At 34.4% G+C, this 134,639-nt stretch overlaps 15 protein-coding genes across 15 annotated transcripts; 8 read left to right on the plus strand and 7 right to left on the minus strand.

Moving 5' to 3' along the window:
* Nucleotides 1-47: 47 nt before the first annotated feature.
* LOC133332180 (NADH dehydrogenase [ubiquinone] 1 alpha subcomplex subunit 11-like) lies at nt 48-2,719 on the minus strand (the record flags this gene model as incomplete). The annotated part of the gene is made up of 3 exons (XM_061540561.1): nt 2,664-2,719; nt 2,131-2,392; nt 48-146 (listed from the first exon to the last, which is right to left on the minus strand). Coding segments are annotated over exons 2-3 (356 nt in total), but the record flags the coding sequence as incomplete, so codon positions are not given.
* A 2,657-nt stretch (nt 2,720-5,376) lies between these two features.
* LOC133332144 (uncharacterized) lies at nt 5,377-28,004 on the minus strand. Its single transcript, XM_061540522.1, has 10 exons — nt 27,782-28,004; nt 24,823-24,963; nt 24,127-24,281; nt 20,298-20,441; nt 17,748-17,874; nt 16,592-16,872; nt 7,143-7,340; nt 5,951-6,043; nt 5,582-5,731; nt 5,377-5,515 (listed from the first exon to the last, which is right to left on the minus strand). Exons 1-10 carry the CDS (start codon nt 28,002-28,004, stop codon nt 5,381-5,383), a joined length of 1,647 nt encoding a protein of 548 aa, XP_061396506.1. The 3' UTR covers nt 5,377-5,380.
* Nucleotides 28,005-39,730: 11,726 nt separating this feature from the next.
* LOC133332176 (cyclin-Q) lies at nt 39,731-42,003 on the plus strand. Its single transcript, XM_061540556.1, has 5 exons — nt 39,731-39,818; nt 39,892-40,036; nt 41,305-41,523; nt 41,592-41,825; nt 41,899-42,003. Exons 1-5 carry the CDS (start codon nt 39,733-39,735, stop codon nt 41,992-41,994), a joined length of 780 nt encoding a protein of 259 aa, XP_061396540.1. The 5' UTR covers nt 39,731-39,732; the 3' UTR covers nt 41,995-42,003.
* Nucleotides 42,004-42,877: 874 nt separating this feature from the next.
* On the minus strand, nt 42,878-46,584 carry LOC133332145 (U2 snRNP-associated SURP motif-containing protein). The gene is made up of 11 exons (XM_061540524.1): nt 46,579-46,584; nt 46,409-46,525; nt 46,227-46,320; nt 45,797-46,170; nt 45,341-45,730; nt 45,231-45,274; nt 44,829-45,161; nt 44,526-44,768; nt 44,017-44,459; nt 43,558-43,958; nt 42,878-43,168 (listed from the first exon to the last, which is right to left on the minus strand). The coding sequence occupies exons 1-11, from the start codon at nt 46,582-46,584 to the stop codon at nt 42,878-42,880; spliced, it is 2,736 nt and encodes a 911-aa protein (XP_061396508.1).
* A 1,368-nt stretch (nt 46,585-47,952) lies between these two features.
* On the plus strand, nt 47,953-50,161 carry LOC133332146 (transcription factor grauzone-like). The gene is made up of 5 exons (XM_061540525.1): nt 47,953-48,063; nt 48,135-49,030; nt 49,211-49,649; nt 49,744-49,890; nt 49,973-50,161. The coding sequence occupies exons 1-5, from the start codon at nt 47,953-47,955 to the stop codon at nt 50,159-50,161; spliced, it is 1,782 nt and encodes a 593-aa protein (XP_061396509.1).
* A 1,833-nt stretch (nt 50,162-51,994) lies between these two features.
* LOC133332178 (WD repeat-containing protein 35) lies at nt 51,995-58,701 on the plus strand. The gene is made up of 11 exons (XM_061540559.1): nt 51,995-52,019; nt 52,090-52,201; nt 52,278-52,565; nt 52,786-52,931; nt 52,995-53,157; nt 54,053-54,423; nt 54,486-54,669; nt 55,779-55,882; nt 55,953-56,251; nt 56,730-58,439; nt 58,509-58,701. Exons 1-11 carry the CDS (start codon nt 51,996-51,998, stop codon nt 58,699-58,701), a joined length of 3,594 nt encoding a protein of 1,197 aa, XP_061396543.1. The 5' UTR covers nt 51,995.
* Nucleotides 58,702-61,255: 2,554 nt separating this feature from the next.
* On the plus strand, nt 61,256-63,295 carry LOC133332147 (transcription factor grauzone-like). The gene is made up of 5 exons (XM_061540526.1): nt 61,256-61,367; nt 61,434-62,314; nt 62,370-62,579; nt 62,646-63,021; nt 63,107-63,295. The coding sequence occupies exons 1-5, from the start codon at nt 61,257-61,259 to the stop codon at nt 63,293-63,295; spliced, it is 1,767 nt and encodes a 588-aa protein (XP_061396510.1). The 5' UTR covers nt 61,256.
* Nucleotides 63,296-64,332: 1,037 nt separating this feature from the next.
* Nucleotides 64,333-67,137, minus strand: LOC133332148 (transcription factor grauzone-like). The gene is made up of 5 exons (XM_061540527.1): nt 67,024-67,137; nt 66,160-66,938; nt 64,996-65,205; nt 64,546-64,918; nt 64,333-64,482 (listed from the first exon to the last, which is right to left on the minus strand). Exons 1-5 carry the CDS (start codon nt 67,135-67,137, stop codon nt 64,333-64,335), a joined length of 1,626 nt encoding a protein of 541 aa, XP_061396511.1.
* Nucleotides 67,138-67,962: 825 nt separating this feature from the next.
* On the plus strand, nt 67,963-70,468 carry LOC133332149 (transcription factor grauzone-like). Its single transcript, XM_061540528.1, has 6 exons — nt 67,963-68,086; nt 68,151-68,477; nt 68,544-69,045; nt 69,663-70,035; nt 70,105-70,249; nt 70,368-70,468. The coding sequence occupies exons 1-6, from the start codon at nt 67,963-67,965 to the stop codon at nt 70,466-70,468; spliced, it is 1,572 nt and encodes a 523-aa protein (XP_061396512.1).
* A 6,067-nt stretch (nt 70,469-76,535) lies between these two features.
* Nucleotides 76,536-78,232, plus strand: LOC133332179 (dolichyl-diphosphooligosaccharide--protein glycosyltransferase subunit 4). The gene is made up of 2 exons (XM_061540560.1): nt 76,536-76,647; nt 78,211-78,232. The coding sequence occupies exons 1-2, from the start codon at nt 76,544-76,546 to the stop codon at nt 78,230-78,232; spliced, it is 126 nt and encodes a 41-aa protein (XP_061396544.1). The 5' UTR covers nt 76,536-76,543.
* Nucleotides 78,233-79,876: 1,644 nt separating this feature from the next.
* Nucleotides 79,877-80,644, minus strand: LOC133332150 (protein lethal(2)k10201). Its single transcript, XM_061540529.1, has one exon. It carries the CDS (start codon nt 80,642-80,644, stop codon nt 79,877-79,879), a length of 768 nt encoding a protein of 255 aa, XP_061396513.1.
* A 498-nt stretch (nt 80,645-81,142) lies between these two features.
* On the minus strand, nt 81,143-81,568 carry LOC133332171 (putative ATP synthase subunit f, mitochondrial). Its single transcript, XM_061540552.1, has 2 exons — nt 81,453-81,568; nt 81,143-81,392 (listed from the first exon to the last, which is right to left on the minus strand). The coding sequence occupies exons 1-2, from the start codon at nt 81,529-81,531 to the stop codon at nt 81,148-81,150; spliced, it is 324 nt and encodes a 107-aa protein (XP_061396536.1). The 5' UTR covers nt 81,532-81,568; the 3' UTR covers nt 81,143-81,147.
* A 1,793-nt stretch (nt 81,569-83,361) lies between these two features.
* Nucleotides 83,362-85,758, plus strand: LOC133332151 (myb-like protein AA). Its single transcript, XM_061540530.1, has 4 exons — nt 83,362-83,913; nt 84,241-84,585; nt 84,721-84,909; nt 85,009-85,758. Exons 1-4 carry the CDS (start codon nt 83,362-83,364, stop codon nt 85,756-85,758), a joined length of 1,836 nt encoding a protein of 611 aa, XP_061396514.1.
* Nucleotides 85,759-87,266: 1,508 nt separating this feature from the next.
* On the plus strand, nt 87,267-91,743 carry LOC133332153 (H(+)/Cl(-) exchange transporter 7). Its single transcript, XM_061540531.1, has 11 exons — nt 87,267-87,566; nt 87,638-87,847; nt 87,927-88,128; nt 88,931-89,199; nt 89,263-89,871; nt 89,930-90,023; nt 90,084-90,253; nt 90,737-91,123; nt 91,196-91,354; nt 91,443-91,526; nt 91,594-91,743. The coding sequence occupies exons 1-11, from the start codon at nt 87,267-87,269 to the stop codon at nt 91,714-91,716; spliced, it is 2,607 nt and encodes an 868-aa protein (XP_061396515.1). The 3' UTR covers nt 91,717-91,743.
* A 1,056-nt stretch (nt 91,744-92,799) lies between these two features.
* On the minus strand, nt 92,800-112,963 carry LOC133332154 (uncharacterized). The gene is made up of 13 exons (XM_061540532.1): nt 112,403-112,963; nt 111,041-112,329; nt 110,457-110,955; nt 109,211-110,411; nt 108,605-108,917; nt 108,390-108,533; nt 108,086-108,320; nt 105,187-106,076; nt 102,289-102,825; nt 101,935-102,222; nt 95,025-95,378; nt 93,359-93,979; nt 92,800-92,805 (listed from the first exon to the last, which is right to left on the minus strand). Exons 1-13 carry the CDS (start codon nt 112,926-112,928, stop codon nt 92,800-92,802), a joined length of 6,903 nt encoding a protein of 2,300 aa, XP_061396516.1. The 5' UTR covers nt 112,929-112,963.
* Nucleotides 112,964-134,639: the final 21,676 nt, after the last annotated feature.

A 134,639-nucleotide genomic window follows, 5' to 3' on the forward strand; every position in this document is an offset into this window, starting at 1 on the left:
ACAGTTAATAATAAATATTATTCTCAAATGTTTTTTTTTTCAAAAACTCACCGAAGAAAAGACCCATAACAAGACCAGCAACATGGCTACGTCTCCAGGCACCAAAGACACCACCAGCAGCAAAACCACCAATGAAGTAGTTTAGTCTGAAATGGAGGAGAAAAGTGCGTTGTTAAATAATCGAAAATATGAATGAACACAGGATGAATTACAAAATAAAATAGCTCATAATCATGTATGTGCAAAATCGTAGAGTCTTCTATACATAAAAGTAACTGCATGAGAAAAAATAAATCTCAGAGCCTTCTTCTTCTACATCGGATTGAAGCCCTTGGAAAAGGCGAGGTTCAGTTCAATACCTTCCATAAAGAATGGATGTTCTCGGGGTCTCTCATGTCGAACAGAATTGGTCTTATATAAGGTGTAGAAGTCCTATTATCCGTCTATAATGAATAGAAGACCTTCAAGACTTCTATAAGGTAATATAACATTGTTCTTCTTAAAGGAATATTATTATAACATATTTCTTAAGTAGTATAAGACTTATTGACAATCTATAAGGCCTATTTGTCTTTTATATGCAATATAGAAGACCTATTGGTCTTTTATGAGTTATAGAAGATATATTGATCTTCTATAACAGATGTAAGATTTATTGGTCTTCTCTAAGGTATACGACCTATTAGTCTTCACTATGGAATAAAAGCCCTATAAGTCTTATATAAGGAAAATATGTCCTATTGGCCTTCTCTAGGAATATAAGACCTATTTGTCTTCTCTTAGGAATGGAAGACCTATTGATCTTCAATGAGGTAAAAAAGACCTATTGGTCTACTATAAGAAATAGAAGACATATTGGTCTTATATAAGCAACAGAAACACTATTGGAATATAAGACCTATTGGTCTTCAATGTGGTAAAGAAGACCTATTGGTCCATTAGAAGAACTTATATTACTTATTGGTCTCCTATAAGGAATAGGTCTTCTACTCATTAAAGAAGACCTATGGGTCTTCTATTACGTATAAAACACAATGAGTTATATTTGTGTACGGAATAGAAGGCATAGAGGAGCTATTGACATAGAAGACCTATTCTATAAAAAATAAGAAATGACAGATTCATAAGAATAAAACCTAAGGGGTTTCTACACAGAATAGAATATCTCACGGCCTTTTAACGGAATATAGATGTTCTTGGAACTTCTGTAGGTCAAGTAGGTCAAGAAATCATCATCCTTCTATTCGTCTGGAAGGAAGGAAAAGTTCAAAGCTTTTTGATAAGCAGCTTTTGTTAAATGGACATCGGGTTGTAGCAGCCCTACTGATTTTACACAATGGGATATGACAAATGTTGATCAAGACTCGTGTTGTTTGAGATTGTAGATCCCTCTGTCATGGAAACGGGACGTCAGTGTTGTTGCCGTTGGAACCCCACCGGTTTTTCAATTTATCTCAGTCCATTGTGGACTTCGGTGTTTTTATTGTTGGTTCAAGAAACGTTGGAATGTGTCTTCTTATTGAGAGTGACACCATTCTGAAATACGTAACTTCCTATGAGCACTGCCAACGCACGACTCTATTGCTGAAGTTAATAAATTTTTTATTAACTCCTTTCCAGTTTCCATATTCTTTCACAGCTTCGTAACTTCCTATAAGTACTGTCAACGGACGAGTCTGTTGTTGAAGTTATTAAAATTTCCTAGTTTCCTGAGTCATTCACAATTTCACCTTCAACACCTTTCCAACTGCTTAAAGGCTTTAAAATATATTAATTAATTTTTTATTATTTGAACTTGTCCCCGGATTGTTGTCGAGCATACTCAGAAGGTTTCTTGACCGGTATATCACCAGGAACATTAAAAGATTTTACAGGTTAAATTCTATTTTCTCCAAAAACTTGATTTAATCATGATTTTTATCAAATCCATATTTGCTAATGAAATCCACTGTGCATATTGAATTTTGGATACTCTAATGTAAACTTCTCTCGGGTGTTATATGTTGGCTGTGAAATGACACATAATCAACATTTTCCTCCAAACTACAGGTTTCACAATAGGCTAATGGAACCGCTTTCATTCTCTCCAATATTAATTATCAAAATTCACTTCCATTTTTTTCCACTTACCTATCATCCTTGCCACGAACATTTGTCGACAAATATGTGGCCAATGTGAATGCCGAAGCCATGCCCATCATTGGACCGGTATTATAGGCAAAGCGAGCCAAAGTTGGCAAATAACCCTTGGGATGGGTCAACATCAACACATCAACGGTGGACCAAGCCAAACCGGCTGTGGCGGCATAAGTGTTGGTCGCAACCATTTTGCCAAACAAGTCTTGACCCTCGGGTTTATCATAGTAGCCGGTCTTTGACAGAGCCATTTTGACTGCAAAAGAAAAAAATAAATATTTAACAATAATATATAACAAAATTAATATATATAACATTTGTTGAATTGGTTCTTCGTTTCCACAATCTACCAATTGCCATGTAGTGAGGATGATCATTGTTTGCAAAAGTCTATGTTGGTTTATGTCCCAATCACCAAATTATTTGAAAGCCATAAATCAATCACAGGTGTCATTATTTTATATTTTTGATTATGAATTGTCGTTTTTCTGCCATATTTATTTAAATATTTAACAAAAATCACTAACCTGCTGCTAATTTTACGTAATTTCGTACAAAACAGTAATTTAGCCAATTGTCAAAATGACAATCCAACACAGCTGTTGCAGGATTGCAATTTGGCAGCACTTTTCGGCCAAACAATGTTGTTGAGGCAATGCTGTGCAAATGTTGACAGTTAGTGGAGACGTATGGCAAAGCATTAAATGGTTGTGATCGAAAATTTAAAGAATACTCAATTTCAATGAGGATTTGAAGCAAATTTAGATAATGAATGAAGGGCTAAACAGAATGTTCGCGTTGAGCGTTTTTTGTTATCGCGTTAACGCACGCAAAAAGTTAAAATATATTTAACTCCGAAGCTCAGCGCACAACAACTTCGAGCGTTTGTGTTATCGTTTCCTTGTGGTTGTTGTATTTTCGATAACACATAACGCAACGGATGGCTCAACGCGAGCATTCTGCTTAGCCCTTGAGTTTATAATGCATTTGCATCAATGTTGAATAGAACAAAATCGTGAGTAGATGTGTGAGAGCATAAAACGGCATTAAAACTTTTTACCGAGTTGACCTACTCTATGAGGATTTATTTGACAGGTACACAATGAAAGTGACAATTGAAACCCACTGGGTTAACGAAATCCGGTACAATGTAAACATACTATAACTGAGAGATCAACATTAAAAAATACAGACGAAAAGAGAAAAAAGAGACTACGTGTCTAGCTATAGGCACGTTTAGCTTTACGAAATCCACTCGATCTTAAATGAGACCACCTTTATATTTTGCCATGGTTTTGCTGTAATCAGTATCAACTATAAAAAAAACAAACATATAGATGGTGTCCGTACTTCCAGCTGTAAGTGGTTTGTGTCATTAATCACATTTAAAACGTCTAATTTATTACATGTAGTCGTTACCGCCGTACATAGTCGATAATGAATTTGTCATCGATTACTCGACATTTCTAGTAGACTCAAGAACCAACATAGCTTTAATAATTTTTAACATATCGACAATTATATCAAAGCCTTGAACCTGTCTCGTGTAGTGTCGTTGATAATTTGGCCGTATTTACACAGTTAAGCCGTTTTTCTTCATTATGTCAAAATTTTCGACGAAGCGAAATATGTATATTTTGCTTCAACTAAGGCGAATTGAGGAAAATTAACATCAAGGTTTATTTATAAGAATTAACAGGGAGGCGAATTCGAAGTCTTCATTGACCACGATCCAAGGTATATTTAATAAGGTAACCGCATCGGCCCAGCTGTTGGACAAACAAATGTCAAAAATGTTGTTGTAATGTTGAACCAAAAAATTAAAAAACAAAATTATAAATGAAAATCTCCGAATTTCGAAGAGCTTGATTGGCAATACATTTATTAACATTTTCTACAAGAATTTGTGTAAAAAAATCTTGTCAATCTGTTTGTTTTGGCAAAATATTTTTGACATATCAAAATACAACAACCGATGTTTGTTGTAGAAATTCGCCGATGCGGCTACCTTGTGTATCTACCTTGACTGTCAATTTTATTGTTTCAAGAATTAATAAACAAAAAATATTTTTGCACAATACTGTAATTTTTTTAAATATTGTTTTTTTTAATATAGATTAATATGTTGACAGCAAGAGAAGAATAAGCCATGAATTCGCCACCCGGGAGACCTTATTTAATAGGCCATGATCCACCTTTTGTAATTTTCTCAACTATAATCCGTACCCTGTCAAGTTAAATAAAGACCATAAATTCATTGAATTTTTTGTTATTTCATAATTTTCTTATTTTTGTCATAATTTATTAAAATCTAAAATATTTTATTTGTTTTTTAATTTATTCATTTCAAATTACACATACATACAATTAAAACAAATACAATTGCAGCAAATGTAGTATTGATGAATTCACAAAAAAAGGAAGAGGGACACAATTATTAGAGAATATAATTACTATTGTTTCTGTTTTGGTTTTTTTTTTTATAAAATTTGTATTTTTAATTCGTAATGAATACTAAAAAATATATATTTTTGGCATACAATTAATTATTTTCTTTTAGAAATAATTTAAGGGTCGATAGATTGAAAATTTTTACGATATATTTTATTTTGAGCATACACAGTGTCTGATGGAAACAAAAACAAATGAAATGAAATAAAATAATAATTGTACTACAAACTAGCCGAAAAAATGCATAGAAACATGATACAATTAAAATAATAAACATGGGAAACTTGGTAGCACTTTTCATTTGGTTAAAGGCAATCCTTTAAGATTTACGTGTGGCAAATGAATGGTAACACATTTTTTTCATTTGTAATACTAAAAAGAAAATATTTCCCGCAAGTTTACCATATTAATTGTACCATGCATATTATATCTTTGCAAAAAATTGAAAAAATTAACAAAATATAACAATATAAAAACAGAGTTAAAATTTTTGGCAACGTTTACACAAGTTCCTTATAACGGAAGTACTGGATATATATGCTTTTCATTTGCTACTAATAAAAAAATGTGTGTCACAGTATTATAAAAACAAATTAGGAGGCCAACATAATTATTTTTTTGTTTTGCAATTAATTTCATAAATCAGTCATTATGTTATTTAAATCGTTTCATGTTCTCTTTTTTCTATGATAATTTTCTCATAACATTATTATGTCCAGGGTTCAACTTTTACGTTTATTATATTTTTTCATGTCACACATTTTCAATCCAATGTTAAGTGGTATTTCTCTTTTTAGTTGAGGTCATGTTCAATTATTTCAATATCATCAGCCAAGGGACTTTCTACTTCGGGACTTGTAGGTTTCTTCAAATCAGCTTTATTATCCAGATTAATTAGCGATAATGTCATTTTACTACTCAATATAACCTAAAAAGGAGGAATGATTATATATTTTTTTCATTAAATATTAATTCTTGTATTATTATTGCTTACAGCTGGTTCTTCTTCAGATCCATTAAGTTCAGCATCATAAACTTCTTCCTGCTTGATTTCCGAATCGGAAACCAAAATCTGGGAATCGTGAGCCAAAGAGCCTTCCAAATAAATTGATTGTGGTTCTGGCTTATCATCTTCAGATTTGGACTGAAATAAAAGAGAATAACATTTATTTTCATAACCTAAACTAGAAACCAAAATACTGTGTTGTCTAAACAGTGTCTAAGATGCCTAATAAAAACAAATGGTTTGTTCCCATACTGCAACACGTTTTTCCTTTATGATATCGAAAAAAAAAAATAGTAAAAAACTCGTAGATTCTTGCAGTACAGGAAAAGACCAAAAAATTCAGATTATAAAACTCACATGTTCGTGATGGTGTGACAGTACCGGAGTTGGAGGACGACCAGACCATTTATGGCCTCCCTCACAACTGGCGGTTACTTCCATTCCAAGAACCTTTAAATCAAAATAAATAAAAACAAAATAAAATGAAATAAAAATTAAAATAAATAAAACTATACAAATAAACAGGTCCTTAAGTTCGGTCAGGCAAAAAATTTTTATTATCCTCTACGAAGAGATTGGTATTACACATATTAAAAATCGTTAAACCTATACTATGTCATTGGTTCTTCGAGCTAAATTAGAGATCAATATTGGATAAACAATGTGTCTTAACTAGTAGGACATGCCAGAACTTTCGTTCAATAAGCCGAGCCTAAAAAGATTTCCAGCCGCATCGGTCTTTTTGCGCAGTTTTTCCAATTCGGCAATGTTGTCTTCCACTCGATATTTTCATATAATTCGTGGCCTTCCCCTTCTGCCTGAGCCATCAGTTGACTCGCTTTTATATGGTATAATTATGTGAATGGTATACTTTTAGTTCCAAATCCCTCATACTGTCAATTTTTTTGTTTACGTTTTCATACGATTAAGTCAAAATTGAAATCATTTTGACAGTTCCGGTTAAATCATCTGATCTTATCAGGTGACCTTCTTATTGGGCCATACGCCACTGTGTTCATTTATTTCTTTTCTGTTAACTTGGCATCACTGTTGTTAACAATACAATAATGATGCAATAATAAGGAGATAATCGAGACAAAAGCAAAATTTTTCCTTATAATATTTCAAATGGTTGGCAGCACTGCACATCGAATTCAAGTAGAAATTACCCACGTTGACAGTTAATCGAGACATCAGCTGCGCTAAATGGACTACCCATGGCACAATGAATAGGTAGTCCATTTAGAGCAGCTGATGTCTTGATTAACTGTCAAAGTGGTAAATTTTACTTGAATTCGATGTGCAATGCTGCCAAATTTTTGATACATCACCTTATTATTGCATCATGGGACTACCTATTCATTGTGCCATGGTACGGGTGAAATCATCTGATCTTATCGGACGACCTTCTTATTGGACCATGTATCACTGTGTTCAATTATTATTTTTCTGTTAACTTGGCATCACTGTTGTTGACGCTAACTACCAGTTCACACAGACCAATATCTTTGACAATAAAATATTATAAATTGTTAAAAAAAATACTCACCGAAACTGTACGATCAGCACTTCCGTCTCTCTTTTTACGTTTATCATCCGTTGCCTGCTCCGTTTTTTTCAACTCTGTTTCTTTTTCTACTTTACTATCGTCACCAGATGTGGTCTCAGGAATATTTGCATGCCCATTGGAAATGTTTTCTTTTTGTTGTTGCTGTTGGTTCGTGGTCGAATTTTCGTTGGAGTTTTTCTATGTTACAGGGATAATTGAAAACAGTTTGTTAAAATTGAGTTACACACAAAAAATCCGAAAACAACATAAAACACAAAATTTGTTAAAAATGTTTACAAAAAACTAGAAATATTAATTTGTTATAGAAAAGAAAGTGTAACACAAACAAAAATTATTAGTTTTTGTTGTATTTTTTAATAAAAATTATTGTTATCAAAAATCAAAATACAAAATTCGTATTAGTAGTGTTATTCAGCAGCGTGGAGTGGATTAAGAGGCATGTTTGTTTTTTTTTTTGGGGTTTTTCACATTTTTGTACATCTATCTGCAAAATCATTTCAAAATCTAAGCGCTAACCTTGTTTGGATCGGTGTTGGCGTTGGTCGAAGTCTCTCGTAATTTTAATTCTTCGTCAGCAGCATCAATTAAACCTTGTATAGCTGTTACTACTACGTTACGTAAAGTTTTTGAATGGTTTATGGGATTTTTTGTTTTGTTTGTTTGTTTTCATCATAAAATTGGGGTTTTATCGAGAAATGTATGAAAAATACAATATCAAATTATTGATTTTTTTTTCTTTTATTTTTTGTTTTTTTTTTTTATAAGGGTTTTTAATGAATGTTTATGGGCTCTTGGAATGAAATTGAACGACAAGAAATGCTCCTGTTTATGTGACAACATAACATGATACAATAAAAGTGTAGGAAATCTTTAGACGCATTCATACTAAAGTTTTTATCGTGATTCAATAGCTAAATCGAGACAAATTTACCTCGTTTTATCGTACATAATTAATGCCATGTTATGACGGGCATTCGAACAACGTAGTTCACTCTCAGAATTACGTACACGAATTAACCCGTTTATACAACACTATTCTTAATTCCTGTCATCAGATTTTTTTTATTTCAAACTTTTTGTTTCTTGTTTTACACCAAAATTGTAACATATGTGCGTGAATCACATATGGATCTAAATAGAAAAAATAATTCTCTTTCTCCTGACTATAATATCAACCCCTATCTCTTTACTTTTAATTCATGTTTTCCATTTTTCCTGAAAATATTGTTGTTTTCAATAAATTTTTTTATTTTCTCACCTCAAATGTCACATTCAAAAAATTGGAGAATTTTTGTTTGGGTTTCCCCACTTTTGTCTCTCGCTTTGTACGCTAATTAGAACAAAGAGAAAAGAAATGCATATTGCATCATATAGACAACAAAATTTACATCCTTCTGCATATATAAAAACTAGAATTTTGTTTACTTTTCATTCATCATTTTCATTTTTACTCATGGTACAATTATAAAAGGTAACAGCAAATCCCAGCTGATTTGATTCCAACGTAATACTAGTGTCAATATAAATTTGACAAATTATGTTTTTAAAAATCACCCAACAGGAAAATTGGGAACGCATACAATTTGAAATTGTTCTTTATTAATGTGCTCCCGTATTCAATTTACTCAATCTGCCTGCTGGGAAAGTTTGAGGAAGTAAATCTTTCTTGAAGGAATTACTCGCTATTCCCAGCATTGTCATATGTGTTACACACATATATGGCAATGGCTCAATTAAAGGAAAGGTGTGGAAGCGATAGAAATATAAATTTGATAGATTTTCATTCATGTTTTTCAATTTTTATTTTGAGGATTCGAAAATATTCCATTTTCAAAATAAAAATAATTTGATGATAATTTGTTTGTTTGTTTACATTTTTCTGTCAAATGAGTTGACACTAGTAGAACTTACAACAACAAATTTCCATGTGGTTGTTGTATCGTTTTTTGTACAACAACACTTGCTGTTACCTTTTATTATTATACCATGATTTTTACTGAAAAAGTTTGAAAATTTTAAAATTTTTGTCATGCTGTCAAAATTAATTTATTTTCGATAAATTCTCTCAATTGTTAGAGATGGGACAAAATTATTGGTGATTCAGAGAGTGATTCGAATTGAACAACGTACAAAATTAGGTGTTCGCTCAGACAATTTTGTATTGGGAACTAAGTATTACTTCATAATTAAGGGTCGAACAACGAATGAGAGAGCGAACAACGCTCGTCTGTACATAGCATAAATCAGTGTTGGGCAAAATTAAATTGAGAGCAAGTGTGTGCGAGCGTAACTGAGAATTCACCATTAAAAACGACTGACGTAAAGAGAAAAAAAGAGAAAATGTGTTTACCCATCGACCCTCAGTTACGGTAGCGTATATGGGTAAGCATGCCTGGCATAAATCAACTCAAATCATATTCCAAATCAAGAGAATTTCAAATACAACCCTGCATTTGCACCAAAAAAAAGTTCATCAATTCTCCTAAAAAATTCTAAAAAATTCTCCTACGTTAAAATTCCCAAGAGTTTCCCAACAAAACTATGGCAGCTGCTAAAAAATTTAAATCTTTTTTTCATTTCTAATGAATATTACATATTTTTACAAATTTTTGACCTAATGGATTGAGAAACAGCCACAGAAACGCTGAAATCATAGAAATGTGTATGTATACGTAAACAAATAACAGCTGACACATCAACTTTTTACTCGAAAACCGTTCCTGAACCCACAAATGTGGCAAAACATTGAACCATATTTAAAAGAACAAAAAACACAATGACATTCTCTTTGTAAACATTTTACTCGAAAAATTTGTCCGAGTAAAAATGTCAAATAGGACTGCCAGCTTCTGATTGGCTGTTTTGTTGATTTTGATGGAAAATAGTATCCTTTATCGAAATTGTACTGCTAAAATGTGTTGCAGCCTTTTAAATTACAGCCACTTACCGGAATTGGAAAACTATTAAATACCTACAGATGAAGAAGTTCCTAAATATATGGGACTATGTTCAAACATGGACTTCTATTGACAACTTCTTGCAAAGAATTCTGTCGCCCTCCAACAATCTGGAATGCCTTATTGTTCCCGTTTCGGTTGTAAAAACCCTCCAAAATCAAAATAAGCCAAAACGATGGGCTTATATATTCAATTTGTAATAAAAATCATCCTAATAGTAAATTTACATTTTACCGGATTTTGTTAACCCAGTGGGTTTAAATTGCCAATTCCATTGTATATATGTCAAATAAATCCTCATGAAGTAGCTAACCCGCTAAAAAATTCTAATTGCAATGTGTGCACAATTTCATCAGGGAACAAAATTTATAACAATAAAAAGCCGGCACAGTTTACAAATCAGCTGTTATTTTCTTTTGTTTGCTCCTACAAAAATATTGTAAGAGCAAATAAATGTTTGCCCGAAAAACAACAAATATTGGCCACATTGCTGCTGTCAATTAATTTCGTTTTCCCAATATCAGCTGTTTTTGTGTTTGTCATTGAAATATTTTGTGGTCAGATTATGGCAAAAAAATATTTGACACTTTTCGTCAAATATTTTCCTAATGTGACCTTACCTTAACACTATACACATTATTTTCTAACCTATGATTTACACAGGACATTAATGTGCAAACAAATACAACCCTGTTATATCAATTCATTTCCACTCATTATAAAAACTCACTTAAAAATTCATTCAAATGATCATCGCCCTTACAGGCAAAATTAAATAATCTTTTTTTAATCTTAAAATATTTATCAATTGGTATTTATAGTAATACAACAAAAAACATTTCAATTCCCGACTTTACTTCCAGCTGATTACTAAAACATCTATTTTCCTCAACAATTTCCTTAAGCTGTTGTTACACGAACTATCGGAGCCAGTTTTTCTGTAGTTGGTACTTTAATACATCTTTTTCTTGTTGAGTTCAGGCATTTTAATTTTTTCTTTCCATCGGTTTAACGTCTTCTAAAAATGTATTTTATTTTACCAAATAAATCAAAACAGTTGATTTATTTGAAGATACACACGAAAGTAGTGAAACATTGATGGCTCGTGTAACAAAAGTTTTAGCAAACCTCAGCTGATATCCATTTTAAATTATTTCAATGTAGATATAAATGGTCTTAATTAAAAAAGAAGATTTTTTTTAATGTTTATATAAACATAGTCTAAATTCACGTTTACTCAGATGTATTCGTGTTAAAACAGGTTAACCTTCTTTAATAGGATTTTTTGGCATATGTATAGGCATTGAAGGTGACAATTTAAACTAACTGGAATTATTTTATTCAGTACAGTGTAAATTTACTATTAACTGTCAAAGTACATAGTTTCTACTTGAATTCGACGTGTTGCCAACCATGAGAAATATTACTAAATAACTTTTGTTGCCAACCATGAGAAATATTACTAAATAATTTTTGACAGATGGTCGGATAAAAGCAGATTTTTTGATTTTGATACATCACCTTATTATTGAATCATGGTTTCTACCATAGCACAATGAATAGGTAGTCCATTTAGCGCAGCTGATGTCTTGATTAACTGTCAAAGTGGGTAATTTCTACTTGAATTCGTTGTGCAGTGTTGCCAACCATTTGAAATATTATATGGAAAAATTCGACAGATAATCGAGACAAAAACAGAGATTGTTGTTGTGATACATCACCTTATTATTGCATTATGGTTTCTACCATGGTACAATAAATAGGTAGTCCATTTAGCGTAGCTGATAACTTGATTAACTGTCAAAGTGCGTAATGAAATCGATGCCCAATGTTGCCAACCATGTGAAATATTATATGGAAAAAATTGACAGATGGTCGAGACAAAAACAAATATTTTTGTTTTGATACGTCACCTTATTATTGCATCATGGATTCGACTTGAAATCGACGTATAATGTTGCCAATCGTGAGAAATATTACTAGATAAAATTTGACAGATGGTCGAGTAAAAAACAGATTTTTTTTGAACAACAAAATGAAAAAATGCAAGCACGTTTAGATTTATGAAAAAAAAAAAATTATTTCAAATGTCAAGTCCATAGCATATACGTCAAATATAACCCACTGAATAAACACAATGACATTTAAAATACTTCGATTTGATAAATCTAAACGCACTTTAAAACATTTATATATCGGTCGTTATTTCAACCCAAGAGCCATTTAAACTATATGAAAAAAATGAATTTGTGGATGAATAAAATAAATAAAAAGTTGATTCAGTAATGTTGCACATAAAAATAATCTCTGAACAGAGAGCGAGAGAGAGTGAAAAGTAAAACAAATCATTTTTAGAAATATGTCCCCACTTGTTTTATTTTTTTTTTTTTGTTTTTCGCAAAAGGAAATGAATGCTGCTGTTCAATAATTTATGAGGAAAAAATATATATGGTGTTAGTATGACACTACGATGCTACATTTGGCTCTCACTGTGATTAGTCAAGACGTTACGTTAGTGTAGACTATACGTTACGTCTGGCTTAATCAACATGCAAAATTATTGGGAGCACTTAAAATTTGCAATTAATTTTTGGAAAAACGAAGAGAATTTATTAAAGAGATTTAAAAGAGAGAGATAGAGAGACAAAGTACTAAACGAGAGAGAGTGAGCTATATAGATACTGTGAGTAAATACTTGTATGTAGTATTTCTTTGTTATTTACTCAAACATGCCAAACAAGACAAAATGGATTTTTTTCATGGATAATTTGAAAAAAAAAGTTGGTCAGTTTTATTTATTTATTTTTTTTGTTTGGGAAATCTCATATTAAAAACATGGGCATACACAAGCCATTATTTGTTAGTAATTGACCTTGTTCGAATAAACATTTGTTTACATTTATTTTTTTATTATGTATGAAATTGAATGGATTTTATTTTTCGTTTTATTTTTCTCTGCAAAAAATATTTTTCATTCATGCCAAAATTCTAATGAGGTTTTGTGAATTGATAGAAGTTGTTAGTAGTTTTGGGGGGGGAAACTTAGGAATCAGTCCATATTATTTACTCTAAATTCTAAATAAATAAGAAAATTGAAAACAAAATTGCAATAATACTTATGATTCAATTGATAAAGATGAGTGTTTTTCGAATTGTTTAATTGTTTTTGGTTTATTTTTTCTTAAGAATGGAATTGCTGACGTTTTAGAAAATTTATGGCAACCATCTTGAAATATATGAAATAAAACAAAATACTCAGGGTGAATAAATATTGGAAAAACAATTGATGTTTTAAAGAGTATGCACTATGGTATTTTGATATGAGTAAATGGTGGTTGATTTAATGGGTTGGTATGTAGTTTTTGTTTGTTTTCTTTTTGGAAAATAATTTAGTTTATAGGATATTGTGATATTCTCCGGTATCTGACTATGTAAATTAATGTGATTATATATGAATATATCATATTATTTATATTTACGTTAAATTAAATTTCTACAAATTACGAAATAAAAATAGGTTAACTATTTTAAAATTCTGTATAAGTATATTTAAAAGAGTGATTCTTTATATATTTTAACTAATCTTGTTCGTTACATTTGTTCATAGTTATTTGTTTTTAATAGCTCACATATAAAAAATGTTTACATACTCTGAAAAATTCGTCCATATTTTGTCAATTGATATCCTGATTATGATTTGAATAGCATTGGATAGTAATTACACTTCAATTGTACTTATATCAGTGTCAAAAACCATTGAAAATTTATCTATAACGACTGACCTAGTTCATGTGCTCTTTTTAGTGAATCACATTTAATGAATCACATTTACACCAAACATGTTTTACGGAAATCCTCATTTATTTGACATATAAAAATTACACAGATATGCTAAAACTAAATTGTGAATTTTTCAAATTTTGAACACGAAATATTCTTGGCTCTGAAATTTATCGTGCAGTGGATTAATTGAACTATGTGGACTGACCTAGTTCCTACGAACGTTTCGGTGAATCGATCAAAAGAACTAGTTCCTTCATGAATTACATAGCATAATCACGGTCAAGATCTATTCACAAGGACACAATATCTATTAATAAGGTCACCAAGATAGCAATCGAAATCGGAAAACAGCTGTTTTTTCTCAAGTCTAATGTCAAAAATGTCGACTTTGTTTACGTTTTCATAATGGAAGTCAATTCACAATAATGCATTTTGACAGCAAACTTGAGAGGTATCGATTATCAGCTGGTCTCCCTTGGTGACCTTATTTATAGGCCATGCAAGGACACCCAGTAAGCGAAAGTCAGCTGTTATCTCAAGTCTAACGTCAAAAATTTGGACTTTGTTACATTTTAATAATGGACGTCAATTCACAGTTATGGATTTTGACAACAAACATGAGAAACAGTTGATATCCAGCTGGTCTCCCTTGATCACGATGTAACAAGAAGTATGTGAAATGGAATAGTTCCTATTTTCCGAAAATTAATTATATTGAATCTTATGTATGAGCTATATTGAACACTTTTTTATATGTGTCTTAGGAAGAAAACACAGTGGAATAAATGATCCATCCAGAATCACTAAAAACATAAATGTTCGTTCAGCCACTATTTGGCGCCCAATGAAACTATCATTAAGGTCACCCAGCAAGCTGTTTTTTTTTTCATGTCTAATGTCACCAATTTGGACAATATTTACGTCTTCATAATGGAAGTCAATTCATTATGTTACTATTAATAGGTAGTCCATTTAGCGCAGCTGACTATTCGTTTTAGTGTCAAAGTGCGAAGTTTCTTCTTGAATTCGATGTGCAATATTGCAAATTATGAAAAATATTAGCAAAAAAATTTTGACAGTTGGTCGGGTAAAAAACAAATGTTTTTGTTTTGAAAAATCTTATTATTGCACCATGTCAATTCACAATAATGTAATTTGACAGTAAACTTGAGAAGCAGCTGATATTTAGATGGTCTCCCTGGATAACCTTATTAATAAGCCTTGATCATTGGTCCATATTAACAGTTGTTGACAGGAAATCGCCATAACCGAATGAACCAAAAAAATTGGAATGCATGCCAACTAATGTAAACGGATATTCATATGATCAACTGTTTACATGATCAACTCCTTGCTTCATCATCTGTTTAAATGATCAGTTGTTTGCTTCATAGTATGTTTACATAATGTAATGACATTGATTTTTTAAAGAATATTTTTCCAAGACTTAAAATAGGAACGAATTATTTTAAACAATTTTTTCAGGATCTAAGCTTGACGTGGATTTTTAAAGACTACTTTTTAAAGGATTAATTTAAGTCATGAATTGGATGCAGAGACTTGAATACAAGGCGTGGGTTTTATAAATAATACTTTTTAAAGGACCAATTTAAGGCCGTGAAATGGATGTGAAGACATGAAGACAAGCTGTGAGTTTTAGAAATAATATTTCTTCAAGAACTCACAATGAATGATTCATATGTTTTTTCGATCGCCATAGCCGAACGAACCAAACATGCGTAGACCATGTCTACACCTAAATCCATACCAAATATTGAATGTTGTAAAATATAATAATGTAAACAGCTGTGCATATGATCAGCTGTTTATTTAAACAACACCCTGCTTTATCAGCTGTTATCTTCATATCATGTGTTTACTTAATGTAATGACGTGGATTTTTTAAAGAATATTTTTTAAGAACTTAAAAAAAAATATTTTTTTCAGGGCCAACTATTGGTTTGGAATTTTAAAGAATAATATTTATACGACCCATTTAATTCATGAATTGGATGTGGACACTTGAAGACAAGTGGTGGATTTTATAAAGAATATGTTTTAAGAACTCAGACGGGACGTGATTTTTAAAGTATATATTTTCGAGGACCAAACACGGAATTTATATTTTTTATAATTTTTTATATTATTTTTAATATATATATATTTTTTCAAGGCCTAAAATAGACGTGGATTTTCAAAGAATAGTTTTTTAAGAACCAACACGAGGAGTTGTTTTTAAACATATTTTTGACGCCTAAATTAGACTATGATTTTCCAAGGACCAATATTTTTCCAAGGACCAATTAAAAATGTATGTGAAGATTGTCTTCTTTTCCGCGTCAAAAAATTTAAATAAACAATTCTTGCAATCAAATTATAAAATAAAATTATGAAAACAACTGCTCATTTGAAAAGCTGTTTATTTGATCAACCTCTTGCTGCATCAGCTGTTAACGTGGTCAGCTGTTAACGCCATCAGCTGTTAACGTAATCAGCTGTTTACTTAATCATATGTAATGTAATGATTGTGTCCTCGTAGTGTAAACATGTATATGTATGAGTGGGTGTTTGTGTGTGTGGATAATTCTTAAAAAGAATGATACTTTAAAACTTAAAAAAAAAATTAACTAAATGAATAGAAAAACATATGTTGAATGGAAAATGAAAACCTTTTTAGCCAAATCTAACCTTAGCTTCATATTGATCGGAATTCATTTCGGCAATTAACTTGGCCATTGCCCTTTCGGTATCCTCCAATTTTTTACGCAATTTTTCAATTTCCATCAATTTATCCGTATCCTTTGAGGCGGCAGAGATTTGTTGTTGCAACTGCTGTGGTGGTGGTACAATTTGATGTTGTTGTTTTAGCGAAGATGATAGGTTAGTGGCAGCTGCCTGGGCCGATAGGGTGGCATTATATAAATCACTGGCCTTAGTACGTTGAAGTTGTTGATCGGGATATTTAGTTCCTAGAAATTTTGTATTAATTTTTAGGGTAGATTTGTTGTTGTTTTTTTATCTATGTATGGGGGTTTTCAAAAACAAACACTAAACTATTTTTTGTTTTGTTTTAAATTGTAACAGCAAATAACAAAAAATGGTGGATGTGAAAACAGAAAATTAGGGTAATTGATGAATATGATGGCAAATGGTTTGAATGGTGGATGGGTTAACTAATGACAACATTTATTATACTAAGAATAATAGAATTTATTATTTTATATAGAAAAATAATAGGATATCAAGGACACCAAATATTTATGTACACAAAACCCAAATCAAAATTAATTGGCTTAAGAGGTTACTCAAAGAAAACATTAAAAGCAGCTTTTGTTTTGAAATTTCAAAAGATTTCATTTTTTTGTTTTGTTTGTATAAACCGGAGGACATATTCTAAAAAATGTTTGCCATAAAGAACAACAACAACGTCTAATGAAAATTAAAAAAACAATAAATTATGAATATCAGAACCAACATAAGAAGATATTACAATAAATTTCAAGATCTCTACAGAAATATATTTTTTAAATTATTAAAAAAAATCTGAATGAGAAAAACGAACTCTTAACGAAATTATCTTACTTGTTTGATGTTCTCGCCATCCTGTTTCACAGCAGGATCACAGGATAATGATGTTCAAAATGTAGGCATTCATAATTTTTTAATTGAATGAATACACAAAAAATAGGGAAATATATTTTTTTCGGATATTAAATATTTAAGCTAAGTTCATATGTAGCATGTAAATGTTTGACGATATATTGTACAACAAACTAATACAAAGGAATCCTGATAATATATTTCTAAAAAAAATCTCTTTTGTTTGGAACTAGTTGCCACTTACCCAATTTCGATCCGTTCAAATCCTCAACATGTCTACCATTTTCATGACCGAATACATCTTTTCGGAAATTGGGATCCGAAGGTGCCGGGCCATAGGGTGCATTTGGTACTGGCTTCTTGAAGACTATCTAAACTCCAAACAAATTTAAAAAGAAGAAGAAAAATATTTGAGGTTAGAATTATATTAACAAATAAAATAGACATGGATTTTTAAGGAACATTTTCTTCAAGGACTAGAATAGGCGGGAAATTTTTAAAGAATATTTTTTCAAGGGTCAGACAAGGCGTGGATTTTTTAAAGACTATTTTTCAAGGGTCAGACAAGGCGTGGATTTTTTAAAGACTATTTTTCAAGGCCTATCCAAGGCGTGGATTTTTTAAAGACTATTTTTCAAGGCCTATCCAAGGCGTGGATTTTTTAAAGACTATTTTTCAAGGCCTATCCAAGGCGTGGATTTTTTAAAGACTATTTTTCAAGGCCTATCCAAGGCGTGGATTTTTTAAAGACTATTTTTCAAGGAATATCCAAGGCGTGGATTTTTTAAAGACTATTTTTCAAGGCCTATCCAAGGCGTGGATTTTTTAAAGACTATTTTTCAAGGCCTATCCAAGGCGTGGATTTTTTAAACTCTATTTTTCAAGGCCTATCCAAGGCGTGGATTTTTTAAAGACTATTTTTCAAGGCCTATCCAAGGCGTGGATTTTTTAAAGACTATTTTTCAAGGCCTATCCAAGGCGTAGATTTTTTAAAGACTATTTTTCAAGGCCTATCAAAGGCGTAGATTTTTTAAAGACTATTTTTCAAGGCCTAGCCAAGGCGTAGATTTTTTAAAGACTATTTTTCAAGGCCTAGCCAAGGCGTAGATTTTTTAAAGACTATTTTTCAAGGCCTAGCCAAGGCGTAGATTTTTTAAAGACTATTTTTCAAGGCCTAGCCAAGGCGTAGATTTTTTAAAGACTATTTTTCAAGGCCTAGCCAAGGCGTAGATTTTTTAAAGACTATTTTTCAAGGCCTAGCCAAGGCGTAGATTTTTTAAAGACTATTTTTCATGGCCTAGCCAAGGCGTAGATTTTTTAAAGACTATTTTTCAAAGCCTAGCCAAGGCGTAGATTTTTTAAAGGCTATTTTTCAAAGCCTAGCCAAGGCGTAGATTTTTTAAAGACTATTTTTCAAGGCCTAGCCAAGGCGTAGATTTTTTAAAGACTATTTTTCAAGGCCTAGCCAAGGCGTAGATTTTTTAAAGACTATTTTTCAAGGGCCTAGCCAAGGCGTAGATTTTTTAAAGACTATTTTTCAAGGCCTAGCCAAGGCGTAGATTTTTTAAAGACTATTTTTCAAGGCCTAGCCAAGGCGTAGATTTTTTAAAGACTATTTTTCAAGGCCTAGCCAAGGCGTAGATTTTTTAAAGACTATTTTTCAAGGCCTAGCCAAGGCGTGGATTTTTTAAAGATTATTTTTGAAGGCCTATCCAAGGCGTGGATTTTATAAAGACTATTTTTCAAGGCCTATCCAATGCGTGGATTTTTTAAAGACTTTTTTTCAAGGCCTATCCAAGGCGTGGATTTTTTAAAGACTATTTTTTAAGGCCTATCCAAGGCGTGGATTTTATAAAGACTATTTTTCAAGGACTATCCAAGGCGTGGATTTTTTAAAGACTATTTTTCAAGGCCTATCTAAGGCGTGGATTTTTTAAAGACTATTTTTCAAGGCCTATCCAAGGCGTGGATTTTTTAAAGACTATTTTTCAAGGCCTATCCAAGGCGTGGATTTTTTAAAGACTATTTTTCAAGGCCTATCCAAGGCGTGGATTTTTTAAAGACTATTTTTTAAGGCCTATCCAAGGCGTGGATTTTTTAAAGACTATTTTTTAAGGCCTATCCAAGGCGTGGATTTTTTAAAGACTATTTTTTAAGGCCTATCCAAGGCGTGGATTTTTTAAAGACTATTTTTTAAGGCCTATCCAAGGCGTGGATTTTTTAAAGACTATTTTTTAAGGCCTATCCAAGGCGTGGATTTTTTAAAGACTATTTTTTAAGGCCTATCCAAGGCGTGGATTTTTTAAAGACTATTTTTTAAGGCCTATCCAAGGCGTGGATTTTTTAAAGACTATTTTTTAAGGCCTATCCAAGGCGTGGATTTTTTAAAGACTATTTTTTAAGGCCTATCCAAGGCGTGGATTTTTTAAAGACTATTTTTTAAGGCCTATCCAAGGCGTGGATTTTTTAAAGACTATTTTTTAAGGCCTATCCAAGGCGTGGATTTTTTAAAGACTATTTTTTAAGGCCTATCCAAGGCGTGGATTTTTTAAAGACTATTTTTTAAGGCCTATCCAAGGCGTGGATTTTTTAAGGATAATATTTTATAGAATATTTTTTCAAGGGTCACACAAGGTGTGGATTTTTTATAGAATATTTTTTCAATGGTCACACAAGGCGTGGATTTTTTATAGAATATTTTTTCAAGGGTCACACAAGGCGTGGATTTTTTATAGAATATTTTTTCAACGCATTAAATAGTTGTGTTTGTTTTTTAATATTTTTCAATACTCACCTTAACGATAGTATAACCGAAGAATATAACAATGCCTATGGTATACAATGGCATTAAAATGCCCACACTTTGATTGGCTTTCGCTTGTGGCTGATGCATTGCACCCGCACCCATGGGTGGACGCATGCCAGGTATTGGGCCAGGCTGAAATCAGACAAATAAAATAAGAAAATCAACATTAATAAATTTTGGCAAAAATAGATATGTACGTGTATAGATAAAACAATAACAAGATGATTCATGTCAATTTAGTTGTTGCTCATTTGCTAAAATCTTTTTTTTTTCAAATTTCAAATATATATAAATGCAAATCGGATTGTTTATCTTAAAAATACATATATATTTAATTATGTTTATATATATATATATAGACACGCGAAATTTAAATGGGTTAATATTTATTTGGATTTTGTATTTGTTTCTCTCTCTCTCAGTCATAAAAAAGAAAAAATGAAAAGTGTGAGAGAGTGAGACCATCATGGAATTCAAAATCGAATACGAAAACTGAATGGAAATATAATAAATTATTATTTAAGATTTTTTTCATAATTGCAATGAACTTTAGACATGGCCAAGGGCAGTGATTCGAACTGATAATCAATGTTCTTGAATTTTTTTAATATTCTCTATTGGTACGATTTTCACATAGTCTCAATATTTTATATTTTTTAATTCGAAATTTGGTATTTTGATATATAGCTGCCACCAGTTTATATTTTTTGAAGATGTGCACTTTTGAATATCGATTTTACGTTTTGTTTACATTGTGACGTTAGTAATATTTATGTGATGGGTGTTTTTTGACATCAGAATTCAGGACCATTAACGTAACGTAAAAATAAACAAGTGATTTGGATCTCTGGTCATAATTAAATATAAATAAATATTTGTTTAGATGACGGATAATAGAATGGCTCCATTAAAAAAGTAAAAAATGAAAACTGTATGAAATAAATTCTAACATTTAAATAGCAACTCTATATATTTAATATAAATCACTTTCAGTATAATTTTATTAGAAATTTTAAATTTTCCACACCATATTTTGTATACCCCATCTAATATACATCACGGGCGACCACACATTTTTTGGCAATATATTTTATCCACACCAGTCGCGCTATTTTTGGTATACACGTATTCAAGCCAATAACGGAACGAAAAGAAAATAAACGCTAGATAAAATAAAACAAGGCGAAGGAGAGATAGAAAAAATATTTTCACGGTCAGTGAAAATTATTAAAATATTCCAAAATGTGGCATTAAGTAAAAATGCAGATTTAGTTAGAGAATATCTTATTTTTCGAGGATCATGTTGGACGTCGAGTCGATTTTTTTTAAAGATTGGTTTCGGGGCCTAAAGGATGTGTGTATTTTTTTAGCGAAATAATATCTTTCTGGACCTAAAATAAGCGTGGATTTTTTAAAGAATATTTTTTCTAGGACCATAGTACGCCTGGATTTTTACAAGAAAATTTTTTCTAGACGTGGATTTTTTAAAGAATATTTTTTCTAGGTGGATTTTTAAAGAATATTTTGTCTAGGTCCATCGAAGGGGTTAATTTTAAAAGAATATTTTTTCTAGGCCCATCGAAGGTGTGGATTTTTTCAAGGAATATTTTTCTAGGCCCATGGAAGGCGTGGGTTTTTTAAAGAATATTTTTTCTAGGCATGGATTTTTTTTAATAATATTTTTCCTAGGCCTAAAATAGGCGTGGATTTTAGGGCCTAAAAATTCGTGGATTCTTTAAAGAATATTTTTCCTTGGCCTAAAATAGCTCTAAAATAGGCGTGGATTTTAAAGAAGATTTGTCCAAGGCCTAAATAGGCGTGGGTTTTTAGAGAAGATTTGTTCAAGGTCTAAAATAGGCGTGGGTTTTTAAAACAACAGATTTTCAAGCAGAGATTTCAGGCGGGGCGTTTTAAAGAACATATTTTAAAGATGAGATTTGAGGCGAGGTGTTTTAAAGAAAAAAAATTGAAGAAGGGATTTTAGGCGATGATTTTTAATTATGATTTTTCAATAAGGATTTTAGGCAAGGATTTTTAAGAAGAGTTTCCAAGGAGGGATTTTAGGCGAGGAATGTTAAAGAAAGGACTTTAGACTGTGATTTTTAAAGGACAGATTTTCAAGAAAGGATTTAGGTGGGATCAGATTTCCAAGAAAGTATTTAGGCGGGATTAAAAAAAGGTCTCAAGAGAACGTTTGTTCCATAGGCCGAACTTAAAAAATATTTCCAAGCACGTCGGTCTTGTGCACATCTCATCTAATTTGAAGAACCATATTCCGAGATGTTGTCTTCTACTTGATTTTTCATCGGATTCGTCGTCTTCCCCTTCTGCGTGAACCATAACTTGGCTCGTTTTTATATGCCATTATCCATTCACAAAACATGACCTAGCTAACGTAGTCGCTGCAGCTCGATCCGTCTGACTATGTCGATGTCCGAGAATAGATGGTATAGCTCATTCGACGATGGTATTCATCTTCCGGAGATTTTTTTTTCTCTCAAACACTCCAAGAGCTGCCTCATCTGTTTGCCTAAGTATCAATGCTTCAGATCCATACAAAAGTACAGGTAGTATTAGTGTCTTGTAGAATGTAGGTTTGGTCTGGCGAAAGGTGGCTTGGTTTCTGAATTGCTTACATAGACTAGAGTAGCATCTGTTGGCCAACACTATTCTCCTCCGGATTTCAAAGTTAATGTTATTTGTTTTGTTATGGCGGTAACGAGGAATATAAAATCGTTCACTACCTCGAAGGTGTAATTTTCAAGTTCTGCAGTTGGTTCGAGTCTACTGCACGTCTTGGCCGTTAATACCATCTGCTTGGCGTTCTCGCCATTTACTGCCAGTCCCACTTTGTCAGATTCCTTCTCAATTCGTGGCTGTTACCGCTCGCAATGTTCGACCCATTATGTCGATGTCGTCGGTGTAGTGGAGAAACATATGCTATTTGGTGTACAGAGTGTCATTTCGGTTTAATTTGTATCTCGTACGATCTTTTCCAGCAGGATGTTAAACAGGTCACACGACAAACTGTCACCTTGTCTGAATCCACGTTCGGTATTAAAGGGCTCCGAGAGTCCCTTTCCGACATTAACTGCTGACCTTCTGCCAGTTGAAGTTATCCTGTATAGCCGTATTAATTTTGCAGGAATGTCGAACGCAGACATGGCTTTAAAAACCTCTCTGAACAGATATGGCTGTCGAGTACGGCTTTATCGTCGACGAATAGGTGGTATGTGTTGATATGTTTTTCGTGTGTCTTTACAAGCCTTCGAAAAACGCGTATATACAAAAAAAACTTTTGAAGGGACGGAGATTTTCAAATATGACCTGGGTTTTCAAAGGAAAACATTTGAATAATTTTTCAAGGCCCAAAAAATTAATTGGCCTTAACTTATTTTCCAAAGACTTTAAGGTTGAGTTGCTTCCATATTTGCCGACTGTACTTTCTCTTCAACTGTTCCAATTCGGACTAAAGTTCGTGAACTTGTTCTTTGAAGTCATGTCCTTTATTTCAGTCTCTTTATCGTTTGCCTTTAGATCTCATTGAAAGTTTTCGTGCCCTGACAGTGATCTATTTTTTATGGTTAACTCTAGAATATTCAGATGACTTCGTGGTACCTTCTGCTTTATTGCTGCGTGCAATTAATTTAATCAACTGTGATCCTAAGAAACAACTTTCTTTCTTCTATTCTTATATATTTTTTATGAAACTATCTATAGAGGACATTTGGAGGGTTTATGGTGTGTCTGTAAAGGATTTTTAATCTATTGAAATTCTATCTTATTATATATGGCGGTGTATTTGATTTGTACTTACCCTTCCCTCAACAATACGTGGTGGTGGATTACTTGGCGATGTCTTGCGTTCCACAATCGGTATTGTCGGTGTGGCTGGTATGGCCCGGCCACGTTCACGCATTGCCTGATAAACTGAATCGGGATGCAAGTGGGCTGGACGTTCCTGGCGTATACCTATGGAAATGTAAAATACACATTTCAGTTAAAACTTGTTCACATAAATGCAAGAAAAACATGCAACAAGAAAAAAAATTCTTAACAAACGAAAGTGAAATTGAAAAAAAAACTAAAGCTGGTGTTAAAAAAATCATGCATTAAATTATAATAACAATAACAAAAAAACACAATGTTAATTGTATAAAGCAATTTGTTAAATAAAATTGTGTTGTTAGATAAAAATCAAATACCATAGCCATAAGTTTTAGTTTTTTTCTTGAGATTCGCAAATAATTCGCATTAGTCACGAAGAGAAAAAAAAATTGCCCAAGTGCATGAGTGATGCATTACCCCAGATTTAATTGAGTTTTCAGTTTAATTAACCGAATATAATGCATAAGAGAATGTGTAATGTTTTCAATGTTAGTCAAGGTCAGGTTTCATAAATATTTTCAAACTTTTTTTTAATTTTCCGAATATTTTTTTAACCAATATTAGTCACTGTAACTCCATGCTTAATTTTCAAACTCAATTTTTTTTTCATTTGCGATCATCATACTTATTTCACCAGTGTAAATATTCAAACTTTTACGATATAGCTGCGGTCCAAATATAACCGGCTCTTCGATGGCCGGTTTTTTAGTTTTCATTGAGGTAGCATTGAAAAATTCTTCCCTGTTGAGTACCACGTCACAACAACCTGTTGTTGTTTTTTCATTTATCATCGAAAATTTATATTTCCCAATATAACAACATCGATCACAACAGAATCACAACATAAAAAATAATAAACAAAATTATAAAGAAGAAATAAATAAATTATAAAAAATATATATTTTAAATACAATATGGAGAGGTTGAAGATGTTTGGTAGCTTGACTGGAAGACCTTTACATTGAAGACCAGAAAGATTTCGAATTAAATACTGATAGGATAGGTCGCAGCACGCAATGCGAGGGAGAATTATTGGGAGAAAATGAGAAACGTATTTTCAGAAAAAAAGGAGAAAGAACAAGAAAAACGTGAGCGTGAGCAAATCGATATTTATAGTAGGGATACGTAGTCGAGCGCAAAAGTCGACTTTTAGATTTTTGCCACAGACCAAAAAATAGATTTTTAGACTTTCAATCTTTCGACTTTGTCAAAAATGTCTAAAATTTGACTAAAAATTAAATCTTTTATATGAAATTTGTCATCAGATAAAATAAAGTTCTGGAATGTGCATTTTTGTGCAATTTGGGCTTGTGAGTATATTCCAAGCATTTATGAAGAAGAATCGAAACTCGATCTTGAAAAGTCAACTTTGCGATTTGCCCAAAGATCAAAAGTCAACATCGATTATTAGACTTTTCAAAAAGTCCATTAATCGATTAGTCGAAAGTCGATTTACTTAAGGCTTTGGTGCAGGCACATCCTCCTGTAGAGATGAAGATGGAAACCTGGTGACAGATAGCGTGTTGAGTATCTGGAATGAGCATTTTTCAAAGCTTCTGGTATCAAATAGTGGCTGTGAAGAAGATACCCCAAAACCAATAAGAGATGACGGTATAGATTGTACACCACCTAGCCATGTTGAGGTCAGAGTAGCACTTAATTGGCTGAAGAACCATAAAACAGTAGGTGCCGATGGATTACCAGCCGAACTATTCAAGACCGGTGGTCAGATGCTGGTCTGGAGCATGCACCAGGTGATTAGTACAATTATGCTCGAGGAATACATGACCAATGATTGGAACCTCAGCAACCTGTGTGCCGTGCCCAAAAAGGAGACAACTATAGGGGAATAAATCTCCTTCCCATCGCATATGAAGTGCTAGCCAGCGTACTGTGTGCAAGACTGAAGCCAATGGTCAATGACATTATTGGGCCATGCCAATACGGCTTCGGCCTGGCAAATCCACCATTGACCAGATTTTTACTCTGCGCCAAATCCTGGAAAAGACCCACGAAAAACACATCGACTATAGAGCCGCATTCGATAGCCTTATCCGTTCAGAGGTTAATGTCATGTCTGCGTTCGGTATTCCTGCAAAATTAATACCGCTATGCAGGATAACATTAAGTGGCACAAGGTCAGCAGTTAAAGTCGGAAAAGAACTCTCGGAGCCCTGCAATACCGAACGAGGATTCAGACAAGGTGACCGTTTGTCGTGTGACCTGTTTAGCATACTGCTGGAAAAGGTCATACGAGAGGCAAAGGTAGAAATGGCACACTGTATACCAAATAACACATGTTACTCGCCTACACCGATGACATCGACATAATGAGTCGAACTTTGCGAGCGGTAACAGCTACCTTTGAACAAATTTAGAAGTTGTCTGCTAAAGTAGGTCTGGCATTAAATTGCGAAAAGACCAAGCTGATGGTATCACTCGCAAGACGTCCAGTAGACTCGAGCTGTGGAACTTGAGAACTGCAGCTTCAAGGTAGTCAAATCTTTTATATATCTCGGTACCGCCATAAATAAAACTAATGACATCAGTTTTGAAATTCGGAGGAGAATAGCCAACGGCCGCCAGACCAAACTCACACTCTACAAGACGCTGATATTACCCGTGCTGTTGTATGGATCTGAAGCATGGGTACTTGCGCAAGCAGATGAGGCAGCTCTTGGTGTGTTTGAGAGAAAAATGCTACCGAATATCTATGGGCCGATCTGCGTTGACGATGAATATCGCCGGCGAATGAACCATGCGGATTTTTAATGCGTATTCTCAGTCATCGACATAGATATACTTATCGTGCTTCAGCGACTACGTTGGCTAGGCCATGTTGTGAGAATGGATGAGAATGCCCCAGCACAAAAGGCATATAAAAACGAGCCAACTTATGACTCACGCAGAAGGAGAAAGGCACGAAATAAATGGAAAGATCAGGAGGAAGAGAACATTTCGAAACATGGTCATTAAAATTGGAAGAGCTGCGCGCAAGAACGATGCGCCTGTAAATCTTTTTTAAGCTCCGCTTATGGAACAAATGTTCTGTCACAAGCCAGGTAAGAAAGCAAGTTTTTCTAGGTCACAGCATTCATTTTAGCCTCATCATGCTTTACCTTTAGATCTCTAACTGAGTGTACAATGACCGTAACCTGTAGTCTTTTGTTAGTCTTAACATCTTCAGGACACCTTCTACTTTGCTGTAAAGTTCGGTTAATTTTATCAATTGTGCTCCTAAGATTCGATTTTCTTTATCCTATCCTTGTAATCCATTTGTTTTTGTTAATATATCCGTTTGCGCTTTCTTCAATTATATGAATCAGATTAAATGATTTTCTTCCTGGAACTTACACATCGCTATTAGTTTCCTTTATTTCACTTTTCTTTTTTTATATTAAATTGGAGACACATACGGAGATTTATATTCCTTTATAAAGGAATATAAAAATCAAATGTTAGTTTGGGCGCCATTCTCCTTTAAGGACGTATTATGGAAGACCTACAGATCTCCTTCTTCCAATATTGCACCAAACACCTTTCCCAATATTGTAAAATTATATAAAAAAATTAAAAAAACTTACCTCCTGGACCACGATGGGGTTCCTTTATATTGGCCTTGGTGGTGGCTACAGCGCTGCCACCAAACATCATGGGATAGAAAACTTTCGGCCACAGAATGGCAATACAGCCAACAACCGTTACAATAATTAAAGCAGTTTTCTTGGAACTTAAGCCTTCATTGGCATACAGGGGATGTGATGGTTTCCTTTGCTGCTGTGATTGTTCCTGGCGTGTCGTCGCCATTCTTGCCGATGTTTGAGCATGCATAATTCTTGGGGTGTTTTATTTTAATTTTGACGTTTGTGTTCGTTAACAAATGGTTAGTGAGTTAGTTAATAGATTTCCGTTTCCGTAATATTAAGTTATTTTTCTTCTCTTTATTCTTAATTATTAATAATGGTTAATTTTACCGTTGTTTATTTAATAATCACTTGCATTATTATTAAGGTTTTTGGGTTTTGTTTTCTTGTCGTATTAATTTGTTGGTTTAATCAAATCTAGAAAAAAAAAACAAAAATATATAACATGATAATATGTGAAGGGATTAGTGGAATAAGAAAACAATAATTTCAATTTCATAGATATATAATGTTTACACGTTCTGTTTAAGTCCCGATTTGTGTAAACCTTGCAGAATACATTTGACTTAATATGTTTTTTTATATTCGACCATCTGCCAATATTTATCTATTAATATTTCTCATGGTTGGCAACATTGCACTTCGAATTAATTTAGAACCTATGCGTTTTGACAGTTAAGCGGATAGTCAGCTGTGCTAAATGGATCACAAAATCAAGATCGATCAAGGCAAACAATGAACCAAGAACTAATAAAAAAAAATAACCTTACATGGGAACGTCAGCAAACCGAATACGATGGCCATGCTTTGTGGAAGCCCTATGCTTGCAAAAGGAATAACAGGAAAAAAGACTCATCTGAGAAAAGTATTGTAACCAATAGGAAGGAATTTTTGAAACTCTAACAAGTCTAGTTGATTAAGAGAAATCTAATAAATAATAAGCCGAATTTTTATTACATTTTGGGCGCCACATATCTCATTTGGTAAAATTTCAAATATAACGCATAACGGAAAGGTCATTAGAATGTCATCTTTTATAAAAATTAGCGAAGATCTTTACAAACCTTCTTAAGGAATTATTTGGCTAATGTTGGGCGCCAGCTCCACCCCAAAGTGGAGTGTATATTAAATTATCATTTCCTTTGCAAAATTTCGATATATTAGTGATCAGAATAAAATTCTATGCCGATTCGCCGGTTGAAATCATGATACAACTCACAATATTGAAGCTAGAGCTATGCAACAGATAAGGCAAGCTTTTGGGCCCGTTTTCAACCTATTCGGGTGTAATCTAGTATTTTGGGTTGCTATAGGGTAATAAGTCTTTATTGGTGCAGGCATTTCCTCCCGTATAGATGAAAATTGAAACCTGTTAACAGATACAGATAGCGTATTAAGGATCTGGAAGGAACAATTTGCAAATCTTCTGATATCAAATACTGGCGGTGAAGAATATACCCCAGAGCCAATAAAAGATGACGGTATAGAGTGTACACCACCTAGCCAAGATGAGGTCAAAATAGCAATCAATCGCTTGAAGAATAATAAAGCAGCAGGTGCCGATAGATTAGAAGCATGCACAAGCTGATTAGTACAAATCCACTTGACCAGATTTTCACTCTGCGCCAGATCATGGAAAATACCGGGACACATTTCCACATTTGACACATTTCACCCATTCGTCGACTTTAGAGCCGCCTTCGACATCCCTATCCGTTCAGAGGTATTTAAAGTAAGGTCTGCGTTCGACATTCCTGAAAAATCAATACGGCTATGCAGGATAACTTTAAGAGGCACAAGGTCACCAGTTCAAGTCGGAAAGGACCTATCGGAGCCCTTCAATACCGAACGAGGATTCAGACAAGGTGACAGTTTGTCGTGTGACCAGTTTAACATCCTGCTGGAAAAGGTCATACGAGACGCAAAGGTGAACAGAAATGACGCTCTGTACACCAAACAGCATATGTTACTCGCCAATGCCGATGACATCGATGGACCGAATATTGCGAGCGGTAAAAGCCACTTTTGAACGAATTTAGAAGGAGTCTGCCAAAATGGCACATCGACCCATTTCACCCATTCGTCGACTATAAAGTCGCGTTCGACAACCCTATCCATTCAGAGGTGTTTAAAGCCATATCTGCATTCTTGCGAAAATAATACGGCTATAAAGGATAACTTTAACTGGCACAAAGTCAGCAGTTAAAGTCGGAAAGGACCAATCGGAGCCCTTCAATACCGAACGAGGATTCAGACAAGGTGACAGTTTGTCGCGTGACCTGTTTAACATCCTGCTGGACAAGATCATACGAGACGCAAAGGTGAACAGAAATGACGCTCTGTACACCAAACAGCATATGTTACTCACCAATGCCGATGACATCGGTGGACCGAATATTGCGAGCCACCTTTGAAAAAATTGAGAAGGAGTCTGCCAAAGTGGCACTGGCAGTAAATGGCGAAAAGACCAAGCTGATGGTATCAATGCGGAAGACGTCCAGTAGACTCAGACCAACTGTGGATCTTGAAAACTACAGCTTCAAGGTAGAGAACGAGTTGTGTATACCTCGGTACCGCCATAAACAAAACAAGTAACATCAGCTTTGAAATCCGGAGGAGAATAATGTTGGCCAACAGATGCTACTATGGTCTGAGTAAGCAACTCAAAGGCAAGGCCACCTCTAGCCTGACCAAACTCACACTCTACAAGACGCCGATACTGCCCGTGCTGTTGCATGGATCTGAAGCATGGGTACTTGGGCAAGCAGATGAGATGAGCTCTTGGAATGTTTGAGAGAAAAGTTCTCCGAAAGATAGCCGATCTGCTTCGATGGTGAATATCGTCGTCGAATGAACCATGAGTTGTACTATCAATTCTCAGACATGTTGGCTAGGCCATGTTCTAAGAATGTATGATGATGCCCGGCTCAAAAGGCATAGAAAGGCGAGTCAAGTGATGGTTCACGCAGAAGGGGAAGGCCACGAATTCGATGGAAAGATCGAGTAGAAGACAACATCTCGGAATAGGTCTTTCATCGCACAAAACCAACGCGCTTGGAAATCTTTTTAAGCTCGGCTTATGAAACAACCGTTCTGTAACAAGCCAACTAAGTAAAGTAAGTAAAATAAGCGAAATACTATTATGTTTAGGTAGTGGAACTTGGAGCTACATAGTTCTTAAATGTATTTCCATTAAATTTTAAGTCATGTAATGAAAATATATTCCGCAAGGATAATGGATTACGTTGATTGAATAAATAAAACATAAATCACAATTTTCACAAGATTATCACATGTTGGGCGCCATTTATAACGTTCGTATTTTATTTAGACATTGTTTGGTAATAAAGGCCAGTAAATATCTTAATTTAGAGGTAAACTATTTTGATAATCAACATCGAATCGTTATTATATTGGTTATTCACATCACAATTCAAAAATTAAAACACCCAAATAAATTTCAAATGCCTTGCATTCCATTAGGTGTTAATATTAAAAAATTATTTTCATATTTTTCCACCGATTTTCACTTATTATTGAATTATATTTTTAGAACATGTCTGCTCTAAATATTTGTAATTTCACAAGTTGACATATTCATTCATTTCGGCTGTTTAAGGTACCGCTGCAAACATATTTCCGACGTTCGTTCACATCAACCCTTGGACATTTTTTTGATATTTTCGAAACAGTTGGCTGAACGTAATTTACGTCTGGTTCATAATTTAGTACACCACATATTTAGACGCCACAATAGAACTTATGTTGCAATTATCACTCAAAAAAAAAAACCGAAACTTTACAATTTACAAGACATTACAGGTTTATGGTGTTATTTTTTATTTAATTGCAAAAAAACACATTTTTATCTGCAAAGCACAACATTCGATATGTTTTCTTAAAAAACCGCACAAACATAAGGATATTGAAGACAGTGGATCTTTGATACTCTGACTATTTAATTTTTATATTTATTACTAAATTTTAATGTTTAATATTATTAATTTGATTTGATTAATATTTTTAATTTGATTCAATATTTTTATGATAAATATTTTTAAAATAAAACCCCGTTCATGTCAACGACTATCCACTGTACACTTTTATATGTGGCCAATGATCACATGAAAATATTCAATAGCTATATGTACGAATATGTTTTATTTTTTCTTGGGAATAGTGAAAAAATATTATTACATAAATAGATGTCTGTCGTATAGAAAACTGTTTATTTTTAGAAAAATATATTTTTTTAAATATTTTTGTTTTTTTTCTTCAATATATTATTGATGTTTATTTGTTTTGCATCAATTGCAATTAATTTCCAAAATTTATTTTCTGCTGCACAGACACACGCGATTATTTCAAATATTTATTATAAATTTTCACAATTTGATCTTCGTAATTTTCTCATATATATTTAGTTTTTCTCGTCTTTTATATTATATTATATAGATTAATAATTTTGCATTGAATTGAAACGAAATCTTACGCAAAACATTTTTTGCATTTCAAAAAACCGTTCGTAGTGGCCAAGGCAAGCGAATTTTAGCAACTACGGTTATCTCTTAAAAATTTAAGACTCTGTGTCCATCTCTATGCGTCCCAGCCACGTTCGGCCATTAAGCGAACTAGCCAGCCGGCCACACACTCATCGACGACAGCTACCAAAATCAACAACAACAATCTAACAAGAAAATATGTATTTTTATTCGCCTTCATAACGACGACGACGATCATCATCAACAAACAAGAAATTCGTCCACATCATCTTCGTAGCCGCTGAGGTAATTTGGAAAGCCCATAGAACCGTGAAAATTTTCATTTCATCTCAAATTTGTTTTTGGGTAGACACACAGTGTTTTTGAGGTATTATGAAAATATAAATATAATATAAAATACGTTTACCAGATTTCGTTAAGCCAGTGGGTTTATAAAGTAGCTTTATAAGAATTTATTTGAATTTAAAGATGCTGGTGCTAACCGAACTATTCAAGAATCAGATGCTGGTCAGAAGCTGATCAGTACAATTTGGCTAGAGGAATGCCTGCCCAATGGAACCTGTGTCCCGTGCACAAAAAAGTGGACAAGACGATATGTGCCAACTATAGAGGAATAAGTTTCCTTCCCATCGCATATAAAGTGCTATACAGCGTGCTGTGTGAACGACAGTAGCCAATGGTCAATGAAATTATTGGACCATACCAATGCGGCTTCAGACCTGGCAAATCCACCATAGACCAGATTTTCACATTGCGCCAAATTCTGGAAAAGACTCCCGAAAAAGATATCGACACATATTCGTCGACTACAAAAGCCGCATTCGACAGTCCTATCCCTTCAGAGGTGTTTAAAAACATGTCTGCGTTCGGCATTGCTGCAAAATAAACGCCTATGCAGGATAACTTTGAGTGGCACAAGGTCAGCAGTTCAAGTCGGAAAAGACCTCTCGAAGCCCTTCAATACCGAACGAGGATTCAGACAAGGTGACAGTTTGTCGTGTGACCTGTTTAACATCCTGGTCATACGAGAGGCAAATATGAACAGAAATGACACTCTGTACAACAAACAACACATGTTGCTCGCCTTCGCCGACGACATCGACATAATGGGTCGAACATTGCGAGCGATAACAGCCAATTTGAAAGAATTGAGAAGGAGTCTGCCAAAGTAGGACTGACAGTAAATGGCGAGAACACGGTATCAACTCGCAAGACGTCCAATAGACTCAGACCAACTGTGGAACTTGAAAACTACAGCTTCGATGTAGTCAACGATTTTATATACCTCGGTACCGCCATAAACAAAACTAATAACATCAGCTTTGAAATCCGGAGGAGAATAGTGTTGGCCAACAGATGCTACTATGATCTAAGTAAGCAATTCTCACTCTACAAGAGGTATGGATCTGAAGCTTGTAGTGTTTGAGAAGAAAGTTATCCGGAAAATCTATGGACCGATCTGTGACGACGATGAATATCGTCGTCGAATGAACCATGAATTATACCATCTATTCTCGGACATGGACGTAGTCAGGCGACTACTTTGACTAGGTCATGTTGGGAGGATGGATGAGGATTGTAGATGTTTTTTTTTAATCTCGGATTATGGAACAACCGTTCTGTCACAAGCCAGCTAAGTAAGTAAGTTTCTGCAATCCTCTGTCTGTCATATAAGTTGTCATTTCGTGTGTGTCATAATTTAAATTGTCCATTTAGTTAACAAAACGTTTAACAACGTCTGTGTTTTCACTAAAGAAATGTATTCAATAAAATTTAGAAAGTTCGATTTATACCCCTCTTTCGTTCGAATTTATTTAAACTTAATTTTCAATTGATTTCCGAACCTATTTTTGTCGTGAAAAAAAAATAATTTAAGTTATTGCCATCTAATTTCCATTCTCATTTAGAAAATGCCTCGCTAAAAATTTTCAAACTTATTAATAAACGTGAACATTTTCCAATTTTTATTAATTATCACCTAATGTTCTAAGGCTCTGGAAATGACAAACATATTCAAATAATTTTGTGCAACAATTCATTGATTTGCCATTAATCGAAAAAAAACTGATGTTCTTGGCCACAAATCTGTCAAAGCACAACATCCATCCAACCACCCCTTCATGTCGCAAACAAATACATTTGTGCACACACACACATACTCACACAAAATGTATACACACAGCAATGCAAAATGTCTGTATGTAGGTATGTTCTTACATTCACTTATTTTTAACATCCCCCACCGTTTTTTGTGTTCAAACATTTTTTTTGGCAATAACTAATTTTTCCGATTGTCCATCAACATAAATTAAGAGAAAATGAATTCTAAAAAAAATATTTATCGTTTTTTGTTTTTTTGTAAGAAAGTTCATGGTCACATAGCGAATACACACCAAGCACGAAGACAAATATGTAAAGATTTTTTTCTCACAAGAAATTGTGGACAAATCGAGTCCGCAATTTCTGATTTTTAGATAGAGAATATGGTGTTTGAGAAAATAATTTCTTTGGATTTTGTTACACTTACAATATTAATATTTGTTGTTGTTCTTTATTTTTTTTTATTCACTGGCACTTTGTTGTGATTTATTAATGTTTTATTATTTATTTATTAAAGAAAAAATACTGAACATTTCTATTTTTCAGCAAACGTAAAGCAGTTTTTGTTGTTGTTGTTGTTACGGTTCAGTTTTGTATAAATCAATAGAAGTCAGTCAACGACAGTACTGTTATTTCTTTCTATTCGACATTTGTAAAATACAACACTTCCTTTCTTTGTCGTCTTACATCCTGTTGCAGAGTTGACACCGTAATGGAAACACCGTCTAAGGGTGTCTGTTCTAAATAAATGTCACAGCGATAACGTTTATGTTAATCTCATGGCAAAATAAGCGCAGCTGACTATCCGATTAACTGTCAAAGTGTATAGCAATATCTATTAAGCCGTTATCACACGAGCCATCAATGTGATATGTTCAATATGAAAACCACCATGACATAACTATACTAATTGAGACATTATTTGAGAATTTTTAAGGCAACCCTTCGTAATGTGGAATTCATATATCAATTTCAAATAAAATGAATTCCATAAAATGTTACGCATGCCGATTGACAAATTTTCAACAAATTAAAAAAAATAATAATTTTTCTAAAGCTTCACATTGTTCTCAAGTTCTTAACTAATGGTACGTTTAGATTTACGAAATCTACTCGATCTCAAATGTCAACTCCATTGCTTATACGTCAAATATAATCCACTGGATTTGAGAACAGGATTAACGTGACGTATACGCAATGGAATTGACATTTGAGATCGAGTGGATTTAGTAGTCTAAACGTAGCCTTAGAATGCCAAAAGCAAATTTATGATTTATTTACAAGTTTTGCAACATTTTAATCGAAAACCGCATGGTGCAATAATAAGGTGATGTATCAAAACAAAAACATGTTTTTTGTCTCGATTATCTGTCAAATTTTTCCTTATAATATTTCAAAAATTTGGCAGCATTGCACATCGAATTCAAGTAAAATTTACCACTTTGACAGTTAATCAAGACATCAGCTGCTCTCAATGGACTACCTATTCATTGTGCCATGGAAAACCGTTCCTGAACCCACAAAACTGAATCAAATATAAAATATAAAAGAAAACAAAACAAAATGGCTTTCACTTTGCAAATTTTTACTCGAAAAATTTGTCCAAGTAAAAATGGTAAACAGGAATGCCAACTTCTGATTGGCTGCTATGTTGATGTTGAAGTATTTACATCTAATTTTGACATATTTACTAGAATTACGTTCCCGGACTTTTCAAATTATTTTGTAGTCAGGGCGATTTTGAAATATTTCCCTTTTCACAAATATTAAAATAGTACTGGAACAGACCATGATGCAATAATAAGGTGATGTACAAAAACATTTGTTTTTGCCTCGACTATCTGTCAAATTTTTTTTTCATATAATAGCTGTGTCTGTTTACTCGATATTTGGTAGTAATTGTTAACAAATATTACTAAATCTTGTCTGTTTACCCAAAAATCCAGTAAAAGAGAGAGCAAGTTTGACAGTTCAACTGCAACAAACTTACTGGAGTTTACTGAAAGAAATTTATGCAGTAAGATTTTGCAAACTCAGCCATTTTTGGATCGGCTGTTTTATGACCAAACACAAACATTTTTCAAACGATTTTTTGTAATTTGCAAAGTTTAATTTGATATTAAGTTGCATAAAAATTACCGAAAATGGAAAAAAAAATTCAAAGGTAATTCAAAGTTTAATTAAATTAGAAACTAGTATCAAAAGGGAACAATATATTGATGCAGGAAGCTTAAATGTTCCCGGGGAACTTACCAAATCAATTTTTCTTTTATTATTCATTTTATTTTTAATATTAAATGCAATAATTGGGTTCGTCCTTTGTTGGTGTGTTTATTTTGGCGCAAATAAAAATGTTTTCTTGAATCAGCTGTTTATTTGCTTACTAAATGTTGTCTGTTTACTTTTCTCAGTATTATCGCAAAAGAGAGTAAAAACGGCTTTCTCTCTGAACTAGAACTTACTGAGTAAATCTTACTGGAAAAGTAACCAGACACACCTAATATTTCACATGGTTGGCAACATGATGCAATAATAAGGTGATGTATCACAACAAAAACCTTTGTTTTTGTCTCGATTATCTGTCAAATTTTTCCATATAATATTTCAAATGGTTGGCAACACTGCACATCGAATTCAAGTAGAAATTACCCACTTTGACAGTTAATCAAGACATCAGCTGCGCTAAATGGAATACATATTCATTGTGCCATGGTTGGCAACATTCCACATCGAATTCAAGTTGAAATTACGCACTTTGACAGTTAATCAAGTCATCAGCTGCGCTAAATAGACTATGGCACAATAAATACGTACTGCATTTAAGCACAGCTGATTATCCGAATAATTAACTGTCAAAATGTATATTAAGCCGTTGTCACACGTCAATGTCATATGTTCGATATGAAAACATGTATGTAATTTTTCGTTTAGAGGCCGCTCCATGTCTGTATCATGGTACAATTATAAAAGGTAACAGCAAATCCCAGCTGATTTGATTCCAACGTAATACTAGTGTCAATATGAATTTGACAAATTATGTTTTTAAAAATCACCCAACAGGAAAATTGGCAACGCGTACAATTTGAAATTGTTATTTATTAATGTGCTCCCGTATTCAATTTACTCAATCTGCCTGCTGGGAAAGTTTGAGGAAGCAAATCTTTCTTGAAGGAATAACTCGCTATTCCCAGCATTGTCATGTGTGTTACACATATATATGGCAATGGCTCAATTAAAGGAAAGATGTGGAAGCGATATATATAAATTGATAGATTTTCATTCATGTTTTTCAATTTTTATTTTGAGGATTCGAAAATATTCCATTTTCAAAATAAAAATAATTTGATGATAATTTGTTTGTCTGTTTACATTTTTCTGTCAAATGAGTTGACATTAGTAGAACTTACAACAACAAATGTCCATGTGGTTGTTGTATCGTTTTTTGTACAACAACACTTGCTGTTACCTTTTATTATTATACCATGTGTCTGTATGTATTTTTTTTTTAATAAAAAATAAATTCCTATATAAGGCGAGCCAGTAAGCGAATTCATAGGAAAAACTTAAGTTTAACGTCTTTTTTCGCGAAGGCGAAAACTAATTGTTTCACCTTTAAATAAAAAACACAACGAAAACAGATCACAATTTAAAATTTTGTAAGATAATTTACTTCAAAACGCAACGAAAACAGATCACAATTTAAAATTTTGTAAGATAATTTACTTGAAAATGTTCTTTAAAATCTTGAAATAGTCCAAATATGCTTCACAAAGACGATATAAATTAAAATTAAATTGAAAGTTGACAACATATTTATATTTTCATTGTGATGTCTAACATATTTGTGTGTAAATATGTATAGGTTTCAAAATATGATTTGGCAGCAAACTTAATACTCAGCTGTCCTTACTGTCCGACCTTATAAAGGCCTTGATAAATTCCATAAAATATCGTGTATGTCGATTGACATATTTTGACAAAATAAAAATTTATATAATCCTAATCTGCACATTGTTCTCGAGATGAGAATATCTATATGTTTTAGAGGCAAGGAACTTGGAAAAATTAATATATATATATATATATAATCTAACAATGTTTGCTGTTTGATTGGAATTTTGACAACTAAATGTTGTCAAAAGTAAAATTATAAAAAAAATTGGAAAATTTGAGAATTTTATGATGGCAACCCTTTTTAATTTGGAACTCATCTATCAATTTCAAATAAAATAAAAAATAAATTAAACAAAATATATTTTCTAAAGCTCTCAAGATTTAACCATAGTTGTTACATCTTATATTTATATGTTTTAGAATTATTTAGCAATTTTTGCCAAAGAACACATGATATGCTTACATTTCGAAAGAATACATTTTCATTTAAATTTTGAAAGCTGAATACTGTCAAAGACAAATTTATAAAAAAAAAATTGGAAACATATGACTGCATGAGACTACCTTGTATAATTATGCCATGAGTAATTCCGTAGTGCTGGGATACAATTCACATTTACATATACACTTTAAACGGCATGTACATTAGAACTTTTTACCATGTTAACCTACTTTATGAGGATTTATATGGCATATATGCAATCGGATTGACAATTTAACCCACTGGGTTAACAAATCCAGTACAATGTAAACGTACTATTATATGACCTGCATTTGCGACTATTTCATATAGTCGTCAGCTGATAATTTATATTTATGGATGTTTTACTTTTGAAATGTGCGCTACTTAGGAAAATATGTTTGCTTTTACGTATTGTCCAAAATTCTTACATTATCACCTGCAAGAATATACTATTAACTCGATTTTTTACTAATGTTTCCTAAATATAATTTATTAATTAAAGTTTGATGTAAATATTGCTTCAGCAAGTGTCTGATGTGTACCGCACTTTAACGACTATCCCATATGATAATATAACGGCTACTCGCGCCTATAGACAACTAACGTTGTGGACACCGAGTACTCGAGTAATCGTTATTGTCCACATGAATTAAATTTCTCTGAGCTGAAGAAAAGAAACTTTCGTCAGTCGGTCACAAACAGGGCCAAGATATAAACAAATAGATTGGGAGAGAAAGGTTAGTTTAACCGGTTCCAAAATTGTTTTTTTTTTATATGAAAAAGTGAAGCTCCAAATTGTAAATTTATGTATTAAAGTTGTTGTTTTCTTTTTTTGCAATTGCCTTGCAGAAAAACTACAACACACACACATTCGTATAATTTCTCTAATATCTACAATTGTTGACGACCAACAGTAAAAACATCAATCCAAAATGAAGAACAACATTGTTGATGTCTTGTCCCTGCAAAATAAAACACAGGAAAATAAATTACAAAAGGTTAAACCGACAGACTATAGGTAATTATTTTTATAAATTACTTTATACTGTTGTTGTTATTGTTTTAATTTTGTTTCTTTTATTCATAACCAGAAAAATCGAAAGACCCGGAGTTGTGCCAAGATTTCTATTCGAATGTGCCATTAAATTGCAAATCAAACCATTGACCTCGGCTGGAGCCGCAATAATCTTTCATCGTTTCTATCGAGAAGTGGAGTCAACGGATTATGATGAATATGTAAGTATATGCCCCCGCCTCCGAAAGAGTAATGTGCGGCCTAACTAACTACCAACCATCCATCCAAATATCTGTGTGGTGTTACAAGTTTAATTTTTTCAAATTTTGTGTAGATATAAAAAAGCGTGTGGCGAACCGACACTGTTGGTTCGTTGTACACAGAGTGGAGAGAGTACGCGCATACATGTGATCAGTGTGGTGCTCGTGTTTATTTTTTTATATATAAAAAACACTTGGCTGCAAATTTGGTTTTCCTTTTTATTTACCAGACACCCAATGTAAAATCTTCTAAATGTGGGGGGATGTCATTTGTTGTGAATGTGTGTCACTTCAAGAAAAGTCAATGAACGCGAACATACATTTGTTTTAAAACTCATTTTTCAGTATTCAAAACACAAAGAGGATATTCAACCAATGTCCGATACCTAAATCATCTCGACCCTCCCTTTTTGTGTTTAACTGAAAATGCCTGTAATTGGAATGACATTAATGGTAATGGCCCGGAGATATGTAAATGAGATAAGACAAAAAAAGGTTTTCAAATTTTATTCTGAGGGTTCTAATAACAATTAGTTACTAATGTGAGGAGATAAAACTTGATGTTATTCAAAAAAACAATAGTCTCAGATGTCATAAGAATTAGAAAATAAATCACATCATTAAAAACTAGAATATGTGCAACGACCCCATTAGCAGAATGTCTACGATATTTAATAACTTCTATATCAAGGCCGCCAGGTAGCCGTAACTGATATCACTTTAACAGATAGATAAACTAAATCAAAGAAGAAATATACACATTGCTATTGATGAATACACGCCTAAACTAAACTAATTGTGAAAAAAACATTTATTGTTGTTATAAAAATAGGCATATTTGTTTGTATACACATCGGCGTGTTTACCACTTGAGAACTTGTGAGATATATGATGTCTAGGTGCCACAAAATAAAAAGAGGCCCTGTGATTTGTATACAGAAACGTTGTTGTCAAGGGGTGAGGCAATTTAAAAGAGTCGATATTTTTAAATATTTTTATGGAATATATAGGAAGTAAGCGTAAAGTTTTAAAGTATATTTTTAAGGACTTTTAGGGTAATAAGTTAAGATTTTTTGAGCAATATTTTTGATGGGATATCAGGGCAATAAACGAGGGTTTAAAAATATATATATATATATATTTTTTTTTTTTTTTTTTGAGATCTATTTAGGCAAAAAGTTTAGATTTTTTCTTAGTTGATTTATTTTTTGTCCCTGTATCACTTACAGCTCATAGCTGCATCATCTTTATACTTGGCCGGTAAAATTAAGGATGATCCCGTCAAAATTCGTGATGTCATTAATGTGGCTCACATTACACTGAATCGCGGTTCATCGCCATTAGAATTGGACGATGAATATTGGTCTATGCGTGATGCTATTGTACAAGCAGAGCTAGTTATAGCACGCACCCTTAAATTTGACCTCAATATGGAACATCCACATAAGGTATTTAAATAGTTAAACTATTTTAAATGTTATTTTGATTTTAAATGAAATTCCCATTTCCCGTTTAGTATTTACTCTACTACATGAAAACCCTACAAGACTGGTTGGGTTCAGATGTCTGGTCATCTGTACCAATTGCCAAAACAGCTGCATCATTCCTACAAGATTTCCATCATAGTCCAAAAATTCTAAATCATAAAGCATCGCATATTGCCGTGTGTTGTCTATCGTTGGCATTGCAAACGTATGGTGTACAGGTACCGTTAACAGATGAATCCGATGATCAATCACATTGGTATACGGTAAGTGTGAGGAGGAGGGGCAGAATTGATATTTCAAATTGTAAAATGTATTTTTTCTCTTCGTTTCTTATAGCCCTTTGTATCGGACATAACCAAGGATAAACACTGGGAAATAATTGAAGATATAATAGAGGTTTATAAACAAGAATCCGACATCAATAATATGTAGAAGAATATGGTAAATGTCAAAATATAATGAAGAGGACGAACTGACTGTAGCACTGAACACTTCTGCAGACATTTGATGGCGAAAGTTTGAATATAATTTGTGATATGTTGTTGATGAAAGTTGCAACAAAAATGTCATTCTGTTATTGCATCGATTTTTTATTTATATTTGAAGACATTTTTAAATGCCTCTTTGAAAAGAATACAACAAACCAAAACCGGATTTTCTTTTACCCCGTCATAAAGGTTTTAAGAAATCAATTTCGAAATAGAAGTATAAAATATTATCATTATTTTTAGTACTTTACACTCAAAACCACACAACATGAATATCATATTGAATTCAATTTTGTATTATTCATATTTTCCATAAAAACTATTTTTTACGAATTTTTAATTTTTTTATATATTATTTAAAATAAAAAGCTATGTTATTGTAATTGAAATCGCTATTTTATTTAATTCCATATATACCATATGGATCTGAAGGGGGCGAGTGGGGAGTTGTGTAAAAAAATTGAAAGTTACCGAGGAGTTTTGTTTTAGTATTTATTCCGATTTGATGATTTACTTCTTTCTTCTCGTCGCGACGCTGATGATGATGAACTGCTGGAGTAAATATCACGATCATCACGTTTAGATGAACGGGAATAACTGGGGGAGGGGGATCTGTATTACAACAAAATTATTATTAAAAAAATAGGTCTGAGGAAGAAATCGTATTCCTTTTGCCCCTACCTTTTAGACCTCGATGATGACAGAGGACTTGCATAACGCGATGATTTCGTTTGATAACCTGTCCAATAGGTAAGGGAGATTATTCATTTGGGTTATTTTTAGAAACACGCAAACAAAACTCTTGCGTTGTTATTCCTCCAAGGACCTCATTCTCGATCCAGAGGATGTGGTGGCGATGGTGATATACTACGTGAACGATGACGTTTACTATATTTGCTACTATCACGACTACTAGAGGATGGCGATTTCTCACGTCGGCTGCCAGTTTTATTATAGGGCGATAGGGAGCGTTTACGACCACTACGTGCAGGACTGGACCGTGAACTGCCTCGTGAATGTTGTGCCGGTGAGGGTGAACGTTTGTAATGCCTTGATCTATCCGGGCTGGCATCTTTACTGAACATATAGCTAAGTGGTGAATCCATCGAATCGGAGGACTAAGGAAAAAAAAATCAACAGAAAACCAAATCAAGTCAAATAAAAGGACCTCATAATAATAGCTTTCAAATGATTTAAACAACATTTGACTAAAAACAAAATTCATTTGGGTCCACTGTCGGAAAATTGGTCAGGGATACAACGGTCTAATATAAATTTTCTGAAGGAGTATCGATAATACTCCAAAACGATATTTTCCAAATGTTGCAACCCTTCTGAGAATCCGACAATAACATGATTTAAATTTTATAAAACAATCAAAGACGAAACATTTTCAGCTAGATTTTGCTCTTCAGGTTGTCCAAGAGTGTCTAGTTTTTAGTGTTGTACGACTATCCAATGTGATATTAATTTTAGCGGACAAACAATAATTTTCCAGACAACATACCATTTTCAATAATTTCTTGCGATATTGTTCCACCTGCTCGCTAATGGTCCAACCGGGTTTTAGTTCAGTTTCTCCCGTCTCCAAAGAATCTTGATATTGCATTGTTCTAACCTCAACATCACGCAATTTAATGCGTTTTATTTCATCATAATCTTCTCCACTGTCTGAGGTGGCATCATATTTTGGTGGATCGGGGGGATCCAATGATTCCCATTTACTGGTAGTGACTGCCTGTTCGGCCACTTGTTCTGGATCAATAGTTTCCCATTTGGATGAAATAAATGCTGGCGCCTTAGATGATGACGACGATGATGACGATTTACCAAGTACTGATGATTCGGAAGGCATTATTTCATCTGAGGTATCTTTTTCCAAGGGTACACCATCAATGTCATCGTAAACTAGGAAAAAAACACAAGCATTAAAGCAAATAATGAAAATGTGATGTTTATAACTTACGTGGTATACCATCAATATCATCATTATAATCCGCATCACGACTAACCTCTTGACTCCTCTTAATGGGATTTGGTTTTTGTGCTGTTTCGGGTAGGGAACGCATTAAAACACCCTTCAAAAGAGCAGCTCCATCCAAGGGTACACCATCTAAATCTTCATCATCTCGTTCATCACCCGATAATGGTGCACCATCAATATCTTCATCTTCGACCGCTTTAATTTCTTCGGCTGGCGATGGTGGTGATTCCACAACATTCATTTGTTTACCCAAAAATATGCCTTTCAATTGCAATAGACTTTCTTTGGAATAGACGGCCCAATCATCCCATGCTCTTAGTACATTCAACACACGATTTTTAAAACCTTCAGCCTTAAGACGACTCTCAATGTTATTGTAGAAAGTGTGTAAATTTTCAAAAATATCCATTAAATGTTTTTCAATGCTGTGCAAAAGGGGGAAAATTTTAAATAATTAGTTCAAAATTTCAAAGCAAAAAGGCAAAACTCACCCCTTTCTAAAGAACGAAGCCTTGGCCACCTTTACTGTGCAATTGTGCAGAATATCCGAAATTAAATACAATCGGGCAATTTTCCGAGATGCCAATGTCGTTGGATTGGCCAATGATTCGGCAATGCATTCACATATTTCATCAGCAGCATCTGCATGTTCTATACAAAAGATCATGGCATCACCAATGCGAGCTCGCTCGGGTGTCAAATAATGTATAAGATCTTCCAAACGATCACGTTGCCTTCAAAACAAATTTAAAATTCAAATAAAGGATACAAATCGTTTAAATAATTAAACCTACGCTGTTGACAAAGCTCCCTTGTGTACTTCAGGCGCATCTGGATCCACAACCAATTCATCAGGCATACCTTGAGTATAAAAATTAACCATTGGCGGTTTCCATATTGGCCCACCCTTAAACATGCGAAATTCTTTTTCGTTCCATTCATTGGGACTGTCACCTTGTAACAATGAAAATAGCTTCCAACGATAATAGATGTGGGCGGGACTTTCATTATCAAATAAGAATGAAAAGGCAGGATTTTCAATTTCCCTGCTCATAATCAAAGCCTCAAACATGGGTCCTTCACGTATCACAAATTCAATCATGCGATGTATAATATGTAATACGGTTCTAAATGGAACAAAACACAATATCGATATCAATAAAAACAAATTAAGTCGCAAAATAACACAAACTTACTTTTCCGTTGGAATAATTACTTTAACCACCGATTTTTGTAGGACCTGTAAGAAAAATAAAATAAATTGTATTTAAATTAAATTTGTCTCTTGTTTTAATGTCCTTCTTACCTTCTCCATATTTTCTTTCTCTTCATCGGTTGTATATTCCTTGTAATTTTTCGATGGTAAATTGGGTCGCTCACTTGCCGGAGGCTGAGCATTGAATGGCAAACCAGATGCCGGTGGAGGCATGGTAAGTTCCAATAGTGGAGGTGGTATAAAAATGGGTTGATTCATAATGGGTACAGCTTTACCCCAACCCAAACGCATTTCATAACCCATTATAAAACGACCATTAAGTGTCCTCAAGGCCCGTTCGGCATCTTTACGACTCATATAGGCCACAAAACCACAATTACGTCCACGTGATTTTTCCTCTTCCGATCTGGGCCACATAATTTTTATACTAGCCAAGGGTCCATAGCGACCAAAAATTTCCATTAATTGTTGTTCAGTTAGCTATTTATGATACAAAAAAATGTACATATGAAAAAACGGAAAACCCTAATTTAACAAGTTTTCTACCTTTGGACATAAATTACCCAAATACAAATTTGTTGTATTTGGATCTCCAGTATCATGCGATCCAGATCGTTCGACCACCTCATGATGATCCGTGGAGTGATCTTTGGGTTCCTTGGGAGCAATTAAATTAGATTGCACCATATGCTTATACTTATGACGTTCTTCTCGTTCCTCTTGGATTTGCCGCAACTCCTCTTTGAATAATTCCAAATTACTTTTCTTTTTCTCCTGGCTTTTCTTTTTACTGGCCAATGAATCTTTTTTCAGATCAGATGCCAAAAATTTGGCAAATTCTTGAGCCTTTTCCGTTGCCGATTTATCATCGATCTTTGAAGATGGTTTGTACAGCTTGCCCTTTTCACGGTTGTCCTCTCCTTTAACATAAATATATGAATGATTGTTACACACAACACACACACATACTACTTACTTCTGGAGCCAGCATCATAGGTGCCGGCCTTAACCCAAACTTTGGACGATGCCGATGGAACCTCTTGAAATGTTTCCACAAATTCTTTAAAGACCTGTTATAGGGCAATATATAAATTCGTCGATTTTTATTAATAATAGTTTATATAGGTGGATTTAATCAATGTTTAGACTGCAACTTACATGAGCGGCCGCTTCCTCATCGTCCTTTTTCTTTTGTTCTTCAATTTCCTTTTTGGACAATTGGCGTTTAGCCATTGTGCCCACATTGAAGGCTTCCAATTTCTTTTCACTAATACGCTAAAAAGGGGGCATTTTAATAAAAGATTCCACCCGGAATTGTAGATATTTACCTTCATTTTCACTCCATAATCCACGGAAAAATATATAGCAATACTCTTCTGTTTCTTCTTATAGTTAGCTATTCACTTTCAATTGATAGCAAACCAAATTAAGTGTAGGGCATTATAGTCTGTAATTTGTCTTTAAATTATTGCAAGGCTTACATAGGACATTTTGTCTGCAGATGTAATTCAGACTCTCGAAAAAATGAAGAAAAATAAAATTGTTATCATTTTGTTGTAATGTGTGTTGCCCCATTGTAATTAAATTTTGTTATATTTTAAAATTAAAGTTTGAAAATATGGTGACTTACAACGGAATGTTAAACAGCTGTTAATTGTTTTAATGCAGTTTGGTGCAACAACTACAACATATAACAAATAAAATAACATTTTTATGATGCCAAAAACCACATTGAAAAATGTCAGACACAAGCAATTGGAAGAAATCTTGATTAAATTAAAAAAATCAGCATTTTGTTATTTCACTACATAATTGTGTGTCTTTTTATTTTATTTCGATATTTGGCTGAGCATGCATAGTCATCAAGAGGATTTCCAATGACATTTTATTTCTTATTTTTGAGTTAAAAATGCACACAACCATTTAACAATATTCAAAGTCGTCATAGAATATATATTGTTTAGACATATTTCATGAATATTATTATTAGCGAAAAATGTTGCACAAAATGTCATCACATTTTCCCATTCTCTGTAATCCAGAATAACTAATATTCCCCAATGCGGATTTTTTCACTTTCGAACTTGATTCAGAATAAGGGGAAAGTGAAAAGGCGAAAAAATTAGCTGCGAGTTCTGGTGTAGAATAACTTTAAAGGGAAAAGCGAACAAATTCACGGTGAAATGATGTCCAGAATAAGGCTGAATAATAATAAATTTGTTAAACAATTTTTTTTGTTTTTAATACCATGGAACCAAACTTTGAGCAACATAATATTTTTTACCAAAACTATATAATATTCGAAAATGGGACTCTTCGTCCCATTCCATCTGAAGAAAAATTTACACCTACAAACAAATTACACTAAACATTAATTTAGATGAAATATCGCTGATATGTCCCCCAAAATCTTTCATTATGTTTATTTTTATCTCCAATTTGAGGAAGGGAAAAAAGTCACGGGGGATTAAAGTCCACAATAAAGTTGATTGTCTTGTGTGAACTTATGTTATGTTGTCAACTGATAACAGTTGTTTAGCAGTCGTACTGGGACGCTTTTTCATTAGGTAGCACATGGAAACCATAACATTTGTTTTCGTTGCCAATAGGTGGTTCCAGAAGAGAAATTTTGGATTTGTTTATAACAAAATATAATAAATACTGAAAATAAAAACCCGCATAAAAAACAAAAAAGCAAGAAAATGTTATGCTGTGTTTGTCTGCTGGAGAATACCGGCACAATGGGTATCTATGAAAGTGAGGGCATAAAATTAAAGATTGAGGATATCATACAACAACATTTGTGGTTTAAGGTAAGTGGGATGGGTGGATGATTGATGATCCATAGTAATCTTCTAAGTAATCTAAATGTCTTTTAATACAGCCCGAAACAAATAATCCCCTAAAGTCCCACATTTGTACCGTGTGCTGGGAAGCATTACAGGATTTCCATGTCTTCTATCAACAGGCCAAACGAATTCATGAAGAATATAATAAACCAGAGAAAAAGGAACATTTCCACATCAAGTTGGAGGAAGCTGCAATTAGTCCGAATGTTGGAAATGCGGACAACGATGAATTATATGAAGATATATTGGAAATGAATATTGAAATTGGTGAAAGTTTAACGAAAATGTGCGATGATGATGAGGAGCAGGACGCCATTTCAAAGGCTGATAATCCCTTGGAGGAGTTACAGGAAAAAACAGAGGATGGGGATATTAAAGAAAACAACGAGAATGATGATGATGTTAAAACTGAGCTACACAGTTTAAAAATTAATATTCTCAATGATATGGAGGATGGCATGCCAGAAGCATCGGATAACGAATGTTCCGATGATTTCGAACAAGAAACAGATTGTAGCGATGATGATGAAGATGAGGAGGAAGAAGAAGACGATTCTATATCCTCGGAGGAGGAAAGTACAACGAAAGTGGTCAAAAAAAGGGGACGTAAGAAAAGCGATGGAAGAGCAGATAAAAAGGAAGCACATAAAAAACGAACACCTATGGAACAGAGTATATATGAAATAAGGAAAAAACGTAAGGAACTATATAAGATCGATGAGAAACATGCCGATGAAATGATCCTCAAATATATACCTATGGGATGTAATTTATGTGTATTTGTTGGTAAAACATTTCCCGATATTGTGGAACATTTTAAGGAGGCACATCCAAGAGTGAGGCCATATGTGACATGTTGTGATAAACAATTTACGAAGAGATGTCATTTAGCCCAGCATGCTCTTATGCATGAGGATCCAAATTGTTTTAAGTAAGTAGAGAGAGAGAGAGAGAAAGAGAGAAGGTGGAAAGATAGTAAAAGACCTTAAAAATACTCTGAAAAAAATATTCATTATGAATCCAAGCATCTTGGCGTAATGGACTGTAATAAGAATCCACATGGTCCGCAGAAAAATAATTTTAAAAATCAAAATTTCTTCTTTTTTTGCAGATGCCACGAATGCAATAAAAACTTTACCAGTAAACGTGGCCTAAGGGCACACGATCTCAACTATCATGCCACTGAGGAGGAACGCATATTTGCTTGTGATATATGTCCGAAAAAATTTGCCGCCCGCAATCTATTAGAGCTACACAAACCCTCACATATACCACGCGAACAATGGGCATTCTTTTGTCCGAAATGTCCTTCGTCAAGATTTGCCAGCTCATATTTACTCAAAGTACACACAAGTATGCAACATAAAAGAACAAAACATGTGTGTCACGTGTGTGCCAAAGAGATTCGGGATAAACATTCGTTCGAGAAGCATGTACGTTCACATTTCGGTGAGGCAACTCCACGGGTTCCATGTCCCTATCCAGGATGTGATAGTTGGCTTAAGGATGAAGATAATCTAAGGAAACACTTGAAACGACACAACTTGGAGGTAAACTGGGGGTTTACATAAAAAATATATAACTCACATTTTTTAATAAAATATTTTCCGCATGTATATTTTTTTGTTTTGTTTTTTTCCACAGGGCATTACCTATAGATGTGAAATATGCGACAAAGTCTATAAGAATCGTGTGGGCCTAACAAATCACAAACGTTATAGCCATACAATGAGCGCCAATTTCAAATGTGAACAATGTGATAGATCCTTTAAGAAAGCAATATCCTTAAGGGTATGTATGCATAATTAACAATTAAATAGAAAAATATTTTTTTTTATTTAAAAATGATTTTTTTTGTCATCGATTTCTTTAGGAACACATGACCCAGCATACGGGAGAAACCCTATATAAATGTCCATTTTGTACAAGAACATTTAACTCGAATGCCAATATGCATGCTCATAAAAAGCGGGCTCATCCCATTGAATGGGAAGAATGGCGTAGGAATAAAACGGGTAGTGCTCAGACTATAATAAAACAACCAACTAGTAATAATTTGTAAATGTATGTGTAAATAGAAATTATAAATGTAATCTTAATTTTGTTTATAAATAAAATTTATATGCTGTTTTTTCTTAGTTAAAAGATTTCTGAAGATTTTTTTAATATATTATAAAATTTTGCGAATTGGAAAATGTTTATTAAAAAATAAACAACATCGGCATTGTATTAAAACTAAATAATCAGTCTTATTCTGGGCATCAATTCACCGTGAATTTAAAGTTATTCTGAACCAGAATTCACAGCGATTTTTTTCGCATTTTCACTTTTCCCTTATTCTGAATCAAGTTCGAAAGCGAAATAATCCGCTTTGGGGAAAGAATTAGTTATTCTGGATTGCAGGGAGTGGGAGAATGTGATGACATTTTGTGCGAAAATTTTCGCTAATATTTAATAGGAAGAATTTAATGGGATTTTTTAAAAATATTTTGTTAAGAATTTAAAAGGCGTGGATATTTAAAAAAAATATATATTTTTTTTTAAGAATTTAAAAGGCGTGTTTTTTTTAAACTGGTCATGTTAATTCATCTGATTGTGACCAAATCGAAGTCTAATTATTGTTGTTGCGACATTTCGGGACATTTTAGCATTTCGGAACCAAGGAATACAGTTGACTTTGGGATAATATGAGTAAAATCGTCTGTCGTATACACTTTCATTCAATTTTTCTTGCCAAGAAGTGACTGCCGAAGATTTTTCGAGTTGTCTCATGTCAGATAGACATAATTTTGGGTAAGAATCGGTTGGATTATGGTTACATAATTTTGTTTCCATCGATGCCGCTATGGATAGGCACCTGTAGAAAGTGTATAGTGAAGGCCTGCCTAGACATTTGTTACGCCTCATATTTTATTCTCTAAATAAAGGGATGGGTATTTCTTTAGTTTTGAGATCCAATATCCTGAAGGACTGATTTGCTGTCAGTGATGAGTTCATATTTCCCAGGATCACAGGTTTTGATTAGCATTAAAGCTTCAATAATTGCATAAGCTTCCGCCGAGAAAATATAGCAGTTGTTATCTAACGTGAAGGAAGCTTCGATGTCCAACGAAGGCATCCATAAGGCAAGGCTGGGTTTGTCTGCCGTTTTTGAACCATCGGTGAATGTGGATTTCGAGATCGAGAAATTTAGTATGCATAGTTTTGTACATGTTAACAATGTTCGATGTTGACTATCGATTTTTAAAGAGGTCCAGAAATGTTATATTTGGAAGTAACAGGATGGCATGGAGCGGAAAGTTATATTGAATAGGTCAATGTAATCTGATGATTTTATCTCTTTTGCTACTTTCCCATGGTAAAGTTGCAACAATATAAACCTTCCTTTCATCTGGCATTTAAAATGCTCCCTTTAGATAATCTATAAAGACTTAATTCCTTCTGCAAAAAACCGAATATTTGCAAACCCCATTTTTCTTCTACTTCTTTTTGTTTGTAAACGACTCTCTTCAAACCAAAGAGAATGTGGATCATGTGTGTCTCTCTTACACCATTTTCAATAAAATACTATTTGTCACACTCACCTGTTGAATGTGGATCATGTGTCTCTCTCACACACACACACAATTTTCAATAAAATACGATTTGTCATACTCACCTGTTGAATTAGCCGGGCAAATCTAACAGCTGTTGTTGTTTTGTTTGTTGTGGTCAATAAGGAGAAGAAGGTACGCAACAGTTGGTGTTGTTATCCATGGCTAGAAAAAAGAAAATAAAATCGACAGCCATAAAATTGCTATGGAAACGAGTTTTCTTTTTTTCTCTACACAACAAAGTTTGACGACAAGAAAAGAAGACGCACAACTTCAGTATAAAGTTTTTATTTTAAGGAAAAAATGTTTGTGTATTTAAGTAAAAAGGTATAAAGCTTAAAAACAATTTTTGAGAATATGAAAAAAATCCAAATAAATTTATTATTTCTTTTATTAGATTGCCATACCAAACAATGTACAATTGAATTGTATATCCTGGAACAAGGAACATGGTTACATTGCAGTTGCTGGCACAGAAGGCCTGTTAAAGGTGTTGAAATTGGAACAGGGTAATTATTTATACATATCGATATATTACTTTTTATTATTTAAATTCTTATAAATTTATGTTATTTTTCCGGATAGCTTCAAATGGCCAAAATAAAGGCGGCTTGGCAGCCGTATCAAATTTGTCCATGAATCAAACCTTAGATGGTCACAAAAATGCTGTTAAAGTGGTGGTCTGGAATGATGCCCAACAGAAATTAACATCTTCGGATGTGGATGGTGTCATTATGGTATGGATGCTGTACAAGGGTTCGTGGTATGAGGAGATGACAAACGATCGTAAAAAATCAACGGTAAATGGTATGCATTGGACATCGGATGGTACGAAAATTTGCATCGTTTATGCTGATGGTGCGATAATTGTGGGTGAGTGGCAACCAAAAAAAAGCAAAACTATAAGAATTTTTTAAAGTCAAACTCTGGATAAATATTTTAGTTGGAGGATGGGCGACTGCCAGAGATATTAGTCAATGATGTTTATTCTGAATAGCCAAAAAGAGATATTTTAGCTAATAAATTTAAAATGTCCGGTAAAATGATTAACTATACCAGAATCTAATTTATTGTTTCTTTTTTTTCGAAAAAGGTTCCGTCGATGGTAATCGTATTTGGGGCAAAGAGCTAAAGAACACCCATTTAAGCGGTGTCCAATGGAGTCCCGATAATCGTTTAATTCTCTTCAGTTTGGCCAATGGTGAATGTCATCTTTATGACAATCAAGGAAATTTTGCGGTATATTAAAACCTATAAATTTATGTTGAAATTTTATTTTACATCATTTGTTTTCTTTTGCAGATGAAATTGAATATGAAATGTACCGCTCCTAATAACAGCAATCGTCCGAATCATGTGGCTGCTTTGAATTGGTTTAGTGGTAAAACTAATGGCAACCGACCAGTCTTGGCCATATGTTATGCGAATGGCAAAGCCCAGTTGATGGTAGATGAAAATGATGATAGTAAGTGAATACAAAATTGTTTTAAATTATTTTATATATTGAAAAGAAAATGCAATAGGTGCGTTCGTCTATTTTTCCAGTAAAAAAAAATACTCCGTAATTTCAGTTAAAAAAAGTTTACTCTTTCAAGGAAACAAATTCGATTTGGATACTGGTTAGGACAAGGCATCTTAATAAAATAAGATTATCCTGGGAGATCAGCTGATTCTAAAGTTTACTGTTAAAATCCATTATTGTGAATTGACATTCATTATGAAAGTGTAAACAAAGTTCAATTTGTTGGTATTGGTATTAGACTTGTGAAAACAGAAAAAACAGCTGACTTTCGCATGAAGGGTAATCTTATTAATAGATCTTGGGCTAGGGAGCAAGGCCAAAAAATAGGGTCGTCCAGGGAGACCAGCTAGATATCAGGTGCTTCTTAAGTTTGCTGTCAAAATCCATTATTGTGAATTAACTTCCATTATGAAAACGTAAACAAAGGCCAAAATTTTGACATTAGACTTGAGAAAAAGTGCTGACTTTCACTTGCTGGGTGATCCTTTTAATAGATCTTCTTGGGAGTAATCTCGCTAGTGAAAAATTCCTTTCTCGCCTCATTATAATTGAATTATTTTAATTACATTTATAAATCTAAATAAAAATCTAAATACCATAATGACACACTTTCATTTTTCATAATTAATATTCTCACTTGGCGAATTTTCTCACTTTCGAATTTCATTTGGAATAAGAACGTGAAAATATTCACTGTGAAATGTTGAAAATAAGTGAAAGGGAGAGAGAGATAAAGAAATTTCTCGAGTAAATAATAAGATTTAATATGCATTTTACGAATGCCCTGAGAAGCCGTCTTTACCATTGTTTTTAAATTTTAAATACTTTTCCATTTCAGATCCCATCATAATTACCACACCGATGACAATTACCGATGCAAAATGGAATCATGATGGTTCTGTATTGGCAATCTGTGGCCGCCTTGACGATGTCTCAACTACAAAAGAATTGAATCAAGTTAGTTTCTATTCACCCTATGGACATTTATATCGAACGTTGAAAGTTCCCGGTAATAAAATAACATCCATATCATGGGAAGGTAAATCGTTACGTATCGCAATGGCTGTTGATTCGTTTATATATTTTGCAAATATACGTCCGGATTATGTATGGTGTTTTTTCGAGAAGACGGTGGTGTTTCTTAATGCCAATCATGCCAAAGCGAATAATATAAATGTGATAACATTTTGGAATACCATTTCGAATCAGGTAAGGGATTTTGAAAAATAAAATTTTTATATAAAATTTAAATATTTTGTTTCTTCTTTTAGAGTTTTCTTAAGGAGGTCGAACCCTGTCTGGCAATGGCTGCCTGTAATGAACATTGTGTATTGGCCGTGGAATGTGTTAGTGGTAATCTAAAGGAATTGGCATTATCAGCTGTGGAGCGTAAAAATCCAGATGATAAATTATATCAATTAATGTTGTGTAATTCGATTGGAACTACTGTGGATTGTAAGTTAAAGTTCATGACCCGTTTAACAAGTCGAGAAGAATGCAACAAGCCATCTCAAATGTGATTACGATTATTTCAAAATAGAAATAGTTCATTTTGACAGAACGGATGATATAATCCAATATCTATTAATAAGGTCACACACCAAGCGAAAGTCAGCTTTTTTCCAAAACTAATGAAAAATGTTTAAACTTTGTTTCCGTTTTCATAATGGTGATCATTTCATAATAATGATTGTTGACAGCTAACTTGGGAAACAGCTGATATGCAGCTGGTATCCATGGATGAACTTATTTATAGGTCTTGGCACAAATGATATCATCTGGTCCTTTTCGACCTTAAATTAAAGGAAAGTGTATTGAGATAACAGATTTGACATCAGTATTTTTGAGAATTTACGAAATTTTGGTGTGAAGAAATTGTTCAATAACAAATTCTTTTGAGCAAAAAATATTCGTTTGTTTACTTTCGCAGTAACATTTGCTCAATAAGAATTTGCAGAGAGTAGATACGAAATTTTCGCTCTCAAGATAGAAAATTGACACATCTGATTAAAACAACAATTTGGTGCTAACCAAATTAGAACAATGGTTGTTTTATTCATCCTTTTTAATTTTAATTGATACAAAATAACAATAACATTTACAAAATAGTTAATTGCCTTGAGAATAATTTTTGTTGTTTATTTACAAAACATAACAAAACAGCTGATTAAATATCAGCTGATAGTACAAGAAAATTCTTACTGAGTAAACTTTCTGTTGTAAGAATTTGCAAATACTCAATAACACAACTGTCAAATCTACTCTCTCAATTCACCCTCTTTTACTGGACTTTTGACTAAACGAACAATATTTTGTAATAATTTGTAAACCTAAAGTCAGCCAGGAATATCAGCTGTGTCACTAGTTAGCTGTCATATGAATTGTTTTAAAAAAAAGTTCTGTAAAACAGATTGAATTGACAGAGCAGATTTAGCTGTGAAAATAAAAAAAATCTAAAATATAATCGAAATCACCCCTGAAGATCAGCTGTTTATCTAGATTTTTTTCAAAAAAATCGTGTAATCTTTATTATAAATCTCGATTTCTTTATTGTCTTCCATTAGCTAAATACACCGAGGTGTGTCCAAATTTTATCGGGATCAATTCAAATTATGTAGTCATAGCTTCAAAAGATGAAATATTATTGTGGCACTATCATACTCCTAAGGTAAGTTTTTATTATTTTTTGTAGACTTATTTCCCAAATAAACTAATTTCAAAAATTCGAAATATTCCAGAGTGCTTCACAGTTGCATAATGTCAAATCACGCAAAGAAAAACGTTTTCATATCGATGATACACCAACTGGTGTGGATATGGCTAAAGACTTGCAACTTGCAACCAAAGGGCGACAAGATGAGAGGGATAACAAGACGAACGGTGATCCTATATGTTCATTGGCTTTGTCGGAGAAAATTCTGTTAGTCGCACGAGAATCGGGTATTATAAATGAATATAGTATACCGAATGTTGCATTAAGGAATCGCCATAAAGTTGGTGTGAAAATTATTAAAATGGCCATTAATTCAAATTCAACGTAAGTATTAAAAAAGAATAGTTGGAAAATTTTGTTCCGTTTAGTCAAATAGATTCGTTTCTTTAGGCTATATTTACACCATATTCGGTTGGCGTAAAGCGCGTTATTTAGACTGTCATCTCCCTTTGAGTACACGTCAAATAAATGATGAATAAACAGAAATAATAAAACAGCTGTTTGAACAATCAACTGATGTTAGCTTATAAACCAAAAAGTGCGTTTAGATTTATAAAATCCACTCGCTCTCGAATGTCAATTCCATAGCGTATTCGTCAAATATAAACCAATGAATTTGTGAACAGGATTCATTCACGTGACGTTTGAAATCGAGTGGATTTTGTAGATCTCTAAGTGAATAAATTCGTTCAGAAAGAATTTGTAAAGTCTCTGTAAGCTCCGGTACAGCTTTTAACAAATTATTGATTAAACCTAATCCAAACCATAATCTAAAAATTCTTTTAAATCGCTTTTTTTTCAGTCGTGCTGCTCTCATTGATTATAATGGCGTAATGACACTATTGGATCTGGACGACGCTCGCGAAACCCAACTGAACTTCAGTCGTGTCGAACGTAAAGATGTTTGGGCAATTTGTTGGGCCAAGGATAATCCCCTTCTATTGGCATTGATGGAGAAAACTCGCATGTACATTTTCCGTGGCAATGATCCCGAAGAGCCCATTGCATGCTCCGGATATATATGTACTTTTGAAGATTTAGAAATAACCAGTGTCCTACTGGATGACATTATCAGTGGTGAAGAAACTCAAAATTCCATTAGTCATATCCTGCAATTGAAGGTGAAATCTTTACGTGATACCGATGATTTATTACAACATGTCGGCTTGGAAGATGCCAAGCAATTTATTGAGGACAATCCACATCCACGTTTGTGGCGTCTCTTGGCCGAGGCAGCATTGAAAAAGCTGGAACTTGATGTGGCCGAAAATGCTTTTGTACGCTGTGCCAATTATCAGGGCATACAGCTGATCAAGAGGCTACGTAATATACCATCGGAATTGTTGCAAAAAGCTGAGATTGCTGCCTTCTATGGCGAATTTGAAGAGGCGGAAAAGTTGTATATTGATGGAGATCGTCGGGACTTGGCAATTAATTTACGCATCTCCCTATGCGATTGGTTTAGGGTGGTGCAGCTATATCGTATGGGATCGGGTATTTCCGATCAACAAATGGAATTGGCATGGCGAGAAATTGGCCATCATTTTGCAAATCTACGATCATGGGAAAGCGCCAAAGAGTATTATGAAAAGTCGCATGATATTGAGGGTCTAATGAATTCTCTCTATCATTTGGAACAATTTGATGAATTGGAAAAATGCATAGATAAGTTACCGGAAAAAAGTCCTCTATTGGCTAAAATTGCAGAAATGCTATCCTCGGTGGGCATGTGCAGCGAGGCTGTAAATGCTTTTTTGAAATTTGGTGATCCCAAATCAGCAGTAAATACCTGTGTCAATCTACGACAATGGGGTCAAGCCGTGGAGTTGGCACAAAAATTCCAAATGCCTCAAGTTACAACCCTACTAAGCAAACATGCTGCAGAATTGCTAAAAGAAAATCGGCTACCCGAAGCCATAGAATTGCAACGAAAAGCTGGACGTTATTTAGATGCAGCACGCCTAATGACCAAATTGGCTGAAAAGGAAACGGAAAAAGGTTCTGATATGTTGCGTATCAAAAAATTATATGTTCTAGCCGGCCTATTGGCAGAACAACATTTAAAAAGTTTAGTTGCCAGCTCGGAGGAGACACCCAATTACAATGTCGATCGTATAACTATAATGGATACCTTAAGTCTTGAAGATTCGGCAACTATTGAAAAAATATGGCATTGTGCCGAGGCATATCATTTCATGTTATTGGCACAACGACAGTTGCGTTTTGGTATTGTTCACAGTGCTGTCATTACCGCGCTACGTTTAAGAGATTATGAAGATGTTCTAAAACCCGAAGATATTTATAGTCTTTTAGCTTTGGCCAGTTGTGCTGATCGATCATTTGGTACTTGTTCGAAGGCCTTCATTAAATTAGAATCGCTGACAGAGTTGCCCGAGGAGACGCTGAAAGAATTTGAAGAATTGGCCATTAATATTTTCTCGAAAAATGAACCAATTGATGATAAGGAGGATTTTATAACATGTTATGCGTGTAAAACATCGGTGCCGGATAGGTAAGTTTTTTTCTCTACTAGAGCCAATAACCAGTGTTGCAAATAATAATAAACCTTTTTGTTTTGTAGCTTACCGGCATGTAATAGCTGTGGCGCCCGTTTTCCACCATGCGTATCTTCGGGCAAACCCATAACCCAGCCCACAGCAAATATTTGGATTTGTGGTACATGTCATCATTGTGCAGCACCAATGGAAATCACCCGACATCGAACCTGTCCATTGTGTCATGCCTTAATAATGTCCATGACATTGGAAGTTTAAGTGTAATTCTTCTTTGAAGCAATATTTAATTTATGGTCTCAGTAGAAAAGTAAATAAAATTAATATATACTTTAGACTAATTAAAAACAAAAAAGTTAAAGTAATTTCTATTATTTTCTCAAAACCGTGGTAAAATAAAGAAAAAAACTGGATGCAGGCCTGACGCCACCTATCATTTCCATTGTAATGTTCGGATTGACATACATCCATGTGTTATGTAGAAAGAAGAGAGATCAAACTTACTGTAGGGATCATAACTGTACTCGGCAAAACTTGGATGCCATTGAAGTTACGATAAGGAAGAGTTGGAAACAATCTGACATCTCACATGTAGATGTCGTGGTAAATATTAGATTGATACTCTAACTTTCTTCTCCGGAATATACACCAGCAAATTCCATCAGCCATCATATCCCCAATCTATCCTCTCTTCTCAGGTTTATAATGGACGAACGGTTTCCAATTCAAATAACCGCTAAATACCTTGTGGCACTTTGTCGTACGCCCATTTGTTGTTGTGTTTACGGTGCCATTAAAATCTATTTTCGGAAAAAGGAAATTAAGTCGTAAACATTTCCGTGCGATAGTCGGTAATATTGGTCATGTGGCGACTGCTCCGTATAAGCAGAGTAGGACGGTCCGTTCTGAGTGGTGCACCATAATTTTTTGCCTGAAGTAGAGGTATGCAGAGTGAAAATGCTCGGAGAGTAAATGAGAACACGCTATATTAAATGACTTACTAAAAGAGAACGAGCTTATTGGTGCAAGTAAAAAAATGCACCAGTTCCCACGCTTTCACAGCACTAGCCTAAAGTCTACGTTCGATTTCGTTGAATTTCGAGCAGGCACTCACTCATCGGCTCTCACTCGAAGAATTCCAGAAACATATTTTGTAGGTCTATCGGAGTGGAAAAAATTCTTCGACAATTGGTTTTATCTTATAAAAAAGTATATGGTGTAAGTCCAGTTTAACGCGCGCACTCGGATCTCCGCCGTTTGTTGCCCAGCGACAGCCGCATATGAGGGAAATGGGTCAGTCAGACGCGAAGTCATCGTCTACTTGGGTGAAGGTGGCTGAGCTTATGCGCTTCACCTTTGTCCCTATGAATGGAATCAGGCTTTGAGGCAGAGCCCTCAACACATGTTTGTGTCGGGATGCTCTCAGTAGAGTTTTACTTTGGCATTTGCTCCGGTTTGGGCTTCAGGCTAGGCTTCAGGTCAGAAGTCGGCTTCGAGCAATTAGATTCGGGTATGAGATCGTCTCCATCTGGAGCTCATGATGGAGAGAGTGCGTGTAATTTTTTTTTTTTAATTTCCTTACGAATCTCATCTTGCCCGTGGCATCCACACATAGAGCAGCCGGATCACAATCGCTTGATCTCGACAACACGTGGCTTGTGATCTCAACAGCGATTGCCGCTGGTACTGGGTTATTAACTCCCTGCACCTTTTTCTCTTATTGACCATCGTAATTTATTAATTTAAGGGCACAGCCCCGATCTTTTTGATCCGTGGATCCGAGATCCGAAGATCCCCAAGGTTTCCACGAAGTGCAGAGAAAAGTTGACCTAGGTCAGTTTCACCCTGCACATCATGAGACCCCCTTCCCATCCGCCACCCGGGAAGACGCGTAGGAGATTGGCAACTCCCCTAGCTCTTAACATGCAACAATAAAAAATTTGCAAACAACACATGAATACACACTACACTAATACACAATGCATCATCCCCCTCAACACAATCCGTGTTGATGGCTCACATTTTGCCCACCCAACCTTCGTCACAACCTCCTCTTATTCTACCTTCGGCCCACTACCTCCTCTTATTCTGCCGATGGCCTCGCAACACCCGACCGATCCCAAAACTAGACTTGTTTTAAAATAATTAGACATTTAAAGTTATTTTTAACAACTAGTAATACCATGAAAATAATCAAATATACTCACTCACATTTTGATGCAAAAATTTGCACAAATTCAAACATTGTTGAATTTTATCCATGAATTCCTTCGCAACTTTTGAAACTAATTTATTTATGTTAATTTGGCGAAATGCTGGTTGTCTTACCTGTCAAACAAAAACAAAATTATAAAATAATACCTCTATTCTGTTCAAAAAGTTTTACCAAAAGCGATTCTGCACCAAAGACCTGAGGCAATTTTGCTGGTACACATTTGCAAACACGATTGTGCATGATATTATTTGACCGTTAACGGCCATTGTTTCCGCTTCTACATTAAAAATTATTCTAAAAACAAAATTGGCAATCCTGTTCAACCAATCGAAAAGGGAACGAGTAGTAGTTCACATAGTTCCATAAAGTGAATATTTCCCATTAATTCAATTCTATTTGCCCTATGTCTTTTTCTCAACAATACTCGCTGTGCCTATCACATCTCATTCGTAAATTTTCCATTTTTTACTTTGAGTTCCTTTCGTTATCGGTCATTTGTTCTTCTCGCTATTTGTGGCAGGAGGAACGTTTTTATTTGTCATTAAAATAGTAAAAAAACTATTTCCAAGGGGATATTTGTCCAACAAATAAACTCTTGAAAATGTTGTGCTGTGTTTGTCTCCTGGAAAACACCAATACCATGGGTATTTACGAGGAGGATGGCAAGAAATTGAAAATGTCAGAAATCATACAACAACATTTGTGGTTTAAGGTAGGAGGAGACAAATCATCATTTGTGGTACACAAAATAACCATTTGTTGTTGTGTTGTTTTATAGCCCATGGAAAATGATGAACTGAGATCCCATATATGTTTCGTGTGCTGGGAACGTATCAATGACTTCCATGAATTCTATGAACAAGCCGAACGAATACATGCCGAATATCAACTTAACAAAAAACAACACAAATTGTTGAATGTTATTAAACAGGAGGAGATACCAACTAGCACAAATTCCATTAAACAGGAACACGATGAAGTGTTCAGTGATATACTGCAATTAGAAATTGAAATTGGTGATACGCCAAAAAGCGGTAATGTCGACGAAAAACCTGAAAAGAATCCCTTGGAGGATTTTCAAAAGGATATGGAAGGTGAAATCGATGGCAAATTGGAAGATGAGGATATTCAAGTAATGGATATATGGCAAAGTAATCCTTTGGATGATGAGCAAAAATCTCATGCAACGGATAGTGAATCTGAAAATGAGGGATCTAATTATGAGGACGATGATGACGACGAGGACGATGAAGGACAATCCGCTGAATACAGTGATGAGGAGTCTACATCCCACGGAGAAGAAGAGGAAGGCACTGTCAAGCAAGAGCAGCAGGAGGAGAAGAAGAAAAAACCCACTCAAAACCGAAAACGGAAAACCAAATCATCGTCTGGCAAGCAAACAACCGATGATGTTAAGAAAAAACGTAAAGTGCAATATCGATTCGATCATCAACATACCGAGGAGATGATACAGAAACACATACCAATGGGTTGTAGTTTGTGTGTGTTTGTGGGTAAGACATTTGCTGACATTGTCGGTCACTTTAAGGAATTCCATCCAAAGATACGACCCTATATTATGTGCTGTGATAAAAAGTTTACAAAACGATTTTATGTGGCACAGCATGCTCTCAAGCATGAGGATCCCAATTGTTTTAAGTACGTACTCCTACTTTCAAAATTCGAAAGGTAATTGATATGTTTTCTGTTTTAGGTGTAACGAGTGCAATAAATCATTTACCACAACATGTGGTCTGAGGGCACATAACTTGAATTATCATGCCCCCGAAGAAGAGCGAACCTATGCCTGCGATTTGTGTCCCAAAAAGTTTGCCCGACAAAATCTATTGGAATTGCATAAACCCTCACATATACCACGCGAACAGTGGCAATTCTTTTGTGACAAATGTCCAGCACCAAAGGCGTAAGTTTTTTTTTTGAATTTATTTAAGAATCGCAATAAAAGGTTTGTTGGTTTACCCTTTTACAGATTTGCCAGTTTGTATTTGCTGAACATACACACAAGTATGCAACACAAACGAGCCAAACACATTTGTCATGTCTGTGCCAAAGAGATACGTGATAAACATTCGTTCGAGAAGCATGTTCGATTGCATTTCGAACAGAGCGGACCCCGTGTACCATGTCCCTATCCCGACTGTGATAGTTGGCTAAAAGATGAGGATAATTTAAAGCAGCACCTGAAACGACACAATCCCGAGGGTATTATCTATAAGTGTCCCGAATGTGATAAAGTGGTGAAAAATCGTCGTGCCCTGACAAATCATAAACGTTACAGTCATTCCAATGCCACATTTCAGTGTGAACAATGTGATAAAACGTTTAAGAAAGCAATTTCATTAAGGGTTTGTATTTTGGAGGAGGAGGTCTAAAGCAAACAGTAACAGTTTTTGTTAATTAATTATCCTTTTGTTTATTTCTTTTCTTTAGGAGCACATGACCCAGCATACGGGTGAAACCCTATACAAATGTCCATTTTGTCCGCGAACCTTTAATTCAAATGCCAATATGCATGCTCATAAAAAACGGGCCCATCCCATCGAATGGGAGGAGTGGCGTAGAAATAAAACTGGCAGTGCTCAAGTTTTAATAAAAAATCAAAATCTTAGTTCTTTGTAAATATGTGTATATTATTAATATATATAAAAAATATTATTTAGTTATAATTTTTAAATTATATTAAATTTTTATTGTTTAAAAAATGTGTGTTTTTATTTGTAAGAAATGGTGGTTATTTGTATTAATGGTAGTTTTGTAATTTAAAAGTATGGTAATGAGCCGCCCATTATCAACACATATTAACAACAGCCTTATTGTGGACATCCTGTAGAGATTAAGAAGGAAACCTGATGACAGATACAGACAGCGTGCTTAGGATCTGGAAGGAGCATTTTGAAAACTTCTGGCAGCAAAGAAGAAGGATACCCCAGAACCAATGATAAATGACGGTATAGAGTGTATACCACCTAGCCAAGCTGAGGTCTGAATACCAATGGGCTGAAGAATAATAAAGCAGCGGATGCCGATTGGTTACAAGCTGAACTATTCAAGACTGGTGGTCAGAAGCTGGAAAGGAACATACACCAGCTAATTAGTACAATTTGGCAAGATAAATGCATGCTCAATGATTGGAACCTCGGGATCCCGTGTCCCGTGTATAAAAAAGAGTCAAGACTATAGAGGAATAAGACTCCTTCCCATTGCATATAAAGTGCTATCCAGCATGCTGCGTGAACGAATGAAGCCAATTGTCAATGACATTATTGGAAAATTTTTTCGCATTTGCACTTTCCTCTTATTCGGAAATTTTCGCTAATACATTTAAAGGGAGCTGACTACAAATATATAAGTATTAAATAATGAAAAATATTACAAAATTAAATTACAATGTGACAACACACATTACAACTGAAATTCCCATTTTTTGCTTCTCCCTAATCATTCCGAATGAGGCGAGAATGTGAAAGCAAGACATTTTTCACAGGCGTGATCTCTCCCTAGCGAATATACAGAATAAGGCTGATAATTTGAAATTCATATTATTTATTATTCGTTAGATTTTTCTTAAATACTAATAAATAATACAAAAAATAAATTAAATTAAAAATATTTTAAATCACTTACATATAAAAAAATACTGTCATCGCATATTAAAATCAAAAGGCAGCCTTATCACTTTTATTTTTACCATTCAACATTGAATGCTGTTTCTTTTTGTGTGAATACATATTTGCGTTGGAATTAAATGTTCTCGGACAGAAGGGACATTTATAGAGACTTTCACCTGTGTGATGGGCCATATGTTCCTAAAACAATCAACGAAAAAAATTGAATTATCAAAAAAATTACCTTTCATATTTCAAACGTACCTTCAATGTTATTGCCTTTTTGAACACCTTTTCACACTGCGAACATTTATACTGACGATTGGAATGATTATTCCGTTTGTGTTGCGACAAAGCTTTACGATTCTTACATACCTTGTCGCATTCCGGGCATTTATAGATAATACCCTCACTGTTGTGCCTACGCAAATGATCCTTTAAATTATATTCATCCTTTAGCCAACTTTCACAATCCGGGTAGGGACATTTAACACGCGGTCCACTATCCTCAAAATGAAGGCGTACATGTTTCTCGAATAGATATTTATCTTTGATTTCTTTGGCACAAACATGACAGATGTTTGTTTCTCGTTTATGAACACTTTCGTGGGTCTTCAGCAAATATTCACTGGCAAAACTGTAAATATATAGGGAGAACGTTTTACTTTCTTTTTTGGGGGAGGAGTTTTTATTATTGTTGTGTGAGAAACATACGGCCTCGGTGTTGGACATTTCATGCAAAAGAATGACCATTGGTCCTTGGGTATATGTGTTGGCTTATGAAACTCCAAGAGTTTACGTCGCGGAAATTTCTGTGGACAAAATTCACAGGCGTGTACTCCATCTTCTTCGTGTTGATGAAATGAGAGATTGTGCGTATGTAAATTGTATGTGGTCTTGAAGGACTTATTACATTCTTCACATCTGAAAGGAAAAGAAAAAGGCGAAAATCTATATGTTTATTGGAATTTATGTATGCTATACACGTTCAAGAAGCTACAAAAAATTTAGTGGGCCCCATAAAGTATACCCAGATGAAATTGTTTATAACGAATTTTTTAAGGGCAAATCTTTGGCGGTAATCCTTAGTCCCGAAGAAATTATTATTTGTGTAATTGCAATGGAACAGATCGACCCGGTCGAATATAATGACTTTATACTTGGGTTTTTTTAAGAAAGTTAAAAATTAGCATAGCAAATGGTCGGTTTCCCTCATTTCGAAAATATTAATACTTTTCACCATGGTATAATAATTAAAGGTAACAGCAAGTGTTGTTGTACAAAAAACGATACAACAACCACATGGAAATTTGTTGTTGTAAGTTCTACTAGTGTCAACTCATTTGACAGAAAAATGTAAACAAACAAACAAATTATCATCAAATTATTTTTATTTTGAAAATGGAATATTTCGAATCCTCAAAATAAAAATTGAAAAACATGAATGAAAATCTATCAAATTTATATTTCTATCGCTTCCACATCTTTCCTTTAATTGAGCCATTGCCATATATAATTGTAACACATATGACAATGCTGGGAATAGCGAGTAATTCCATCAAGAAAGATTTGCTTCCTCAAACTTTCCGCAGGCAGATTGAGTAAATTGAATACGGGAGCACATTAATAAAGAACAATTTCAAATTGTATGCGTTCCCAATTTTCCTGTTGGGTGATTTTTAAAAACATAATTTGTCAAATTCATATTGACATTAGTATTACGTTGGAATCAAATCAGCTGGGATTTGCTGTTACCTTTTATAATTGTACCATGACTTTTCACATTGCGATTCTTGCAGGTTCTGTAATAGACTCAATAATTTGTTTTGTTTTTTTTTAATTCTACGTTACAACCCGATTTAGTTTTGTTATATATACCTGAAACAATTTGGATCCTCATGTTGCAGGGCATGTTGTGCTATATAATGGCGCCGGGTAAAACGTTTATTGCAACACATTATATAGGGTTTTATTTTCGGGTGACACTCTTTAAAGTGCTTGCCAACCTCTACAAATGTTTTGCAATCGAAATTACACAGATTACATATCATCGAGATGTGTTTCTGTATCATCTGCTCGGTTAGTTTGGGGTCCAATCTTTTACGTTTCTTACGCGGTGCAATCGATTCATCTTTTTTACTTTCTTCCATGGACTGTTTTCTCCTTTTCCGTTTAACTTTCGATATCTTTTCATTTGTCGTGCCGGTTTCAACTGGCTGATGATCGTCCTCGGCTGAGGAACTTGACGAAGAAGAAGATGATGGTGCTGATGATGCTGCTACATAGTCAGCATCATAGAGGCTATCATGTTGTGAATCATAGCCATCCACATCGCCATCAATGATTCCATGATGGTGGTCATCATCTTCCAGAGGATTTTTTTCCACTTCATTTGCCGTCATTGCGATATTGCTTAGATTTGTTTCCATTTCAACTTCAAGTTGATTTGGTGGTTTCTCTTCTTCCGATGGCTCATCGAATTCATCTTTAATTGTTGTTACTGATTCTGGGGCATGTCCTTCATCTTCTTCTTCTTTGATGAGCACCGTTTCATTTTCTTCCAATTGTTTGTGGGCTTTTTGGACAGTCTCATAGAATTCGTGGAATTCTTTGAGGGTTCTCCAACAATTCTCACATATTTTGTCATTGGATTTGGGCTTGTTGGGGTAGGACGGATGGAAGGGAGGAAAAATAACGAATTGATTAGGCAAGGCAATAATTGCTTCCAGAGAGATTATTTACCTTAAACCACAAGTGTTTATCGATTGTCTGGGCTATGCTTAATTGGGTTCCGATATTTCCAAAGACACCAATGGCAACACCGGATGCATTGCAGACACACACACAGCATAACATGTTTGTTACTGTTTTAATAAATGTTTTTGTTTGTTATAAACAATTGCAGATATGCGTTTGCGAATCATCTGACGGATTTGCCGTATACAAACTCACATACATACGTATGTATGTATGCACTGCACATTAGGTTCGTTCGTTTACTCGCTACAACAACAATTAGACTTCGATTTGGCCACAATCAGATGAAACATCAATTCCTCAGAAATAACATAACCAGCTCCGATAGATGTTATTGTGTTGACATCCATACTATGTACCACATCACCTTTAATTGCCCTGACATTGACCGAAATACCAGACGTTCTTTATTGCAAAATCTAGAACAACTCGGAATTTATCACCCTTCAATCGATATAATACTAAAATCTAATGACATTAGGGCATATATTGCCTTAGTGAAATACTACAAAGATGCAGCTATCCGAATTAAAAAAAAAAACTAATCAAAACTATATCGAAATATGAGACAATTCTACCTATACAATACACAAAAATCCCATGAAATACATTTATACCCGTGAAGGTGGCAGTGTCAGTGTCAGTGTCTCATGCCACTTTAAATTCCGCCCCAAACACTGTGGTTTTTGCCTATTTATTTATTTTTTTTTTTGCCTATTTATTTTTTTATGAACATTTGCGTTAACAAACAACATCCAGTATTTTGTACAAATTATATAGTAAACGAACACACCTATTGTAGTATTAATGAAATCAGCTGATTGCTTTATTAAACATATAACAAACAGACTGCATAAATAGAACAAAAATAAAAAAAACTGAATGCAACAAAAACATTAATTAAAAAATACAACAACAACAACAATGCTTTGCTTTGTATGTTTAGTGAACAATAAGGAAATTACATTACCGATTTTTGGAAAACATGCCTTGGAATACAATATTTCGTATATGATTGAAAAACATTTGAATTTCAAGGTTGGTAGCAGTTCCATACATAATATTTTCAATATCATTTAATAATTCTTTAAAACTTTAGCCCATTTCAACAGATAACAATGAAATATGTGATGATTGCTGGAATAAATTGGCCGATTTTCATGAATTCTATGAAAATGTAACAGCAGCCCATGCTCAGCTGGGAACGGCGGTGGCAAGAAATATTGTGGGAGATGATAATATCACCATTAAGGAGGAATTTTTGGAGGGATCAGATCCCTTCGAAGCGGAGGAGGATACACTAACCGACGATCCTTTTTTAAATATTGCCTTGGAGACCGATGGAATAGATAGCTCAAATGGAGGACAACAAATAATAACGGACAAGAACACTCATGCAGAAGACGAAACACAGCCAGCTGGAGATTCAGATAGCGACAGTGAAGACTCAAAACCATTGGCGATATTTTCAAAAGATTTACACAATAAGGAAACAAATAAAAAAGCCAGCACCACCACCACCCGTTCCAATCGCAAGCAATCCCAAAAACTTTCAAAGAAACAACGACGAAATTATTTTCGCCTACTTGAAGAGAATTCGGAATTGATTAAAAAACATATTCGCATGTTTTGTCAAATATGTCAGTATTATAGTGAAGATTTTTGTGATATCGTAGCGCATTATAAGGAAAAACATGGGGATACTAAACCACATATAAAATGTTGTGAACGCAAATTGGATTGCCCGTCGGATATCTTGCAGCATGCCTATTATCATGAAGACCCGAATTCTTTTAAATGTAACGAATGTGGAAAAACATATATGAATAATACCGCCCTAAAGGATCACTATCGGCGTCATCATGAACCGGAAATAAATTTAAGCTTTAAGTGTGATCAATGTTCGAGGAAATTTGCGAGGAAAAATTTATTGGAACATCACCGGGCAAAGCATGTACCGAAAACGGAGCGTTCACATTACTGTGTGATTTGTAATCCAAAGAAGGCGTAAGTAAATCAATTTGTAATTAAAAGAAGCGGATAATTTATGAGAGGTTCAAAGGCACAAAGGTTATGTTAGGGAAAATACACAACAGTAAAAGGTGTTACATCAACAGCAAAATATCTTTTGAGCCTATGCCTGTAAATAAGGTCGTCCAGGGAGACCAGTTGGATATCAGCTGTCACTCAAGTTTGCTGTCAATATCATTGACTTCCATTATGAAAACGTAAACGAAGTCCAAATTTTTGACAATAGACTTGTTTTCCGATTTCGATTGCCACCTGAGTGACCTTATTAATAGATCTTGGATATAGTCTTTAGATATAACCCCGTATAACCGTGTATTTACCATTATAGGGGGTGTATCGGTATTTTGAAAGCTTTGCTAAAAGTCTTAGACGATCTTCGTTTCTTTAGAGGATACATTTTTGACAGACAATTTTCAATGGCATGGGGATTATGTCAAGAAATAAATATCTTGACGGATTTTAGATGAATTTTTTAAAAAGTTCGATAAAGCCGAGCGATTGATTTTCTTTTAATTTTAAGCCAAAATTCATTTTTTTTTATTTTTGGTTCAATTTATTTACCTAACTTGTTTTTTTATATTTTTTCTTTTTAGCTTTGCCAACGAGTACATCCTACAAATTCATATTAAAAATCGCCATTATAAAGCTACCAACATCTGTCATGTATGTGCCAAGGAAATACACGACAAACAGGCATTCGAGAAGCATGTACGCTCACATTTCGAATCGAGTGGACCGCGATTGAAATGTCCCCGCGACGGCTGTGAAAGTTGGCTAAAAGACAAAGATAATTTGCGACAACATTTACGACGTTTTCATGATACCGAACAGCATAAATGTCCACAGTGTGGGCGAATATGTAAAAATAAACATGCATTGGCGTGTCACATGAAAAATACCCACAGTACCCAGGTGTATACTTGTGAGGAGTGTCGAAAGACTTTCAAAAGTCAACAAACATTAAAGGTACACGGGTTGTCTTCAACTTCTAATTTTTCTAATAATTGATCAAATTTTGTTTTCCTAATTATATAGGAACATATGGCCGGGCATACAGGAGAACCATTGTACAATTGTCGCTTTTGTAGTAGAATGTTTAATTCGAAGGCGAATATGTACTCTCACATTAAGAAGTCACATTCCTGTGAATGGGAAGCATCCAAGAAATCTAAAGTTATAGGTAGCACGTAGATACAAATGTGATTATATGTAATGTAATGTATATATTACTAAATGAAGATGTACATTGCCAGATAAAATTACAATTTAAATTTATTTTTCATGTAATGCCTTGACAGCGAGAGAAGACTATGAAATGAATTCGACACTCGGTAAACCGTATTCAATAGGCACTGCATACAATTTTACGGAATTATCTAGTTCAGATGCCTGCTGGTAACTGTTGCTACACTGATGGCTCTCAACTAGAAGGAAAGACTGGACTGGGACTTTTTTTATTGAAGAACCGGGTAATGAAATTTCTCTTCGCCTTACAGATTACAGCACGATCCTACGGGCAGACATATAAGCTATAACGGAGTGTCTTAACTGGTTAAGTTACAATCTAGGACCAAATACAACAAATATAATCACAGCAAACAAGCAAACAAGCTATAAATACAATATCCTCCCAAATAGTTAAATCCAAAACTGTGTTGGAATTTATAAATACCATTATTAACTTCTCACAACGTGGACCCGTACCAATTATATGGGTACTCAGTCACAGGCAACAATATAGCCAAACAACTAGCTATAAATGCCAGTGCACTACCCACAATAGATGTGAATACCGCCAAACCCTCTAGCGCAACGCGCCAAGAAATGAGGGCATGGGCGAATGAGAACCACAAAACTTTTTGAAAATGTTATGGGGTGACCCAAATGAAGACAAAACTAAGCAAATCATAACGCAAAATAAAAAGAAACTAGCAGACTAACGTGTATTTCTACGGAACACCTCAGATGCGCACAACAGGCCTAAACTGGCTAAGTGTATGTCCTTCTAACCTAAAATTACTTTAATGAAAAAACATGTTTATTACTAAGAAAATTGAGAAGAAACTTATTATTTATTCAATGTGTAAACTTATTTTTGACATACTGTATATAATTGGGAGTGAATCTACTAAAGCCAAATTACAGCCCCCCTTCGTCAAGAAAGTGCGGCTAAAGCCTTCAAAATGCCGAAATTAGGCGGTGCCGTTAGTGGCTAGGCAACAGACGGAAATCGACAAATAGTTAGAAGTTTTGCAACAGGAATGACCATTGCACAATAAATAGATAGTCCATTTATTGCAGCTGATGACTCGATTAACTGTCAAAGTGCGCAATTTCTACTTGAATTCGATGTGCACTGCTCTCAACCATGATATGATTTATTACCTCGATTTAATCGCTAAAACGAGCCGAATTTACCCCGATTTACCATACAAAATTAAATTCAAAAAATAAAATAAATTTACATAATATTCTATCCACACTAATGGTGTTTTTACACGATATGTATTTTACATATGTGCTGTCACATATTTCATCCATATGTAATTCCTTATGTGTGTCAAAATTAGCAGTGTACACAAAACATTTATTTTTGTGTGTTACAAAACGACATATGTTATTTACATATGACAAAAACCTATAAACAAAAAAAAAAACACTTTAAAAAAATTTTAAAGAAAAGTATTTGTTCATTACAATTTGTGTTTTTATTAAACACCTACAATATGGAAAATAACAATATTGAAATGGTTTGTAAAAAATTATATATCCTTTTAAAAAATTATATTGAATTGCAATTGAAATATTTTCTTCCAAAAATGTGTTTCATTCAAACAGTCCTGATTTCCTTAAATTTCAGTGGATAACAAGTGGAATAATGTAGCTGTATCATTAAATGCCATAGGTATCTCCTTTGGGGAAAAAATTAAAATTAATTGCATATCGTACCAAACATTTTGAAATCACTTTTTGTGTAAAAAAAAAATGTTTGTAAACATGACGAGTTACCCGATTTCAATAATGTAAAAAAGTGACAAAAGAAACACTTTGGCATATGTAAAATACATATCGTGTAGAAACACCATAAGCAACTGGTATTTAGAACCTCGATTTAGAAGTCACAGTCTAAATGTAGCTAAAAATCTATTTTTAACCTAGACAAAAATCGACTTAAGAATGCCTTTTTAGATTTGTCTACAATCGACTTAGGCATTCCTATAATATTCAATTTTTATTAACCGTTAGTAACAGGAGTTTATGGATATGCGCACGGACCAGTGAGTAGTGTGTAGGTCTACCATGCAACGAGACTCGAGTTCGAACCCAGTTAGATGGCAAGCAATATTTCTGAAAAGTCGATTTTGGACATTTTTATAACCAAAAGACTTGCCCGCCATACCCCTCCGCCCCCCTTAATATATATATATAACCGGAACCCCTTGGCGGCGAGCAAAAAATTAAAAACCAAAGTGTTGAGAAGAATATTCCTCATTCATTCGGCCAAGTCAATCAATATCCATTGGCAAATTCTCAGCTTCACCACCATCTAACTGCATGATTTCAAAATCTGCTGGGTGGTCGTCGTCATCATCATCGACGATCATCGGCTCAGTGTCTTGGGTCGTCGTCTTATCACAAGACATTGCTTCAATATTTCCGAGCTGTTGCGGTTGCATATTTGATAGTAAATGTTCATCGAGAACAACTGCATTGGAAGAAACCACAGCTACGTTAACGGTTGCTGGCAGTATTACAATAATCATCATGATTTCGGTTGGTGCTTGGTTGCGTGTAGGAATAGCAGAACACTCAGAAATTATTCGAGCCAAGAACTTACTATATTAACAATATAAATAAGTCCAAGCTGAAAATCAAATCATCTTCTGAATACGAATGCTTCGATACAAGAAACATTTGGTTCCAATGAAACTGACAATCCGCTCTTACTATATTGACAATATAAATAAGAACAAAAACACCAACCAGTCGCTGATGTGCAAGTCGTCAGGGTTTAATGATGGTATGCAAGTTTGGAACCACATTAACTTCTGAATACTACGACCAACGAATTCGATAAAGTTTACTTAGTAACAAAATAAATAGACGCACTTGCCAATGAAACAAGTCGTTGATGAACGAGTTGTCAGCATGTGAGGGCATGTCGGTGGAAGACCAATTTCGATATACTGTACTATATAATAGTAACAAAATAAATGTACGCACTTCCAAAGGAAATAAGACTGAATCGACAAAGGGTGGAAGCATTCAACGAGCGAAGGCATGCAGTTTCGGATGAGAATGCCAGTCGACGACAATGTGGCTTTCGCATACACAAAAGGTGTATATTCTCATCACATTAAAACGAACCAAAGCCCCCTTGCCAGCAAGCAAAAAATAAAAACCAAAATCGCCATGATCGACACTACTACTGGCCAACCGAAATATAAAAGTGTAGAGAAAATTCATTCGGACTAGTCAACATCATAGTCAAGCAAATTCTCAGCTTCACAGTTTTACATTACCGATTTCTTTGTTATAAAAAAGACGGTTTTATTTTTGAGCGATGTCAATTTATTTCAAATTAAACAATAACTGACTTTTAACAATTATTATTATTGATGCTTCTATATGATTTTTAATTAAGAATAATGCTTAGCTTAAGATTTATAATTCCGAAGAACTGTTAGTTACTATGGCTCTTTGGAATGGATGATTTCGAATTTAATTTTACAAAGTGCTTGAACTTAAAATAAATGCTTATTTGTCATTATATTTGTCACATAGCTTTTGAATGGAGCATTTTGTAAGTTGACCCAATTATTTGGAGATAGGAATGATTAATGGTTAAATAGTATGGAAGTTAAATTTGGTGTGTATATATATAACAATTAAATAATAAGGTGGTTCGTTATAATTTATATTACAAACATAGGTGTAGCTATCGAACTTCATCGCCATCTATCTCCATGATTTCAGACATTTCAATATCTGCTATGTCGTCGTCCACATCATCGATGACCATCGGCTCAATGACGTGATTCGTCGTCTTATCACAAGACATAGCTTCAACCTGTTCCTGCGGCACATTCGATAGTAAATGTTGATCGAGAACCACGTTAACTGGCAGTGTTATAATAATTCCCATGAGTTCGGCTAGTGGAAAGTCAAATCAATTTCTGAATACGAACACTTTCCAAACAAGGAACCAATCGACCCAATGAGACGTGCAATCGCTGCCGATAGATACTATACTAACAATATAAATAATCACAAATGTATCTGGACACAAAACTTTAGCTAATGTGCAAGTTGTCGTGGTGTGACCAAGACCTAGTTGTTCGTCGACATCTTAATCGACGACCATAGGCCCTATGACTTGAGTCGTCGTCTTATCACAAGGAATTGCTTCAATATTTACTACCTGTTGCTGTTTTGTGTTGAGAGTAAATGTTCATCGAGAACAACTGCATTGGAATGTACCACAGCTACGTTAACAGTTGCTGGCAGTATTACAATAATCACCATAATTTCGGTTTACTATATAAAAATATGAATAGGGTTGGTGAGCAAGTCGTCAGCGTGTGAAGTCGTGCTAGTGGAAAGTCAAATCAACTTCTGAATACGAACACTTTCGACACAAGGAACCAATCGATAATATACCAACAATATAAATAAACACAAATTTATCTGGATATAAAACTTTCGCTAATGTGCAAGTCGTCAGGGTGTGATGAAATACTACGACCAACGAATTCGATAAAGTTTACTATATAATAGTAACGAAATAACTAGATGCAGTTGTGAAGGAAATAAGTCGTTGATGAACGAGTCGTCTGCATGTTTGGGAATGCAGGTGGAGGACCAATTTCATTTCTGGTGTATCACATAGATATACTGTACAATATAATAGTAATTTGGAAAATAAATTGAATCAATCGTCAATGAATAGAAGCAGTCAAATAGTGAAGGCGTGCAGTCTCAAGTCAGAATGCCAGTGGACGAGAAAAAGTGCTTCAAAGCGTTTTTACAAATGTAAAAAGATCAATTCCACCGGAAGACCCCGTTATAAAAAAAATAAAAACCAAAATCGCCATCATCGGCACCACTACTTGACAACCGGAATATGAAAGTGCAGAGGACATTCATTCGGACTAGTCAATATCCATTGGCAATTTTTGGCCTTATCCATCTACCTCAATGATTTCAAACATTTCTAAATCTGCTAGGTCGTTGTCATAATCATCGACGATCATCAGCTCTGTGTCTTGGAACGTCTCATCACAAGACATTGCTTCGGCATTTACAATAATCATCATGATTTCGGCTGGATTGTAGAAATAGCTGGACTCGCAGAAACGATTCGAGCCAATAAGCTTCTATATTAACAATATAAATAAGGTTGATGAGCAAGTCGCCGGCGTGTGAAGGCGAGCAAGTAGAAAATCAAATCAACTTCTGTATACGAATGTTTTTCGACACCAAAAAACTAATAGACCCAATGAGACAGGCAATCGCCGCTGCTGATACTACATTAATAAGAACAGAATTGTCTGTTTATGATATTTTTGTTTGTTGTCGTTTTAACAGAGCTCGCGAGCATTCGCTAACATTTGTTTTTAGAGTTTTTCAAAACAATGTTCTTCAGTAACAAATTCTCGCGACAAAACGAATCGATGACGCTTGCAGCGAAATGTTATCGTTCCTGAATTTTTCGTACAATGCGAACATTCGCGAGAGAATGCAAATGCTTGTTCATTCATTGTAACTTTATCATTCCCGATAAATTGAAAACATTCGAGTTCACCCGTGAGAATTCGTGAGAAAGAGTGTATTTTAATCAGTCTTCGCACCCTGTTGCTGTGGCACATTCAATAATAAATGTTCAACGAGAACAACTGCAGGTAAGTCTTACTAGAAGAATTTTACCACCCAGTAACGTTCAGTAAATTCTCAGCGTAGAATTGTCGTAATAGCTCTCTTTTCGCTCTCTTTTACTGGAGTAAATAGACAATATTTAGTAACATTTGGTTAAAAAAAATTTTTACCAAATATCGGTTAAACATACACAGCATGTATCCAGTCCCATAATTATCCCCTCGTTTTTTCTATTCAAATAACGTCTTCGTGTTGTATACTTCCATGCAGCATTGTGTTGTGTTATCATTTCCAAAACTTTGTGACATAGCGTACAAGAAGAAGAAGGTGGAACGCTTTTAACTTTGTTTGCCATTGCCATACTATAGCCACTATTTACCGGCCCTAAGCAAAATTATTAAATATATTGTGTAAAAACAAATACAGAAAAGTTAGTTTTTTTATAAATAGTTTTCTTTTTTTATATAATACAAATTTGTTTAATTCTGTATATAAATTCCATTGTGTATAACTGTAATTTTATTAATTAAATTTGTGTTTTCTTAATGTTTAATGACGTGTCCATTCGGTTTTTACAGATCTCCGTTTGTTGAGCATCATGATTACTGACGTACAATTGGCTATCTTCTCCAATGTTCTGGGTGTTTTCCTGTTCCTGTTGGTGGTGCTATATCACTACATCAACGCCAATTCCAACAGCAAGTAGGTGTACAACAAAATTATGGGGTAGTTAAAAAAATAAGTTTCCACTCGTAAGATTTTTAAACAGTAGGTGGAGGTACTTCTGTTGGGCGTATGGAAATTTATAGAAATGCGTGATTTTTGTAATGGGAATTTGTTGGAAGAAATTTATCCGATAAATTTATCCCCAACAAGCCTAGATATTTTAATTTGGAGGCAATGCCAAGATCGACATCATGTCAGCCGCTACAGCTATGGCGCATTGAAAAAAAAAACAGTTTTTAGACCTAAGAAAAAAGATTCTCAGATTTTTCTATATTTGGTGTGCTACGGATATTACTGAAATATAAATGGCTTCTTCTGAATCATCCTCAGACTCTGGCGTATTTGGTTTTCTTGTTTGGTGGCACTGCGTACGCCACAAGTCGATATCCTGCAAAGTAGGCAAGGTACAAAGAGCCGTCTCGATTATAACGAACTAGGTATGACATTGGACCAACGCGTAAAACTAAGCGTCTATATATCACCAGTCCTGAGATTTGACGATATAGTAGATGTCGTTATCCCTATTAGAGGCTACTTGAACCGTAGCAACCCTCCTTTGAGCGGTCTGGCTTTTCTGTACAGACGGATCCAAGATGGAAGAAGGTACAGGGGGTTGGCGTCTACTGTGAAAAGCTAGGCCTTGAGCTTACTTACAAGCTGGATAGCAACTGTATTGTTTTCCAAGCTGAAATCTTCGTTATTTGTAAGACACCGAAATTGATAAAAAAAAGTGTGCATGCAGAGATCGTTGAACCGGTGACTATCTTCGTGGATAGTCAGGCGGCTTTAAAAGCCATCGAATTCTGTAATATCAAATCTGAGGTCGTCCTCGAGTATAGAGCAGTTTTGGAAACACAGCTATCTAGCAATCGATTGCTCAATCAAACCACCCATGTCAATTTTTTTTTTTTTTTTTGGAATTTTGAGGCTTTCTTCGACGAACGAGGCAATGAACTCTGTCTGGCACAACAAACATATGTGCAATGTGTCAAGATCTATCTGGCCGACTGTGTTGTCAACCAAGAAAACAAATTTCTCACTGTTGAACCTGAGCAAAGCTCAAAATAAGAGTAATGACAGGAGTCATTACTGGTCATTGCAATATCAGGTCCTTTACCAGTAAATATGGGACCATGGTGTTACTCTAATTACTGCAGACTCTGTTCTGACGAGGAGGAGGAGACGAAGACAATTGAGCATCTCCTGTGTCGCTAAGAAAGTGCAACCTTAGCAAACCTAACCTAACATAGCATACTTGCCTCAAAGTTATACAAAAATGAGAATCTTTTTCGATGGCTTTGACTTTAGCATTTGATCGACATTGTCTTGAATTTAAAAGTCATGGGTCTCAAGAGTAAAACAATTATATCACTATATTTTGTACCGTTAATGGCAGCCATATAATTTATTTGACCTGTCTGAACTTAACTGCATTACTATTCGTTCTCTAGGCTAGGACTTCTTTACAATAGTCAGCGGAAACTTATTTTATTGCCAGCAAAAACATTTTATTCTTAATAATTTTTTCTCTAATTTCAGATCTATTTCCAAAAACAAATGAGCGTACTCTTTAACTCTCTTCTGGGGTTCATAATTTCTATTAATTTCCAAAAAAAAAACCTAAACCTAACTTTAAAATATGTTTTCTATGTATTCCATTATTAAAAAATATATATATAATTTCATAAAAGAGAATTTACATTTTATTCATTTGGTCAAAGGGGTCTTCATTTGACGAACTGATGGGGGAGTCAGTATATACCATCTGAAGGGAGTCTTTCATAGATCAGCTGAAGGGAAACAAGTTTAGTTAAATTTTAAATATCATGAGAAAATACAAGGGCCCCAACGGAACTTCGTCCGAAAATACCGATTTCCACAAGAAAAAAATGATACCATTGTAATCAGGGCCTCAAGGACTACATGTGGTAAAAGTTTCAAAAAGATCCGCGAGAGGGCTCTAAACTAGCAGACTCTGTTCTGACGAGGAGGGGGAGACGAAGACAATTGAGCATCTCCTGTGTCGCTAGGAAAGTGCAACCTTAACAAACCTAACATATTTTCAAAGTTATACAAAAAAAAAATTACTCAGGTCCGCTGAGGCAAATTTTTCTATAAAAAAATTCCTTAGTCCCGCTGAGGCATATTTTTCTATTCTAGCTCCGTCGAGGGTTATTTTCCTATAGAAAAAAATCCCTATATAATGAGTTTTTTTACTAACTTCGTATGAGGCGACATGAAATGTCTCTTTTTAGGCAAGCTGAAGGTAGCCTTTATAGTGGTGGATTATTAATAAAAATATATAATTTCATAAAATAGAATTTACATTTTATTTAAGAACTACATGTGGTAAAAGTTTCAAACTCTTAAGCAAGGGCTCTAAACTAGAAACATATAACTCAGGTCCGATAGGCATATTTTCTATAGAAAAAAATTCCATAACCGCAAATTGTCCAATTTTTTAGAAATGAACTCAAAATTTAGTGGAATTTGAAATAAAAAATATATATAGATATTTTTTCTATTCCGAGAAGTAGGGTTATTTTCCTGAGGAGAAAAATACCTATATAATTTGTTTATTTTTTTACTAACTTCGTATGAGGCGACATGAAATGTCTCTTTTTAGGCAAGCTGAAGGTAGCCTTTATAGTGGTGGAGAAGGTATAGACGATCAAAAGGGAATTTTTAAAGACGAGCAGAAGTGAGCTTTGAACAGTAAAATGTAGCAAACATCTTCGACTCTTAAGACAAGTAAAACGAAACAAAACTCTGGCTAAACAAAACTCTACAAAAATTAAACTTCCCAAGGCTCCCGATGGAACTTTGTAGGAGTATATATTCGCGACTTATTTCGGACCACATGTAGTAAAAATTTGAAAATGATCCTCGCGGGGGTCCTAAACTAGACTTAAACCCTTACTTTATCCCCAATAAAAAGTGTGAGTTTGCTACTAGTTTTCTTTTTAATGTTATTCATTTCAGATCCATTTCTATAAATGAGCATACCCTTTAGTACTTTTCTTAACTTTATAATTTTCTTAAGCATTGATTTACAAAAATAACTAACTTCTTAAAAAATAAAAAATATGGTTTTATGCACATACGAAGAATAGTATATATATATATATTCAATAATAAATAATAATTTCATAAAATACAATTTCTTCGGGGTTTTTCCTTGCATATTCAATAATCCTGAATCCGACTACTTGGATACATCCATATCAAGAGCATCTTTTAATAAACTAAAACTATCCAAACCTTTACCCTGACCACTTTTGCCTTTCGTCGAATCATTTTTCAATTGGAATGTCTTCTCTCGTTGATGGCCAAAGGAAAAGAGTTTTATGGTATTATCATTTGTAGAACCACCACTAGCGACCTCTGCCACATGTTCTCCCATTTCCATGACATTTGATGATTCGGAACTAATCTTCACCTCTTCTTTAGTTGTATGTTTCATTGGTGGTATAACCTGGCCAAAACGAAAATTTGCGGGAAATTTATGTGCCTCGATGCAATGCTTCTTCCTCTCAATGGCATTGGAAAACATTTCTTTACACTCCTCCACATAACACTTGAACAGTCGTTCACCCCGATCCAAACGTGCCTTAAAATACGAATCATGTATTTCCGATATATGCAAGTCCAACAAGTGTTCTGTCGGTAGGGATTTTTTACATTCCTGGCATATGAAACGATGCATACTGTTATAGTGCAGCGTATAGGAGGCCACATTATCGAAAACCATTTTACAATTTAAAACATTGCAGAATATTTCCGATGAGTTGTTCTGACCTTTATCGGGTTCTTTTTCCAGCTGTTTATCTATGTCGGCACTGTTAATGGCTCCAAGTTTTTTATAGGGCAAAATAATGGCAGTATTGGTGCTGGTAAATAAATCATGATCGGGTTTCAAATAACCACTGGGTATATCCTTTAGCATGTTTTCAATATCCGCCACTTTTAACATGATTTGAAGATCACAAAAATAAATAAAAAAATAATTCAACACAAATAATTGTTGTCCTACGTTCTGGACCAAATACAACTAGCAAGTGGTGCTTTTTTTTGTCACTCTACACATTGCGGTTAAGTAACCGATTACCTGCCTTTGAAAACAACAACAAATTTGCATTGCGATTTCTAGGTTATGTTTATATTTTTCCCACTTGGCAGCTTGTAATCTCCGGCGGCTATATGTTTTATATAAACTCCACTCCACTATTTTTTAATTAATAAAAATAAATCTATTTTCAATTTTGGTTTTTTATGGTTTTTTAATTTTTTCTTCTATAAGAATTTTTGTTTTATGAATTTGTTTTAAACATTTGAATACGATTATAACATATCAGCAGCTGATAGACAATTATTCGGAATAACACCAAAGACGAATTCAGAACTCCCTCTTCCAAAGAAACCCATGTTAAACGTGGGCAAATTTCTGTGTGTTTTACCACCAAAGGATTCGTCCGTTTAATGGTATTTGTAGTTTCTGTGGTGCTTCAACTTGCCGTAGTTAATGGCATAGAAGAATGTCATAGCCACAGCTGTGAGCTGGAAGAATGGAGCAATACCAGCACGCTTGGGTTGCACGTACTTGTGATTCCAACGCCACCAGGCACGACTGAAAGCGCCAGCAATGGCACTGGGGGTCTTGTTGCGGCGACCGAACCAAGCTCCCAATTCACCCAATTTAACCTGGCCGAATGGAACATCAGCTGCAAAAATATCGTAAATTACGTAATGAAAATATTCATTCTACCAGGCCGAAAACTTACCTTTGCCATAAAAGCGAGCTGGGTCATAGGGACCATGCACCTTAGGATTGTATTCAGCTGGATAATCACCGAAAGCCATTTTGAATTCTAAACAAAATATACAAATTATTCAATTATTAAATAATCGGCAGAGACTTCGGCAAAAAAAAATCAGTACCTTATACGAGTTATTCCAAAACTGACAGCAAAGTCGACTCTCGTCTAGTCGATTATCTAAAAAACCGATTTCGTGTTTTTTTTCGGGGAAATCGAATAATCGATTTTGGATGTCGATTTACGTGGCATTGCCAGTAGCAAAAAAAAATATTTTGTTTTTATTCCAAAAAATGGTTACCCAATATTTTACGGGGGTTTTGGAAGGGCTTATAGTTTAGGGCCCCCCTCGAGGATCGTTTTAAAATTTTTACCACATGTAGTCCTTGGGGCGCTGATTACAATGTTATACTTTTTTTTCTTGTGTTTTTCTTCGCATCATTTTTCAATTAGATTGTCTTCGTTACTTCCGAAGATATGGCCTCCAAAGTTCCGTTGGGACCCTTATATTTTCCCACGATTTTTAAAGGTTTTACTGAGGCAATATGGGTATCAATTTAAAGCGTCCTGATTATAAAAAAGACTATTCAAATTAAAAGGAGATGCCATCATGTAGCCGGATCTGCCACCTGTCCATAGGAGAAGGTCCTAAACAGAGATGGCCTGTCAGAAACAGTGACGTAAATGACATACATTTCCGACGTATAATACATACGTCAGAAACGTCGGAAACCTACCCAAATCACTTAGGTTTTTGACAAAATAGCAATTTCCATTAATCAATCTGGATATTACGCATGCTTAGCTCAAATTAATATAAAATTTCAAAATTTTCTTCTCAAAAAAATTTAGTAATTTTTACCAGTTCTAGCAAGGGATAGTGAGATATATGTAAAAATAATATGTATTCTTGAAAATAACTGTATATGCTGATAATATTGAAATAAATGACGTTTACTACATTTATTACATTTTATACAGGTATATGACGTTTTCGACGTTTACACCTTTTTGACAGTCGAAAACCAAAAAATTCGTCACACGGACCATCCCTGGTCCCATATCTCTGGCAGGACAGGACCGCTGAGGCATATTTTCCTATAGAAAAAAATTCTTAGGTCCGCTGAGGACTATTTTTCTATAGAAAGAAAATTTCACAGGTCCGCTGAGGACTATTTTTCTATAAAAAAAAATCCTCATTTCCGCTGAGGATTATTTTTCTATAGAAAAAAATTCCCCATGGTATTGGATTTCCGTGGTTTGTTCATTCTGCTTAAAGTCTCTATAAAAACTAACCTTCACGACTAATCTCAAAACTTGTTCCAAAAAAGTTTACCTGACACACCCTGTATTCCGCCGCTAAATCCCACTACAATAATACGATGCAAAAAAGCCGAATACCCCTAATGTTTTAATTTTTTTTGCAATTTAACGGTTTCAGAATTCCGTGCCTATTGGATGCATGTTGGTTTTGTTGCTGTGTGAGTAAAGAAATCCTCATCGATGAGATGGTGAGAATTCCGAGAACAACAAAAACTTCTCCCAATCTGAAAAAAAAAAACAAAAATAAAAAACAGAGAAACAGAAAGATGGAGTTTGATATAGGTATGTAAATAATAGAAAAGAAACAGCAAAAAAGGAAAAATTACAACAACAATCTCGCTACATCATTTGTGGTGTGTGAGTGATATTTCGCTACGCCAAAAACAACGGAGCTTGACAACATCATCGCTCCCAAAATCACATCTTTTGAATTCTAATTCAGATGACAGACACTTGTTCGTTCATTCGTTCGTTCATCGCTGTTCATTGAGGAGTGGAGATTTGGCGCAATTCATCATCTAATTTTTTTTTGATCCGCTTTCCCGATTTTTAAATGGATAGCATTGATGAATCTTGTGAGGAAACTTCAAATGATACGACCATGATTTCGGAACTATTAAAATCGGCCGAGGTAATGCCACAAACTCAAGTGCTTGGAGCGGCGACAACAACATCATCCTCGTCCAGCATTGGAGTCAATGTTACAGGTGCTGGTACAGGTGGTGTTTTGATGAAAAATTACAAAACACCATCGGAAAAGCAAATTCAACCTCCGACATTCCACATAAATCCAAATAATAATGTCCAAATTGGTCCACCACCCCCACCTCTAACGGCTATTGGTCACAATAACCCTACAACCACTAATATTATTATGCTCAATCATCAGGGATATTCCAATATAGCCAGTATGGAAGATTCCAATAAATTGCAACAACAACAACAGCTGCGTCACGTTCACATTCCCTATATTTTAAATGGCGAATTGTATCAAATTCAAACCCAAGATGGTGAAAATGTAACTGTAAAATGTTGTCATTGTCCACCGGATCGTGTTTATAGGGGGAGTGTTCGATCAACGGGTAATTTTCATATGCATATTAAGGTAAGTTGTGAAATTAACAGAAATCCTCTGGTCCCCTGAAAACTAAATTTCTATAGAAAAAAATTCCCCAGATCCGCGGAGAATTATTTTTTCTATAAAAAAAATCCTCAGGTCCGCTAAGGATTATTTTCCTATAGAAAAAAAATCCTCAGGTCCGCTGACGATTATTTTTATATAGAAAAAAGTTGCTCAGGTCCTCTGAGGATTATTTTTCTATGGAAAAAATCCTCACGTCCGCTGGGGCATATTTTTATATTCCTCATGTCCGCCGAGGATTATTTTTCTATAGAAAAACTCCCTATATAACGTGTTTATTGTTTTTACTAGCGTCGTCACCCCGATTTATTGGAAAAATTGCACGACATGAAAGTCAATGCCTTATTGGAAAGGCGTGATCGTTTGATGCGTAATCGTAAAATAACATCACGCAGTAATCGCAACAACAGAATACATTCACCAAATATGGTGACGACTTCCATACCCCCCACAACATCGCTGCAACAAAATAAAGAGGAAGCAAATCAAATGATGAAAATTCACGAAACTACAGCATTGCAACAGTCCCTAAATACTGCCACAGACTTGGGTATGTTGCAAACACACAAATTGAAAATCAAAACTGTGTTTCAACGACATCAAATGCAACAACGAGAAGCAGCCGGAATGCATAATGTATGTTAATGAAAAAAGTAATATTCATTTACCGTTAGTTTTTTGTGTTATTTCAAATATCTCATGGACATTGAAAACAAATTTTGTTTTGTTTACGTTCTTTTTTCATTTGGTTTTTGTTGTTATTCTTTTTAGTGGAATAATGTGGATTATGTTGTCTTGCCTATAGGAGGAGGAGAAGGTGGACAGCTCTCAACAACTGCATCCAATGACCATCCGTCGCCTGAGGGTCCCATTAATTACAGCCTTAAGACGACTGAGAGTAGTATGCCAAGTCACTCATCTTCCCAAATGTCACAGCAGCAGCAGCAACAACAACTATCGGTAAATAAATACTATAGTATTCTTTTCCCCCTTGTTTTGAGTTTCAAGTTTAAATTAAAATAACTGTTTTTTATCTCTATTTTTGTTTTTTTACTCAAGAGTTCCAACATCACTCCCACAACAACTACTACTAACGATATAAATAACAATATTTCCTCTGGCCAACAACTAGAACAAGAACAACAACAAATTGCAACAGATTATGGAAGCAACAACAACAACAATAGTAATAACAATGAATATCTCTATGAAAATCTACACAGGAATTTGTCAACGACTATTACACACACATCATCCGTATCGCCCAGTGTTTTGAGTTCTTTTTCATCTCTCAATAATAATAACAATAATAATGCCTCAAATATTAATCAACAATATAATATGGAAACAATTTCATCATCAACATATCAGCCATATATCAATCCATCAATACATCAATCTCAGCAGCAGCATACATTGTCCATAATCAAGCCGGAGGACTTGTTAATTGCACCCGAACAACAAGCCATTGATTTGACATTAAACAACGATTCGGGTATATTTTCAAATTCTAGCATAAATATATCTCAAAATTCCAACACCACTGCAACAACAACACATGATAAAAGAGCTGGTTCTCATCATCTTCATAACTCACCGTCTGGTAATCACACCACAGGAGGAGGCACCACCACCACTGTAGCTGACAGTATTGCCCAAAAATGGCAAGAATTATTAATGCATGTTGAAACATCATTACGTGATATACAACATGAAATGAATATACGCAATCAAATTGAATCAAATCGTATGTTTTTGGATATAGCAAAATTTAAATTTCTTAATCCTGGTTTTCAATTTAATTGGTGATTCCAGAAATATCGTAGTATATATCTAAGGGTATCTTTAATTGTGTAACATAAACAAATTTGAAAGCGAATATGTTTTATTTTTTCTTTCACATCTATTTTTATTTGTTTTCTATATATATATGTATCTTAAACATAATACAAGTTATATTAAAATTTGTATTTAAGAATTCGTTTTTGGGGTTTTCAAAAAACTATAAAAATATTTTTTCAAAGAATATTTTTTACGATTTATACAGGCACGCTGGGGGCTATTTTTCTATACAAAAAATCCTAGCTACCGCTGAGGATTAATTTTCAATAAAAAAATAGTCCTCAGCGGATCTAAGGAATTTTTTTCTATAAAAAAATAATCCTCAGCGGATCTGAGGATTTTTTTTCTATAGAAAAATAATACTCAGCCTATCTGAGGAATTTTTTTCTGTAGAAAAATAGTCCTCAGCGCATCTGAGGAATTTTTTTTCTATAGAAAAATAATCCTCAGCAGATCTGAGGAATTTTTTTCTTTAGAAAAATAGTCCTCAGCGGATCTAAGGAATTTTTTCTATAGAAAAATAATCCTCAACGGATCTGAGGAATTTTTTCTATAGAAAAATAATCCTCAGCGGATCTGAGTAATTTTTTCTATAGAAAAATAATCAGCGGATCTGAGGAATTTTTTCTATAAAAAATAATCATCAGCGGAATTTTTTCAGCTGAGGATTATTTTTCTATAGAAAAAAAATCCTCAGAGTGACGTGTGTCAAGTTTCGTGAAAATCGTTTCAGATTTAGATATAGCTCCATAGTCCACTAAAGTCTCTAAATATCTTTCGATTTGCACAAAATTTAGCACAGTGTACTGAATTCAGTCTAGAACGATGTGTGTTAAATTTCGTGAAAATCGGTTCAGATTTAGATATAGCTCCCATAAATATTTTTCCGATTTTGTGTAAATGGTGCATTAAAGCCACTATATTTCTTTCGATTTGCACGAAATTTGGTATAGCGTACTGAATTGGGTCTAAAATGATGCGTCTTAAGTTTCGTGAAAATCGGTTCAGATTTCGATATAGCTATTATATATACTTCGTACGATTTAATGTAAATGGTGAACCAAAGTCCCTATATATCTTTCGCGGTACTGAGGATTATTTTTCTATAGAAAAAAATTTCCAATACCGCTGAGGACTATTTTTCTATAGAAAAATCCAATCAGCATCGCTATTTCTCTATAAAAACAAATTTCCTATACCGATACTGAGGATTTTCTTATTTCATTTGAATTCGAGGGAATTTCATAGTCTAAATGGGCCTTTACTCTGCCTGAGAATGATGCTATCGATAATACAACATTCGATATTTGTGTCATCAGGTATTTGCCGGCCCTAGTGCATCATCCGTATGGAAATTGCAGCAAAACTTGTGTAAAGTCCCAACTTTGGCGGAGCAGCCTGTAGATTCTATTGCGGATTAGAAAAAAGATTTAAACTAGATTGAAAATATACATTTATGGAAAACTCACTCAAAAATGAAACCGAAAATCGATGAAAAACCTCTGATTGTATTGGATGACAGTAGCGAGGCTGGCAACGATAATACATTGTCTACTCCCACAAATAATGTAAATATTCCAAGTACCAGTGGTGGTGGTGATGTTGATCAATCCGACGATGAGCAATTACTTTCGGTTAGTATAGATAATAACGTCGAAAATCCCATATTGAAAACTATTGGAACAAAGGGAGGCAGCAGCAGTTCGGAAAGAAAACTCAACAATTTATCACAAAATAAACAGAACAATGAAGACAATAGTGTGGGTACCATAATGGTATGTAATTGTAAAAAATCTATGAATCATCATTTCCAACAGTCTATTGTAATAAAGATTTTTGTTTTTAGAATCCCCTTAATATAGATCGCAGTGTCGGGGATAATATACCAACAACATCGGCCAATGTAACAACCACCACACAACCGGTGACTAGCACTTTGTCCAATACTACATTGCCCCAACAACAACCACAACAACAGAATCCCACATTTCGAATACGTTCCCGCACCTCGGCAATTAATGAAAATAATATTGCCAATCAAGGTGAAAATTATGAGGTAGGTCCGAATTAGATTGTGGTAGGAATAATGGGTTTCAAATTCAAATTATCTTTTTATTTTCTTTTTAATTGCGCAGAGTTTGGATTATGATGTTTGTGAAAATGTGTTGTTCCTCAAAGAACAGGAACGTATTAGCAGCACTCGGTTTTCTTTACGCAAAGATATTCTACGTTGGATAATTTTCATACAAATTGGTATTATAACCGCCTTGATCGCCTGTGCCATCGATATTGTTATTGAGGAACTGTCCGCCTTGAAATATGATTTTCTTAAACACGGTGAGTAATGGTATATGAATATACATGTATAGTATATTTTATAGTATTGGAATATTTATTACTTTGTGATAAGCTGATGTAGAACGCATTAGAATTATTTTTTCATATTTATATATACCGTCATAATAAATGCAAATGGGCGTAACTACAGAAAATTTTATTAACAAATCACCTATAATTAGGTATTTTTGTTTCCCACTGGGTGGAAAAGTACACTGTGCAAAGTTCTATCGCTATCGGAGCAATATTTAATGCCATTAGTGCAGCATTTATATAAAATCTGAACTGATTTTCACGAAACTTAGCACGCATCATTCCAGATCCAATTCAGTACGCTATGCAAAATTTCGTGTAAATCGAAAGAATATAGGGGCTTTAATGCACCATTTACACAAAATCGGAAAAAAATATGTGTGGGAGCTATGTCTAAATCTGAACCGATTTTCACGAAGCTTCACACACATCATTCTAGACCTAATTCAATACGCGGTGCGAAATTTCGTGCAAATCGAAAGATATTTACATTAAATCGGACGAAAATATATATGGTAGCTATATCTAAATCTGAACCGATTTACCCGAAACTTCACACACATAATTCTAAACCTACTTCCACACGCTGTGCGGAATTTCGTGCAAATCGAAAGAAAATATGTGTGGGAGTTATATCTAAATCTGAACCGATTTCAACAAAACTTACGCCGGTAATTCATATCCCTTCTCTCTCCTATTCTATATATATTTTTTCAAACCATTCCAACCAACTAATCCTGTAATCAACATCTTAATTTTCTTCTTGTAGCTGTCGATGCCAATGTACCTCATCAGGATAATCCAACTGGTGACTTAGTCATACCCTATTTATATTGGTTAGCCTTAAGTATGGTACCTGTGGCATTGGGTGCCACAATGGTTACTTATATTGAACCCATTACTGCTGGCAGTGGTATACCGCAGGTGAAAAGTTATTTAAATGGCGTCAAGGTACCACGAATTGTGCGCATCAAGACATTGGCCGTGAAGAGTATTGGCGTAATAACATCGGTGGTGGGTGGACTTGCTGGAGGAAAGGTATACTACTATATATTTGAAATTACAATTTTACAATGACACAATTAATTTCCTTACCCCCAGGAAGGTCCAATGATACATGCTGGTGCCGTTGTAGCAGCTGGAATCTCACAGGGAAAAAGTACAACATTTGTTAAAGATTTTCGTATTTTCAAAGCGTTTCGTGATGACCACGAGAAGCGGGATTTTGTTTTGGGCGGTGCAGCGGCTGGCGTTTCCGCTGCTTTTGGCTCACCAATTGGTGGTATGTTATTCTCATTGGAAGAGGCAGCAAGTTTCTGGAATCAAAATTTAATATGGCGTACATTGATTGCATCAATTATCAGTTCGTTTACGTTGAATATTGTTCTGTCCGCCTACCATGGTTTGGGTGATTTTACATTTACGGGCCTATTTAATTTGGGCAAATTCGAACAACCGCTAACATTCGAATATTACGAATTACCCATATTTATGCTGTTCGGTATAACGGGTGGTCTCTTGGGCGCCACATGGAATATGTTGAATACCAAAATTAATAAATTTCGTTCAAGATTCATTAAATTTAAATTTGCCAAAGTTTTGGAAGCCGTTTTAGTGGCCATCATGGGTGTATCGTTGGCCTGCACTATGGTTTATTTGATTAATGATTGTCGTCCCTTGGGTAATGATCCGACAGATTATCCAACACAGGTGAGGCAAAAAAAAAGAATTAAGAATTTTTATTAAATATGTGGTTTTGTTTTTTTAGCTATTTTGTGAGGATAACGAATATAATGCTGTGGCCGCTTTGTGGTTCCAAACGCCCGAAGCCACAGTTCGTTCATTGTTTCATGATCCTCCAGGTATTTTTTTGTAATATATGTTTTCTTTTTTTAAACTAATTTGTTTAAACTGTTTTCTAGGTTCCCATAAAATTTTAACCTTAACCCTGTTCACATTGATCTATTTTCTATTATCCTGTTTCACATTCGGTTTGAATGTAAGCCTGGGCGTTTTTATACCAACTGCTTTGGTAGGTGCAGCCTGGGGACGTTTAGTGGCAATGGTGGCATATTATATATTTCCAACGGCTGTAAGTAAACGATTTTTTCATTTTTTTATTTAAAACGAAGATATTTTTGAATTTTTTTATCCAAACAAAAAAAAAAAAAAAAAAATTGAAAAAATGTGAATTTCAAAAAAAAAATATATTTTTTTAAAAAAAACCTTTAAAACTTTTTTTTATTAAATCTTAATTATTTGAATAACGAAATAAAAAAAATATTATTTTTTTAAATTTAATTTTATCGAAAAAAACATATATTTTAATTTTTGATTTTTTTTATATAAAAACCACATTTTTCAATATTTTATTTAAAACGAAGTTATTTTTGAATATTTTTTTTTCTAAAAAAAGGAAAATAAACTTTTAAAATTGAAATATTTTACAAAAAAATAATAATAATAATAATAATTTTTTTTAAATTTAAAAAAAATTTTAAAAAATAGTTTTAAACTATTTCAACTCAAAAAATTATTATTTTTTTTTTTTAATTTCAATTCCTTTTTTTAATAGACCTTCTTAAATCCCGGTAAATATGCTTTAATTGGAGCCGCTGCCAATTTGGGTGGTGTTCTACGCATGACAATTAGTTTAACGGTCATACTAATGGAAACCACCGGTATTGAAACATCGTTTTTCTTCCCGTTGATAATTGCCCTGATTAGTGCCAAATGGGTGGGTGATTATTTCAACGAGGGCATCTATGATATACAAGTCAAAGTGAATCATGTACCAATGTTGCCATGGGAACCATTACCACACTATATGGGCCTAAAGGCCTCGAACATAATGAGCTCGCCGGTAGTGTGCATTAAACTAAGGGATAAATCGAAATATATCTATGATATTTTGAATCGCTATAAACACAATGGATTTCCTGTTGTTGATGATGTTGTGGGGGTAAGTGTGCAGTCGGAAATTTTGAAAATTCAAAATCTATTTAATAACAAAAATTTTCTTCTCCACCATTAGAATGATCGTTCCAAGGGTCGTGTCTGTGGCATTATATTGCGTTCTCAGCTGATTGTTATTCTCCTGAAATCTCTGTATGAGGAGAAAAAACGTTTTTGGCATTCGGAAACGACAATACAAACATTCCGAGATGTTTATCCGCGTTATCCATCCATTGATGTAAGGAATTGAATTTATTTTTTTTTTTCAATTTTTGTTTAATATTTTATTATAAAATTTACTTTTCTATATATGTAATTCATCCCAGAATGTTCGCATGCATGATGATAAAGTTAATTATACCGTGAATTTGGATATATTTATGAATCCATCACCGATTTGTTCCAGAGAGGTAAATCATTTTGCAATTAGAAAAAATATATTAAATAATATTTTACGTTTTTTTTTCTTTCTTTCAGCACGATTCTGTACAGAAAATCTTCAATAAATTTCGTGCACTTGGCTTGCGTCATTTAATTGTTGTCGACAAAGAAAATCGTGTTAGCGGTATTATAACACGTAAAGACTTTTTATATAAGTGATATTGTTGTTACAACAGAATATTTTTTATTATTATTACAAACGTTTATCTCATTTGAATTCATCATTCATAAATATTTTACAAAATACAACCATATATTTTTTTATAAAATAAAACATTTTTAAAATGTAAACAAAAAAATAAAAATTTCGAATCAGAAACTGAAAATAGTTGTTTTTTTATTGTTTTATTTTTTTAAATTAAAAACCAAAATTTTTAAATTAAGTCTAGAATGACGTGTGTCATGTTTCGGGAAAATCGGTTCAGATATCGATATAGCCCCTTTTTCTTGTTAAAATAATAAAACAAATTATTTTTTTTACAAAAATGTTAAAATGTTTATTTTTTATATTTGTGTGTGTGGGTTTTTGTTGTTTATTTTCCATTTAAACTATATATAACGGTTTATCATCGCTCATCAAAAATTATTCAATATTATATATAATTAATATTTTGTTTTTATATGATAATATATACACAATGTGTATATCTACGTAATCATCTTAATTTTTAAGTTGATATTAATTATTTGATAACATTTACAAAGAACTATATATGGTAAGTAATTAATTATAATAGTAATAATAATAAGAAAGGACTTACTAAAGAAGAGGAAACCCTAATGTAATTAGGACTATATGTATATATAGATTGAAGGTTTTTTTAATTATTATTTTGTTACTCTAATAATTATTTTTTTGTTTATAAATTATAAATATTTTTTTTGTTTTAATAAAACCAACCATTTGTTTAAAAACTTAAAATTATATTTTTTTCTTATAGATGTTCTTAATTTTGTTTTTTGTTTCCTGTTCTTATATTTTATTCTGCAGTGGTTGGGGGTTTTGTTGTTGTATTGATTATGATTTCATTATATATATATATTTTTAAAAACTATTACAGTTATATGTAGTAACTAGCCTTAATTTCTAAAAATATTATTATTATTAATATTACAAAAAAGAGCAAATTGGAACATATTTTAAATAGTAAATGTAAATACATACATATATATACATATGCACGACGCACGCACATGGTATGATATATATTATATGTTTAAATTGTTGTTTACAAGCAAAATTTAGTTCTAAAATTTAAAAAAAGGGGGAAAGGATGAAGAGTGTAAATCCAATTTAAATAATTAATGTGAATGCATCATATTAGGAAAAAAATAAAACTCAAAATCAAAATGAAAACAAATTGAAAAATTTTTAATATTTTTCTTATTTCACCGCCAAGAAGAATATAAAAACATTTCTTATTTATAATTATGTATTTATTAACGACTTTTTACAGCGAAAAAAAAATTAGAAAAAACCTAATACAAAATTAGGTTATGTTCATAGCTAGGGGGAATTGAATAAATCAATCAATTAATATTAAATCAAATTATCAATCAAAATAAAGATTTAATAATAATATAAATTTGTTTTTTATTAGTAATGGCAAATTAGGGGGGTTTTTATTGAAGTTGCCATTTTTAGTGTTCATATTATTATTTTTTGAAATTTAATTTAATGAAAACAAAATTGAAAATGCAACACGGCGAGCATGAGAAGAGAGGCGTTCTAAATTATTTAAAAAAACCCCAATTTAGAAAGATTTGTGTCAATTTAATTCTAACTTTCCAAAGGTCTTACTTGGGGGGCTGGCTGGTCCTGGGTTGCCGCCGTTACAGAGCTGCTGCTGCTGGTGGATTGTATTATACCATCTACTACGTTAGTATTGTAATTTGTGGCTGATAATAAAATGGGAGCCGGGGATGAGGATGAGGTGACCACATTGCCGCCTGTTGCTGAAGAGGATGACGATGTTGTTGCACCCACACTTAGGGCCGTAACATTTGCCAAGGTTGTTAAATTCATACCACCCACCACGCCACTACCAGTTGTTGTTGTTGTTACATTCGCATTTGTTATTGTTGTATTAAACGAGGCTGAACTGGTTATGGCAGCCACTGCCGCCGCAAGACTACCGGCTGTTGTGCCCGCCGCCGTTGTTACATTCAACACCTTATAACGATGATATGGATGATAGGGTGTCTTCTTTAAATCATTTTGTATTATCAATAGGGTTTTGGGTATTGAAAAATTGTTGTTGTTGTTATTGGAAGTAGTGTTGTTACCGCCACCATTATTTGGATTGCCCATTAGCCATTCGTTGCATTGCTGCTGCTGGTCATTGCTAACATTGGCGGTTAGCCATTTTTGAGCAAATTGCTGGAAACGTTTATATTTCGATTGGGTTACACGCATATGACACTGTAAATAAAGAGGAAGAGGAGATGAAAAAAAAACAATAAAATACAAAATTGTAGATAAAAAAATATTAAGGAAAGTATGAAAGTCGGACGGGGCCGACTTTCATGATACCCTTTACCACTTTGGCTATATTCAAGAGATGCATCCTAACAGACTCCGCATTTTTGAAGGATCATTGACATGAAATTGGCTAATTAAAAATGTGATCTGTCCCTATATGTGAACCAACTTAACCCTACGTTCAATAACCAGGTAAACTTGTACCCTCTAAGCCTATCGTATCAATTGGCCTAAACTCGACACTCTAAAAATGGTACGAAAATATATATGGAAGCTATATCTAAATCTGAACCGATTTAAAAAACTTGGCACACATTAGGCTATCCTAACTTCAAAGCGTTGTGCTAAATTTTGTGTCAATCGGCCTAAATATAACTCTCTGGAGCAACATTTGCTAAAAATCGGACGAAAAAATATATGGGAGATATATCTAAATGTGAATCGATTTTAATAAAACTTGGCACATCTTAGGCTTACCTAACTTCAGTACGCTGTGCAAAATTTTGTGCCAATCGGTCTAAATTTGATCCTCTGGTGCACCATTTGCTAAAAATCGGACGAAAAAATATATGGAAGATATATCTAAATCTGAACCGATTTTCACGAAACTTAACACATATTATTCTAGACTCAATTCAGTATGCTATGCCGAATTTCGAAAGATATATATCGGCTTTGGTACACTATTTACACTAAGTCGGACGAAATTATATATGGCAGCTATATCTAAATCTGAACCGATTTTCATGAAACTAGACTCAATTCAGTATGCTATGCGAAATTTCGTGCAAATCAAAAGATAAATCGGACGAAAATATATATGGGAGCTATGTCTAAATCTGAACCGATTTTCACGAAACTTAAAACACACAATTTCAGACTCAATTCATTGCGCTATGCCAAATTTCGTGCAAATCGAAAGTTTTATGTAAATGGTGCACCAAAGACCCTATGGTGCACCATTTTAATTAAAAAGATAACTCACCATTTTTGCCTTTCGCACAGAATCCAATTTGAAAAATTTGAGATTCTTATTGATGACAAAAACTTGACGGCCGGATGCATTTAATTTGATCTCGTCGCGATCGTTAATGAAATATTTCTCACTTGGCAGGCGTAAATTGCCCAGACGTTCTGGCGCCGCCGCCGATCGTTGTTTATTCCAAAAACTATTTAAATCATTGGTGGTGGAGGTAGCTGCTGCAGTATTTTCTGAAGATGCAGGAGGTGTTGGTATAGCAGCAGTTGGTGGCACATTCATCAAATGATTAGCTTTCAAATAGGCCAAAAGTTTATTACGTTTCAAAAATCTGGGTTTTCGTGGAGCAGCATGCATGTCCTGGAGAGGAGAAAGAAGAAGAAGAAAATAATATGAATATTTAAATTTATACCTAAAAAAACACCTTATAAAAAAGGGATACAATAAAAAAATACAGAAGAAATTATTAGAAAAAAAGGAAGAAGATAATATGAAAATATAATAAAAAATAATATAATAAAATGGTGTATAGACAGGCAGGCAAATAAGCGTACCAGGTCATAATTTTATTCAAATATATTAAATTAAAAAAAAAACATAATAAAAGAAAATTTGGAATTTGAATCAATAAAAAATAAAAACCCTAACAAATAGTTTTTTTGCCAAAGTTAAAAAAAATGTTCAATACCTTCTTTTCTGACTAAATAATAATATCGAATTGTAATAGAAGAAAGCGCAATATAAGTGACTTATAGAGTCAGGAACGTTTCGATCTTCACACTTGATCCTTAACAGGAGTAAATTAATAGTACAGACATCAGCATATTTCCCTTTACTTGTCAGCATGGACTTACAAATTTTGACAATTTGGTGGAGGAGGTACCAGAAGAAGTGGTTCGATGGATACCATAATTTTCGGACATGATCTGACCAAAGGTAAAATTATTAAGATTTGCTACCAAGTTTGGATCAAATCGGACATTCCCCATTCGTTTGCTATTGAATTAGAACATTTTCAAAATGTTGACACATTTTTGGAGGAGATACCAGACAGAAAGAGTGGACCGATAGGTCTCATATACGGACTTGATCTCGCCCAAGGTGAAAATATTATGATGTGCAATGTATGTAAATGTAAAATTGGATTAGTAAAATTTAAATTTTTTGACAATTTGTGGAGAAGGTACGAGCAGAAGGAGTGGATCCATATCAGACTTAACCTAGTATAACAATTTATAAAGTTTGGTTTAAATCGAGCATTGCATTCGCTTGATATTGTATTAACAAATGATTAAGATTTTGACCTTTTGTAGGGGGAGGTACCAGAAAGAGTGGACCGATCGATGGGTTCCATCTTTGGACATGATTTGGAAAAAGTATTACGTTTTGGTCAAATAGGACATAGGACATTCCCTTAGTATTGAATTAACAAATTTTCAAAATTTTGATACTTTGTGAGGAAGCTACCAGAAGGAGTGACCCTTCGGTCCACTTCTGTCGTCTTCTGTCATCACCTAAGTTTGAAAAAAGTATTACGATGTATAAAGTTTAGGTCAAATTAGACAATCCATTCATTCGCTTAGTATTAAAGTAACAAACTTTCAAAATGTTAACCCTTTGTGGGGACATACTAGAAGGAATGCGCCGTAAAGTCCCACCCTTCCAACAATATACAGGGGGGGCTTGGTAAAAATGTAAGGTTGTGCAAACATTTTAGTTAAAACCGGATATTATAAAATTAATTTTAAGCAAAATTGTTACTATTTTGTGTGTGGAAGGTACCACCCAGGAGTGGACCGATATTTTCACCCATTTCCAAACTTGAACTAAGTTTGAAAGAAATATTACGAAGCCGGATACTCCCTGCCAGACAGATATGAATAGGATGGATGGATGTCCAATGCCTTGCAGGAGAGAAGATGTCGACCGTTACGCTCAGATGTTTTCTTCGATATAGATTCCATCTTCGTTTTGAGTGTTATCAAACTGTTACTATCTCGTTTATGCGAAGATGTATAGGAGAAGATATCGAATGCCTTGCAGGAGAAGATGTCGACCGTGACTCTCTGATTTTATTTGTAGATCCCATCTTCCGAACAAGTTGAGTTTTCGGATCATCTCGGATTTTTCTGAAATATAAATGAATTCCCGAATGTCAGAGGTCCATATCTCGGGAAATATGGATTTCCCCCATGAATGAATGTCATATATATTCGTGATCAGGGAGACGAGATCGGAGAAGAGCCCCTAAACTCAACTTAAGCCCCATCTTCATTTGGACTCTTATCAAACCGAACCTCAAATCATTATGACTTCCCTCACAGAAGTCAGACAGAAAATGTCGACCGTTTTAGTAAATACGAGAGATTGATGACTCGCTTACTTTTTTCAGCGATATATATTCCATCTTCATTTACAGTCTAGCTATCAAACCTAACCTCAAACCCCTAAACCCCTATCCCTCTTCTTTTTCCTTTGCAGTAAAAATAAAACGGGGCCATTTGCTCTAACCAGACTCAGGTTTGGTTGGTAGTGTTATTGTAAGAAGCATTTTATGATGCTGAAAATCGGATCATATTCCATTGGCCTCCAAAAAAATACTCCCCCTTCTTTTTTACTTCTTCCACTTACCTTTATGTAGTCGACTTTTTTCTTATAGTACATTTTGAAACCCTAAACCCTTAGGCAAAAACTCTAAATAACCCCATTGCGACGAGACAAATCCAAAAAATAAAATTTTTAGTTTGTTTTGTTTGTATATGTGTAAATTAACTCTGTTCATTTATTTTTGTTTTGTTTTTCGCTTTAAAAAAATTAACTTGTGTTTTTGTTTTTTCATAATCATCATTTCGTTTAAAACTTGTATTTTTTTATTAGTCAATAGTTTTTGTGTGTGTTTGTTTTATACAATTTATTTAGAAAAAAAATGAGAGTGGCATAATTTTTTACTTTTCTCATCTTAATTTAGAAAAATATATCTGAGTTTGATTGAATTATTTTATAATGGTTAATCATCATAATAATTATTGGTAAGAGAAACTAATAAAAAAATAAACTATTTACAAATATTACTACGAAAAAATTACTTTATAGGTTATGTGTTTCTTTTTCTTTAGAAAAAAATATGTATAACAAGACGAGACTTGATTTTTCACTATATCTATGATTCGATTTTTTATTAGTGTAATGATTGGGCTTATTTACGTGTTTACGAAATGAAAACAAAGCTTTACAGCAATACTAATATAAGAATAATAATTACAATTAATTATAAGTTATTTTTTATATATAAAATCGGATATATATTTTCGTGTTATTGTTATTTTGTTAAAAAAAAACAATACAATACAATATTAAAACACATTCTTAGTGGGAGTCGGGGGTCAAAAAGGCGGAAAAAACTATACACAATACAATAAAGGATGTGGTGGTGGGTGGGTGTTGAGGTTAGAGGTGAATTGTGGTGATAGGATGATGATGGTGATTTAGGTGGTGGTGATGGATGAATGGATGGTGGTGTTGGTTGGTGGTGGTAGTGGTTGGCGGTGGTTGTTATTGATATTTATAGATAGTAGGTTGCAATTTTTGTGGGTGTTGTTTATTTTGGTTTTTTAGCACATGATTGGTTTTGCCATTGCTTTTGAGCGAGCGTGTTTTTTTGCAAGTCAAAATTCTATAATTGCTTCAATCTCGGATATATCATTTTTTTCGTGATATTCTTCTACTCTCCCCCATACAGCACACCATCATCATCACAAGCCGTGTAGGAGATGTGGTTGTTTGGAGAGGGAGAGGCTTTATTCTTCTTCCCTCCTCCCTACACCATCATCACTCACAAGCCATGGAGATGTGGTTTTTTAGAGAGGGGAGAGGTTTTTAGTGTAATTTTTTTACAGTGTATTTTTTTCTTGTTCTTGGTTTGTTAGTTTTTTTTTTGCTTTTGTTTTTCATGTACTTTTACTTTAATTTTTGCTTGTTTCTTTTCTTTTTTTCTTTTATTAATTTAAGCCTTGGGTCTGACCTGGTACGGAGAGAAAGAATCGAAAAAAGAAAAAAATATTAGAGAAAAAAATGCATAAAAAGCATTAATTAGTGATTTTTGGTATTGGGATTTTTTTCTTGATCTATTCAAGAATTATAAAAACAGTGGTTCTTACAACAACAAAACTAAGAAATATTCTATAAGCAGGAGAAGAAGTACAAGATTTGAAGCATTCGTTATTTTTATTTTTGAAAGGAAATTAAAAAAAGAGTCTAACTAAAAAAATCTATTGCATATTTTGTGCAGTAAGAAAACAAACAACAAAACAAACATGATGATAACAAAAGGTATACGAGAAGAAGAAAAAAGCTCAAAAGGAACTAAAAAAATTACAACATTCCCAATTTAAATGAAGATTGAAATACAGAACAAAAACACAAGTACTTATAATCGCCGAGTAGTTCAAAACGACGACACGATTTTGTTGTTGCTTTGTCGTCATCGTTATTCTGTTACACAGATATGGATACAAAAAATACACACACTTGACCAGTTTTTGTCATAATAATAATATTTAAAGTTGGCCAATTTGATCGTTCCCAAGGAAATGGAGAAATATATTGAACATTTTATAATTTACACATATACATACACACATACGCATTTTGAAAACCGAAACTTAGCAAAGCACGAGTGAAATTTTTTTAATGAAATTTTGAATTTTGACCGACCAACCAACAAAAATATAAAACTATAACTCCGTCCGTTTTGGTGAAATGTTTGACTACAATATTCAATATACCAAAGAATTGTGTGTTGCCTCTATATGGGGACTATACCCAATGGTGAACCAACAATATTCCATCGATTTAGTTGCAAAAGATATTAATACTCAAAACACCGATAACCGGTGTTGTTAGTTGAATTACCTACCCAATCACAATACAAAAGAACATAATTTACAGAATTCATCATTTGGAAAGTATGGCAAAAATCCTCAAAAATTGAGGTGTTCAGATTGGAGGAAGCTATAGCTTGAAGGTGAACCGCAATCAGAACCCCAAATATTAAATTACATCTAATTTGGTAGAGAGATCTGTCCAAATTCACCAAAATTACTGAACATTTTTGGGGTACATCTTTAACCATATGCAGACGAATAATTAACAATTTGGAGATTTGCTAACGAATAAAAACCCAACATTAAAAAAAAAACCCTGTCAATTGGGTAAGAAATCTCGTCTCATATTGAGGTACCGGAAGGAGTGTACTACTGGGTCCCATCTTCAGACTTGATATTGGGTTGGTAAAGATAATAAGTTGTACAAGGTTATGTTAGGCTGATATTGGATTCATAAATATTAAAAAGTTTGACCCATTGTGGGGGAGGTACCAGAAGGAGATGACCAATGGGTCTCATCTTCGGACTTAATCTAGACTTCGTATGGGTAATAGGTTGTGCAAAGTATGGTTCAAATCAGACATTCCATATTCGCCTGATATTGGATTTATAAATATTGAAAATGTTGACCCTCTGTGGGGGAGGCTCCATTAATAAATTTGTAGCAGAATTTAGACCATTTTGTGGGGGAGGTACCAGAAGGAGTGTACCGATAATCCCCATCTACGAACTTAAACTAAGTTTGGAAGAAATATTAAGATGTGCAAAGATTGAATTAAATCGGTTATTCCCTTCGAGAGTTATCGTGCGCACCAGCCAGTCTGACAGACAGGCGGACATCTGTAAATCGACTCCAAATTTTCTGAAACGGATTTGGTCCAAAGGAACATGGGGTCTAAAACACCAATATTTTGATGAGGCACATTTTCATCGTGTCAAAGTGTATATACCCTCATCATTAGCCATATGGCTGATGTTATAAAAATTACTCCTGTCAAAGATCTCCACAAAGGGAAATCTCCCCACTTTTCTAGTACGGCTGGTTAAGGTATTGTGTGCCTAGAGGCCTGCCAAGTCTAGGCAAGGGAGTGTGAAAAACACCCGATGAACCTGCCTCACAATAATATAAACGCGACGACTTCAGCGAACCCATCACCATCCGAAAAGTCTCGAGTCTTAATCGACCAACGTATGTCACCCACTCCTCCGTCCATCGTTTTCACCACAGAGAGGTCTACGATCCGAAACGGCCCGAGTATTACTCGGCCAACGTCTGCCAACTCAGCCTATTATGTACAAGCAATAGGATGCTACTACAACAACAATTCCTCCGTCAATTGTGTATAAGCAACAAAAGGGCTGCTACTACAACAACAACTTTCAAATAGCTGGAGTAATTAAATTCGCCCCCAGAGTTTTAACTGCAGAAGACATCCTTATCTTCAGAAACCCTATCTAAATATGTAAGTCCTTCTATACCCTCCTTAAGTAAATTATGTATTTTATATATAGAAGACGTGTCTGGTAGGTCATTTATAACTAAAATAGCCTGTATAGAATAATGACTGGAAACCCCTCTGGAAACCTTTCTGAGAAGTCATGTATAGATTGAAGAGGTTCCAGAGAAGTTATCTATATATAATACGATTCAGAGAGACATTCCCAATATACATAATATCGGACTGAAGTTAAAGTGGTTACGAAGAGATTGCTTATATACATATGTAGAAAAAGACATTTCCCCAAGTCTTCTCTATAAATTTAATGGGTTTCAGACAGGGTTTTCTCGAGTTCGTTCAGATTAACTTCAAAAATATACATTTTCCGAATAGTTCTAACTAAATTGTCATTATTATTATTTGCTATCATAATTAGTTATAATTATAATTTAAAAAAATATTTCTTCTTAATGCTTATAATAATTTGTAATGCACATATGTATATATTTTTATATCCAAATCTGTACCTCAGATATCGATCTGTCTACATCATATACTATATAATTTAGAAAAGAAAGTTAATTATAAACTTACCAAACCATCTTCATCCCATCGCTCGGTTTTTATTTCGTTGTTTGTTAGATTGTTGCTCGCATCTCCTAAGTTTGATGATGAATTATTGTTGTTATTGCTGTTGTTATTGTTGTTGGATGAATTTGGCGAATTGTTGGCATTTGTGTTATTTGCCGATGTTGGATTTGTTAGGCGATCCACATATTTCGACCACGATTTAACTTTATTTACAGGCTTTTCACGTTCCGTCGTTACATCATCACTGTCCGTGTCCAGCAATTCAATGGTAACACGGCAATCAATTTTGTACTAAAAAAAGCAAAGGCAAACAGATAATTTAGTTACAGAACGAAAAAATAATTTGTTCCAACTTACAATATAGATTTTAAAGCAGTTCTCCTCGTGCAGAATCTCCTCGGCCTTGCGTTGATAGTGCATTTCGGCATTAAACGCCTTGTTGGCATTGCGACATAGGCCACCGGCGCCGCCCTTCTTCTGTTCATGATGAAACAATTCCACACAGTCCAGTGCAATGCGTTCGGTAACACAATTCTGCAATTGACGCACCGCATTCGACACCACCTTGTCGAGGGTGAATGATATGTACGCATGTATACCGAACATTTCACGCATTTGATCCTCGAATGTATTCGAATCCATATTGCCATCGAGCACATTTTTCAACATATCCAGGAACGTTGGATAGTAGTCTTCGACTGCCACCTCCGATTTCGGTTTCAGTCTTAAGGCTTGTGCGATATTTTCACGACGATTTTGTTTGTATTTTTCCTCTTCGGCAGCGATAATTTGTGCACGTTCGTACATGGTGCGTAAACGTTCACAGAGTATAGCGTGCAGGCGAAAGAATAAATACCAATTGTTGTTGGCAAAGAAGAGGGTATAGGCTTCATCCTAACGAGGGGGAAAAAGGAAGAAGAAAAAAAATTAAATAACGTAAAATTATTTGAGGTTATGGCAACGACATGGACTGATATGTTGAACATTTTTGAGCGGCAAAATTGAGAAGCCAAAATATAAATACAAAAAAACTGATAACATTGAGAGAGATACAGATGGGCACCTAAAACGTTAAATCACAACTTATTCCCAAAGCATATTGGGGAAGCTCTTAATCAAGGAAAAGTCCGAAATGTGATAGGAATATTTCACCTAACACATATGTAGGAGACGTGTCTGGAGGATCACAATATGTATAGGAGAAATGTCAGGTAGGCCCTCCTTATCTAGAAGAACTGTCTGGTAATTCCTCTGTACATAGAAGACTTGAATGGAAGGTCCTCTATAGATGAGTGACCTGTCGACTACCCTACCTGATTTTTCATCTATACATAGAGATCGGTCTAGCTATAGTAGAATGGGTTTCAAAGATTTTTATCTATACATAGAATATTAATCGAATAAAGGTTTTCTATAGATAAGTAGATCCTCTATAAATAAAAAACATATACAAATAAAATGCCAGGCAACAACGTCCGTCCTCTATGGACCGGTGTGGTAGATCCCCTACTGAGTATTGACCTATCTACAGGCTCTCCATAGATAGAGAGACCTGACCGATAGAGGACCTCTAGAGTAACTTCGGGTAATGTGGACCACCATTTTCTTTTTTTATATTGTGGGCGTAACAAAGGTAAAAAATAAAAACAAAATGTTTTCACAACATGGTAGATTTGTTGGCTAATTATATTCCAGGTCAAAAATTATATATTTGTCCATAAAAATGTTATTGCATTATATTTCAAAAAACTCTAAACTGCAAATAAAAATAACTTGGCGGGTAATGTGGACCAGTATGTGTGGGTAATGAGGATCAGTAAGTGAAAGGTAGGTTATGGATTAATTGTGATAAATATCAATTTATTGCACTCTTGGGTAACAATGAATGCAAAAATATATGGGTCCATGTTTTGGAATAGCCCCCATTTAAGGTTACCACCACATTTGCGGCATTTTGAAGTTCCTTGCTTCATTATCCAACCGAGGCACCTATAATTTCGGATATCGAGTTTTCAGAGGATAGAATACCTCCTCGCATATTAAATGTGTCCTTGTTTCGAGCTCGTCCTCATGAAAATGTCCCACTTTTTTATAGTGGTCCACATTACCCGACATTGAATATTTTTATTTAAAAATAATTATCGGCTTCAAAAACGAATAAAAATTTAAAAATAACCGATTGTAATTACAGATAAACGTGTATTTTTGTTAAAGAAAACAAGAAAACCACATAACCTCTTTATATTCGAGAAAAACAAAATGTTCGATTATTTTACAAAATCGTTTCAAGCATTTTCTTAGATATGGGGGGGGTGGTCCACATTTGACGCATGGTCCACATTACCAGAAGTTACTCTATACATTGAAGATCGGGCTGGAAGGCCATCTATAGATAAGTGACCTATCGACTACCCTACCTGATTGTTCATCTATACATAGAGGATCGGTCAAGCTGTAGTAGCTTAAGCTTCAAAGAATTTTTATCTATATATAAAATATTATTCGAAAAGAGATTTTCTATAGATAAGTAGACCCTCTATACAAATAAAAGACCAGACGACAAGGTCCTCTATGGATAGAAGACCGGTGTGGTAGGTCCCCTATTGATGAATGTACTTACATGGACCAATAGCATGGACCTATTGATGATTGACCTATATACACAGGCTCTCTGTAAATAGAAGACATGACCGATAGAGGCAGATCTGCTATAGAAGATATTTCCGAAATATTATCTATATATACAATACTTTTCGAAGAGAGCCTAGATCTTTCAGTTAGATTCTCTATTGATAGAATATCATTCCGGAAAATCATCTATAAATTGAGGACGTTTCGTGGAAGAAAAAAACCTATCAGGATGGTCTCTCTTCAGTAAAAATATGACCTTTCTGGAAGGTCCTCTAGTTGTCATAACCTTAGATTTGGGTTTTGGAAATTCAGTTGGTAGGCGGATTTTCATGTTTGTTTATTTGTGCTCGAAGAGAGGTTGTGTTTTAGCAGCCTTTCTGGATGTCTTTCGACTCTACCTTGGCCAAAACTCAGAGATCTCCCTTAGAGGGCGTTGAGTGATCAAAATTCCCAGTCATCATTGTCCTCGTGATTGTGCTCAGACTACTAACAGCCTTCTTCTCCATTCGTTATGAAGCTAAAGGTAACCTACGAGAGATTTCTCCTATTGTTCGATGGACTTTTACAAAGAGCTGTTCCCTATAAAATAGCCTTACAAATTAATCTCGATTTACAACAACTTACCAAATGTTTACTAATTGCATGCGGTGGTACGGGAATATCTGTGGAAGGCGGCATTTCTTCATCTTCTTGTTTGATTTCGGTTTTAATGCCATCAACGGATACCAGTGACGTTGTTGTCGATGCAGTGGCAGCATTTGTTGTCATTGGCGGCGTCGTGGTTGCTGCTGATGTGGTGACCGCCGCTGCAGCAGACGTTGTTGTTATTGTTGATACGCTGGTCGACGATGTTGGCGGCACTGTTGCAACTGCTGTCGATGATGATGTTTCGGCGACATTTGCTTTGGAATCACAATTTGCTGGGTTTGTACTTAACTCGGAGGATGCTGCTGCTGTTGAAGGGGAAACACCACCACCAGTCGTGGCGATATCAGTTGTGGCAGTGTTTGATGATGATTCTTTGGAGGTATCACCGCCACCACCACCTTTAGACTCGGGATTTTTATCATTGCTGGCAATTGTTGTTGCTGTTGATGACGTCGCCGCAGATGATGAGGATGATGTAAAGGAAGAACTGGTGGTTGTGGTATCCCCAGCTGCTGTTGTTGATGCATTATTTATTACACTTGGCGTTGAAGCTGGTACCAGATTTTCTTTAGTATCCATTGCTTCGGTTTCGGTTTTAATGGCAGGCTGCGGCTGTTGTAAACTGGACGATGTTGTTGTTGTCGTCGTGGACGTCGTTGCAGCTGCAGTTGACGAGGTGGAGGAGACGCCAGCGGCGCCGGACGACGGTGAACCAGAGCTTGAAGAGCAGGAGTTTATTGTCGATGATGATGCTGATGTTGTTACATTCCCGGATTTATTTTTTGTCTCTTGTTTGCAAGAAGCGGGCGTTGTTGTTGTTGAATCAACGTCCATTTTGTCGTTATCATCTATTAAAAACGGGAATACTTTGAGAGATAAAAGAAAAAACAAAGCCCAGAGAGAGACAAAGGGGCGGGTATGGGGAAAACAAACCGAAAAGATATACATATCGAAGAGAGCAAACAAAAATAAAAAACGAAACGATAAAGAGAACAACATGACCGGATAGTATGAAGAGAGATATAGAAAGAGAGAGAGACAAATATAGGTGGCGAGTAGGCAGGCAATCGGACGGGCGGCAGGCATGCATGCACACAATTCAAACGAATATAGGTCAGGAAAATGTCATATGCGCGGCACGGCACACAGAGTATACGCAGCAACAGCAGCAATTGTTGTTGTTGTAGTAGTGTTGTAGGAGGTTTGCACAGAGGGTTATAAACAACAACAAAAAATCAAAATTTTATAGGAACGCCAACGAAGATTTTTTTGTAGGTGTATGAGTGTGTTGTTGATGTTTTTGCATACACATTTTAACAATAAAACAATAGAATAGAAGCAGCGCACAGCCATACAACAAATCCAAGTTTTTTTTTGAAAATTTTGTTGTTTGTTTTGTTTAAGGATAAGCGGGAAATGATGGTGTTGGTGGTGATGTTTTTTTTGTTTTGTTTTGGAAAACATAATAAAAAAAGAACAAAAACAAAAAGAAAAAACACTAAATTACTAACAAGAACATTAACGTATTATTTATCATATAATTAACTACATATTTAGACTAATATTAAAAATTAAAAAAACAATAATGGGTGGTGTGTAAGAGAAAATTGTATGTCTCGTCAAAAAAAAGTGTCAGTCAGTGTTGCCGACAGATATATACCCTCAGAAGAAGTGGACCAATGGGTCCCATAGTCGGACTTGTTATGGGCTTGATAATGATATTAGATTGAGCCAAGTCGGTTCAAATCGAACATTTCATTCGCCTGGTATTGGATTTATAAATATTGAAAATTTTTTCTTCAGAATTGATATAGACTTCGTAATTATATTAGATTGAGCAAAGTTTGGTTCAAATCGGACATTTCATCATTCGACTGGTATTGGATTCATAAATATCGAAATTTTTGACCCTTTGTGGGGGAGGTACCAGAAGGAGTGAATAAAAATATAGAAAATTTTGAAGGAGTGGACCAACGGTTCCTATCTTTGGATTTCATCTAGGCTTGGTAATGATAATAAGTTGTACAAAGTTTGGTTCAAAATGAATCATTCCGTTCGTATGATATATAAAAATGTCAGTAAAATGTTTACCATCAGAAGGAGTGGACCGATATTCCCTACCTTCGAACTTAAACTAAGTATGGAAGAAATATTGTATGAAATCAGCGGTTACTCCCTTTCGAGAGTTATTGTGGTGCGTACTAGCCAGGCGGTACTCACAACTCCAAATTGTCTGAAACGGATTTGATCCAAAGGAGCATGGGGTCTAAAACCAATATTTCGATGAGACACCGTTTCAAAGTGTATATATCTCTGATATAGCTTTTGTATACCTCCGACAGGTCCTCTATATCTAAAAAAACCCTGCTGGTCCTCTTTTGATAAAAAAACATGTCTGACAAGCTTTCCATATATGGGACCCCTTTGACAGGTCTTCTAGGTTCCTATGTTTGGTCCACAACTCACAACTCCAAATTGTCTGAAATGGATTTGATACAAAAATAAGCATGGGGTCTACAACCAATATTTCGATGAGGCACTGGACATATATTTATCGAAGAAGCATCTCACAGGTCATCTATATATTGAATTCACATCTGACAGGTTTTCTATATAAAAAAGAAAAATTTGACATGTTTTCTATATATAGAAGACGCATCCGACATTTTTCGATTTTTTCGATAAACCGGCCATTGCTTATCCGAATTCGACTGTACATGTTATGCTCTTTCACACACCCATATTCATATATGTTAGTTTAAAATTTTGTATATGAAAATAACTCAAAAAAAAAAAAAAAAAAAAAAAAAAAAAAAGAAAAAAAAAAAAGAAGAAGAAACAAAATGAAATATTTAATTTTTTTGCCAATACTTACCATCTTCGCGTTCATCATCACTCAAGGGCTGTCGGGTGGAGAAGAATAAATCGGGCACAAACTGACGCAGAATATGTTTGATTTTTGTTTTCTCCTGTTTTTGTATGCCCGTTTGACGTTTGACATGGTGTATCAGTAAATTGGCGGCATCATCCAAAATGGTTTTGTCCTTATAGGGCAAGATTAAATGTGGCCCCGTTATTGGTTCACCGTTTTCATCTTCTTGATCATGGCGCTAAAGAACAAATAATAAAAACATTAATTAATTAATTCCAAAAAAAATAATTGTATATATTTTTGTTACCTCATCGTAAAGCGTTTCAATTTCATTGAAAAGACTTTTCGAACGTAGAGCCTTCATGTCATTGGGTTTAAAGTTGATGGATTGATGATCCAAAGATTTCAAATAATACTTTTCGTTTTGTTCACGCCATTGTATATTGAAACTCTGTAAGTAAACAAAAAAATGTATACAACATTAATTTCCATAAACAAATAAAAATTGAAAAATAATTTTACCTTCTGAGCTTTTCTCCATTCCTCCTCTTTGACCTTTAAACGTTTCAGCACAATGGGCACCGCCACTGAGGGATTCTTTTTCAAGCCTTGTATTATTTCACCGGCCTTCTCACCATATATTCGATATATGGCCCTCTGGTGTATCGTCTGCGATGTACCGCCCAAATAATCGTCCAAATGATAGCGTGCCAAATCCTCGGGTGACATGCGGGACATTTTCTTTTGTACACCCTCCAAGACACGTATTGTTGCACTGTTCGTCTCGATGACCACATCCAATTCGAAGCGTTCATCCTCAGTTCTGTGAATATTCCTTTCATTTAGAATTTTTTGTTTTAATGATTTTTTAAAACGAAAATTATAATAATCATAATAATAATGAATAATATTTTTTTTTTTTTAATAAAAAAAAATTATATTAAAAAAATTTTTTTTAATAAAAAAATATTTTTTTTTAATAAAAAAATTTTGTTTAATAAAAAAAATTTTTTTAATGAATGAATTTTTTTCTATAAAAAAAAATCATCCGGAATTCTATAAAAAAATATATTTTTTTTCTATTAAAAATTAATTAGAAAAAAATGGAAAACAAAAATCAGCACAAACCTGTATATTGTCTCCTCAAATTGCGTTTTACGCGATGTCACAAATGTCGAATCCTCACTGGCCCACGTCGGAAACGATACCCATTTATCGTTGAGCACTTCACGACAGAGCGGCGTACGTCCGGAACATTTTTTCGGTATTGTTGATTGTGGCAGGGCACAATAGGAGGCACCCAAACGTTTACACGACGACAAATCGATCTCCTGATGATGATCGGTATTTTGCAGATTATTTTGACGTTCGTTGAGGCCACTGGCACCGCCATGCGATCCCGCCGAATTACTATTGACAGCACCGCCGCCGCCACCGTGACGTTGTGCAGCTTGTAGAGGAATACCTTCGGAATGGCTACTGCCGGTGAGGCCACAATTCGATCCGGTCACCTGTGACACAGGCGGTCCCAAAAAGTCCGTAAACCAACGAATCAGATCGGGAAATTTGCTAAGGAACGGTGTAACTAATGTTAAAAGTTCAGTCTTCGAAACAATTTCTTGGGTGTAGAGGGTGAGGCAGCGCAAAAAGTTGTCATATACTTCGGGATTTCGCAACGACTTTCGGACCTTGTCGAAGAAGGCGGCATCCTGAATGCTGCACTTGCGCGACGCCTCCGAAAATGAAATGTCCCGGCATATGGGCTTGTGTCGTTTGGTGGGCGGCACACCCGAGCCTCCACCCACACCACCGCTGCTCATATCATCAGCATGCCGGCGAGAGCCAGGTGTATGGGCCATTTGATTGTGATAGGTATTGCCGCCGCCTGGTGAGGGGGCATAATTTAGACTGGAAACATTTGTTGAGCCGCTGCCCTGCAGATGTGGTGGCATACCGCCACTGCCTGGTGGCATGCCGGAGGGTAAACCGCCATAGCTAGGTGATTTCTTCGAGACATTACTGCTCATGTTGCCCATGTTATGGACATTGCCACCACCACCACCCATATTTGCCGACGCTTGTCCGGCTTGATTGTGGCCATGATGATGGTGCGAGAGATATTTCTGTGATCCTGTCACAACGGAGGCATGGTGATTGCTACGATGTGAATCTTTGGAATCGTAGGATCCTCGAATATTACAAGATGCTGCATTGCCCGGTAAATGGTGGGCGCCGCCACCACCCGGATGATGGACATTCACATGGACATTGCCGCGATAATCTTTTTCGTAGAGAATATCAGCCGGGCCACCGGAACCCACCACACTGCCTGGTGGTATCCCGGCATCATTTCCTCGACCCACACCACCAGCACCACTGCTAATCACATGATTTTGTTGGGAATTGTTGTATGGCGTAGGCTTTAGGCTAACACTGGTATTGACCGCAGCCAAGGCGGCTGCATGCGCCGTTGTACTTATTTGTGATATGGTGGCACCACTACCCAAATGTAGCGGTGAACCGGCAGCTGGTATAACTCCGCCAGCACCACCAGCCGGTGACATTGTTATATGAGCACCACCGCTTAATGCCGCTGCTGTTGTTGTGGCCCGTTTATGATCGTTATGCGATTTGGTCATATACTGTTGGGCCTGATGATTTGTGGCATCGGGTAAAAATTGTCCAAACTCACGCAACAAATCTTCATCCTGGCCAAAAAGTTTCGCCACTTGGGTATAGACTTCTTGTTCCGTTAAGGTTTTGCCCTGATTAACACCCGTTGCACCTTCTTTAATGACTTTCTGCTCCTTCTGATAGGTGTGCAAAATTTCGAGGAATTTTTTGTACTTTTCGGGTTGATTTTGGAAACGATTCTGTAATGAGAGAGAGACATTAATAATGATAAAATAATTTCAATAACTATAAAAAATAAATATATTTTTTTATTAAAAAACCTACCTTTATTTTATTAACATATGTTATGGCATGATTGAATTCGACTGGTTGTTGCGGTGCTGCTCCCGGTGCTGGTGCCGTTTCACCCATCATCATCGATTGATGAGCCTGTGATATATGATGCAGATTGTGATGACCTCCAGCGGCCGCCGTTTGTGGACTTAAATCGTTTACCGAATTTGGTGTGGGCGGACCACCAACAACCATGCCACCACCAGGTGCTGCTGCTGCCGAAGGTGGCAAATTAGCTGCCGACATTGTTACGCTGCCTCGATCACGATCTCGTGAATAATTTTGTGGCATATTCGATGGTGGTGCTCCTCCGGTGGCATTGACCACCGATGCCACAGTCACCTGAGCCGGTGCCGGTGAGGCACTGGCATGTGGCGGAACATGTGTTGGCGTGTGTCCACCTGCGGGATTTGGTGACTGTTGGGCCGCCGCTGATGGTGGCTGTAAGGCATGTATTGTTGTCTGTGACAGAGATGTACCGCCGTGGGTCATCAGATTAACTGCTCCGCCGCTGGCTCCAGCTGTGGCCGCCGTTTGCATTTGATGTACTGACGGTCCAGAGGAAGCATTGCTTGTGATTTTATGCCCAATAGTCATGGCGGTACCGGACATAGCATGCACTGTGGTACCGCTTCCCGGTGCGGAGCCGGGCGGTGATGGCATCGATACCACCGGCACTGAACAGCCCAACTCATCCGAATGTATTTCGATTTTATAGCCCGGTGGCAGAAACATATTAAAGCCATAGATCAACTCCGTGTGGCCCTTGAAGAGCGTTGATACCCTTTGTATAACTCCAGGCGTATCGATGCAATGCGATTTGAATTCTTTCATGATGTCGAGGAAATTATTATAGATTTGTGGCTGATCGGCATATTGGTATTTAACTTGATCCAAATAGCTGAGGGCATCTTCAACTTTGAGGCGTGGTGGTGCACCCGGTTGTCCGGGCTGTGGTGGTGGTGCTGCCGAAGATGGTGGTGGACCGCCACCGCCAGTTGTAATTTGTGCGCCGCTACTACTTTGCGCCGATGTTTGTTGTTGTTGCACCATTGTCTGGGACGATGATGAGATGTTGCTGCTCTGGGTGGTGCCACTAATGGTGCGTTGCCGCACCGAATTTGTTTGTTGTGGTGGTACTGTGGGGGTATTGGCAACAATGGGAACGGCTCCGCCAGCAGTAACACCGCCGCCGCCACCACCCGTTACATGAATTTGTACCGCACCATCTGGTCCGGTTTTGAGTGTACCACCAGTTGGTATGGAAGATACATTATAGGCTAGAAAAAAAAAGAAACAAATCGTTAGTGGATGGATATTTGTAAAATATATATAAAGAAGGTAAATACTTACAAGTTGAATATTGTACAGTTTGCTGCTGGACAACGGTATTACCAGCGCCACTACCACCACCACCAGTTGATACCACAGCATTACCACCAATTTGTGTTATACGTCCACCTCCTACTAAACCACCAGTTACCGTTGTGGTTGTATCGCCACTTCCACCGCTACTATCAGCAATTGTTTTTAAATTTGTCGCCGTTACCGGTGTATTGGAGGGTAAATAGGTTATGGTCTGTCCACCACCACCATGCTGAGGTGTTAAAATACGATGATGAGCAATTGAACCGGCTGGTATAGTGGCGGTGCCCAAGCCAACGGTTAATGCTGTAGCGCCAGCGGTACCATGTGAGCCGGGTACGACGGTACCAATGGTGGTAACACTGGCCGCACCACCGGTAACAACATTACCAACAGCTGTAATACCTCCGCCGCCGCCAACACCACCTCCTCCTCCCCCGCCGCCACTACCACCTACACCACCGGGACCCGGCCGTGCACCATACTGTACTTCTTCACGAGTACGTTTCATCATTTTTAAGGGTTTCACTTTTGTAGATTTATTTAAACCCCTGGTGGGGTATTTCTACTTTCGACAACAACAAAAAGTCTGTTAGTTTAACGTAAGTTTAGTTTAACGTTGCTGCTGCAGATCCGAGAGTCGGTGAGGCTTGCAACAACGATGGATGATGTGTTTTTATTTATTGACAACTGGATGGATACTTTTTTTTATGTGACTGTTTGTTTTGGTCTTTTTCTAATTGGAGGGGGATTTTTTGACTCTGCAATTTTGAATATCTTAGAATTACAATTTTTTTTTTCCAAATTAGTTTTATTTTTTCACTTGTCTTCTTCTCTATCGCTTGTATCCTTTATCAAATTTAATTCGAATCACTTGGAACAACGTCGTCTCTTCTACAATTAGTTGTTGCTGTTGTTCTTCTTCTTGATGATGATGCTGATGCTGCTGCTGGTAGACTTTCAATTTGTGTAAATTATAATTACGTCGTCTTCTCATTGGATTTTTATGCATTTTACACTTTTTAATAGTGTAGTTTTAAACGATTTTTTTATTTTGGCAAATATCAGTTTAGACTAAGATGATGACGAACGAATTTTGTGTTCGGCGGTCTCTTTCTTTTTCAAAATTCACAATCAAATGTTGAGTTTTTTCTTTGTTTTCAATGATGATGTTGTTGTCGTTGTTATCTGCTGATGATACCTTGATGTTTTTTAGAAGAAAGGAATGATTCCTTGATGACACTAAAATGAAAGAAAGAGAAAAAATGATTAGAATTGGAGTTTACAAAAAAATATATTATATATTAAATTAGAATAAAGTGTAAGACATCAGAACCCTCCTTTAATGAACTTATTTTAGCTGTAAGTAAAAAGGCATTCTAAATGGCCCAACGGAAGACCCTTGGTTCATATATAAAATTACTTTGGGGATATTCTAATACCATATTTCAATGTCGTCCTATTGAGTTCAAAGACATGAATTTATATTATAGAAACATTATTGGGATAATAGTGATAATAATGACCTCCTATAATAACCACTTATATGTGTTATGTAGGCAGGGGACATTCTGAAATATCTGCAGATTGTGTTATATAGGTTAAATTATAGAGTAGAGTTTTTTTATTATATATAATGCAAATTTAAAATTGCCTCTCATCAATTAGCCCCTTCAGATTTTCTTTCTGAAAATTTTAAATTTAAACATCACTGTCCATCTAATTTTTACCATTTCGAGTATCCAGTATGAAAACAATGGACCAAAGGGCTCCATGTGGGACGGCTGCTGACTAGCAATTGAAAGCACTCATTTGCAGGCGCACAATTAACATTGGCCACAATAAATGCATTTCTTTCAATCTTTTTCCTTTAAAATCGGAAAATTCCTCATTATTTCATAATTTCTCTAATCTATCTGTATTATTTCACAATATTTTATTTAATAAAATAAATTCATTTTTTTCTTGAAAACAATACCACACCATCTGTTAAGCACACACAAGGCAATTATCTGCCTTTAGATACCTACAAGTCAAATACAATGTTACTTGTGGGCTGCATGCAAGCAAACTCTATTGCAAACGAATACCAATAAATTAATTAAATTACACAATTGTTATAACATACTAAAGTTTTTCGAAGGAAAAATGTAATTTACTAATAGTTTTCCAACAAATTTGGCCTTGTTTTTTGCACCCACTCCTCTATCGCTGTCATTCTATATCTGCCATATGCAAGGGAGGTAAGTAAATCTCCCTATAGAACCCTACACGAAGGAAACAAATGCAGTGCAGTGAAAAATAAAGCAAATCAAAGTCTTAATTGTGATTAAAATAAATTAGTAAATATAAAAAAATTATAAATTAAAAAAATATGGAAAAAGACTTCAAATTAACATAAATAATAAAGAAAAAGAAGAGAAAAATGAACGATATTTGTTTTTCTAAACGTTTTACAAATCGCATATAATAACTAGACACATCAAAACTAATCTTGCAGACTCAGCACAAGTGAGGGACGGAGAGAGTGTGTGATTGATATGTGGGAGTGAGCACAGGTAATACACAGAAAAATTATAATGAAGCCAACCATCACCACATTATGACATAAAAAAGACGAACTGTGTTTTTTCTATCAAAAATAATATGTAATTAAGTAAATGTGTACAATTGTGTTCATGATTCGTCGGGATTTTAAATTGCTAATAGTGGAATCTAGAAGTAAACGAATAAACCGGAGAAAAATAGTGGAATCATTATTATATGTATCAGTTGAATGGAAAATATTGCAAGAGTGGGTGGGGTTGGGCCGAACAGAACAATGCATGTGTTATAGGAAACATACATATAGGTGGTGCGTGGAACTATAAACTGTTTAATAGTTTCTTCTTAAAAACAACAAGTAGAGGACAAATTGTGATGATTTTTATAAAAAATAAAATAAAGGAGACCACCAAGTACATGTAAAAATATAATAAACACAAGACAACAAGAAAAAAACAACAAGAAAAAAAACAACAGGAAAAAAAAACAACAAGAAAAAAAAACAACAAGAAAAAAAAACAACAGGAAAAAAAAACAACAACAAAATATAACAACCGTACATACCAATGAACTTAATTAAACAAAAATGAAGAGAAAAAGATCACGGGAGAGAGAGAGAAATACAAATATATTTTTACAACAAAAAGACAACAGGAAGGAAGACTGGCAAAACGTCGTCAATCAAAAGGGAGGGAGGTGAGGCGAAAATAGCAGCGGTGGCACATATACAAATCTTAGCCACACCAATACCATAACAAGTGAAAAAAGCGCGCAAAGTATGACTAAATATATATCTTTGTTGTTGTTGTTTTTGTCTACTACATCATGACTATATTCCCCTCTTATTGTTATAGCTTCCCCCCGCCCGTACCCTTCTTTAACATTTCTTCTTCTTCTTCATCTTCACCAACGTTTTCATCAGTTGTTGACTGGGATGGCTGGCTGGCTAGCTGCTACACGACGACGACTGGTTTGATTTGTTTGTTTGTATTTGTATAAGACACAATTTGTCGATGTATGTAAGGTTTGTCGATTTAATCAAGCAAACAGAGAGAAGTGAAGTGTGAGAGGGCACCCCCTTCTGCTGGATTGTATTTTGAAAGGGGGACAGGCAGGCAGCCAGGCACATACCAAGTTTATGATATCTCTTCAGTCTCAAAGCAAAATACAACACACCAAAACAAAAAAAAACGTTTTGAAAAAACCCAATACACATATTGGAAAATTTCTAACAAATGCCAGGCATTGTTACTGAAAGGGATTGAAACGAAGAACCCCATCTAACAACGATTCCAGAGATTTTCTCAAAAAAACACTTTTTAATTTTTGTTCTCTAATTATTTTGAAAATTTTTCCAAAACAAAGTATTACACATTTCTAAATTTTCTGTTTTTCTGTAAAAAAAAACAGCACGAAAAACCTTGTTAGTTATCTTTTTGTTATTTATGTTCGTCATGAGTCGCGTTTTTTTCTACTTCTGTCAATATTGTTTTTGTTGTTTCTCTGAAAGTGTTTTTGTTTTTGTAAACTGTACCAGCAGTCAGCAGTGGAAGGCAGGCAAAGGTATGTCTGACTGGGTGGCAGCAGCAGCTACACACCACAATGCCGAGTGTAGTATAGTGAGCCGCCGCCGCCAATGAGTGTTCGAGACCAATGAACACTGACTAGCTAGCTGGCCGTGTTGTGCTGTGGCAGGAATATTTTGACGTTCGTTGAATTTCTGTTTCTTCGATTGACTCTGCCTCTCTGGCTCTCCACATCAAAAAATACATGGAGAGCAGAGCAAGACAAAACGAGCTTAATAAACGGAACACGGAGAGTGAGATTTTAACCAATTGAGGAGAGGTATTTAATGAGTATCGGTATAACTTTTGAAGGAGTGGAAGAAGGAACAAAAGCAATAGTAAAAAAAATATTAGGGTGTTTATAAGTTTATATAAGATACGTTTATTGAAATAAAAATTAAAAAAAATGTTAACCCAATTAAATTTATTTCAATTAATATTTTCAATTAAGATCATATAACGTTAATTTTAATTGTCGCAAAAACAAACAACACACATTGATTTGTTCATAAAAGTATTCATATAATGTGGAATTTACCAGACATTATGTCTATAAAACAAGTTATCTATCTTACATTGTTTTGTTCCAAATTTGTTATCAGAACTCTACGCGTTCTCAAGGTCGGATGACATAATATGTTTTTGAAGTAACGATGAAATTTTTTCATGCAGAAATACAATACAAAACATTTTTTATTAAATAGAATAATATAATAATATTTGTTTTCTGATTTTTTTTTGATTTTTTCTGCAAAGCAAGCTGAATTTTTAACGCATACATTTATTTTCAGATACAATTTAATTTTTCTGTAACTCAGCTATATTTATATTTTAAAAAATCCTTGAGATCACATAAATTGAACAGGCTGAATTTTTAAAGGTTAAATTTATTTTTAGATTCAAAATAATTTTTCAGCTACATTAATAAGTCCAAAAGGCCATGAGATCAAATAAAAATAGGTTAATATTTGTTTATTTGGAATTTTATGACAATTCAGCGCTAGCTAAATTTTGAAGGCATACATTGATTTTCAGATTCAATTTAATGTTTCAGTAATTCAGCTATATTTATATTGAAAAAAAACCCCTGAGTGAAATAGAAATAGCTTAATATTTGTTAATTTGGATTTTTATGGCAATTCAGCAAGCTCAAATTAATTTTTCAGTAATTCAGCTACATTAATATTTTAAAAATCCCTGAGGCCAAATAAAAATAGCCTAATAGTTATTTAGAATTTTATGACAATTCAGCAAGCTGAATTTTTAATGCATACAATTATTTTCACATTCAAATAAATTTTTCAGTAATTCAGCTATATGAATATGTTCAAATATCCATGAGATCAAATAAATATAGCAGAATATTTGTTTATTTGTGATTTTATGACAATCCATCAAGCTGAATTTTTAACGGATACATTTATTTTCATATTTAAATTAATTTTTTAGTAATTCAGCTATATTAATATGTCCAAAAATCCATGGGATCAAATAAATATAGCAAAATATATGTTTATTTGAGATTTTATGACAATTCAGCAAGCTGAATTTTTAAAGCTTAAATTTATTTTCAGTTATAAATTAATTTTTCAGTAATTCAGCTATATTGATATGTTAAAAAATCCTCGAGACCAAAATAAAAATAGCCTAATATTTATTTATTTAAATTGTATAACAATTCAGCAAGCAAAAAATTAATTTTTCAGTAATTTAGCTACATTAATATTTTAAAAAAATCTATGAGATCCAATTAAAATAGTCAAATATTTTTTTTATTTGGAATTTTATGGCAATTCAGCAAGCTAAATTTTTAAAAATTATATTTATTTTCCGATTCAAATTAATTTCTCAGTAATTCAGCTATATTAATATGTTCAAAAATTCCTGAGATCAAATAAATATAGCAAAATATTTGTTTATTTGAGATTTTATGACAATTGAGGATGGTGAATTTTTAATTAATTTGATTATTGCTACATTTTATTATTATTTTGATTTTTTATAATTTGTTTTACCATTTTTAATATATTATTTATTTATTTTTAATTATTTTTTATTTATTATTATTTATTTTTAATTATTTTTTATTTATTATTATTTATTTTTATTTATGTTTTTTTATTATTATTTATATCTTATTATAAATAAATAACCAATATTTATTTCTTATTTTATTCTAATATTATTTTTTTTTAATTTTTTTATTTTGTTACCTTTTTTTCTAATTATTTTATATATTTATTTTTTGTATTTCGTTTTTCTTTATTTAATTTTAATAAAATTGTCAAAATTTGTTTACTAAAAGATCCCACTATTACATTGGCCAGTGAGGGAGAGAATGGTAAAGAGACGATAAGCCGGAGAGAAAACCTTGACAGTTCAGAGCAGCAACAAATAGCGCATAACCGTTTTGTACATGCAAGATTATTTATGAAGGAGTAGGAGAAAATGTATTCAACAACAACAAAAAGGGACAAAATTCATTGCACTTTACACTCAGTAGTGAGTTCATAAACAAAACAAAATAAAAACAATACATTGCAATCATATGGCAAGATTTAATAGGCAAATAAAAATGATGTATAAAAAGGAAGGAGCAACATAAAAACTCGGTTTTGGAAAAATATTTTTGTGACTTAAAAAGTAATTGTGAAGGAGGAGAGGATTGCTGCTTTGCCTGAACATAACTTTGCAAGGAAATTGAGCATAAATTTTTCATATGAAAAAACGTCACATAATGGAAAGAGAACGAACATGCCTCTCATCCTCACACATTGCTTTTTCTCGACGTTGTATTATGCACCACACAATGTTTATATACGATTCCTACTGACTGAGCGAACGAGCCAGCGAGAGCTAACCAACCAAAAACAACAAGAGATGTTCGTTCGTTGTTTGTTCGTGTGTATGTTATTATTGGTAGGTGGCAAAAACAAAAACGACAACGGGCAATTGGAAGGAGGGGGGACAACGGCACGACAAACAAGAAGAAATATAAGAAAGACGACAACAACGACGAACGCGACTACTAAAAACGACGTATATTAACCAATTGAAAAAAATGACCTAACCTAAAAATGTGTACTTTAGTTTTAAGTTTTTGTAGTCTTCTCAAGAGATTGCAAAAAAACACACACAAAACATTAAATTTTAATTCATTGCACAATATTGACAAAAGATTTTTATTTAATTTTTTGGTAATTATTTATTGGGATTTCCACTGAATCAAATCATATTTGATAAAAGAAAAATTTCACTTACATCAGCAGCAGCCGCAGTAGTGGAAGATAGGTAGAGCACCAACAACATCACAGAAAAAAAAAACTGATCCCCAAAGATACTATGTGTGTTGTATTGAAAGGCAGGCAGGCAGACCGTCAGTCATACAAACTGAATAACCCAACCAAATTAATGCACTGAACACTGACTGATTGATGGCTGGTACTTTTTTTAACACAGAAAATTTTATTTTTATTTATATTTTCATATTACAAAGAAAATCAAATCTATTCATCATCACTGTGGTTTTTCACTTGAACCAACCAACACTTCTTTTCGGATTTTTCACATTAAGCTCTGCTCTAGAGCTAAAGAGGCCATTAAATATTTTTTCTGGGTTTTACAATTTCTTCGTTCCACACCACAAGCAGAGATTATTTATGAGGAAGAATCTTTCGATGAAACCAACAAAAAAAACTGTATTTTGTTACATTTTTGACACTTTTTTCACGATTTCTTATGCTTTGTTTGTGGAATATCTGCGGTAATAATTTTTATTGGAATATTTCTTCTTTCTTTAACCACAATTTTGCAGAATTTTCCAATTATTTTATAATTTTATTTCATTTTTTCAACAATTTTTTTGGCGAGAGAAACAAACTTATACATCCGACTACTACCGCTAATAATTTCGATTAAAAAACGTATACGGCCGCTGCTGCTGACGACAAATGCAAAACCTTAAAAAACACACACTAACGACAACGGCGACGACGAATACACACGAAGAGCATTCAAGAAACGGTCGACTGTATATAAAAATGACTTTCGGCAAGCCAGCCAGCCAGCCAAGTTGTACACAATACCAAAGCAAAGCAAGCAAAGAGTAGAGTAGCAGCAGCAGCGGCGACAGACAGCAGCAAATACGATAAACATGTACGTACATGTGAATGTCAGTTGGTTGGTTGGATGTATTTACTGAAAATTGTATATATGTATAAGAAAAACAATAACAACAACAACGTCCGCATTTACACAAAACCATACGCAGCAGATACCAACCTAACGAACGAACCCGACCGACCAAAGCAACAATAACAAACACACACACATAACATGTATTTATTCAATGGAAGTGAGAGGGAGATTATATATTGTTGTTTTTATTGTTGTTCAGAGAATGAGATAGAGATAGCATTAGCAGCCAAGCAAAAAGGAAAAGAGAATAAAGCGCGCGTAGAGGTATTTACATTTTATAGGGAGGGAAAAATAAATGTGAATTGTTGTTTTTTTCGGGGGGCCTTATTAAATCAGGTTATAGTACTCTCGCTCAAAAGAACAGTGATGTCAACTTAAGTGCAATTTGTCAATTGAAATTATTATTGTGCGATTTTTTCGATTATAAAACGATAATAATAATTTTTGTCACCTGTGCGAATGAACCTCTATTAATGTTAGTTGTGGTTTTGAAAAAAGATGCATATTAATTAATCAGTTAAAACATTGACGTGATCTTTAATTTGACAAGTCAAAGTGAACGATAAATTGTGGTATCTATTTAGAGGAATAACATTGTGAAATTAAAAAATAAAAATTTTTAAAACAAGTTTAAGATTAAAAGACAGTGATGTCAACTTTATTAAAAAAACGGGATTAATGTAGATTTTTGCTGTCATAATTTTACAAGTCAACGTGAATGATAAATTGTCGTATCTATTTAGAAGAATAACATTGTGAAAAAAAAGAAAAAAAAACAAGCACATTTTGAGATTGAAAAAACAGTAATGTCAACTTTATTTCAAAAAATGGATAATGTAGATTTTTGCTGGCAATATAAAATGAAATTGGTGAAAAACTGTATTTGAAATTCTAAAAAAGAAAAAAATAGTACGATTTGCTCTCCGCCTACGGGGAGCAGAGCTGAATGCTAACGGACGCGTCCACAGGTTGCGGATAGTGGGGAGCCCTACACTATTCGTTGGGTAAATGTGAATAACAAATAAACAGTCACGGAGAATCAGCGGGCTCAGGGGGAGAGTCTAGGAGGAAATGACCGAGTGCCCATGATCCCTGTCCCCCCTAACGCTGGGGTGTCATGCGACCTCGTGCCTATCAGCGTTCTACGGGTTGCAGTCAGGGTCCCGACTGTATCGACCTCAATCCATCACTTACAGCACTTTTTATGGAGCCGAATTTTAATAACACAGCATCCACAAAGACGGAAGGTAGGGGACTGTCGAAGTCGGACCGAAGGAGACCCGTAAAAAGGCCTCCACCCTCTGTCAATCCACCTTCTGCCGAATTGCCTTATCGGCTTTGGCAATTCGGCAGGCAACAATTGGCAGTTGCTAGTGGATGAGCAGAAAGTAGTGAGCACTAAACAAGTGCCTGCGTCATATCTCTGCAGCGGTTGCAACCCCGGGTGCCAAATCTCGGCCACAGCCCACGGCTGTCAAGAGAATGAGGTCCTCGGAGGAACAACAACCTGCTGAAAAGAAACCCACGCAGTCGTAGGCCGTACAAAGCTCTGCTTCGTTTGCGTCGGTTGTAGCGTCGAAGAGAAACCTGCCAAGAGCGACGATTGTGTGGTGAAAGCCAAACACGCTGTCTCGAAGCAGTTAGCCCAGACACCCACAACGATGCAAGGCGACTCTGCTGATCCAAATGAGGTTCCGGAAGATCTGCGGGTAGCAATCATCGACCGAGCTGACCCTGACGGGTTTATCAACGAGGATAAATGGTTGCTGGTCGACAGCCATCTGAAGGACCTCTTCCTATCCGACGAGGTTGATCGACAGAGCCTGCGGTTTGGCCTGACCTCCTCATACAAAGGGGTCAAGGTTGTTGATTGTCGCACTAAGGAGACTTCGGAATTCCTTAAGAAGACAATTAACAACCTGGGCCCTCTTTGGGAAGGGAGTTGTCTGATAGCTTTTGCGGTCCTAGAGATACCAAGCGGTATGATAACCTTAGTGTTTATCCCAAAACCTTTTAAGGGGCTGGAGAACACACTAAGGTTATTGGAGAAGCAGAACGACAGCCTTCAGATGAGGAGGTGGAGAATCCTCGCCTCATATAAAGAAACGACGGTGTCGTCGCGAACTTCGCTACGGATTCTGCGGAAGAGGAATATTTGAGGAGAAATAAGGGTGAGCTTGTTTATGGAATGGGGAAACTTTGTTTCCGCCTCCCATCTCCAAAACAATAAGCGGACAGCAGCTAGCGCTTAACGTGGTTCAGATAAATCTGCATCACTGTAGAGCAGCAGCTGCTGAACTGCTACTCACCCTCTCTTCCTCAAATACCCGGTAGTACAAAACGAAACAATTTGCTGTTGCAAACATAAAATTACTGTCAAAAAAATTCATTTTGGCCCCCTGCGTACGTCCCTCATATCCTTCCAGATTCCTACCTCTAGAGGTAAACAGAAACCTTATAGGAATCCTCGGAAGACAAACTGGGACAATTTCAAAGCTAAAACAGCTTTGAATAGTAATATATGAATACTTTATTGTATACTTTTTTATTGTATTATGTTATTTATATTTATTTGATTGTTATATTTTTATACATGTTTTTTTATTTTTTTTATTTTATTTTCTTTTCTTTCAAAATTATTTTTGTTTATTTTCTGTATTTTTAGTTCAATTTATTAAATGTAATTTATTTCTTTTATTTTAATTTTAATTAGGCATATAATTAATTTCTTAATTTAATTTTTTTTAAATTTTTCTCGAAACATCTTAACGCCTTTTTAAAAAATAAAAACCTCTAAATTAGCATTACTTTGATTGTCACTTTTACTACAAAAATCCAAAACAAGAGAGAATGAACGAACACACAGAGATATGGTTAACCTTAATCTCGGGCAAGTTACAACTTGAAAAGGCATTTGAGCATGAACACAAATGAGAGAGCGCGCTCTAAAATTTGTTATAGAATACCCGAACGACTAGAAGTGAGCTGACTATTCAACGGAAGGAATGGCTTGGCGTAGTGCAAAATAACAAGAAGAAGATGAAGAAAAAGTAACAGAAGAAACAAACATTATTCCTTTAAAATAACAAAAGTAAATCAAAAGAAATTTAGTGATTTATGGAACTCCTTGCTATTGATGGGGATGGTGAATGAAATAAAAGAAAAAAAAAATAACACAACTGAAATAAAAACCTCCCCTACACTAAACAAATTTGAAATATCATGTTTTGTGTTGGCCGCCGTAATTATGTTTGATGGTCTGATTAATACAAAAAAAACACAAATGGGCAAAAGGCAACAAAAACCTATTTGCAAAAGAACAACAACAACGTATTTCTTAGAGAATTTACCAGATAGTGAAATTTATTTTATAACATAAAGGTGAAATGAAAACCGGGTGAAAATGTACAACAGGCCTAAACTCTTATGAGGAAAAAATAAAAAAAACAGAAAATGAAAAATAATTTTCCACAATTTGTTTTTTTATGTGGAATGTGGCAAAAAAGCAAAAACAACATAAGAAACCAGTGAAACACAGACAAGAGAGAAAATATTTTTTCCTCTGTGTATAAATGGAGTTCATGTCATTACTTCTGCTGCCTATATCTCTCAATACTGATTTTTGCTGTATTGATGAAGAACAATTTGTTAAACCCAGAGTTATTGATTTATTTTAAAGCGCTTCGAAAAGAACCAACAAAGGTTCTAAGCAGCAGGGTGACCATGGTAATACCTAGCTGCACTAACAGTAAATAGTATGACAAAACAACGACAACCAGTAATAATGACTCTCCCAAAAAAAAGTTCAATGAAATCTTTATGAGGAGAGAATAAAGAGAAGTGCAACAACACTCGTAGTATATGAGAGGAAATTAGCAACAGCCGAAACATAACACTCTCTCTGTCGTCTTGTCAGATTTTCATACAGGAGAGCTGCAAACAAAACAATTTGCAATAATAATAAAAACAACAATAACTACACAACATGGTTAGTTTAAACTTTAAAGTTCAAGTTAGAAAGGCGCATGTTATTTTTTTTTTTCTTCCTACATTATGAGTGGTCACCACGGAAAAAAAACAATGCGGAAATTATATCAAGTACACCCGCTAGCTAATGAAATTAAAACAAAACAAAAAACACAACAACAACACCAAAGAAATTTAAACAAAACAGTGTACATATTTCAATTATAGAGATTTCGGGATAATTATGTTTTTTGTGGGTGTAGGGGTCTATCGTTGGAGAACTTTCTTGGTTATGTTTTAAAATTATTTAGAAAAATATTTTTCATGGACCTTTAAGTATGAATTTTGAATTAATATTTAAACAGAATTATTATTTTTTTATCCTCAATAAAATATCATCTCAAACTCCGTTTCTTAAAAACCCCAGCATAGTTGCTAAAGCATGTAAAGCATGTCTTATAGAACAGTAATGGAGGACAATAATAATGAGGGAACTTGTCAATGAAAACCGTTAATTTGTTAGAAAGACTCTCAGTGACATTTCGTATGAATTGAGGTGGTCTGGTCATACATAACATCGGATTGTAAATGCAAAAATAATACATGATTTTAATTAAAAAAAATCTCTCGAAGTTGCCATTTAATTTCGAATGAAACAAGCGGTCAGGCCACACATAAAATTGTACATTAAAAGCAAAAATAATAATAAAAAATGATTTTCATAAAAAAACTCTTTTTGTTGCCATTTAATTTCTATATTAGCATTTTGAATGAAATAAAGTGGCCAGGCCACATATTAAATTTTACATTAAAGCAAAAAATAATACAAAATATGATTTTAATAAAAGCAAATCTATCTCAGTTGTCATTTAATTTCTATATTAGCATTTGGAATGAAATAAGGTGGCCAGGCCGCACATTAAATTTCACACTAAAAGCAAAAAATAATACAAGATATGATTTTCATCAAAAACAGAATTAATAACTCGCCTATGTATTTTAATTAAAAACTCTCAATTGTCATTTAATGTCTATACTGGAATTTCAAGTGAAGTGGCCAGGCCACACATCAAATTGTACATCATAAGCAGAAATAATAACTCGCTCATGCATTTTAATTTAAAAACATTTAATTTTCATATTGCCATTTCTAATGAAGTGAGATGGTCAGGCCACACACATCAAATTGTGCATCAAAAACATAAATAATAGCTCACTAATGTATTTGAACTAAAACATCTGTTGACATTTATTTTCTACATTGGCATTTCGAAAAAAGTAAGGTGGCCTGGCCATACAAGCGTAAAATTCGTTGGCATTTATTTTCTACATTAGCATTTCGAATGAAGTATAAAGTGGCTAGGCCATACATCAAATTGTGAATCAAAAGCATATATAACTCGCTAATGTATTTTAATTTAAAAAAATCTACATTACATTTTGCATAAAATCAGGTAACCTCAAATTTTGCTATAAATAACAAAATAACATATTAAAGCATTAAAATATGGTGGACTGGCCACACAACAAATTAGCTACAGATGCTAAAATAATGATAAAAGAGATCTTCGAAAAATAAGCATTTGGCAATAGGATACTCAAATTTTTATTCTATAATTGGAGAGATATTTGCGTCTATCTCGACCCGGTATCCTAATATAATATCCGAAGTATGGATCACAACAGACCACCTTATTTGTTATTAATAAATGTTCAGTAATTAATTTTAAAAATGATTTGATGGTTATTCTCAACATATAACCTGTTTTTACTATTTTATTTCAATATAATAAAAAACTTAATGATTTTTCACAGTATCTAGACTCAGTCTTAGTTATATTATTTCAATGTAGTAAAAATTTGATGTTTGGCCAGTCTATCTTATTTATCTATAATGACAATGTAAAAATAAGTGAGATTTTATTTTTTGAAAAACGATTTTAAAGTTTTTATATTTTTTCAATTTAAATATATACAAAAATGAGGTGTGGCCAGGCCACCTTATTTATTATTAGTAAATGTTTAGTAATAATTTTTAAAAATGTTTTGATGAATTGTCTCTAAATTTAGCCAGCCTTTTCTTTTTTTCTATATAATAAAAAAAATTTTGTTTGGCCAGGCCATCTTATTTACCCATAGTGACAATGTAAAAATAACTGAAAAATTGTTTAAATGATTTGATGATTTTTCTCAGTATCTATTCAGTCTTTGTCATTTTATTCCAATGTAGTTAAAAATGTGATGTTTGGCCAGGCCACCTTATTTATCCATAGTGACAATGTAAAAAATAACAGAGATTTTTTAATGATTTGATTATATTTCTCAATATATATTCAGCCTTCGTCATTTTATTCCAATGTAGTAAAAAATGTGATGTTTAGCCAGGCCACCTTATATTTATCCAGAGTGACAGTGTAAAAATAAGTGAGATATTTTTTTAATCAAAGTTTCTCTACAAGTTTTATTTTCTTTTATTTATAGTAAGCTTGCTGTATGACCCTGCCACCTTATTTATCCATAATGTTAATATAACAAATAAATGACAACTGAGAGTTTGGCTACTCTGAAGAAGAGTGGAAAAACGTTACAAATGTTTACTGCCGCCCACAATCATAACATTTGGCGTTTGGCGAATTTAATTCGGTTCTTTATGGAAAACCGCATAGTTTATGTAATTTGTTATATTAATATAATAATTAAACAAAATAAATTAATAGTTTTTTTTTATTTCGTTTTTCTTTTCTAAACCAAAATAGTCTTGCATATTATTAATATGCCATGGAGACGAGACAAAGTAAAGTAAAAAAAGGAAAACAGAGGAATGTCTTAAAAAAACACACGCAGCACACACGATAACAAAAAATTAAAAAGATGTCAAACATGTAAAACAAGTTCCTCTCGCCAGAAAATAACACAAATATTTTATTTTTTGGCGGTGATGTTTGGCTGGAGGGATCGGTCGGGTGGTCATCAGCATTCCTGTTTGTGTGCATGTATTGTCTGTCGATCCGCGTGTATCATACAAAAAAGTTAGTTTGTTATATCAACAGTTTCTTTACTTTACCATGGTCATGATCAGGCTGGTGCGTTATTTTATTTTATTATTACACTTTGGTGCAGGTATTCTCATTATATTGTGTTGATTTATGTGTAACAATTGTATTAAAATATAAGCTATTTAATTATAACAACAACAACAAAAAAAAAAAACAAGAAATGAAACTACTTTGAGTCATTTTCGAAAGTTGTTGCAAGCCAAGAGTAGAAGAAGAAGATACACACCAAACACCTTCAAAAAAATTATTTACCAGAATATAATAATAAACTAAAAAAAAATTAACAATTGTTGTTTTTGTTGGGTTGCCATGGTTTCTATTTTCAATGTGATTGGATTTTTGTTTTGTGTTACTCATCATCATGCGTCTGTCTACCAGACCAGCCAGCCATCATCTCATATGGTGTTGGTATTTGCCGGTCATTTATTTATATTTTTTATTTCATTTTTATTTTTGTTAAATGTTGTGGTTTATTATTAGCTCAAAAACATACACTTGTATATTTACTGCAATATTATTATCAAATCATTGAGAAAATATTAGAAATATGTGAAGAAATGGGTATGGAATTTGAATCCAAAAGAATTTTCAGTAAAATACGAACGTGGTATGATTATTATTATTTTTTTTTTAATTTTAAACTAAAGTTTTTCTACTATTTTGTATTTCCATTTATTTATGCAAGCTTGCTGTATGACCATGCCATCTTATTTATCATGCATAAAGTTAATATAAACAATAAATGACGACTGAGAGTTTGACAACTCTGAAAGAGTGGAAACGGTACAAATGTTTACATGACAAGCTGAGGCTACCGCCACAATCATGACATTTGGCGAATTTTAATTTATTTTTATTTTATGTAATTTTTATATTAACAAAAACCTGCCTCCTGATAAGTCTGTTAATCATTCAAGGTTCAAGCGCCTATTTTTGAATCTCATTTTAGAACATGTAGACAAAATGTCTACTGCACAGATGTACCCGCCGATTAAAGCATTCAAACAGATATTGCATCGACATTTTGTTGAGACATTGGTTGGGTATACTCTTCATGAGGATAATAATTTTGCTGTTTGTAGGGGGCAGCATATCAGAGTCCTAAGTGCTAACGGCCAGCTTGTAGTGGCTTCTACAATCGACATGAAAAGTCTGCTATGTCACTATTTATCGAATATATTGATTTCCATAGGTATGGTGGTTGTCATAACTAATTCTTCCTTGAAATAATTGGAATCACTCGACCTTCCCAATGCAGATTAATTTTGAAAGATATACTTCTTTGCGTTAGTTCTGTAGGGTTCCTCGACATATCGATATCAATGACTACTATCTGATGAGCTTGCCGAAGGGCTCCTTCAAAGAGCAATCAATGACTATCACTAATCCTGGCTTGAGGATCAGATTTGTCAATGATTGCCACTTGAAGGTCTTCATCAGCGACTATCTTGTTCGGTCTGTCATATGGCTAACGCTGTCTTTGGCTACGAACCTTGGAGTTTGCCTTTTCAGAGGAGGTTGATGCTGTCTCTGTACTAGGCTGTTTCTTCGCCGTTTGTTGTCCAGCGACAGCCAGACGAAGTTATCGAAGTTATCGTCTTCTTGGGTGAAGGTTGCGGACCTTCTGAAGAGCGGATGCGCTTCACAGATTTGCTCTGTGGGGCGGCATTTGCTCTCCCAGGAGACGATGGTTCCTTGCCCTTCTTCCTATTTCGACCACTAGTAGATCCACCAAAAACTTTAGCTTCACCTTTGTCGCTAGGCGTTGAATCGGACTTTGAGACAGAGCTCTCCATACGTTGGTCACTCTTCTGAATGACATTTTGTTTCGGGATGTTCTCAATAGCATTTTCCTGCGCTATTTGACTAGGGTTAGGATTCGAGATGGGCTTCAGACACTACGGGTTATAATGGGTTCATTATTCCCTCCCCTCTCAATCTGTCTTTCCCCTTGGCTGACTAGAAATAGATATATGAAAAATACTGTGTAACTAAATTTCAACTTATCACCAGATAAGATTATCTTACCTTGAAGAAATGGAATGTTAGTGTATTCGAGTGCTATTTTTTGGCACTGATATTTGTTCACAACACACATCGATCATAATATTCTCATCCTCAAAGAATAAAGTTTTATTAAAATGTCATTAAAAATAAATCATGTTTTAAAGACCTTTAAAAAAAAAAAGCAAAGCCTAACATGTCTCTTCCGGCCTCAACCTCTTTTTCAGACAATCATTTTTCTTTCCACCAAATTTATTAGAATAATGAACATATCTATATTACTTTCTTTGTAATCTTTATATTCACATTTTTTTATTCCAATTCAATTGAAATAATGTGACAAATTATTCACACTACACAAAATAAATCATGTTTTGGGTGACCGTTACATGGAGAAAACAAAACGCAACATGCATGCCTTCTATCATCAGCCTTCTCTTCTTCTCGGGCATAATTTTAGAATATTAGGTTTACCACTAATTATTTGAAATTATTCACCATATTTACTATATTAATTATATTTACTATATTTTACAATAATCTTCCCCTTTTTTAATAAGAAAAATAACACAAAATAATTATTTTGTGCCAACTAACACCACTCTGTGTTTGCAAAACTTATCTACCTCAAAGAACAGAGTTAACGCCGCCTGCCTCTGAGAATATTTGTTTCTCCGTGTTATTATTGGCATTTGTTGGCAACTCCGTGGCGTGACGTTTGTTAAATGTAAAGAAGAACCAAAAACAACAACAGAGAAATGTGGCTACAGTGTAATATGCGGAGAGGAGAGTACATGGAGTAGTGGCCGTCTGTCGTTGTTGTTGTCTATTGCTTCTAGAAGAGTGACAAAGACAAAGATATGCAATAGGCAGCAAACAAGCAACAACAACGCACATATATACACACAAACACATGGGATGGTGGTTTGGGGTTGGGGGGGTTCTATATATTGTAATTGTAACAAATAGATGTGTGTGTAAAACAAAAGAATAAAAACAAAAAGATTACTGTTGATATATCTGCTGTTGTTAATAATTAAAAAAATTGAAACAGAAACAACAAAAGAGAAGTTGGGACCTTTTTTCAAAGAATCTCCTCCTTTGCAGAAAAATGTCTTTATTTTTTTTTTCAAACTGAAAACGTTTTTTTTTCTGCGGCAAATATTTTTCTAGAGAAAGAAAACAACAACAACAACTACAATGAAAGGAGGTCAGGTCTTCTTTGGTTGGTTTTTTAGAAAAAGAAGAAGCAGAAATAAAACCCCAAAACAGAATAATTTTGTTTTACGGCGGCGCTTGCTTATGGCGGTGTTGTCTCCTCTCATTACGACAACTAGGCAGACAGGCTGGTTGGTTGGTTGACTGGCCGAAAAAGACAAACGAGAGTACCACCAACCAACCATGTAGTATAGAGTGTTTGATAATTCTGTTTTTTTTTTTTTTTTTTTAAATAGAGACATGAGAATTATAACCTCAAAATACCACCAAAAGAGATAGAACAAAATAAAGCAAAACACTCGGCACACAACGAAACCAAGACGGGAGAGAGCAGGGGGGTCGGTTGTCGTTCACAAGGAGAGATTCACGAAGGAGTACAAAATGCAGTGATAGCAAAAAACGAAAAATGCAATGCAAATTAAACACACACACACACGAAAAGAAACAAGAAATAACCATTAAAGGAATTACAGAGACAAATGTCTCAACAACCCGAAATTGTTTCAGGAAAAAATCAACAAACAATTTTCATTATACCATGAAGAAAAAAATAATTCCAATAGAAAAAATAAGCATTTAATTGAGGTTATGATTTGTTCTTCATATCATATCATGTTCAAGTATGTTCAAGAATGTCTTCTCTAAAAAGCTGTCCATATGTCTGAATTGCATATCAAAAAAAAGGGGGTAGGGTTTAAAAACTCACCATATTGAATTATTATTAAATTTAATGACGAAGATGATGATCTATCTGCAAACAAAATAGCACAACCTTTTGATGTTTTTTCGTCGTTTTCTTCCAATACAGCTGCAGTTTTTTTTTTCGACGTTCCGACTATGTATGTATTTAGTATATTTCAAAGTTTTTTTTTTACCACTTGTTTTGATACAATTTTTTTTTTTCTTTTTGTTTCTTCTTGTGATCGGAATATAAATTTCTATTACGTTTTAGGAAATATTTCCGAAATCTCCTCACCGAGTAAAGACATTTTTCTTTCTTATTAAAAAACCGTATGGGGTTGTCCTCTACGTCACTCACATCTACTACTCTACGGTGCTGGCTGACTCGACGTGTGCTGCTGCCGCTGCTTGCTTTTTTGGATGATGACGGACGGACGAACGACCGTGCTTTTCCGTTTTCTTCTAAACTCGTGGCAAAAAAACAGTCCACGTTTTTGGAAAGAAAATTTATTTACCAAAAAAAAAATCCCTCACTCAACAAATCCCAAGAACAATTGTGTTGGCACTCGATGTCGAAAAGACACACAATAAAAAAACTAAAGTAGTCGTCTTCCCAATACACTTGAATTTTTTGTCACTTTCGCCATTTTGTTAAGCAACACCTTTTTCGAGTTTTATGTCGAAAAATTTGATATTTTGCGTATTAATATTACTATTGAAGTTTATTTTGTTTTGCTTTTTTCCGAGGCAATATTTAACCGTATTCTTTTTTATTAAACTTTTCAACAATTCTATTTTTTCCAATCAATTTAATTTTTTCCTTCTTTTTTCTTTTTTTTCCACTACTGTGAAAACTAGCGACACGATATGAATAGAGAAATTGAACGCCAGCTGACGACGGATCTTTGACTGAACGAACATTTGCAATATGGCGCGCGTATGACTGAACGAAACAAAACAACAAAATGTCAAACAACAGGGTTGTTGAAAAACGGTACTATCGTTCAATTTGTCATAAATATAAAGGGGTGGGGTCATACATTGAATTTGATAAAAGATGGTGGTTGTATTTTTTGTACGAAGCTGTAAATTAAATCAATAAAAACAAGATAGTGAAACCAGTTTTGCTACGTTTACATTGGATGAGTTTTGTGTGCAATAATTTATTTAGTTATATAAAGAAAATGCCAAAAAATGAGGATGATGGATAACATAAATTTGATGTAAATGCAGGTTTAAGGTGGGCACAAACTATTAGTTTTCAATGATAAATTTTACACAGAGGGGTACACACTATTAGTTTGCACTGTCAGTTTGTTTGTTTTTATTGATTACTGACAACTCCAACCGCCATAAATGTTTGTTGGAGGAGGAGTAAAGCGAAACAAAGTGTTTTCGTAGATGTATTTTAGACATAATCAAACAATAGATTTATGAGTGAATTACCCATGATGCAATAATAAGGTGATATATGAAAACAAAACCCTTTGTGTTTGTCTCAACCATCTGTCAAATTTTTCCCTATAATATTTCACATTGTTGGCAACATTGCACATCGAATTCAAGTAGAAATTACGCACTTTGACAGTTAATCGAGACATCAGCTGCGCTAAATGGACTACCTATTTATTATGAATGAATCGACTTTATATTTTTATTCGATGCAAATATTTGTTGAATGCAATTTTTGGTTTATTTAATTGAAAACATTATTTTATTATTTATTTGAATTAACAAAAGGAAACCAGTTTTTTTTATCAATTATTCAAAATCATATGGTCTCAGCATTTGATGCATGACAACCAACCATGGAGCACCAAAACCAATAACACCAGCCACTAAATAAAATACCGTAAAACGATATGGTTTATCTAGTTTGAATGGTAAATTCTTGAATATTCAAAAAAATAAAAAAAATTAAAAGTAATATTAAATACCATAATATCTGAAATACTTACACAACCCGGTACACCACCTTTATAATGGCGCAGAAAATAATTTTGATATGAAAGTGGAGGTTTGGAATGGGCGCGCAACAATTGTTTGGTAATATTCAACATTTTTTTTTTTTGCTTGCTTTCCAAGATTTTTGAATGCTTTTTGAAAATTATTTTCAGGATTGAAAAAGAAAAAATAATTGAAATAAATTTTGCATTTTTAATCAAAGCTAACATGATTTTTTTGAAAAATTTTTAGAGGCAAAGTATTTCTCATGTTAGAAATTTGGCACAGCTGATTTATTTGGCCCAAGGACGAATCCTATTGAAATTGGAAAAAATCGAACGAAATTTTGCACAGAGTATTGTATTGAGTCTATAACGATGAGTGGGGAGTTTCGGGAAGTTCGGTTCAGATTTCGATATAGCTCACATATGTATTTTCGTCCGATTTTATGTAAATGGTGTACCAAAGTCCCTATATATCTTTCGATTTGCAGGATATTTGGCACAGCGTACTGAATTGAGACTAGAATGATGTGTGCTAAGTTTCGTGAAAAACGGTTCAGATTTAGACATAGCTCCTATATATATTTTCGTTCGATTTAATGTAAATGGTGAACCAAGGTACCTATATATTCTCCCATTTGCACAAAATTTGACACAGCGTACTGAATTAAGCCCAGAGTGATGTGTGCTAAGTTTCCTGAAAATCGGTTCAGATTTAGATATAGTTCCAATATATATTTTCGTTTCGATTTAATAGAAATGCTGCACTAAAGTTTTCTATATCTTGCGTTCCTTTTTGAAATAACATTGACATGAATATCCGGTGAAGGGTATCATATAGTCGGCCCAGTCCGACTTTACTGATGACTGGTTGGAGCTATGTCAAAATTCACGCTTAAATGTTAACTCCTGAATTTTTGGTTTGTTATGGTGGAGGCTATGAAAATGCTCGCCTCGAAATCTTGCTATTCGTTAATATTAAATTAAAACACCAACTATTTCTCTTTTTTGGTTTATCTGTGACTTATATTTCCTGTTATTTGAATTA

Source organism: Musca vetustissima, unplaced genomic scaffold (assembly GCF_032173495.1).
Source record: "Musca vetustissima isolate MV318-11 ecotype Yass unplaced genomic scaffold, APGP_CSIRO_Mvet_v1 utg5251, whole genome shotgun sequence".
Classification (NCBI taxonomy): domain Eukaryota; kingdom Metazoa; phylum Arthropoda; class Insecta; order Diptera; family Muscidae; genus Musca; species Musca vetustissima.

Bases quoted from the DNA above. Each gene is read 5' to 3' on its own strand.
- LOC133332144 (XM_061540522.1), bottom strand. From the start codon at position 28,004: ATGGCGACGACACGCCAGGAACAATCACAGCAGCAAAGGAAACCATCA. The intron at 24,282-24,822 runs GTATGATGATCG...ACATTTCCATAG, and splicing joins TATTTACACTGGTGAAATAA to GTATACGCCAGGAACGTCCA. The intron at 5,732-5,950 runs GTGAGTTTTATA...CTTTTATTTCAG, and splicing joins TGTCACACCATCACGAACAT to TCCAAATCTGAAGATGATAA.
- LOC133332176 (XM_061540556.1), top strand. From the start codon at position 39,733: ATGAAGAACAACATTGTTGATGTCTTGTCCCTGCAAAATAAAACACAG. The intron at 39,819-39,891 runs GTAATTATTTTT...ATTCATAACCAG, and splicing joins GTTAAACCGACAGACTATAG to AAAAATCGAAAGACCCGGAG. The intron at 41,524-41,591 runs GTATTTAAATAG...TTTCCCGTTTAG, and splicing joins ATATGGAACATCCACATAAG to TATTTACTCTACTACATGAA.
- LOC133332145 (XM_061540524.1), bottom strand. The intron at 45,162-45,230 runs GTAAGTTTGTGT...TGTTCCATTTAG, and splicing joins GTAATTATTCCAACGGAAAA to AACCGTATTACATATTATAC. The intron at 43,169-43,557 runs GTATGTTGTCTG...TTTTTTCCTTAG, and splicing joins GCAAGAAATTATTGAAAATG to TCCTCCGATTCGATGGATTC.
- LOC133332146 (XM_061540525.1), top strand. From the start codon at position 47,953: ATGTTATGCTGTGTTTGTCTGCTGGAGAATACCGGCACAATGGGTATC. The intron at 49,031-49,210 runs GTAAGTAGAGAG...CTTTTTTTGCAG, and splicing joins GAGGATCCAAATTGTTTTAA to ATGCCACGAATGCAATAAAA. The intron at 49,650-49,743 runs GTAAACTGGGGG...TTTTTTCCACAG, and splicing joins TGAAACGACACAACTTGGAG to GGCATTACCTATAGATGTGA.
- LOC133332178 (XM_061540559.1), top strand. From the start codon at position 51,996: ATGTTTGTGTATTTAAGTAAAAAG. The intron at 52,932-52,994 runs GTATATTAAAAC...TTTCTTTTGCAG, and splicing joins ACAATCAAGGAAATTTTGCG to ATGAAATTGAATATGAAATG. The intron at 54,670-55,778 runs GTAAGTTAAAGT...GTCTTCCATTAG, and splicing joins GATTGGAACTACTGTGGATT to CTAAATACACCGAGGTGTGT.
- LOC133332147 (XM_061540526.1), top strand. From the start codon at position 61,257: ATGTTGTGCTGTGTTTGTCTCCTGGAAAACACCAATACCATGGGTATT. The intron at 61,368-61,433 runs GTAGGAGGAGAC...GTTGTTTTATAG, and splicing joins AACAACATTTGTGGTTTAAG to CCCATGGAAAATGATGAACT. The intron at 63,022-63,106 runs GTTTGTATTTTG...TCTTTTCTTTAG, and splicing joins AGAAAGCAATTTCATTAAGG to GAGCACATGACCCAGCATAC.
- LOC133332148 (XM_061540527.1), bottom strand. From the start codon at position 67,137: ATGTTATGCTGTGTGTGTGTCTGCAATGCATCCGGTGTTGCCATTGGT. The intron at 66,939-67,023 runs GTAAATAATCTC...TACCCCAACAAG, and splicing joins ATAAACACTTGTGGTTTAAG to CCCAAATCCAATGACAAAAT. The intron at 64,483-64,545 runs GTACGTTTGAAA...TGATTGTTTTAG, and splicing joins AAAAGGCAATAACATTGAAG to GAACATATGGCCCATCACAC.
- LOC133332149 (XM_061540528.1), top strand. From the start codon at position 67,963: ATGCTTTGCTTTGTATGTTTAGTGAACAATAAGGAAATTACATTACCG. The intron at 68,087-68,150 runs GTTCCATACATA...CCATTTCAACAG, and splicing joins GAATTTCAAGGTTGGTAGCA to ATAACAATGAAATATGTGAT. The intron at 69,046-69,662 runs GTAAGTAAATCA...TTTTCTTTTTAG, and splicing joins ATTTGTAATCCAAAGAAGGC to CTTTGCCAACGAGTACATCC.
- LOC133332179 (XM_061540560.1), top strand. From the start codon at position 76,544: ATGATTACTGACGTACAATTGGCTATCTTCTCCAATGTTCTGGGTGTT. The intron at 76,648-78,210 runs GTAGGTGTACAA...CTCTAATTTCAG, and splicing joins AACGCCAATTCCAACAGCAA to ATCTATTTCCAAAAACAAAT.
- LOC133332150 (XM_061540529.1), bottom strand. From the start codon at position 80,644: ATGTTAAAAGTGGCGGATATTGAAAACATGCTAAAGGATATACCCAGT.
- LOC133332171 (XM_061540552.1), bottom strand. From the start codon at position 81,531: ATGGCTTTCGGTGATTATCCAGCTGAATACAATCCTAAGGTGCATGGT. The intron at 81,393-81,452 runs GTAAGTTTTCGG...ATATTTTTGCAG, and splicing joins AGCTCGCTTTTATGGCAAAG to CTGATGTTCCATTCGGCCAG.
- LOC133332151 (XM_061540530.1), top strand. From the start codon at position 83,362: ATGGATAGCATTGATGAATCTTGTGAGGAAACTTCAAATGATACGACC. The intron at 83,914-84,240 runs GTAAGTTGTGAA...TGTTTTTACTAG, and splicing joins ATTTTCATATGCATATTAAG to CGTCGTCACCCCGATTTATT. The intron at 84,910-85,008 runs GTAAATAAATAC...TTTTTACTCAAG, and splicing joins AGCAGCAACAACAACTATCG to AGTTCCAACATCACTCCCAC.
- LOC133332153 (XM_061540531.1), top strand. From the start codon at position 87,267: ATGAAACCGAAAATCGATGAAAAACCTCTGATTGTATTGGATGACAGT. The intron at 91,124-91,195 runs GTAAGTGTGCAG...CTCCACCATTAG, and splicing joins TTGTTGATGATGTTGTGGGG to AATGATCGTTCCAAGGGTCG. The intron at 91,355-91,442 runs GTAAGGAATTGA...AATTCATCCCAG, and splicing joins CGCGTTATCCATCCATTGAT to AATGTTCGCATGCATGATGA.
- LOC133332154 (XM_061540532.1), bottom strand. From the start codon at position 112,928: ATGATGAAACGTACTCGTGAAGAAGTACAGTATGGTGCACGGCCGGGT. The intron at 110,412-110,456 runs GTGCTGGTGGTG...GGATACCACCAG, and splicing joins AAATCATGTGATTAGCAGTG to GCAGTGTGGTGGGTTCCGGT. The intron at 95,379-101,934 runs GTAAGTTTATAA...TCTCCTCTCCAG, and splicing joins GATGGGATGAAGATGGTTTG to GACATGCATGCTGCTCCACG.